The following is a 128,775-nucleotide window of genomic DNA, read 5'->3' on the forward strand; positions in this document are numbered from 1 at the left end:
ACGGGGAGGAGGAGAGGAGGATGAGGAGGAGGGGGAAGACAGGAGAAGGAGAAAGAGGAGAGGGGGAAAAAGGAGGAGAAAAAAGCAGAAGAAAAGGAGAGGAGGGGGAGGAGGAGAGGAGAAGGAGGAAGAGTAGGAGAGGAAGAGGAGGAGAGGAGAAGGAGGAAGAGAAAAATTGGAGAAGAGGCAGAGGAAAGGAGAAGGAGAGGGGGAGGAGAGAAGGAGGAGGGGAGGAAGGGAAATAGAAGGAGGAGGAGATGAGAAAAGGGGAGAAGGAGATGAGGAGAAAAAGGAGGAGGAGGAGGAGGAGAGAAAGAGGAGAAGAAGAAGCAGAGAAGGAGGAGGAGAGGAAAAGAAGAGGGAGAGGAGGAAAGGAAAAAGCAGGTGGAGAGGGGGAGGAGGAGAGGAGAAGAAGGAGACGGGGAGGAAGTGAGAAGGAAAAGGAGGAGAGGAGAAGAAGGAAATGAGGAAATGAGAAAGAAAAAGAGGAGGAGAAGAAACAAGGTGAAAAAAATGAGGAAGAGTAGGAGAGGAGAAGAAGGAGGTGGAGGAGGAGAGGAAGGAAGAGAAAAAGAGGAGGAGCAGCAGAGAAGGAGGACGGTAGGAGGAGAGGAGGAAGGCAAAAGAAGAAGGAGGCGAGGAGAAGGAGGAGCAGGAGGAGAGGAGAAGTAGAAGAGAAGAAGGAGGAAGAGAAGAAAAGGAGGAGGTGCAGGAGGAAAAAAGGTAGGAGTAGGAGAGAAGGAGGAGATGGAGGAGAAGAGGAGAAGCAGGAAGAGAAAAGAGGAGAGGAGAAGGAGGAGGAGGAAAGGAAAATAAAAAAGAAGAGGAGAGGAAGAAAAGAATAAAGAGGAGGAGAGGAGAAGGAGGATGAAGAGGAGGAATGTAGAAGAAGAGTAAGAGGAGAGAAAAAGAGGAGGATGAGGAAAAGGAGAGGAGGAGGAGAGGAGGAAGAGAGTAGAAGAAGGAGTAGGAGGAGCAGGAGGAAAAGAGGAGAAGAGGAGAAGAAGAGAAGGAAGAGTGGAGGAGGAAGAGGAGACGAGGAGAGAAGGAGGAGGGGAGAAGGAGGAAGAGTGGAGGAGGAAGAGGAGATGAGAAAAGGAGAAGGAGGAGGAAGAGAGAAGAAGAATAAGAAGGAGGAAAGAGTAGAAGGTGGAGGGGTAAGGAAAGGAGGAGAGGAGAAGGAGGAGAGAAGAAGAATAAGAAGGAGGAAAGAGAGTAGAAGGTGGAGGGGTAAGGAAAGGAGGAGAGGAGAAGGAGGAAAATAGGAGGAGTAAAAGATGAGTAGGAGGGGGAGGAGAGAGGGTGGTGGAGAGGTTTAGGGGGAGGAGGAGAAAAGAATGAGGAAGAGAGGAGGAAGACAAGAGAAGGAGGAAAAGGAGGAGAGAAAAAGAAGGAGAGGAGAAGGAGGAGGAGTAGGAAAAGGAGGGGAGGGGTGAAAAATGAGAGGAGGAGGAAGAAATGGAAAGGATGAGAGGGGGAGGAGAGGAGAAATAGGAGGAGCAGGAGAGGAGGAGGAGAAAAAGAGGAGAAGACAAGAAGGGAGGAGGAGGAGAGGAGGAGTAGGAAAAGGAGAGGAATAGATGAGGACAGGAGAAGGGGGAGGATGAGAAGGAGTAGAGAAGAAGAATGAGAGGAGAGGAGGAGAGTAGGAGAGGAGGAGATGAGGATGAGAGGAGGAGGGGGAGGAGAGGGGGAGGAGGAAAAAGAAGAGAGAAGGAGAGGAGAAAGAGCAGGCAAGGAGGTGGAGGAGAGGAAGAGGAGGAGGAGAGAAGGAGTAGAAGGAAAGGAGGAGGAAGAAAAAGGGGAGGAGAGAAGGGGGAGAGGAAAAGGAGGAGGAGAGGAGGAGGAGACGATGGGAGGTGGAGTAGAGTAGGAGATGGAGGAGGAGGAGGAGAGAAAGATGAGAGAAAGAAGAGGAGAGGAGGAGAAAGAGAGGAGAAAAGGAGGAGGAAGAGAGGAGGAAGTGGAGGGGAGAAAGGGGAGATAATGAGGAGGAGACGAGGGGGAGGAGGAAGAGGAAAGGAGGAGGTGGAAAGGAAGAGAAAAGGAGGAGGAGGAGGAGAAAAAATTTATCACTTTGTGGCATACAGTAATTATGACTATTATCATGGCATTTGGACTAAAGTTTAAACTCAATAGGAGAGATGGGAACAAAGATCAAAGATCCAGATTATTTCAGAGCTCAATTTCAGAGCTAAAAAAAAAAAAAAAAAAAAGATATGTGGTAATACACCTGTGGACGTTGCCAATGCAAAAGAGTTGCATTATTTTGGTTTTGGATCACGCCGTATGTCACCATACACAATGTATGCAGTGCCTAGGAGAGAGCAGAGAGCCACAACACTTAGGTGCTCGGCCCAGTGAAACATCACTATCTCTTTTTGGTCAGAGACCAAACAGTAGAGGAGAGCCACATCACCTAGGTTCTAGGTCCAGCAATACATCCCAATACTTTCTGAGAGGAAGACCAAAGCAGGAGAGCCACATCACCTAGGTGAGAGCCCCAGAGATATGGCACAAAGCCTTCAGTGGGTAGGGCTCAGGAAGAAGAGGAAAGTTACATAACCTAGGGGCTACAGCCAGCTATATGTCACAATCACCCAAGAGGCAGGGATGATGCATGAGAGGAGAGTCACATCAAGTAGGCGGTGGGCAAAGCAATATGTAACAATCAGAGGAGAGTGTCATCTCCTACATGCTGGACCATACGTTACAACATCCCCTACGGGCAAAGCCCAGGTAAGAGAAGAGATAAACATCAAATAGTTGATGGGCTAAGAGATACTTCTCAATGCCCCCTGTAGAAAGAGACTAGGAGAAATAAATCAGATTGCCTGTGTGCTGGGCCCAGGGATAAGTCACTATTTCATCTATGGACATGGCCCAGGCGGGCGAGGAGAGTTACTTCACTTAGATGGTGGACACAGAGATATGTAACAATCTCTTCTATAAGCAAGACCCTGGTAAGAAAAGAAAGATACATCAAATATTTTATGAACCCACAGATGCCCCCTTTTTGACAGAGTCAAGGCAAGAAAGTCACATCACCTTGGTCCTGGGCCCAGCAATAGGTCACAATACCTTCTGAAGACAGGGCCAAGGCAAATGAGTAACATCTTGGAGCTGGGCCCAGGATATATATAACAGTCTCCCCTGTGGGCAGAATCTAGGAAGAAGAGAAGTGTCACATTAGCTAGGTGCTGAGCCCAGGGATATGTCACCATCCCTCCAGGCAAGAGATGAGAGTACATTACCTGGGTGAAGAGTGCAGGGAGGTATCACAATCCCCTTTTTAGGCTGGGCCCAGGCAGAAGAGTCACATCGCCTAAGTGTTAGAATGAGCAATGTGTCACAATGCCCCTTGTGTGCAGCACCAAGGTAGGGGAGAAAACTTAACGTCACCTGAATGCAAGTCCCAGGGATATGTCCCAATGCCTCCTGTAAGAGGCACCAAGGCTTGAGAATAGTCTCACCTAGGTGCTGGGTCCAGCAATATATCACCATTCTATTAGTGAACCAAGCCCAGGCAGGAGAGTCAAATCAGGTGTTTGGCAGAGGTGTATGTCACAATCACACCTTCAAAAAATCCACGGATGAGATTATCAATCCCTCACACGTTCTGGTTCTAGGTATGAGCTTCAACATATCTTGTATGTTGTGTGAAGTACATGAGTCATTATCTCAACTGTGAACTGGATCTGTGCAGCAGCTTCTCAATGTTTTCTGGGCATTGTGTCCCCTTAGATAAGTCACAGCCTGACACGTGTGCTATTATGGTTTGAGGGTCAACAAATCCATGCATAACAAATCCATGTATAAGAGTCAACATTGCAACCCTTGACTTCCTCTAGATATAAGATTCAAAACCTCAACAGTGGGCCATGCTCATGTGAGAGGACAACAATCTTTACTCTTGACTGTGTCTGCTTACTAGTGTCACAATCTCACCTTTGAGCTGGGCTCTGTTAGTACACTCTCTGTACCACCCAAAGAATTTATGAGATACATGGTTTGGCTCTATGTCCTCACCCAAATCTCATCTACAGTTGTAATCTCCACATGTCAAGGGAGGAAGGTAATTGGATCATGGGGCAGTTTCTCCCATACTGTTTTCGTGATAGTGAGTGAGTTCTCAGGAGATCTGATGGTTTTACAAGTGTTGGAAGTTCCTCCTTTATTCACTTTCTCCCTCCCTTGTGAAGAAGGTCCCTGTTTCCCCTTCTGCCATGATTATAAATTTCCTGAGGCCTCCCCAGCCATGTGGAACTCTGAGTCAATTAAACCTCTTTTCTACCTAAATTTCCTGGTCTTGGACAGTTCTTCATAGCAGTGTGAAAATGAACCAATACAATATGATATGCATGAGAATTGCAATCTGCATTAAGACCTTCATGCTGATATGAGCCCGTGATTGTACATGTCACTCTAAGCTTAGGTATGAGAGTCTGCACTTCCCCAATTGGCTGAGTCTAAATAGAAGAGTACTCATCTGCCTATGATCTGGGTTTAGAAATGGGTCACTATCCCATACGTGTCCAGATGTTCACATATGAGTGACACAATTCCATCTCTAGACTGTGTCTACGTGTGAGATTCAGGATCTCACCAGTGGGTTGTGTCTATGTGTGAGGATGACTATTTTAAGGATTGGCAGGGTGTGCATACCAGAAACATAGTATCTCTTGTGTCCTTGGACCTGTGATGACACTCTGTGTACCACTTGAGGGCTTTATACAATATGCAAGAGAGTGGTAAACCTCTGTGACCTTTGTACAAAGAGGACAGCCAGGATCTTACCTTTTTCCCTGAGCCTAGCTGTAAGAGACAGTATCTCTCTCATTGGCTACTTCAAGGTATGAGAGTCATCATCACACCTGTGAGCTGGGCCAAGATATATGTCACAATCACTCCTCTGGATTGGGAGTAAGCAGGAGAGTAACATTACCTGGGTTTGGGGCCAAATGTATGTGACAATCTTCTCTGAGGGCTCAGCAATATGTCACAATGATCTACGTATTCAAGACTCAGTCAAAAGAGCCTCACCACCTTGTTGTGGGGTCCAGCGATTTGTCATAATCTTTTCTGTTAGAAGGGTGCAGGCAGAAAAGAAGAGTCACATTTCCTAGGTAGTGTATGCAGATATATGTCACAAGGCCCCCTGTGGGCAGGGCCCAGGCAAGAGCCTCTTATTTTCTAGGTGTTGGACCCAGTGTTATTTCACAATACACCAAATATTTGGGGCCTGGGAGAAAGGAGAGTCACATCACGTAGATGCTGGGCCAAATGATATGTTATAATAACCCTCTTTGGCAGAGTCCAGGCAGAAAAATAAATGTGTCACATCACACAGGTGATAAAAAGTATGGCATAATACCCCTGTGGGCAGGGCTCATGCAGAAGAGTTGCATCACATAGTTGTTAAGATAGGCCATATGTCACAATGCACAATTTATGCTGAGCTCAGGCAGGAGAAAAGAGTAACATTACCTATGTGCTGGGCTCAGCGATACATCACAATACCTCCTTGGTCAGAGCCCAAGAAGTGGAAGAGAGTTACCTCACCTAGGTGCTGAGTCCATCAATATGTCACAGTACTCACTGAGTGAAGGGCCCAAGAATGATGATTACATCATTTTGGTGAGGGGCCCAGAGCTATGTTCCAGTGCTCCCTGTAGGTAGGGCTTAGGAAAAGAAGAGAGTCACATAACCTGTGACATAACCTAGACAGATGAGCCCAGCCCTATGTCAAAATTACAACAGTGGTCAGAGTCCAGACATGAGAGGAGAATCACATCACATAAATGTTGGGTGAAGGAATATGTCACAATCCCCACTGGGGACAGAAACAGAAAAATAAGGAGAATTACACCATCTAGGTAATGGGCCCAGAGATACGTTGCAGTAGCCCTCATGGGCAATGACCAGGCAGTAGAATCACATCACCTATGTGTTGGGTCTAGGGATAATTCACTCTACCTTCTGTGGGCATAGCACAGGCAAATGAGGAGAGTCACAACATCTAGGTGCTGGAATCAGAGACATGTCACAATCTCTTCTAAAGGCAAAGCCCAAGTAAGCGAGAAGAGTCACATCAAATAGTTCATGAACTTAGAGATATGTCACAATGCCCCCTGTGGGCAGGGTCCAGGCAAGAGACTCACATCATCTTGGTGCTGAGCCCAGCAATATGTCACAAGGCTTTCTGAGGTCAGGACCAAGGCAAAAATGTAACATCACCTTACTATTTGGTCCAGAGACACATTACACCCTCTCCTGCAGGCAGAACCTAAAAAGAATAGAAGAGTCACATCAACTCAATGCTAGGCCCAGTGATAGGTCACAATACTCCCTGTGAGCAGAGGTCAGGCAGAAGTGAGTCACATCACCTAGCTAATGGGTGCAGAGATGTCACAATGCCTCCTGTAGGCAGGGCCAAGTCAAGAGAGTTATATCACCTGGGTTCTGCACCCAGCAATATATGACAATGGGCCATGTGGGAAGGGTACAGGCAGGAGAATCACATAACTTGGGTGTGGAGCCCAATGTCACAATGCCTTCTGTGCACAGTGACAAAACAGAAGGGTAGACTCACATTAACTGAATATAAGGCCTAGTGGCAGTGATATGTCACGATGCTGTCTGTGGGCTGTGCCAAGGCAGTGGACTAGAGTCCCATCATGAAGGTGCTGGGTTTAGCAATATGTCAAAATTCCATCTGTGGGTTGGGCCAAGGCAGAAGTGTCAAATCACTTAGTTGCTGGACAGAGGCATATGTCACACAACTTCACATGCAGAAAGATACAGGTACAAAGTTAAAATTCTTGCATATGACCTAATTCTAAGTATGGGAGTCAACATCTCCTTTATGTTGGGTCTAAGTCATGAGTCTTAATGGTGGGCTAGGTCTGTGTGTGGGAACCTCACTTTCTTCTGTGCACTCTGCCTCCTTAGTAGAGTCACAACCTCACAGGTGTGCCGGATCTTGGTCTGAGAATCACCAGCCCACATGTGGACTGGATCCACATATAAGAATCACTTTTTCAATTTTTGACTGCATCTAAATGTGACATTCAGAACCTCAAAAGTTGGCCGTGTTCATGTGGCAGTATGACACATGAACTGGAGGTGCATACAAGTGTGCTGTGCCTTGTCAGGAAACACTTTGTAGCACCTGAGGGCTTTATGCATGAGAGTCTCAATACGCTCTGAGACCCCCCTGGTGGTCTCAGAGGTCTGGTATGGACCCATGGTTACAATTTTTACCCTAATCTCTTCTTTCAGAGTCAACTTCTCTTTGATTGGCTCAGTCCAAATAGAAGTGTCCTCACCTACCTATGAACTAGGTTTAGAAATGAGTCACCATCCCAACTGTAGCATATGAGAGAAACAATTCCAGCTGTGGACTGTGTCAATCTGTGTGATTCAGGACCTCACCTGTGGGCTCTGTCCATGTATAAGGGTGAAAATCCTAATGGATGGTAGGGTGAGAATATGAGAAACACAATCTCATTTGAATGCTGGGCTCTGTGGTGGCATTTTGTTCCATGCTAGGGCTTTATACAATGTGTAAGAAAGTAGTGATTTTCTATAACCTTCATACAAAGAGGAGACATGGGATCTTACCCGTTTCTCTAATCCCAGCTAAAACAGATAGTATCTTTTCTGTTGGCTGGTGTCTGCTAATAGAGCCATCATTGCAACTGTTAGCTGGACCAAGGTGTATGTCCCTACCTGTGGGTAGGAAGCAAACATGAGGGTCACATCACCTATGTTTTGGGCCAGGAATATGTCACAATCTTCCCTGACAGAAGTGACCAGGCAGAAGAATAATATCATCTGGGTACTTAGCCAGGAATATGTTACAATCAATATCCCCTCCTGAAAGCTGGATGCAGGATGCAGGCTGCAGAACCACATCACCTTGGTAATGGGCTCAGCGATGTGTCAAAATGCTTTCTGTGGGCAAGGCCCAATTAGGAGAGACTCATCATCTGTTTGCTGAGGCCAGCAATATGTCACAACCTTCCCTGTAGGAAGGGTGCAGGCAGAAGAAGAGAGCCACATCACTTAGGTGATGAATGCAGAAATACATCACCAGGTCTTCTGTGGACAGGCCCCAGCCAGGAGCCTTCCATTTTCTAGGTATTGGGCCCAGCAATATGTCACAATACCCAAAATATGTGGGGATGAGACAAAAAAAAGAAAGAGAGACTCATGTCACCTAGATGATGGATCAAGTGATATGTCACAATCTTCTTATTTGGCAGGTCCCAGGAAATAAAAATGTGTCATATCTCCTAGGTGATGAACAAACAGTATCTTATAATACCCCTGTCTTCAGAGCTCATGGGGAAGAGTCGCATCACCTACTTGTTTGGTCCAGCCATATATTACAATACACAATGTATGCCGGGCCCAGGCAGGAGAGGAGAGTAACATCCCCTAGGTCCTGTGCCCAGGGATACATCACAATGCCTCCTTGAGCAGAGCCCAAGAAGTAGAGAAGAGTCGCATTGCTTAGGTGCCAGGTACAACAATTTGCCACAATACTTCCTGAGAGAAAGGCCTAGGCAGAGGTGTCACATCACCTTGGTGAGAGAACAAGAAATATATAACCATGTCCCTGGTAAGTAGAGCTAGAAAAAAAGATAAGCATCACATAACAGAGGGCCAGTGCCCACTTAACTGTCACAATCACACTAGTGGGCAGGGCTCAGGCAAGAGTAGAGAGTAATATAATGTAGGTGCTACAGCAAGCAATATTTCACAATTTTCACTGTGGGCAGGTCCCAGAAAGAAAATGAGAATCACATCACCCAGGTCATGGGCCCAGAGATATGTCGCAGTGGCCCTTGTGGACAATAATCAGGCAGAAGAATGACATTGCATGTGTGCTAGGCCTAGTGATAATTCATTATTCCTTCTGGGGGCCTGGTACAGGCAAAAGAGGAGAGTCACAACACCTAGCTGTTTGGCCCACAGATATGTCACTATCTCTTCTCTGGGCAAAGTCCAGGTAAAATAGCAGAGCCACATCAAATAATTGATGCAACCAGAGATTTGTTATAATGCCTTCTGTTGGCAGGGCCCATGCAAGAGAGTCACATCACCTAGGTGTTGGGCCCAGCCATATGTCACAAACACAATGTTTTCAGGGCTCAGGCAAGAGATGATAGTCACATCATTTAGGTCTTGGATCCATTGAAACATTACAATTTTTTATTCAGCAAAGGCTAAGCAGTCTACAAGAGTCACATAGCCTAGGCTTTAAGTCCAGCAATACCTTGCAATAACCCCTGAGAGGAAGGCCCAGGTAAAAGGGTAACTTCATCTAGGTGAGAGCCTAGTAATACGTCACAATTCTCTGTGTGGGTAAAGATCAGAATGAAGAGGGAAGTCACATAAAGTAATAGGTGGACTGATCTATATGTCACAATCACTCTAGTGGGAAGAGCTCAAACATGAGAGAAGAGTCACACCACATAGGTGCTGCATATTTTGCAATACAGAATGTATGCAGAGCCCAGAAAGGAGAGGACAGTCACATCACCTAGGCGCTGTGCCCAGCAATACATTACAATCTCTTCTTGGGCACAGCCCAAGCAGTAGAGGTAATCCTTGCTGCTGGACCCAAAAATATGGCACAATACACCCTGAAAAAAGGGCCCAGGCAGCAGTGCCACATCACCTGGGGAGGGTTTCAGAGATATGTCAAAATGCCTCCTGTGGGTAAGGCTCAGGAAGAAAAGAAGAGAAAAATAACCTAGGGGCTGGGGCCTGCCATTTGTTACAACCTCAGTGAGCAGGTCCCAGGCATGAGAGGAGAGTCACATAACACAGATGCTGTGCCAAGTGATATGCCACAACTCATACTGTGGACAGGTCTCTGCAATAAAGGAGAGTCACACAATCTGGCTGATGGTCACAAAGATACATCACAATGTATTTATCTCTTGTACTTATGTACAGGAACCAGGCAGAAGAATCACATCTCCTCTGGGCTGTGTCCTGGGATAATTTACTCTCCCTTCTGTGATCTGAGCCCAGGGAGAAAAGGAGACTCACATTACCTAGGTGTTGGGGCCAGAGGTATGTCACAATGTCACCTGTTGGCAAGTACCAAGTAAAAGAGGAGAGTAACATCAAATAGATGATGGGTCCAGAAATACGTCACAATTCCCCTTGTAGGCAGAATCTGGGCAGGAGAGTCACATCGCCTGGGTTTGAGACCTAGCAATATGTAACTAGATGCAATGTGGGCAATGCCAAGGCAGAAGAATAAAAAATACATACCCTAGGTGCTAGGTGCAGAAATATGTCACAATTTCATGTGACATTCCTGGACCTAACACCTAGGGTATATGTCTTTATTGTGACATCCTCACTCAGGTGCTTGGAAGAAGTGTATGTCACAATCAGAGCTGCAGGTAAGTTCAAGGGTAAGACTAAAACTCCCACACATATCCCTCTTCTGGATATGAGAGCAAACACCTGCTGTATGTTGGGTCTGAGTACAAAATTCACAGTATCAACAGTGGACTGAATCTGTGCATGAGAACTTCAGTCCCTTCTGTGCACTGTCTTATTTGTGGAGTAATAGCTTTACAGGTGAGTTGAATCTTAGTCTGATATTCACCAACCCACCTGTGAATTACATCGAAGTATGAGACTCAATTAATCCAACTTTTAACTTCCTCCTAATGTGAGATTCAGAACTAAGCAGTAAGCTGAATTCATGTGAAATAATGAAAATCTTTACTATGAGCTTTGTGTGCATAAGAGTGTCACAATCTCACCTGGGCCAGAGATATGTTACAGTCTCCTCCTGAAAGCAGGACACAGGCAGCAAAGTCGCCTCACCTGGATGCCGAGCCCAGCAGTAAATCACAGCGTTCTCTGGACTCAGCTTTTGGTTCAGGAACATGAAGGAGAGACACATCACCTGGTTTCTGGGTGCAGTGATGTGTCACAATCTCTTGCCCTCAGAGAAGAACATGAAAAGAAAAGGAGTCACATCAGCTAGGTGCTGGGTTAGTCACAGGTCACAATCCTCCCTGTAAGCAGGAACCAGGCAGAAGTGAGTCCCAAAAATGTCCTCTCTGGGCAGCGCCAAGGCAGGATAATAAAGCCACATCACCTAGGTGCTGGGTCCAGCGATAACTCACAATCCTGTATTTGGGCTGGGCCCTGGCTACAAAGTCAAATCACTCAGGTGCTGGCCAGAGGGATATATCACATTTACACCTGTAGGAAGGTCAGAGAATGATATTTACAATCCAGCACATATCCTGTTTCTGGGTATGTGAGTTAACACCTCATGTATGTTGAGTCTTAGTACATGAGTTCATCTCAACAATAAACTGGATCAGTGCATGAGAGGCACAATTCTTCCAGTGCACTGTTTTATCTGAGTGAGTTACAGCCTCACAGGTGTGCTGAATATTGGTCTTAGCGTCATTAACCTACCTGTGGACCAGATTCACCTATAAGAATCAATTTTCCAACGTTTGAGTGCTTTTTGTTGTGAAATCCAGAGCCTTAACAATGGGCTGTGTTCATGTGGGAAGATGACAATCTTTTTCTGTCGACTTGGTGAGTGTCACAATCTTGCTTGTGTATCACCCTAGGGCTTTATACGTGGTGCATGAGATTCTCAATCTGCTCTGAGACATTTGTGCTAGTATGAATCATGATCATTCCTGTGCTCTTAAGCCCAAGTATGAGAATCAACATCTCTCCAATTAGCTGAGTCCAGAATGAAGAATCTTCACCTTCCTATGAGCTTAGCTTAAAGTGAGACACCATCCCAACTGTGCTTACATGTTTACATATGATAGCCACAATCTCAAATGTACACTGTGTCCACCTGTAAGATTCAGGACCTCAATAATGGGCTATGTTCAATTGAGAAAATAATGAGAAATACAACCTCACCTTTGTCTTGGGCTCTGTGTTGACACTCTCTGTACCACCCAAGGGCTATTAAATGTGAGAGAGTGGTAATTCTCTATGACCTTCATACAAAAATGAGACCTAGGATTTGACCCATTTTCCTAAGCCTAGCTAAGAGAGACAGTATCTTTCATATTGGCTGGCTCAAGTTATGAGAGTCATTATGATACCTGTAAACTGAATGCAGATATATGTGACAACCTCCCAATTGGGTAAGGAGGGAATGAACAGGAGGATCACATCACCTGGGTGCTGTGCCAGAGATATTTACAACTTTCTCTCAGGGCAGTGTCCAGGCAAGAGAATCACATCATGTTGTTGCTGGGCTGGAATTATGTCATAATTTGTTCTGAGAGTAAGGACCAGGCAAGAGAGGCACAGTACCTGTGTTTTTAGCCAGCGATATGTTATAATTCCCTCCTGAAAGCAGGACTAAGGCAGCAGAGTCCGTTCACCTGGTTGCTGGGCCTAACGATATGTCACAATGTCTTCTGTCTCTAGGTCCAATCAGCAAATGCACATTACCTAGTGCTGGCTCCAGTGATGTGTCACAATTCCTTTTATTGGGATGGCCCAGGCAGAAGAGGAAATCTGAAACACCTAGGGGATGAACAAAAAGTCACATCCCAATAACTCTGTGAGCAGGACCCATGCATGAGAGTCACATCACCTAGCTGCTGGGTTCAGTGATATGTCACAATCCCTTCTGTGGGCTGGGCCCAAACAAAGAGAGTCAAATCACTTGGGTGCTGGGAAGAGGCACACTTCACACCTGCAAGAAGGTCCAAGAATGAGATTAAAAATTCCATACAAGTCCAAATTCTAGGTATGAGAGTCAATGCCTCCTGTATGTTGCTTCTATATACATGAGCCACAATCTCTACAATGGACTGAATCCACTCATGAGAGCCTCAATTTTTTTCTGTGTACTGTGTTCCCTTATTAGAATCACAGTCTCACAGGTGTGCTAGATTTTTGTCTGAGAGAAACCAATCAATCTGTGGACCAGATCCACTTATGAGAGTCAATTTTCCAACTTTTGACTGTCTCCAGGTATGTGATTGAGAACTTCAACAGTGGGCTGTGAAAGGATGATAATCTTTACTGTTTGCTGTGTGTGTGTAAGAGTGTCACAATCTTACTTTTGCTCAGGGCCATGTTAAGACATGTTCTGTATCACCCAAGGGCTTTATATGGTATGCATGGGAGTCACAATTTCCTCTAAATCCTTTGTGCTGGTGTGGACCCATGATAGTGTCTGTAGCTTTAAGCCCAGGTATGACAGTCGACATCTTTCTAATTGGTTGTGTCTAGATAGGAGAGTTTTCACCTGCCAGAGCTGGGTTTAGAAATGAGTCACCATCACAACTCTGAACAGAAATTCACAAATAAATGTCACAATTTTAACTGCGACTGCATCCATGTGTGAGATTAAGTGCCTCACCAGTGGGCTTTGTCCATGTGTGAGGGTGACAATCGTAATGGTTGTCAGGGTGAGCACACAAGAAACACAATCTCATCTGCATGCTGGACCTTGTGATGACACTGTCTGTACCACCCAAGGGCTTTACACAATATGTGAGAGAGTTGTAACCTTTTATAACCTCCGTACAGAAAGGAAATCCAGGATCTTACCCAGTTTTCTACACCTAGCTATGAGAGACAGTATTTGTCCCCTTGGCTGGTTCAAAATATTAGAGTCATTATCGCACCTGTGCACTGGCCAATATATATGTCAAAATACTACCTGTGTGTAGGGAGCAAACAGAAGAGTCACATCACCTAAGTGCTGAGACAGGGATATATGCCAATCTTTTCTGAAAGAAGGTTCCAGGCAAAAGAGACATATCACCTGGGTTCTCAGCCAGGGATATCTTACAATTCCTCACTGAAAGCAGGGCACAGACAACAGAAACACATCACCCAGATTCACGGCTCAGTGTTATGTCACACTGTTACCTTTGGGTAATACCCAGGCATGAAAGACATAACAGCTGGTTTCTGGGTTCCACGATATGTAGCAAATTTCCTACAAACAGCATGAAAACAGAGGAGGAGAGTCAAGTCTCTTAGGTGGTGGGTGCAATGATATGTCACAAGGCCTCTGGTGGGCATAGCTCAGGCAGGAGTCTCTCATCCAGTATAAGTTGGGATCAGTATTAAGTGACAATATTCAACATATGCAGGGCCCAGGCAAAACAGAAGAGTTACATTACCTAGCTGCTCAATCCAGTGGTATGTTACTTCTTCTTTTTTTTGGGGGGGGGGGGCAGGGCCCAGGCAGAAGAGAAGAGTCATATCATCTAGGTGATGAATAAAAAGGTATGTCATTATTCCTCTGTGGGCAGTGCTTGTGCAGAAAATTTCACCTTGTAGGTGTTGGACTCAGCAATATATCACAATGTCCGCAGTGCTTTGGAAGGAGAGGAGAGTCACATCACTTAGGTGCTAGGTCCAGCAATACATCTCAATCACTTCTTTGACAAAGCCGAAGCAGTAAAAAAGAGTCACATCACATAAGTCCGGGGTATAGCAATATGTCAAAATACCCCCGAGAAGAGGGCCCAGGAAAGAGAGTCACTTTGGTGAGAATATCAGAGATATGGGACAATTCCATTTTTGGGTATTCACAGAAAAGAAGAACATCCCATAACCTAGAAGCTGGGCTCAGCTCTATGACACAATCACCCTAGTAGGCAGGTCCATTCAAGAGAAGACTGTCATATCACGTAGGTACTGGGCAGTGATATGTCATAATCCCCATGCTGATAGACCCAGAGACATCTCACAATAACCTCTTCAGGTAGAGATCAGGCAGAAGAATTACAACATTTGTGTGCTGCACCTAGTGATAAGTCACTCTCATTTCTGTGGACATGGCCCAGGCAGAAGAGCAGAGTCACATTACCTAGGTGCTGGGCCAAGAGATATGTCACAATCTTTTACATGAGCAAAACCAAGGTAAAAGGGAAGAGTAACATCAGATAGTAGGTGTTACCAGAGACATGTCACAATGTCCCCTGTATGAGAGAATGAAGCACTCAAAACACATCACTAGGTTGCTTAATATAGTGATATGTTAAAATCTTTCCTGAGGGCATGATGCAGGCAGAAGAGGAGAGTCATATCTCCTATGTGATGGATGCAGAGATATGTCACAAGGTCTCCTGCAGACAGCGTCCAGACTGAAGCCTTCCATCCACTAGGGTTTGGGTCCAGTGATATGTTACAATACCCAAATTATGCAGGGCCCAGGCAAAAAAAGAGAGTCACACCACCTAGGTACTGGGTCCAATGATATATCACAATTTTCTATTTTGGCAGGGCCCAGGCAGAAAGAAAATTTACATCACCAAGGTGATGAATAAAAATACATGTCATAATAGTTTTGTGGACATGATCCATGCAGGAGAGTCACATCACCTAGGTGTTGGATGCAGAAATATGTCACAATATAAAATGTATACAGGGCTGAGGCATGAGATGATAGTAACTTCACTTATTTTTTGAGCCCAGCTATATAATTGTTTTTTGGGCAAAGCCCAAGTAGTAGAGGAGAGTCACATCACTTCGGTGCTGGGTCCAGCAAGGTGTCACAATACCTGCTGAGGGGAGGGTGCAGGCAAGAGAGCCATGTCACTTAGGTGAGGGGCCCAGAGATATCTCACAATACCCTCTGTGGGTAGAACTCAGGAAAAAGAAGAGAGTCACATAATCTAGAAGCTGGGCCTTGCTGTATGTTACAATCACTCAGTGGACAGGTCCCAGGCATGAGAGCAGAGTCACATCACATAGGTGCTGGGCCAAGCAATTTGCCACAACCTTCACTGTGGACAGGTCCCAGGAAAAAGAGGAGAGTCACATCATTTAGGTAACAAAACCTGAGTTATGTCACAGTTACTTGTTTGGGCAGAGGTCAGAAAGAAGTATCACACAACCTGTGTGCTGGACTAAGCAACACGTCACTCTCTCTTTTTTAGGCATGGCCCAGGGAGGAGAGAAGATTCATATCACCTAAGGTCTGGATTCACAGATATGTCCCAATTTCTTCTTTGGGCAATGATGAGGTAAGAGAGCAGAGTCACATCAAGTGGTTGATGGGCCCAGAGATATATCACATTGCCCCCTGTGGACAGGGACCAGGCAGGAGACTCACATCACCTTGGTGGTAGGATGAGCAATATATCACAATATGTTTTGAGAGCAGATCCAAAAGAGGAACACCATCTTGGTGTTGACTGCAGCAATATCTTACACTTTTTTTGTGTGGGCAGAACCTATAAAGAAGGGAAAGGTTGGCCAGGCACTGTGGCTCATGCCTATAATTCTAACACTTTCGGAGGCTGAAGTGGACAGATCACCTGAGGTCAAGAGTTTAAGACCAGCCTGGCCAATATGGGGAAACCCTGTCTCTACTAAAAATACAAAAATTAGCTGGCCGTCCTGGTGGGCATGTGTAATCCCAGCTACTCAGGAGGCTGAGGAAGGAGAATCACCTGAACCTGTGAGGTGGAGGCTGCAGTGAGCTGGGATTGCACCACTGCACTCCAGCCTGGGTTACAAAGTGAGACTCCATCTCAAAAGAAAAAAAAAAAAAGAAAAAGAAAAATCACATAAGCTAGGCACTGGGCCCAATTATATGTTATAGTCACCCCTTTGAGAAGGGAACAGTCAAGAGAAGAGAGTCACATCACCTCTGTGGTGGACACAGAGATACTTCACAATGCTCTCTGTAGGCAGGACCAGAACACAAGAGTTACATAACGGGGGTGTTAGACCAAGCAACACGTCTCAATGGCTGATATGGGCTAGATACAGTCAGGAGAGTCACATAACCTGGGTGTGGGACTCAGTTATATGTCAAAATGCCCCCTGTGGGCAGTGACAAAGCAGGAGAGGAGATTCACATCACCTGGACGTAAGGCCCAGTGACATGTTACAATTCCCCAGTTAGCAGCGATAAAGCATCACCTAGGGGCTGAGTCCAGTGATGTGTCACAATTCCATCCAGGCTGGGCCCAGGCAGATGTGTCAAAAAGGTTCTGTGAAGGTACATATGTCACAATCACACCTGCAGGAAGGTCCAGTAATGAAATTAACAATCTCACACATGTCCCGGTTCTAGGTATGAGAGTCAACACCTGTGTATTGGATCCAAATAGATGAGTCACAATCTCAACAATTGACTTGAACCATGTGTGAGATCCTAGTTTCTAGTTGCATTACTATTAGTACCAGTACCTATTAATTCTTCCACATTCTACATCTTTGTTCTGTATGAATGTGCATACAAATATCAATACATATACAAGGTTATATGAGTATTTCCATGTAAATATGTACACAAAAATTGTACCTCAAGAAACATTTTTCAATCTTTTAGCATATTCTAAGGGTGCAGATATAGAATTATTTCCCTTCTCTAGCTCAATAGCATGTCAGAATGGAACATAGCTATACAATGTTATTTGTATAGACAAACAAAGCTTCACTTTCGGGCAAGGTCTGAAAAATAAGCTGATAGTAAAGCCATGTAACACTTTCTGTCCAGGTTAGCGTTTCTGGACCTTGCTTTTCTTCTCAGAGTATGCATGAGCTATTCTCATCCACTACTGGGGGCCCGTCTTGAGTAAATCTACAGTTGCTATTTAGAGAACTGGCTGATTGAATCCAGCTGGGCTCATCTGATTGCCTGACTGAAATCACCTGGCCTGAAATTATTGGCCAATTAAAATCATCTGGGCTCAAATAGTTGCTGACTGGAGCTAAATTGAAATCACCTGGACTTAACTAATTGCCTGATTTTAATCTCCTGGGATCAGCTAATTGACTGTAATTACCTGGTTTGAGTGAATTGGCTGATTGAAATCAAAAGTGCTGACCTAATTGGCTGATTGAAATCACCTGGAATGAGGTAATTGACTGATTGAATTTACCTGATCTGAGCAAATTGGCTGATTAGAATTACCTAGACCACGCTAACTGGCTAACTGGAATAAACTGGGCTAAGCTGATTGGCTTATAGAAATCATCAGGGCTGAATAAATGGGCTGATTGTATTCGCCTGCCCTGAGAATAAGTAGGGAAATGACTTCTGACTTTTAAGTTTTTTTTACAAGACATACTCATAAATGGACATTACATAGGCATATTTATATATCTGTATGTATTTGCATATGCTTATCTATCTACATATACCTGTTATTAAATATTCAAGTTAAAGTGTGCAAAGAAATCTGAAATTTGCTTTCAATATTGCAGTCTATCTTGAATTTGCAGACCTTGGCTTTTCTACCCCTATTCAAGAAATCACTCCTTCAGCCAAACAAACCAATTACAAAATTGTGTTCCAATGTCACAAGTTCAAAAACAAAGAGCTCCTGAAAAGATGTAAGCTTTAAATGGAATTAGCATTTTCAATTTTTGTTTGGGCCTTTAATTTAAAGCTAGTTTACCTCTGTTCCTGTGTTAATCAGAATGAAAAGAAACATTTTCGACTTGGCACTGAATGACACTTGTGGTTTTAGTAAATTTCTTGCTCACAGATTGGAGCAACAAAAAGATACTTTCTTTTTTTTTTTTTTTTACAGTTTCACTCTGTTGCCCAGGCTGGAGTGCAGTGGCAGGATCTTGGCTCACTGCAACCTCCGACATCTGGATTCGAGTGATTCTTTTGCCTCAGCCTACTGAGTAGCTGGGATTACAGGTGCCCAGCACCATGCCCAGCTAATTTTCGTATTGTTAGTAGAGATGGGGTTTTACCATTTGACCAGGCTGGTCTCAAACTCCTGACCTCGAGTGATTCACCTGTCTTGGCCTCCCAAAATGTGGTGTGAGCCACCACACCCAGCCAAAAAATACTTTCTTTAAACGTGATAAATGCAGCTAAATTCACGTCAGAGTATTCTTCCATTTGTGTACTCTTGTGGATATACTTTAGAGAACAAATAAGATTTTTCATGTATGGAAATTTATTTTTATATTACTATCAGTAAAAATACCTATCAACACTTTGAAATTCTATGTCTTTATTCTGTATAAATATTGAAATAATGATAGATAGACCTGGATAGAAATACACTGTCATGCTCAGGGTCAGGTTACATCTCCAGCTGAGAGCCAAGGAGAGTGGGTGGATGTGAGGAAGGGAGCTGGAGGAACTCTTGAGAGACAGCAGGTAAATGAGACATGGCTTTATTCAGCAGCCCCTTCACAGGGTCAGTGTTACATTTATATACTACACAAACAATAGTGGCTGAGTGCTAGGTGGTGAGCTTCTCTATGTTATGTCTACATGGCTATGGTTATACAAACCTGTGCACCGGTGCCACAAACCTGCTGAGTCATCCAGACTGTTTACCTCAGCCTATGCCTGCTGCCCTATGCCTGCTTGGTTGCAGCAAAGCCATTTTCTTTACATATACATGAGTAGATAAATAAACGTATACATACAAGATTATATAAGTTTATCTATGTAAATAATTGTATATGAGAAAAATGTTCATCAGGAGACATTGTCAATTTCCCAGTCTATCTTAGAAACACAGATGAAGCCTTTACTTCTCACCTATATAGCTCCATACCATCTCAGACTGAAAGACAGCCATACATATATAAATCAACAAAGCTTCACACTTTAGGGCATGGCCTGGATATAAGCTTCCACTACTGCCACATGAAGCTTTATGTGCATCTTAACATTTCAGGGCCCTACTTTCTTTCTCTTTGTATTTCTGTGTTATTCACATATGCCATCTTTGTTCTCCCTTGATGCCTCTGCTTCCTAATTTAACTAGATGTCTGATTATATCCACCTGAGCTGTGCTAAGGGAACTAGTGAATGAAGATATGCTAGTGAATGAAGATGACTTCTGATCTAGATTTTTTTCTGAAGTGTTTTACTAGACATATGCACAAATGGACATTACATAGCCATACCCATGGGGTCCACACTGTGTTTATATATATACATTTTCCCCACCTACTTGATATGAATGTATATGTGTGCAGAAAAATAATCACAAAGTAAGCATGGTCAGAGGTTATATTAATTTTTTTCAGGCCATTTGAATGCAATCAGCCAATTAGTTCAGTGATGATTTATTCAATTCAAGCTACACACCAACTGATATTTTAAAAATAAATGTGAAAATGTTTTTTGTTATCTGGAACACGGAGGTTTTTCATTCTGGGTCTCATTAAGTTAGCCCAAAGTGGCTCTGTACCTTCAGGTAGAAACATCTAGAAATGCTCAACACCAGTCACCTAGCTTTCCTCACAAAGAAGCTTTTGCCTAGCCAGTAAGAATTACCTTTGTCATTTCAGTGAATGTTCACTCTATCCTGGTTAAAATGTGGCCAGGTACTATGTGCCATTATATTTGCTTTCAGTTTCACAGTCTGTCTTCTAAAAAGTGACCTAAACTTTCTCTTACCACAAAAACCCTATTTCAGCCTCAGAGATGATAAGATAAGAGTGTACTTTTACATCGCGCATGCATTGGGAAAATAATAAACAGCCCCTCTCTTGACTGAGGCCATAATGAGAAATAATAAGTATACTCAAATTGAGGTGAGGACCTTTGGACTGGGGCTGGTTCATCTCTGTCCCTATGTACAAGATAAAGAAAAGGTCAAACTGAAAATGGAAATGAATGACATTTTCATCTCTTGGAAGTGAGCAACAAAGACCAATGTTTTCTTTGTAAATGATAAATGTAGCAGAATGTTTGCAAGACTGTATCTTTGTGTACTCTTGTAGATATACTTTATATGGCAAAGAGTTTATACTTGTATGTAAGTTTCTTCTTCTGCTACATTAGTATCAATACCTATCAATACTTTCACTTTCTATAAATTTATTCTATATCAATATAGATACAAATATTAATATATCTGTATACAGATATACATAGGCAGATATAAAAACACTCACAGAATTATATAAGTATGTCTATGTAATTATTTATGTATACAAAAAATTGCTGGGCACAGTGGCCAATGCCTGTAATCCCAGCATTTTGGGAGGCAAATGCTGACAGATCATGAGGTCAGGAATTCAAGACCAGCCTGGCCAACATAGTGAAACCCCGTCTCCTCTAAAAATACAAAAAAATTAGCTGGGCACAGTGACGGGCACCTGTAATCCCAGCTACTCAAGAGGCTGAGGCAGAAAAGTTGCTTGAACCTGGGATTCAGAGGTTGCAGTGAGCCAAGATCACACCACTGCACTCCAAGCCTGGTTGACAGAGTAAGACTTCATCTCAGGAAGAAAAAAAAAGTACTCCAAAAGACATTTTCAATCTCATAGCATATTCTAAGAACGCATATGTAGAATTACTTCTCTTTGGCTCAGTAGCATGCCAGAATGGAACATAGCTATACAATGTTTTTGTATAAACATAAGCAATTCGTCACCTTTAGGGAAAAGAACTGGGAAGTAAGCTGACAGGAAACCCATGTAATACTTTCTGTCCACATTAGCATTTAAGAGCCCTTATTTTCTTCTTGTTTTATGCATGCAGCATTCACATCTACCTTCCTGGGCTTGCCTGGATGAATACTTAGTCATCACTTACATAATTGGCTGATTGAATCCACACGAACTAAACAAATAGGCTAATTGAAATCATGTGATTTGAGCTAATTGGCTGGCTGGAATCACCTTGGCTGAGCTAGTTTACTGATTGGAAATACATGGGCTGAGCTAATTTGCTGATTGCATTAACCTATCCTGAGGGGGCTGTGTAGGACCGATTTACTTATATTTTGGGACTGGTTTACTTATATGTGATTCAGCTTTATTATATTTTGGGACTTTTTAATAAGATGAACTCATAGAAATCGCATAGACATATTTATATGACCCAGTGTGTTTGAATATATATATCTACATATCTTATATCTGTATATAAATCTACAGAAAAAAGTATTAAGAGAAAGTTGTAATATGATTCCAGTATCACAGTCTATCTTTAAGTCAGAGATCCTGGCTTTTCAACTCCTACCTAAAAGTCATGTCCCTAGCCAACAAAACCAAAAGACAAGATGGTATTCCCTTTTCGCTTAAAAAAAAAAAAAAAGTGCCCCTGAAATACTGGAAGCTTTAAAAAGAATTACTCAGCATTTTCAATTTGAGTGAGGATCTTTAAGCTGAGGCTAGATAATCTCTGGCTTTGTGCTCACCAGAATTAAAAGGGTCATCTTTGACTTGGCAATAAATGACTCCCATATCATATAAAGCCCCTGAGTATTACAGATAGTGTTATCACAGGGAACAATATGCAGGTGAGATTGTGTTTCTCATATGCACACCCCACCAAACATTAGAATTGTCACCCTCACTGATAGAAAGATCTCACTCCTGAGGTCCAGAATTTCACATGCAAATAGTCTACAGTTGGAATTTTGACTGTAATATGTAAAGATCTAGCCACAGTTGGATTAGTGACATATTTCTAAGCCCAGATAAGAGGCAGGTGAGGACTCCAGTATCTGGACCCAGCCAATTTAAGAGATGTTGACTCTCATACCTGGGCTTGGGGCAGCAGGTATGGTCATGGGTCCATACAAGCATGAAGGACTCAGAGTAAATTGTGATTGCCATTCATATTGTATAAAGTCCTTTGGTATTATAGACAGTGTAGAAATAGAAAAGAACAACAACAAACAAAACAATAGCAAGTCACTCCAAGTATTGTGGGAACCAACTGAAATTCAGGTTAGAAAAAAAAAACAGAGGAAGAAGGTCTGAGTAATGCCAGGTACTCAGGAGGCCGAGATGGGAAGACCACCTGGGCGAGACCAGGGAGATCCACGCCCCAGTGAATCATGATTGCATCCCTCTGCTGGATCCGAACAGTACTGCTGCCAGTGAGATTTATCTGGTTGACCTTAGACATGGCAAGGGGAGACCCATCTGGTTGACCTTAGACATGGCAAGCTGGCAGCTAAGTCCAAAGCTTTCAGCCAACATCTGTCTCAAATTAAATAAAAAAGCCAACAGTATATATATAACAATAACAAAGATATAATAATTAAAAACCAATACATAAATAAGTGGGAGTGAACAATAGTAAAAGATAATATCACAGTTAAGGTCTCTCTCTCTCTTTCTCTCTCTGTTTGTCATACCCAGGCTTGAGTGTGAAAAAATATAAACCAAAACGTCAACTTCAGCATGCAGGAAGGAGCATAGGAGAATAGAGAGAAAAAAGAACAAAGAAGAAAAATAAGAGCAAGTCATCCTAAGTATTGTAGAAACAAATTGAAATTGTGGTTAGAGATAAAAAAAGAAAGAAAGAAAAATAAGGTTCTATTTGTCACAGGGACTCGAGAGGCTGAGATGGGAAGACCACCCAGGCAAGACAGGGGAGATTGATGCCACAATGAATCACAATCGCATTACTCTTCTGAGGCTGAACTGTACTGCTGCTGGTGAGAGCCGTCTAGTCAACCTTAGACATGGAAAGGTGAGAGCCATCTGGTTGAATGTAGACATGACAAGCTGGCGGCTAAGTCCAACACTTGTAGCCGACATCTGTCCGAAAATAAATAAACTTTTAAAATGAGTAAATATGTAACAGTAACAAATAAATAATAACAAACAATATTAAAGACCAGCACATAAATAAGTGGGAGTGAACAATGGTAAAAGGTAATTAATATCACAATTAAGAGCTCCTTCCTCTCTCCGTTTGTCACACCCAGGCTGGAGAGTGACAAAAAATAAACCAAAAAGTCAACTTCAGTGTGCAGGAAGGAGCATAGGAGAACAGAGAAAGAAAAGAACAAAGAAGAAAATCAATGGCAAGTAACTCTAAGTATTGAGAAAACAACCTAAAATTAGGGTTAGTAAAAAAAAAAAAAAAAAAAAAAAAAACAGAGAAAGAAGGACCCTGTCATCCCAGATACTCGGGAGGCTGAGATGGGAAGACAACCTGTGTGAGACCGAGGAGATAGAGGCCGAAGTGAATGACGATCGCATCCTTCTGCTGGATCTGAATGGCACTGCCGCCAGCGATAGCCATCTGGTAGACCTAAGATACGGGCAGGCAAGAGCCATCTGGACGACTTTAGACATGGCAAGGTGAGAGCCATCTGGTCGATCTTCGACATAGGAAGGTGAGAGCTATTTTGTTGATCTCAGACATGGGAAGGTGAGAGCCATCTGGTAGACCTTACACATGGCAAACTAGCAGATAAGCCCAACGCTTGTGGCCGATATCTATCTTAAAATAAATTTAAAAACCAACAGTAAATATACAAAAATAACAAAGAATAAAAACAATATTAAAGACCAATACATAAAAAAGTGAAAGTGAACAATGGTGAAAGGTAATTAATGTCAAAATTAAGATCTCCTCACTCCCTCTTTCTCTCTCTCTCTCTCTCCCTCTTTCTCTCTCTCTTGGTTTGTCACACCAAGGCTGGATTGTGACAAAAATAAATCAAAAGGTCACTGTGCAGGAAGGAACATAAAGAAACAGAGAAAGAAAAGAACAAAGAAGAAAAACAACAGAAAGTCACTCTAAATATTGTGGAAACAAACTGAAATTGAGGTTAGAAAAACAACACAGGAAGGTCCAAGTAGTCCCAGGTACTTGGGAAGCCGAGATGGGAAGACCACCTGAGGGAGACTGGGGAGATTGAGGCTCCAGTGAATCACGATTGCATCCCTCTCCTGGACATGAATGGTACTGCCGCCAGTGAGATCTGTCTGGTCAACCTCAGACATGGGAATGCGAGAGCCATCTGACTGACCTTAGACCTGGCAAGCTGGCAGCTAATTCCAATGCTTGCAGCCAACATGTGTCTCAAAATAAATTTTTAAAACCACCAGTAAATATAGAACAATAACAAATAATAACAATGTTAAAGACCAATACATAAATAAGCGGGCGTGAACAATAATGAAAGATAATATCACAATTAAGATCTCTCTCTCCTCCTCCGTTTGTCACGCTCAGGCTGGAGTGTGACCAAAAATAAATGAAAACGTCAACTTCAGCATGCAGGAAGAAGGAGCATAGGAGAATAGAGAGAGAAAAGAACAACGAAGAAAAACAACAGCAAATCACACTAAGTATTGTGGAAACAAACTGAAATTGGAGTTAGAAAAACAACACAGGAAGAAGGTTCATGTATTCTCAGGTACTTGGGTGGCCCAATTGGAAAGATCACCCAGGTGAGACCAGGGAGATTGAGGCCGCAGTGAATCACAATCACATCTTTCTGCTGGACCTGAATGATACTGCCGCCAGCCAGAGCCATCTGGACGGCCTTAGACGTGGGAAGGCAAGAGCCATCCGTTCGACCTCAGACATAGCAAGGCGATAGCCATCTGGTCGACCTTAGACATGGGAAGGCGATAGCCATCTGGTCGACCTTAGACATGGGAAGGCGATAGCCATCTGGTCGACCTTAGACATGGGAAGGTGAGAGCCATCTGGTTGACCTTACGCATGGCAAGCTGTGGACTCATTCCAATGCTTCTGGCTGAGATGGGAAGATCACCTGGATGAGACTGGGAAGATCGAGGCTGCAGTGAATCACAATCCCATCTCTCTGTTGGACTTGAACAGCACTGCCACCAGTGCTGTAGTAGGACAAGTCGCAGACAAAACTTCTCAGACACCGGATTAAAGAAGGAAGAGGTTTTTTTATTTGGCCGGGAGCGTCAGCAGACTCGTGTCTTAAGAGCCGAGCTCTTTGAAAAAGAAATTCTTAGCCCTTTTAAGGGCTTACAACTCTAAGGGGTCTACGTGAAAAAGTCATAATAGATCAAGTAAGCGTGAGGAACGTGACTGGGGGCTACATACATCAGCTAACAGAACAAAAAGTTTTATAGTGCTTTCTTATACAATGTCTGGAATTTACAGATAACACTAGTAGTTTTGGTCAGGGGTTAATATTATCATTATTTCAACTACCAGGGCCAGGTGGTGGTGCCAAGGTCGTCTAGTTATTTATCTTACTTCTGTTTCTTTCCAACTTTTTGCTTTCTCCCTTTTCTCCTGTCTATAAACTAGGGAAAAGGGGAGGTTGGGGAGAAACTGGGGAGGACAACAGGAGAAGTGGTGATCTCATACCATATTTCCTCCCTTTGAGAATTTTCACTTTTTAGTGGGAGTTCTTACTCTTATCCTCACTTTCTTAGTCTCTTTGTGAGATAGAGTGATAGTGATTCATATAATACACGTGTGCTGAAGTTTTCTGATGAACCAAAGTAGCAACAAAACTTTTTATCATTCAAAAAAGCAAGGGTAACACACGGGAGCAGCAAGCAAGTTCCTATCACTAGCAATACACCTACATGAGGGTTTTAAATCCTCCTACAGCTGGAAACTATTTTCTAAATAGACTCAGGATTAAACTCGTGCCAAACCTGTACAGGCACATGTGCCACCTTTGTCATGTCCTTGACTATGTTTTCAACTACCTGTCCTTGATCATCTACTTGTAGGCAGCAATTGGTTAAGTTAAATTTTCTACAAACTCCTCCTTCAGCTGCTAGCAAGTAGTCCAAGGCCAATCTATTCTGATAGATAGCATTCCTCATTTGGGTTTCCTGCCGAGCTAAAACAGTCAAAGCTCTGCCAGTTTCATTAGTAATTATTTCTAAGATGGCCTGCAACCATATGATCTGATTGAGCATGTAGATGGGGGTTTGGTATCCTCATGAGCCATCTTGTGCCTATGTGGCAGGCCTATAATACTGTATGATCCTTTCGGGGGCCACTCATTATCTTTCCAGTTTCCTATAACTATGCCTTTCTTTTCTCAGGAGGCATAGACAGGGAAACCTAGGAGCTCACCTGTTTTCATGGGTAATAAGAAAAAGATGGCTTAATAATGCCAGTAACAAAACTGCCTGCCTATTTATTAGGTAACCGAATGTAGGCTCTGTGCCCAGATATCCAGTATAGTCCAGCGGGAGCCGTCCAGTCTTGATGAGATTCTGGATGAGCCTAAGCAGTTTTTAATTTAGAAAATTTACTAAATGGATTCTTTTCAGTGTGGTTTAGGCCTCACCAAGTAATTGTCTTTGTTGTGCTGTTATACAACTTCTGTCCTAAACAATTAAGCTTTCCTACAGGGATGGTAAACTCTTTCTTTTCTCTAGCTATACAGTATTGTCCAATAATTGAGGTTTTTAGGACCTAGAAGTTGCTAGCTTGGGCCTTCTGAACTGGAATTATATCAGGAGCTGGATCAGTAGGCACCAACTCTCGGGCTTCCTAAGGCCATCAGTCTCCGATAGTGGTTCTTCCGCATACATAACAAGAAGTAACATTAAGGGAATAGCTACATTTTCTGCTAATTGGAGAAACAATTTTTTTGTCTTTTTTGGAAGTTCTGGTGCTGGCAGATTCAGCTTTTCATAAAAGGTTTGAAATACTGATTTGGGAGAGTGCTTGTGGACCTCCTTTCTAATTAAAATGGCAACTTGGGGGTTTAACCCTGTCCTACCGATCCTTAGGGTTACACGTTCTCTTTTTTTTCCAATGGGGATCTAGGGGATTGGTAATTATTGGTTCTAGTGGGTTACAGTGACCGGCAGCACAGAAGGGGTTGGCTTCCTTTTTCTGAAGATAAACCGGATCCTTTTTGTTCTTTTTCTAAGTAGCCTAAATAACACATGGCCAATAGGCACAATTTTCACAAACCTCTGACTCACGACAAACATATTTATTTTCTACTCTGTAGCTCCTTTCCTAGTTAAAAGAACCACATCCTATTCTTAGCTTTTTACTATTAATGGCTGCACAAGCCTCAAATCTTAAAGTTATTTGTTTGGGGATTCCTTTTTCTTCTGTTCTAGTTATTATTTTACTTGTATCACCTAGGAAAAGTCCAGTTATTATTCTTATTTCAAAAACGGTGGTTGCAGGGGGCTCAGATGGGTTATAACACACATCAATTCGGTCATTTCCTGGGCTACATACCTTGTACTGAGTGGCATTATACAAACAAGTTTCTTTTAATGTTCCTATACATTCATAATAACTATAGAACAGAAAGATTGTTTTAATTTGCTGTCCTACCTCGGTGACCTGATGAATACACTGGGAACAGTCCTCAGTTTGAGTAAGGTCTGTTGAAGCCTTTACTGTATAAGTCCAAAATTTAAGAAAAATGAATCCTACGATGAGCTTCCTCATGCTTTGGCCGTGCGTGGACCAGTCAGCTTCCGGGTGTGACTGGAGCAGGGCTTGTCGTCTTCTTCAGGGTCACTCTGCAAGGGTTGTCTGGGCTTGGTCTTGCCTCCTAGGTTTCAGGTGCTGCAGGTTTTACACGGCTGTGGTGGATCCAGGCTGGGATTCCTTCTACCTTCACAGCGGTGGGAGTGGTCAGGACGACAGTCTGGGGTCCTCTCCACTGTGGACACAAAGAGGCTACGTTCCAGTCCTTGATCTACACTCGATCACCTGGGGAGAAAGGGTGAACTGGGGAGAATAAGCTAACAGGGCATCTCTCACTTACCTAGGCTGAGATAGATTGTGTAATTTTTCCTGAAGCCTGTAGCTGTCGCTGTAACTCAATTTCACCTAACTCTCGGGGAGTGCCTGGAAGTCCTTGCAATATAGGAGGGGGCCTATGATATAATATTTCATAAGGGGAACATCCTGTTCTTTTAGAAGGGGTACATCTAATTTTAAATAATACCATAGGGAGAGCCTGTATCTATTTTAATCCTGTTTCCTGACATACTTTCCTTAAACTATTTTTGATAGTCCAATTCATCCTCTCCACCTTTCTGGAACTCAGGCCGGTAGGCAGCATGCAGTTTCCATGTGATTCCTGATACTTTTGCCGTCTTCTGTACCAAGTCAGCCACAAATGCCAGCCCGTTATCTGAGCCGATCCGTAAGGGCAGTCTAAATCTAGGAATAAGATATCGAAGAAGCACACGAGTTACTTCAAGAGCTTTCTCAGTTCGTGTTGGATAAGCCTCCACCTACCTAGAGTAGGTACACACAAGAACTAGTAAATACCTATTACCTCCACACTTTGGCATCTCTGTGAAGTCCACCTGGAGATCTTCAAAGGGGGCTGCTCCATAAGCTTGTATGCCGGGCGGAACAGCTGGACCTTGCCTCACATTATGCTGTCGGCAGGTAACACACCACTGCGTCACTGTTTTGGCAAGGGCTGACAAATGCGAGATGTAGAAACACTGGCCTAACAACTTTTCAAGTGATTCTTGAACTAGATGGGTGGTTTCATGCACAGCCAGTACAACTGCAGCTCCTAGCAGCCATGGCACAGCTACTCTCCTATCTAGTAACTGAATCCATCCTTCCTCTATCAGTTGTCCTCCCTCTGCCTGGAGAAAGTCCTTTTCTTCTTTAGAATGAGTAGGTACAAGATCAGGTGCTTGAGGGAGCAGGGGGGCTGTGACTGATGCCCAGAAGGGGGCAGATGCTGCTTTTCGAGCCTCTGAGTCAGCGTGGGAATTCCCTAAACCTACCAAGGTGGAAGCTCGCTGGTGTCCTCTGCAATGCATAACTGCCACCTTGTGGGATTTCTATACTGCTTCTAATAACCAAGATTTCTTGTTGATATTTTATATCTTTTCCTTTAGAGTTCAACAGGCCCTTTTCTTTATATAATGCTCCATGCACTTGAAGGGTTAAACAGGCATATCGAAAGTCAGCGTAAATGTTTACAGTCTTACCTTCACTGAGTTCTAAGGCCTGAATTAAAGCAATGAGTTCAGCTTTCTGAGCTGAAGTGCCTTGGGGCAACGATCTGGCTTCAACAACAGTGTCCAGAGTTACTACCGCACACGTTGCACATCTCTCTCCTTGTGGGTTGATGAAGCTGCTCCCATCCACGTATAGTTCCTAGTCTACTGATGCCCAAGGCTGACCCTGGAGGTCAGGTCTGCTAGAGTAACCTGAGTCCAACACTTCTACACAGTCATGCTCGACAGGGCTCTCAGATACTGGGAGCAAGGTAGCGGGGTTCAGGTTGTTACAAACTTCAATGGTTATACGGGGATTTTCACAGAGTAAACTTTGGTACTTAGTGAGTCTAGCATTTGTTAGCCAATGATGTCCTTTAGTATTCATTAAAGTCACCACAACATGGGGGGCCTTTATGTTCAGGTTTTGCCCAAGAGTCAGCTTATCTGCTTCTTGTACTAGCAGGGTAGTTGCTGCCAAGGCCCTTAAACACGGGGGCCATCATTTAGAAACCCCGTCTAGTTGTTTAGAGAGGTAGGTCACCGGCCTCGGCCAGGGCCCCACAGTTTGGGTTAAAACTCCAACTGCCATCATTTCTCTCTCTGACACATAGAATGTAAAAGGCTTTGTCAGATCGGGTAGCCCCAGGGCTGGGGCTCACATAAGTCTTTCCTTTAACTCATGAAAGCCTTGATGTTGCTGGGATCCTTATTCAGAAGGTTCCTGGTCCTTCTCCTTTGTGACCTCATACAAAGGCTTAAATAATACTGTAAAGTTTGGGACCCACAGTCTGCAAAACTCTACAGCCTTTAAGAATTCTCTCACTTGCCTTCTGGTCTTAGGCTCTGGTAGATTACAAATGACCTGCTTTCTTTCTGATCCTAGGCTGTGCTCCCCCTGTCGGATAGTAAATCCTAAGTAACGTACCTGCTGTCGGCAGATCTGAGCTTTTTTCTTGGACACCTTATACTTACAGTCCTCCAGGTGCCGGAGTAGAGCATCTGTTCCTTTGGCACACCCGACTGCCGTGGGGTGTCCTAGCAAAACGTCATCAACGTACTGGAGCAACACACAGCCTAGGTCTTTGGTGGGAAACTTCTGGGGGTCTCGAGCCAATGCCTCCCTGAAGATGGTGGGGGAGTTCTTGAACCCTTGGGGAAGCCGGGTCCAAGTGTACTGAGTAGTGACACCTGACTCCGGATCTTCCTACTGAAAGGCAAACAGCTTCTGGCTCTCAGGGGCTAATCTGATGCTAAAGAAAGCATCTTTCAGGTCCAAGCAGGTGAACCAGCTGTCTTCAGCTGGCAGCAACCTCAGCAATGTGTACGGGTTAGGTACTGTTGGATGTGAAGTCACTGTAGCCTGATTAACTAAACGCAAATCCTGTACTGGCCTGTAGTCCTTGGTCCTAGGCTTGGGAACAGGCAGGAAGGGAGTGTTCCATGGAGACTGACAAGGAACTATAATTCCAAAGGTTCTTAGGCGCTTGAGATGGACCTGGATACCTTCAAGAGCTTCTCTGGGGACCGAGTACTGTTTTTGCCTAACCGGCTGGGCCCCAGGCTTAACTTCTATAAGTACGGGGGCTTGGTTGACTGCCAACCCTGGAGGGTTGTCTTCTGCCCACACTCTTGGCCACCGCTTAGCCAGAGCTGGTCTTATCACTTGGCCTGACTCAGTTAAGAAAAGTCTCCATTCTTCCTCTCGGGGGACCGTAAGGGTCATAATGACTCCCGTTCTGGGTAACTTTAGCAGCAAAGAGCCATGCTCTATAAAAGAGATAGTGGCTCTCAATTTGCTAAGCAAGTCCCTTCCTAACAAGGGCAAGGGACAATCAGGCATGTACAAAAACTTATGAATCACTTTATGTCCTCCTACAGTACAAGTCTGGGGCAAGCAGCAAGCTTGCTTTGCTGAAACTCCCGTGGCTCCAATGATGTCAATAGTCTTTTTGGATAAGGGGGCGACCGGGGCGGTTACTACCGAATGTTCAGCACCTGTATCTACAAGAAAATCAATGTCTTTACCTCCAACTGTCATCCTGACCATAGGCTCTTTGGGGGTCCTTGAGCCCGGTCCCCCTCAGTCCAATAACCTTTCTGCCATGTTGAGCGGGTCCTCTTCCTCCTTGTCTGGAGCCTCCTGCTCCGAGTCACCTTGTTTTCCATTTAGCTGAGGGCATTTGTTCTTCTAATGTCCTATTTCTTTACAATAAGCACACTGATTACGCTGCAAGCTCTGACAGCCAGGCTGAGTTTCTTTCCTGGGGCCCCCCTTCCATTGCCTCTTTGGGGGGACCTCTCTGATTGCTGCAGCTAACAGGTCAGTGTTTTGCTGGGCCTGACGTTCATTCTCTCTGCGGTTTTCTTTATGACTTACTGCATCCCAGTTTACAAATACCTGGTTAGCTATTTCTAATAACTGTGATGTGTTCAGCCCTGCAAACCTAGCCTGTTTCTGTAGTTTTCTTCTAATGTCTTCTGCACTTTGACTAACTAAAGCCATGTTAATCATGCGTTGATTTTCAGGGCTATCAGGATCAAAGGGAGTATACATACAATAGGCCTCACACAGTCTCTCGTAGAATTGTTCTGGACTTTCTTCTTTTCCCCAAATGACCTCAGAGACCTTGTTAACGTTTGTGGCCTTCTGGGCTCCCTTCTTTAATCCTTCCAAGAGAGCTTCCCTGTATCGGTTTAGCCTTTGCATATCCTCTCTTTCATTTGAGTCCCACTGGGGGTCAGTTCCCGGTAACTGGGTCCTTACATACTCTTGGGAGTTTTGGTAATCAGCTGGTGCATGTTCCTCTAGCCACTTAGTTGCTGCTTGGAGCACTCTCTGCCTTTCATCTGCGTTAAAGAGGAACATGAGCAACTGCTGGCAATCAGCCCAAGTGGGGTTATGGGTCTGGATAATAGTTTGGAGCAAATCAATTAGAGCTTGTGGCTTTTCAGTATAGGACGGGGTATTGTTTTTCCAGTTGAGAAGGTCGGCAGAGGTGAAGGGCTGGTAAAAACACGCCTCTCCACCATGTGCCCATCCTCATCTATTCCAGTATACCACTGCTCTCTCAGGGGCATTTGTATCCTTATTTTGGGTCTTAAACGAGCTGCCAAGGGAGGGGTTTCTCCTGAGGCTTCACCTCCTCTCTTGTCTACTCTGGGTGGCCTAGGGATATGTTTGTCTTGCGGAGGTGCAAGCACTGTGGACTCAAAAGTGGGGAGCCTCTCTCCCTGGTAAGGGGAGGGCACCACTGGGATCACTAGTGCCATCTCCTGAAATGGATCTTCTGATGTTGGGTCGAACAGAATTTCAGGAGTTGATTTCCCTCGGTGGGTGGAGCGGGATCCTTCCTTGGCTATCTGTCCCTTTGCTACTAGCACTGCTGCTGCCTGCCCTCTTAGCCACTGTGGAGGGTCTAGCACCAGCTGTAACCAAGTGTTTATGTATGGAAACTGTTCTGAGTGTCCTGACTTACCAGTTACCTTGTGCCATACCTTAGAAACAAGGGACCTGCCCAGGCTTCCTTCTGATGGCCAACCCACTTCTAATGTTGGCCAATCTACTTCACACAAAGTTCTAAGTTTCTCTGGTGTCATAGTAACCTCATAGTCTCCATTAAATCCCTTCTTAAAATTTTTCAACATAGTTCCTAGCGGAGTAGGCTTAGTTTGTGTCTGACCCATGTTTCCTCGAGACAAAACACCAAGCTCACAGCACACACATACCACAGAACAAAGAATGGGTAAAAAGGGCACACACACACGTTTTCAGTTTTCACCAAACCAGAATCAAAACCAAAATCAGAGTATCCAGAAATCCAAGCCAGGTCAAACCATAACCAAAGTATCAAGCAATTCAAGTCAAGTCAAAAACCATAACCAAAGTATCAAGCAATTCAAGTCAAGTCAAAAACAAAAACCAAAGTGCCAGTACAGGCACGCCGTGGGTGATCAGGCCACGCTTCCACTTAAATGGAGTGGGCAAGTTCCAAAGATCAGTTTTACCAAGTTTCAAATGTCCAGACTCCAAGTGCCTGTTCCTTTCCGGTGTTCAGCCACTGTGTTGATCCTCCACGGGGGCCTACCACACACTGCTCTGACGAGGCGTTCCACTGAGGCAATTGCCTACCCGGGAGGGCTCTCAGGATCCGCGTCACCCAAGCTGGCCAGAGTCCCCTGCAGGGATGCTCCACAGGGCAGGCCTAAGCCGCCTAACGGGCTGCCTCGACTGTCCATCAATTACCTCGCTTCCTGGTCAGGGAACCAAGAAATGTAGCAGGACGAGTCGCAGACAAAACTTCTCAGACACCGGATTAAAGAAGGAAGAGGTTTTTTTATTTGGCTGGGAGCGTCGGAAGACTCATGTCTTAAGACCCGAGCTCCTGGAAAAAGAAATTCCTAGCCCTTTAAGGGCTTACAACTCTAAGGGGTCTACGTGAAAAAGTCATAATAGATCAAGTAAGCGTGAGGAACGTGACTGGAGGCTACATACATCAGCTAACAGAACAAAAGGTTTTATAGTGCTTTCTCACACAATGCCTGGAATTTACAGATAATACTAGTAGTTTTGGTCAGGGGTTAATATTATTATCATTTCAACCACCAGGGCCAGGTGGTGGCGCCAAGGTCGTCTAACTATTTATCTTACTTCTGTTTCTTTCCAACTTTTTGCTTTCTCCCGTTTCTCCTGTCTTATAAACTAGGCAAAAGGGGAGGTTGGAGAGAAACTAGGAAGGACAACAGGAGAAGTGGTGATCTCATACCATAGTGCGAGCCATCTGGTCGACCTTAGACATGAAAAAGCAGGAGCCATTTGTCATGTCTCCACCTCAGACATGACAAGGTGAGAGCCATCTTGTCAATCTTAGACATGGCAAGGTGAAAGCCCTCTGGTCGACCTCAGACATGGCAAGGGGAGAGCCATCTAGTCGACTTCAGACATGACAAGGCGAGAGCCATCTGGTCAACCTCAGACATGAAAAGGCAAGAGCCATCCTGTTGACCTGAGATATGACAAGTTGAAAGCCTTCTGGTCGACCTCGCACATGGAAAAGTGAGAGCCATCTGGTCGACCTTAGACATACCAAAGCAAATGCCCTGTGGTCGATTGTAGACATGGCAAAGTGAGAGCTGTCTGGCCAATTTCAGACATGGCCAGGCTAGAGACTTCTGGTGGACCAGAGACATGGCAAGAGAACTATCTGGTTGACCTGAGACATGAAAAGGTGAGAGCCATCTGGTCGAGCTCAGACACGTCAGAGTGGCATCTGGTTGACCTCAGACACGGCAAAGCAAGAGCAATCTTGTCGACCTCAAACATGGCATGGCTAGAGCCAGCTTGGCCACCTTAGACATGGCGAGGTGAGAGCCATCATGTTAACCTCAAACACGGGAACACAAAAGCCATCTGGCCGACCTTAGACATGGCAAGGCAAGAGCCATCTGGTCTACCTAAGACAGGGCAGGGCGAGGGCCATCTGGCCCACCTCAGAAATGGCAAGGTGAGAGCCATCTGGACAACATGTGACATGGCAAGGCAAGAACCATCTTGTTGACCTCAGACATGGCAAGACAAGAGCCATCAGGAAGACCTCAAACATGGAAAGGCGAGAGCCATCTCGTCTTCCTTAGGGATGGCATGGTGAGAGCTATCTTGTCCATCTTACACATGGTAAGGTGAGAGCCATCTTGTTGACCTCACACGTGGCAAGGTGAGAGCCATCTGGTTGACCTTAGACATGGCAAGGCGAAAGTCATCTGGTTGACCTTAGACAGGGAAGGGTGAGAACCACCTTGTCCACCTCAGACATGGCAAGGCAAGAGCCATCTGGTTGACTTCAATCATAGCAACTGAGGGCCATCTGATCAACCCCAAAAATAGGAAGGCAGGTGCCAGCTAGTCGATCTTAGACATTGCAAGGTGAGAGTTATCTGGTGGAACTTAGACATGGCAAGCTGGTGGCTATTTCAGTGCTTGAGGCTGACATCTGTATCAAAATAAATTTAAAAACCACCTATATATATGTAATATCAAACAATATATTAAAATCCAGATAAAGTGGGAGTGAGCAATAATAAAAGGTAATTAATATCACAATTAAGAACTCCTTTCTCTGTGTGTGTGTATCTCTTTCTCTCTCTCTCTTTTTGTTTGTCACACCAAACGGAAGGATGAAGTGTGACAAAAAATAAATCAAAACATGACATGGGAAGGTCAGCACCATCTGATCTACCTTACATATGGCAAGGCGAGAGCCATGTGGTGGACCTCAGATATGGCAAGGTGAGAGCCATCTGGCCGACCTTAGTCATGGCAAGCTGGTGGCTAAGTCCAAGGCTTGTGGCTGACAACTGTATCAAAATAAATAAACAAAAGTAAGTATATCACAATATCAAACAACGACAATCTTAAAGGTGAAATAATTAAGCCGAAGTTAACAATAATAAAAGGTGTTTAATATCACAATTGAGAACTCCTATCTCTCTCTCTCACTGTGTGTGTGTGTGTGTGTCTGTTTGTCACAACCAGTGTGAACTGTGACAAAAAATAAACCAAAGGTCAACTTCAGTGTGTAGGAAGGAGCATACGAGAAGAGAGAGAGAAAAGAACAACGAAAAATTACAGCAAATTACTCTAAGTATTGTGGAAACAAACTGAAATTGTGGTTAGAAAAAATACAGAGGAATAAGGTCCCAGTAGTCCTAGGTACTTGTGAGGCCGAAATGGGAAGACCCTTGTTTAAAAGACTGTTTTGTAAAACTAACCTGTCTCACGACGTTCTAAACCAAGCTCAGGTTCCCTGTTATTGGGTGAACCATCCAACGCTTGGTGAATTCTGTTTCACAGTAGGAAGATCCAACACCAAAGGATCAAAAAGCGATTTCGCTATGAACTCTTGGCCACTACAAGGCAGTTATCCCTTGTCCACCTCAGACATGGCAAGGCAAGAGCCATCTGGTCGACTGCAATCATAGCAGCTGAGGGCCATCTGGTCAACCATCTGGTATCTTCTCTGACACGTCCTGCTTAAAACCCAAACAAAACGTCAAAAGGATCATGAGGCCCTGCTTTCCCGGTCTGTATTCGTACTGAAAATCAAGATCAAGCAACTTCTGCCCTTCTGCTCCACGGGAGGTTTTGGTACTCCCTGCACTCACTTCCAGACACCTGCATTACTGTTCGACATGTGTATGGCACCAGTCCAACTCTGCACCTGGCACTATTCCTGGAGCAGTTAACATCCAGCCAGCATGTGGCCAGGTGCTTGGCGCCAAAAGTGTGAGCCCCTTGTGGCTTTCCTCCCCAGCCCTAACTTCACCAGGTCAGTGAAAAAATGATCAGGGTAGTGGAATTTCACCGGCAGCCCACAAGGCCGGTGGACTTCACCCCATCTCCTCAGACAAACAGAGGGGTGCCAGGGCCTTTCACTTATTCTACACCTCTCATGTCTCTTCACCGTGCCAGACTAGAGTCAGTCTCAACAGAGTCTTTGTTCCCTGCCGATTCTGTCACGCCCATTCCTTTGGCTGTGGTTCCACTGGATAGCAGGTAGGAACAGTGAGAATCTTGTCCATCCATTCATATGAGTCACTAATTAGATGGTGAGGCATTTGGCTACACTTAAGAGAGACATAGTTACTCCTGCCATTTACTTGTGCTTCATTGAATTTCTTCACTTTGACATTCAGAGCACTGGGTAGAATTCACGTTGTGTCAGCACCCACCATGGGCCTTCACCATGCTTTGTTTTAAACGGTCAGATTCCCTTGGTCTGCAGCACTTCTAAGAGGGCTGATAGGAAGTGGCAATAGTGAGGTGGGGAAGGATAGGGAAGAATAGGGAAGAGGAAAATATGGCAAGGTGGGGTGGGGGATGTCTGCAGAGGGGTGCCGCTAGCATTGGGGGGTGGAGTACAGCTCCTCATCCAGCCACTGCCTGCACCCAGCCCCACTTCAAGCCCCAGCCAGACTGGCAAAGCCCTTAGAGCAAATTCTTACCCTGAACTTACTGATCCAGCTTGCTGATTTCCCTTACCTACATTGTTCTAACATGCCAGAAGCTGTTTACCTTGGAGACCTGTGGATATGGTTACAGCCTGCTGTGAGATTTACACCCTCTCCCCCAGATTTTCAAGGGCCTGTGAGAGGTCACCAGGTGCCGCCTGAACTACGATTCTTTCCAAGGCACAGACCCCTCTCTAAGGGTGAATCCACTACAGGGCGCCCTGCTCTTCACAAAAAGAACTCTCCCCTGGGCTCCCACCTTCTCCAGGATCACTTCCACTACCTCCCTGAACGCCTCATGGTGCCCATCTCTCCCACTCTGGGTTCAGAAATCTGAACTTGACTCCCTTTCCATTGGCTGAGGGCAATGGAAGTCATCATCCATCCCTTCAGAATGGCACTCGCCTATCTCTAGGGACCGAGTGACCCATCTTCAACTGGAACCCTTCTCCACTTCAGCCTTCAAAGTTCTCATTTGAATATTTGCTACTACCACCAAGATCTGCACCTGGGGCAGCTCCACCCAGGCTCACGCCCAAGGCTTCAAGGCTCACCGCAGCGGTCCTCCCACTCATAGCAGCATAGCATCCTTGGGGCTCCAGCGGGAGCAACCACCCTCACCACTCCCATCCACTCTGAACTGCTGACAATGGCCGGGTATGGGCCCAATGTTTCAGTACCATCCATTTTTCAGGGCGAGTTGATTCTTTGTTGTTGAATACTCCTTAGCGGATTCTGACTTCCATGGCCACCGTCCTGCTGTCTATATTAACCAACACATTTTCTGGGGTCTAATGGGCATCAGCATCAGGCATCTTAACATGGCATTTGGTTCATCCCACAGCAGCAGTTCTGCTTACCAGAAGTTGCCCGCTAGGCACTCGCATTCCATACCTGGCTCCGTGCCATCGAGCTGGGCTTCTAACCCATTTAAAGTTTGAGAATTGGTTGAGATCATTTCGACTCCAAGACCCCTAATCATTCGCTTTACCAAATAACTGCGTGGCATGGGGTTTTTGCGAGAGCACCAGCTATCCTTAGGAAAACTTCAGAGGGAACCAGCTACTAGATGGTTGGATTAGCCTTTTGCCCCTATACCCAGATCAGATGACCGATTTGCACGTGAGGACCACTACAGAACCCCACCAGAGTTTCCTTTCACTTCGCCCTGCCCAGGCATAATTTATCAGCTTTTGGTGCCTAACACAAGCGCTCATGCTCCACCTGCCCAGCACAGTGGGCGAGGGCAGACGGTGGTACACCCTTGGCAAACTGGAGAGGCCTCAGGATCCCATCTCAGCCAGCCAGTGCATCAGCCTTCACCTTCATTGCGCCACAATGGCTTTCGTGTGAGCCCCTGACTCGGACACGTGTTAGACCCCTTGGACCATGTTTCAAGATGGGTCATGTAGGTAGCCGACAGCGCCACCGGCCTCGTGCACTCCTTCCACTGTTCTTTTGAAATGAGTGCATGGCCGAAGAGTCTCCCCAGGCCCGACAGCAAAACCAGCCTGGGGAACACCACAGTCAGCCCCAGCCCCTCCCATGAGGCCTACTCGCTGGGGGCAGGGAAGGGGTGGTAGAATAGTTACACCGTGGGAGGGGTGGCCAAGCCCCCTAGAAGGACGCTGTCATGCCCTCATGGGGGATCCCCTCATGGGGGGCTCCCACTGGGGTGGGCGCAGGGAAGGGGAGAGCAGGGCAACAGGTCTCAATACCTCAGTCCCGCGATTCGGCGAGTGCTACTGCTGAGGGACTGTAACACTCAGGGGGTGGCCCGCCCCACGCCCCTCCCGAGGGATGGGGAGGACATGACCCCCCGAGCCACCTTCCCTGCCGGGCCTTCCCAGCCGTCCCAGAGCCAGTCACGGCGCAGCACCACAGTGGAAATGCAGCCGGTGGTGGCCGGTCGCCATCTGGAGGACAGTCCCCAACGACTCCCCCGCCTGCCCAACCCACCCACCTCCGCACCTGCTGGGGCCTGCCACCTCTAAGGAGGAAGAGGGTTGGCCGTGGAGGGAGGGCGGTTGGAGGCGTCGGGTGGAACCGGAGGCAGGAAACATCCGCCAGACCACTGGCACAGCCTGACCTGCCGCCTGTTTGAATCTTCCATCAGACTGCATGGATCCCACCCATTTAAGTCTTAACGGTTTCACGCCCTCTTGAACTGCGTCTTCAAAGTTCTTTCCAACTTTCCTTTACAGTACTTCTTGACTATTGTGCTCTTGGGCCAGTATGTAACCTTAGAGTTTGCCACCAGCTTGAGGTTGCATTCCCAAGCAACCCAACTCTGGAAAGACCCAGGTGCGGCAGCCAGGGGCTGCTAATGGCCTCACACCATCCACAGGCTGGCTGGGCCTCAATCAGAAGGACTTGGGCCCCCACAAGTGGCGTTGGGGAGTGAGTCTTCCATACACCACATTTCCCGCACCCCACCAAGGGGCAGGGATTTGGCACTGGGATCCCTGTTCACTTACCTTTACTAAGGGCATCCTGGTTAGTTCCATTTTCTCCACTGACTAATATGCTTAAATTCAGCAGGTTGCCACCTCTGGCCTGAGGTCGCGTCTTGGAATAAAGGAAGGGACGGGCGGGCAAGGAGGATGCGAGCCTGGACACTCGGTTGGGAGACAGGCCCAGTGAGGGAGGTGGGCGGGGGTGACAGAGAAGAGCTGTGGCTGATGGTGTCCCTGCCGCACCAGAGCCGGATGACGGGAGGGAGAAGCAAGAACTAGGGGCAGGGAATACACAGTACTCTCACGGTCCAGAGGACTGTGACTGAGGATGTGGTTCCATCCCGCCCCAATGCGGAAGCTCAAGGGGGCCACAGGGGCTGCACAGCCATGAACCAGAGGCAAGCACACAATGGCGGATGCCGCCATGGTGTCCCATGGGTCACCACCAGGGCACCGCCAAGCACGCAGCTTGGCCTCGACCCCAACCGGGGGGGTCACACAGGGCAGACTTCCAGCCCCAGAAGCGCACAGCAGGCTGGGCAGGAGAGGAGGGGGGTGCGGGGAGGAGCAGCAGTTGGCCAGACACCAGGCTGCCACCGGGGCGGGCAGTGAATTGTGGCGGGCGGTGAACTGTGGCGACCAGGATGAAATCTTGCTTTCCACCCCCTCAACCTTCCCCACCCACCACCAGCCAATGTACGATAGCACAGGACACTTTACCCAGGCCCTGGAGAACCCCAGACGGCTTGCAGCACGAGGGAGCTGTCTAGGGGAACCCAGACTGTGGCAGCCACAGGAACTCGGCCCCAGCCTGCTCTTTTCCTTCCTCTCACAGGCAGTGGGATCCCTCCTAATGAAGGCTCCTTCCCCCACCACGTGGTCCCTCACAGGGCTTGAATGGATGGATGGGAGGTGGGAGGAAGGTGCTAATGGAAGAGGAGGGGGGCACCACCAGGCCTGTACTTGGGAGGACAGAGGGGCCAAGGAGCCCTGCAAGGGAACAGCCAGCCATGCACCCCTGAGAGGCCAGAAGCACACCCTGGGTTGATTGCTCAGCAAGTGATGACTCAGACAGGTGTAGCCCTGGGAGGAACACGGAGCCACAAGTGCATTTGAAATGATGATCAGTATGTCCTGCAACTCACACTAATCATCACAGCTGGCTGCATTCTTCATCAATGCAGGAGCGGAGTGATCCACCGCTAAGAGTTTTACAGGTTCTTTGGTGAGGGACACCCAACAGGGGGAGGCCCGCCTGACACAGCACATCCCTGAAGGGGTTGCCTCAGGCCAGCCAGTGAGACAGCAATGAGACAAAACTCTCAGAGGAGTTGGAAGGTTTCACCACAGGGGCGTGCACACCACCCCCACAGGGGCAAGCACAGACACCCCACAGTTGCCAGGGGGTTCCCACCCCCGACAACGCAGAGCCCAACATGGGCAGCACATACAATGGCACGATGGCCACCAGGTAAGCCCCCAACCAGCAGTTGCAACCATGGCAATGACAAGAGAAAAACAAACAACTCCATTAAAAAGTGAGCAAAAAACATAGACCGTTCTTAAAAGAAGGCATGCATGTGCTCAACAAGCATACGAATAAAAGCTCAACATCACTGATCATTAGAGAAATGAAAATCAAAACCACAATGAGATGCCATCTCATACCAGTCAGAATGGAGATAATTAAAGGGTGAAAAAATAAATTCCGGTGAGGTTGTGGAGAAAAGGGAAGACTTATACCCTGTTGGTGGGAGTGTAAATTTGTTCAACCATTGTGAAAAACAGTTAGGTGATTTTTCAAGGAGCTAAAAGCAGAACTACCATTTGACAGCTCTGCTAGCCATCCCATTATTGCATATATATCCAGAGAAATGTAAATTATTTTACCATAAAGACCCATGCATTCAAATGTTCATTCCAGCATTATTTACAATAGCAAGATATGGTCAACCTAAATGCCATCAATTACTGATTGGATAAAGAAAATGTGGTATATATACACCATGGAAGACTATGCAGCCATAGAAAAGAATGAGGCTTTGTATTTTGCAGGAACATGGATGGAGCTGGAGGCTATTATTCTCAGCAAACTAACACAAGAACAGAAAACCAAATACTGCATGTCCTCACTTACAAGTGGGAGTTAAATGATAAAAACTTATGAACACAAAGAAGGAAACAGCAGACACTGGGGTCCACTTGAGGGTAGAGGGTGGGAGGAGGGTGAGAAGCAGAAAAGATAACTACTATTGGGTACTGGGCTTAATATCTGGGTGATGAAATAATCTGTACAGCAAACCCTTGTGACACATGTTGACCTATGTAACAAACCTTCGCATGTACCCCTGAACCTAGAATGAAAGTTAAAAATGTTAAAACTTTAAAAACTTCTAGAAAAAAACCATAGGCAAAAATCTTATGACATAGAATTTGGAGATGGTTTCTTGACTGTGACACCAAAAGAACAGGCAACAAAATAAGAAACAAATAAATTGGACTTAATCAAAATGTAAAAACTTCTGTATCAAAAAAAAGAAAAGAAAAACAGAGTGAAAAGACAACCACTGAATGGGAGAGAAGATTTTTGAATCATGTATCTGATTAAGTACATAAGGTATTGCAGAATATATAAAGAACTCTGAAAACTCAACAACAAAACTATTCAGCAACAGCATTTATAAAAGGGCAGAGGACTTGAATCTACATTGGGTCAATAAGTATACGGAAAAATGCGCAGCATTACCAGTCATTAGGGAAATGCAAATCAAAACCACAATGAGATACCACTTTACACCTATTAGGGTGGCTATATAAAAATCCCCAAAACAACAAAAATGAAAAATAACAAGTATTGGCTAGGATGTGGAGGAAGTGGAACACTGATGCATTGCTGGTAATAATATAAAATGGTTTATCGACTGTGGAAAATAGTTTGGCTGTTTATCAGATGGTTCTAAATAGAATTACAATATGTTCCAACAATTCCACTACAGGTGTCTATCCAAAATAATTGAAAGCAGGGACTTAAACTGATACTTTCACATCAATCTTTGTAGCAGCATCATTTACAGTACAAAATGTGGAGCCTTAAAATGAATACAATGCTGATGGGCATGATGGCTCATGCTTATAATCCCAGAATTTTGGGAGGCCAAGATGAGAGGGTCTCCTGACCCTAGGAGTTTGAGACCAGCCTGAGCAACATAGAAAAATCCCATCTCTAGAAAAAATACAAAAATCTGCTTGGCTTGATGGTGTGTGACTGTAATCCCAGCCACAGGGGAGGATTGCTTGAGCCTGGGGAGGTTGGGACTGCAGTGAGTCATGATTCCAGCCTGGGTGACAAAATGAGACTCTGTCTGAAAAAATTGTAATGCTAATACCTGCTACAACACGGATGACCCTAGATGATATTATACTGTGTAAAGTAAGCCAAATACAAAAGACTAATATTGGATGATTCCACTAATATGAGGTATCTACTTAGAATAGAAAGTTCAAAGATAGAGAAAGTAAAACAGGGATTATTTATGAGTGAAAGGACGGTGAAATTGAAAAATGTTGCTTAATGGACACTGTCTGTTTGAAATTATAAAAAGTTTGGAAATGGGTAGTGATGAACATTGCACAAAATTATGAATGTACTTAATGCTATTGAATAGTACAATTAAAATGATTAAAATGGTAAATTTTATGTTATGTGTTTTAACCACAATAAGAATATTATTAGAAAAAAACAAAGAAATAGGGTCTCTCCATTTTTATAATAACAAAATATTTCTTCATCAGAAAAACCACTTTACTATAAAAGAAGTAATGACAAAATCTAATTATATTTCAGTTAAGAGGTTATTCTCATCATGGATACCTAGATGATCGATGAATAGACAGTAAAAATGAGGCACACACACACACACACACACACACACACATACGTATGTAATTATGAGACAAAATCTTGTATCCAGCATATATAAATAACTTCTACTAATTGATAAGGAAATAATGGAAAATGCAATAGAAACAAGTAAGTAAAATCAACAGAAGGGATGCAATGTCTAATAAGCAAATGAAAATATTGTCAACCCGTTAGAAACCAAGAACATTCAAATAAAGTCACTATCTGTTACCATCACATACCACTTAAAAGGCTAAAATATAAACAAAAGGAAATATCAATAGTTAACAATAGTATGAATAAGCCAAACATCGTATACACTGCTTGTGGTGTAAAAATTTGTGCATTATTGAAACTTGTACTGTCTTTCAAAGCTTAGCAAATATAAACATATGACCCAATGACTTGATTACTGTGTATATAGCCAACAGAAATTTTTTCATAAAGTCATCAAAACACATCGTATAATTAACACAAAATTATTATTCCTAATAACTCCAAAATAAGTATGACTCACATGTATATTTGAAGTTAAATGATTAAATTAATTGTTTGATGGTTAATGGAATATGATCACCAATTTCATGAACCACAACAACATGAAATAGTACAGACAATGTTATTAAATATAGAATTTAAAATCTGCATACAAAATAATCCCTACTTTAAGATTCCATGTGTAGAAACTACAAAACAGTTGAAAGTACAGGTGATCTATACTGTTAGAAGTCAGGCTCATGGTTTCTCCTGGGGTTTTTGCCTGAGAAGGGCACAAGGAGCTCACTGGGAGTCTGACAGTCTTTTCTTTTCTTTCTTTTCTTCTCTTTTCTTTTCTTTTCTTTCTTTTTTCTCTTCTCTTTTCTTTTTGAGATAGAGTCTTGCTCTGTCACTTGAGTTGGAGTGTAGTGACATGATCTCTGTTCACTGCATCCTCTGCCTCCCGGGTTCAAGCAATTCTCGTGCCTCAGTCTCCCGAGTAGCTCGGACTACAAATGCGAACCACTAACCTAGGCTAATTTTTGTATTTTTGGTAGAGATGGGGTTATGCCATGTTGCCCAAGCTGGTCTGGAACTCCTGAGCTCAAGTGATCTGCCCGCCTCAGCCTTTCAAAGTGCTGAGATCACAGGCATGATTCACTGCACCCAGATTCTGTTTTCTGATCTAAGAACTGCATAAAGAGATGTGTTCGAGTTTTAAAATTTTATTCACTGTGCACTTCTGGCTTCTGGAAGCATCCCAGAATTTTATTTAAAAAATACATATAATCAATTAATAGTTTGGAGAATGTGAATAAATTCATAATTTAATGTCCTACGTGGTCAAAGTGGAGGCTGAAGGTATTAAATAACGTTACACTGTGATCAGTTTTTCAAAGCCTGTTGTAACTTCTAGGTTAAAACCTGAAACATACTGATATACAATCTCAAAAATACAGAGTAAGTTCTAGATTTTTAAACAATTTTGACATAGAAGAAATTAAAATAGAAAGAATCAGAAAATAGAAGAAGTCATCTGAAGAACACATGAGTTGGTAAATCCAATTTAAATTATGTCCATTATAATATTTAACATATATAGCTTCATTGTTCCTATCAGAGTCAAATATTGTTTAACTTTAGTCAATTGGATATTTTTTCAAGACATAAAACTAAAAGATAAATGTTAATGTATAAAAATTAAAAATAAATTTTATGTAACTTTAACAAATTACTTATAAAGATGGTAATATATTAGATAAAATAGACATTAAGATTAAAGCAGGGCCAGGTGTGGTGTCTCATGCCTGTAATTTCAGCACTTTGGGAGGCTGAGGCGGGCAGATCACGGGGTCAGGAACTCGAGACCAGCCTGAACAACATGGTGAAACCCTGTCTATACTAAAAATACAAAAATTAGCTGGGCGTGATGGCAGGCACCTGTAATCCCAGCTACTCAGGAGTCTGAGGCAGGAGAATCCCTTGAACCTGGGAGGTGGAGGTTTCAGTGAGCTAAGATTGTACCACTGCCCTCCAGCCTGGGCAACAGAGTAAAACTCCATCTCAAAAAAAAAGATTAAAATAGTTTCCCAATGTTATACTTAGTATTATTTCTACATTTCTCAAAGTTCAATTTTCAAATATTGTTGCTTAAAATTATGGATAATGTATTTCCACAAATTATACCTCACCACACACACACATTTATGCATATGTATATATTTTTGTATATATTGCCAATCCCTTGTAATGTTACTGTTTAATAACTGTGCTTACAATTCTGTGGAAGGTTAATAAACAATTGAACACTGTAAAGAAAACACAATGCACATATTTCTAATAAAAATGAGAAGACTCTCTATTAGGCAAGGCAGAGCCTTGATACACTGAAGTCAAAACTGATGATAAAATGAGCCTGAGAGTTGGAAACACACAGGTGTCAGGTCAGAAATATTTACAAGCTGTGACCTGAAAGGATTTTAATGTCAAATTTTGTGTGTAGAGGAACGCCATATTTGGCTGGCCCATTCTGAGCAGAATCAGATTGTTGGGAGGTTAGAATCCTGGTGGGCTCATTGCGTTTTTTGTTTGTTTGTTTTTCCTTTTTTTTTGAATTGGAGTCTTGCTCTGTCACCCAGGCTGGAGTGCAGTGGTGCGATCTCGGCTCACTGCAAGCTCCACCTCCTGGGTGCACGCCATTCTCCTGCCTCAGCCTCCCGAGTGGCTGGGACTACAGGCACCCACGACCACGCTTGGCTAAATTTTGTATTTTTAGTAGAGATGGCGTATCACCGTGTTAGCTAAGATGGTCTCATTCTCCTGACCTTGTGATCCACCCGCCTCGGCCTCAAACATTTCTTGTGTACAATCTGTGAAGTGACATTTCTGAGCCCATTGAGGCCTGTACCGATAAGCTGAATATCCAGTGATTAAAGACTAGAAACAAGCAATCTGTAAAAATGCTTTCAGATGTGTCAATTTAGCTCACAGAATTGAACCAGTGTTTTAATTCACTAGGTTCCAAACACTATTTATGTAGAATAAATGAAGTGATGTTTCTGAGCCCATTGAGGCCTATGAGGAAAAATTGAATGTCAAGCAATAAAAACTGGAAACACACTATCTGTGAAAGTGCTTTGTGTTGTGCTGTTTCATATCACAGAATTCATTCTGTGATATGAAACCTGTGTTTTTGACTCACCAGATTTGAAACACTCTCTTTGTAGAATCTACATAGTGACATTTGTAAGCCTACAGAGGCCTATGAAAAATTGAATATCAAGCAAAAAAAACAAGAAAAATGCTATCTGGGAAAATGCTTTGTGATGTGCTGTTTTATATCACAGAATGGGACCTCTTTTTTTTTTTTAACCAGGTTCAAAACAATCTTTTTGTAGAATCTATGAGGTGAGAGTTGTGAGCCAATTGAGCCATATAAGAAAAAATTGAATGTCCAGTAATAAAAACCGGAACTAAGCTGTCTGTGAAAATGCTTTCTGTTGTGCTGTTTTATATCACAGAGTAGAACCTGTGTTCTGATTAACATGTTGCAAACATTTCTTTTTTTTTTAGATGGAGTCTCACTCTGTTGCACAGGCTGGAGTGCAGTGGTGAGATCTTGGCTCACTGCAAGCTTTGCCTCCTGGATTCATGCCATTCTCCAGCCTCAGCCTCCCGAGTAGCTGGACTACTTGTGCCTGCCACCACACCCAGCTAATTTTTTGTATTTTTAGTAGAGACAGGGTATCTCCATGTTAGACAGGATGGTCTCAATCTCCTGACCTTGTGATCCACCCACCTTGGCCTCAAACATTTCTTGTGTACAATCTATGAAGTGACATTTCTGAGCCCATTGAGGCCTGTAAGTAAAAACAGAATATCCAGCTATGAAAGCTAGATGGAAACTATGTGTGAAAATGCTTTGTGATGTACTTTTGCATATCAGAGTGGAACCTGTGTTTTGATTCACCAGGTTTGAAACACTCTTTTTGGAGAATCTAAGAAGTGATATTCCTGAGCCCATTGAGGCCTATTAAAAAAGAGAAAATTCATGTTTAAAAACTAGAAACGAGCTATTTCTGAAAATGTTTGTGACATGCTGTTTTATATCACAGAACGGTATCTGTGTTTTAATCATGAGGTTTGAAACACTTTTTGTAGAATCTACAAAGTGACACTTCTAAGCCCATAGAGGTATGTAGGGAAAAATGGATTATTCAGCAATAAAACAGAGAAACTGCTGAGACCAGCTTGGTCATGGAGACCCTAACCCAGTGGTGCTAGAGGAATTAAAGACACATACACAGAAATATAGTATGTGGAGTGGGAAATCAGGGCTCTCACAGCCTTCAGAGCTGAGAGCCTCAAACAGAGATTTGCCCACATATTTATTGACAGCAAGCCAGTGATAAGCATTGTTTCTATAGATTATAGATTTACTAAGAGTGTTCCTTATGGGAAACCAAAGGGATGGGCAGAAACAAACGGATGGGCTCTGGCTAGTTATCTGCAGCATGAACATGTCCTTAAGGCACAGATCACTCATGCTATTGTTTGTGGCTTAGGAATACCTTTAGGCAGTTTTATACCCTGGGTGGGTCAGGTGTTCCTTGCTCTCATTCTGGTAAACCCACAACCTTCAGCATGGGCATCTTGGCCATCACGAAGATGTCACAGTGCTGCAGAGATTTTGTTTATGGCCAGTTTGGGGGCCAGTTTATGGCCAGATTTGGGGGCCTGTTCCCCAACATGTCCCCCTTTTCTGTTTTGCAAAGCAATTAAAGCAATGCAGCTTTGTCACGGTAGGCTACTTCTCACAGGATTCAGTATCTGCATCTGCAGACTATACAAAGACAAACAACACAAATTAAAAGCAAAATCATCATTGAAATCACAGAGCTTCCAAGTGTTTTTATACATTTTAATGGGTTAATAGCTGCTGATCTGTCTGCAGCTCCTTCAAGCACTCCAGTTCCTGACATTAAGGTCAGGTGTGCCTGGGATGCTTTAAATATTTGTTCTTTTAACTTTGCAATATCCAAAGACAAGTTTGCAGAGTGTCCTTCTAGATGCTTTTTTATTCTTCCCCATTCATGCTCCAATTCATTATAAGGGTGAGGAGTGATACAAAAGTCAGAAGTATTCCAGTCGTATTTTAGCTGCATTCTATATTCCAAACTAGCTACTTGATCTCCTAGGCACATTACAGTTTGTTGGAGATCATTGATTTGACTAACTATCTTTTGGTCTATTTTAGTTTGAGAGTTCCACAGCAGGTTAGAATTCTTTTGCCATTTATTTACAAAATCTGCTGTCTGCACTGATGAATGTAGTGCAACTCCTGCTGCTGCAGCAGTAGCTGTGACAGTGGTCAGTCACATAATAATCAATATTGAAGTAGCAATGGAATTCCAAGAGGGTCTCAGAATTTTCTGAAGAATTTCCGTAATAATAGGTACAGTGGGAGAGACTTCCCAAGGACGGGAAAGCTTCACCAGTAACTATACTCCTTCTTGAGCTGTCACTACCAGGATAGAATGATGAGTATTAAACAAGGAAGAATTCACACAAGAGAACAATCTACATTTATGGCAAGTTACATGATAATTAGGGATGTCATACTTTAGATTGCCCATTACCAACAGAAAAGGAGGGCGAACACAACTTTGTATCCAATTTGTATTGTTTTCAGTAAGTTCTAAAATGTAATTAGGATTATATTGTGATGGCATAGTATATTTTCCTTCCCAAATCTTGATCTTATTAACAGCCATTAATAGTTTCCACAAATCCTTATGTTTAGCTCCTACAGTGGGCCATATCCTTTGAGGTTGAGGTGCCACTATACTGCCTTGTTTCCAGATAATAGGAACTCTTGCCATACTTCTTACCGTTTCTGCCATCTGACCACTTTATTCAGACCAGCTGAACATAGTGTGGCCACGGCATGCAGACTGAGTGGTGCAATTCAAGCTAAACATCCCCTTAGGGGACCAATCAATAATGATTTCATAGGAAACCTTGTGCAGCACCTCTGCCTGTTCTGCAATGCAATCTTCCCAAACAAGTACATTCATTATTTCTGGCCAGGTCCAATCCTGTTTACAAATAGGTTTCTGAGGGCAGTATGCCTTAGTTATAGGAGCAGATTCATTATGGTAAATACTGAAACCAGAAACATGTGTAAATGTGTCATAGAGTGATTACATCCAGGCATTATTGCCAGCCAAGATTGATACATATTCCCAATAATTATAATTGTTTTCTGTGTCAGCCCTTGCTGAAGGAATACTCATGGCAATGGTGATCACCGCTATCATAGCTGCCATTAGATTACTCATTGTGACTGGTTGTCCCGCTTTCCTCAGGTTTCCTTCTGCCATCTTTGACAGCTTCTTGATCTGTCCCCAGGTAGGTGGTTGCACCTGATGAGTGTTGCTCATGACAGTTGGGGTCCTCCATAGCGTGAGTCTCGACATGGCTGCAACCAGGGGGGTCCTTGGGATCCTCCTGGGATCTCTTCCTTGGCATCTGGCTCATGATAAGGTTTCAGGTGTTTGGATGGTATCCAAATTGGCTACTGGTTTTGGCCTGGAGAAACACCAGCATAACCTCTACCCCAAGTTATTATTTTACCTATTTTCCAACTTTTTGTTATCAGATCTCTCCACCAAACCAGTTGTTGTGCTTCTGTCTTTGCAGCTGGTTTCTGTAGATGCTGTTTAGCTGCTGATAGCATCTGGCCTTTAGGCAGGTCCAAAAAATTTAAAGTAATAATGCTAGATTCAATTGCATATGGGCTGTCTCATAATCCCTGTTCTGCATTTCTGTTTTTGCAACTGCTGCTTCAGGGAGGTATTCATTCTTTCCACTATGGCTTGTCCTTGAGAATTATATGGGATACTAGTAACGTGTTTAACATTCCATATAGAGAAAGATGTAGCTAGAGTTTGGCTAGTATAGCCTGGGACATTATCTGTTTTAATAGAAGCTGGAATGCCCACCACCACAAAACACTGCAAAAGGTGACATTTAACACAGGCAGAAGACTCTCCTGATTGGCATGTAGCCCAGACAAAGTGGGAAAAGGACTCCATACCTACACGTATATAAGCTAGTCTCCAAAATGAGGAAACATGTGTGACATCCATTTGACAAAGAGAATTAGGTTCCAATCCTTGAGGATTAACTCTTTCTGTAAAAGATGAGGAATGCACTATTTGGCAAGTTGGGCACTACTGAATAATGGCTTTAGCCTCTTTCCAGGTAATGCTGTATTTGCATTTGAGACCAGAAGCATTAACGTGGGTTAACTTGTGAAATTGTCTAGCATTAGATAATCAGAAATCACATTAATAGGCATATTAAAAGCCATCAATACCTCAATTACAGCTACAAGCTCTGTATTTTGAGTTGAAGTATAGGGCGTCTGAAAAACTTTGCCTTTCAATCCAGGATAAGAGGCTTTACTGTTACTAGACCCATCTGTGAAGACATTCTCAGCACCTTCAATTGGTTTGAATTTAGTTATTTTAGGGAGAATCCAATTAGTTAATTTCAAAAGTTGAAACGGTTTCATGTAAGGAAAATGGTTATTGAGAATACCCACAAAGTCAGCTAAATGAGATTGACCAGCAAGACTGTTTATAAAAGCTTGCTGTATTTGTGCCTTCGTGAGAGGAACAATAATTTTTCCAGGATCGTATCCATGTAATTTAACAATCGAGTTCTCCCATTTCCTCTCATAGTAGTGATTTGATCCAAATAAGGAGTCAAAGTCCATGAATGAGTATGTGGAAGGAAAAGCCACTCTACGAGATCTTGCTCTTGAACAATAACACCAGTAGGTGAATGCTGAGTTGGAAAAATTAGCCAATCTAGAGTCTTCTCTGGATCTATTCTATTTGAGCCTTATGGACTTGCTTTTTGATTAGCTGTAAGTCGACCTCAGCCTCCTTTGTTAATTGCTGAGGGCTAGTGAGACTAGGACCTCCTCCAAGGATAGAAAATAGATTACTCATGGCATAGGTAGGAATGCCTAGAGCAGGTCCTATCCAATTAATGTCCCTGGTAATTTTTGAAAGTCATTAAATGTTTTCAATTGATCCCTATGTATGGTTACTTTCTGTGGCACAATGGTAGTGTCATTTACTAAGGTCCCCAAGTAGGAGTAAGTATTAGTAGTCTGAATTTTGTCAGGAGCTATAACCAGCATGAGAAATTGAATTTTGCCAGTAATCATAACATTGGAATAATATTTCTTGAGTGGGGGTAGCACAAAGTATATCATCCATCTAATGAATAATGTAACACTGAAAGTTTTTTACCAGTAGGTTCAATTGCTTGTCCTACATAAGTCTGGCAAATTGTTGGACTGTTAAATGCCTTGTGGCAACACTTTCCAGTGAAAATGCTTAGCAGGCTGCAGGCTGTTTACCACAGGAATCATGAATGCAAACCATTCAGTCTTGCTCAGCTAAGGGGATAGAAAAGAAACAGTCTTTTAAATCTATGATTATTAAAGGCCAATTTTTCCAAATCATAGCAGGAGAAGGCAATCCTGGCTGCAATTCCCCCATAGGTTGTATAACTAAATTAATGGCTCTTAAGTCAGTTAACATTCTCCATTTACCTGACTTTTTCTTAATTACGAAAACTGGAGAATTCCAAGGGGAAAATGTTGGAGCTATGTGTCCTTTTTCTACTTGTTCAGTAATTAAGTCTTCTAAAGTCTCCACTTTCTTTACTCAGTGGCCATTGTTCTATCCAAATTGGCTTATCTGTTAACCATTTTAAAGGCATAGGTTTTGGAGGCTTAACAATGGCTGCCATCAAAAATGATATCCTAAACCTTGGAGGGAACTTTGTCTTCCTGCTTGAAGCAGTTCCTTCAAACCTTGCAAATTTTTTTTCTAGTCCCATGCCAGGGACATACCCCATTTCATGCATCATATGCTGACTTTGAGGGCTATGTAATTGTTCTGGAATTAGAACTTGTGCTCCCCATTGTTGTAATAAATCTCTCCCCCATAAATTTATAGGTACAGAAGTTATAATTGGTTGAATAGTCCCAGGTTGTCCATCAGGCCCTTCACAATGCAAAATATAGCTGCTTTGATATACCTCAAGGGCTTTACCAAGTCCAATTATGTTAAATTGAGTGGGTTGAATTGGCCATGTAGACGGCCAGTGCTGTAGAGAAATGATTGAAATGTCTGCTCCTGTATCTGCCAAACCTTTAAATTTCTTTCCTTGAATAGTTATTTCACAGGTAGGATGTTTATCAGTAATGTGATTCACTCAATAAGCTGCTTTGCCTTGTTTATCTGTGCTTCCAAATCCCCCTGTTCATTTAATTTCACTTTTCCCCATTTCCACATACGGCACAATCAGGAGCTGTGCTATGTGCTCTCCTAGCTCTGCTTTCCAGGGAACAGGAGTAGATATAACAATTTGAATTTCCCCATTGTAATCTGAATCAAAGACTCCTGTATGTATTTGCACTCCTTTTGAATTGAAACTAGACCTACCTTGAAGCAATCCTATCCTCCCCACTGGCAAGGGTCCACAGACTCCTGTTGGGAACTTTTGCAGGGGTTCCCCAGCAGAAGGCTCACAGCTTTTGGGCAACATAAATCTACTGCAGCACTATTGGCTGTGGCAGGGGACAGACAAAAGTTAGCTGGGCACGCATGTATAGTCCCAGCTACTTGGGAGGCTGAGGGAGGAGAGTGGCGTGAACCCAGGAGATGGAGCTTGCAGTAAGCGGAGGTTGCGCCAATGCACTCCAGCCTGGGTGACAGAGTGAGACTCTGTCTCAAAAAAAAAAAAAAAAACAACTAGGAACAAGTATAAGTAAAAATTCTTTCTGATGTGATCTTTATATGATAAATCTACACATGTACCCTTGAACCAAAGATAAGAGTTAATATGAAATAACTCCATGGCTGGAGGAGAATGAAATGTAGGTGGAAACACCGGTTTGTGCTACAGATAGTGACCCAAAGGGGACTGTACTCTGATTTACTTCTGTGTCCATGTAGGCAGATGAGATTATGAACAAGTTACCTAGAAACCTAATCTGGTGGAGAAGATGGGTTGCTGCTGCAGATCCAGTGCTTGGAGGTGGGGATATGCCAGGACAATTGTAGACACTTTTGTGTAGTGTATAATGTTTTCTGTTAAGAAACACTAGAATTAAAAATGCTGTGGTGAAGTTTCTGAGGGTGGTGCCTAGTCCTGAGAGAGGTGTGGGCACATCAATGTGTAGTGGGTATGTTTGTGAGTGGGTGAGGATCCTGTAGTGGCAGCTGTGGGAAAAGGGGGTCTGTCATCAGAGCACATTTAAGTTTTTAGTCCTCTCTTACTCTGGGAGAAGACTTGAAATCACAGGACAATGGCACAGGCAGTGTGACAGCCTGTGTACTGGAGAGTGGAGCCTTTCATTCCCAGACACCCAGTTTTATCCCAGGCCAGGCCTTCATGGTATCTTTTTTTCTGGCATCAAATTTGTAGTTTGCTGAATGCCAAGTAATTCTACACCAACTCATTGTCTAACATTTGATTTCTGACACTACCCAGAGTCAGCACACACCCTGATTCAGGGCTCAGTCCCACAACATTGTCCTTAGTGCAGTTGACAGTCACAAAACCCATGGGCCCAGCTATGTCTCTGAACTACTGTTTAGAAATTCAGGACTCCCTAGCCAGGCTTGGTGGTGTGCACCTGTAATCTCAGCTACCAGGGAGGCTGAGGAAGGAGAATCGCTTGAACTCGGGAGGTGGAGGTTTCAGTGAGCCAAGATTGTGCCACTGCATTGCAGCCTGGGTGACAGAGCAAGACTGTCTCAAAAAAACCAAAACAAAACAAAACAAGAAAACAAAAAAATCAGGACTCGTATAAACTATCTAAAGTTCAATAATTTGATAGAGCTACCCACAGAACTCAGCAAAACACTGTGATTACGTTGACCAGTTTATTATAAAAGATACAATCCAGGAAAAGTCAAATGAAAAATATGTGCAGGGCAAAGAAAAGAGGTGGCAAAAGATGAAGCATATAGAAAATCCTGGTAAAGAGCTGTGATTAATAAAATAAAATTCTTCGACTATTATGTGCTCCAGGAACCATTTATGAAAAGAAACATCCTTCCCATTATGACTTAGATGCTCTTTTTTTCACCTATCACACAGTCAGACATAGACTCTGCACATTTCCTTCTTGTTCTCATTTAAAAATCAGCTGAAATTTTCTTCAGTGGTAAAAATGAAATACTTCTAAATAAAATTTCACTTAAGTCAGGCTGGGTGCGGTGACTAACGCCTCTAATCCCGGCACTCAGGGAGGCTGAGGCAGGTGGATCACCTGAGGTCAGGAGTTCAAGACCAGCCTGGCCAACATGGTGAACCCCATCTCTACTAAAAATACAAAAATTAGCCGGGTGTCGTGGCACACACCTGTAGTCCCAGCTACCTGAGAGGCTGAGACAGGAGAATTGCTTGAGCCTGAGAGATGGAGGTTGCAGTGAGCCAAGATCGCATGACCACACTCCTGCCTGGGTCACAGAGTGAGACTCCCTCCCACCCACAAAAAAAAACTTCACTTAAGTCTATCACCTTCCTACAGGATCCTGAACTTTGAGCTACCCTCTGCCTAAGCCAACATACAACTCCATTTTAGGTCTCTCCTAAGAACGTATGACTTCAGGGTAAAAATTCTGTGATCCAGAATCTGATTTTTTCACTCTCCATTTGCCATTCCCCTCCCACCTTCTTTCTAATCTTGTTTGCTTCTCCCTATAAAAGAAAGCACTTTTCTGTCTAAACTTTGCAATCTTTTTTTTTTTTTTTTGAGACGGAGTCTCGCTCTGTCACCCAGGCTGGAGTGCAGTGGCACAATCTCGGCTCACTGCAGGCTCCACCCGCTGGGGTTCACGCCATTTTCCTGCCTCAGCCTCCCACGTAGCTGAGACTACAGGCGCCCGCCACCTCACCCGGCTATTTTTTTTGTGTGTGTATTTTTAGTAGAGATGGGGTTTCACCGTGTTAGCCAGGATGGTCTTGATCTCCTGACCTCGTGATCCGCCCGCCTCGGCCTCCCAAAGTGCTGGGATTACAGGCTTGAGCCACCACGCCCGGCCATAAACTTTGCAATCTTTAAAGCTTTAAGGATTATAGTTGGTACTTCCTTCTGTTGCAATACTCCTTTGGAACTTAATTTTTTTTTTACATAAACCTAACTTTGTTTTACTTTACGAAGTCTGGCAACTGTCTTAAAACAAGAACAACCTTATCTTCAGTAAGACCCTCCCAGTCCCCTTCTATCTTAACCTTAACAGCATCTGCGTATGAGTCCCCAGCTTTCCAGGGCTCTGTAGCTTCTCTCACTATAAAGGTTTCTTCTATGGCTGGGGTGAGCAGGCTGGGACACCTGCAGGGGAGACTCCCCAGAAAAAACTAACTGGGCCTATAATAAACTCATTTTGCAGGCTCAGCATTAGCCTTAACTCGGGGTCACTGTGATCAAGTTTTAATTTCCACATCAGAGTTACTTTTCTTTTTTTTTTTTTTTTTGTTGTTGTTGTTTGTTTGTTTTTTAAGAAAGAGTTTGGCTCTTGTTGCCCAGGCTGGAGTGCAATGACACAGTCTCAGCTCACTGCAACTTCCATCTCCGGGGTTCAAGCTATTCTCCTCCTGCAGCACCTCCCAACTAGCTGGAATTTCAGGTGCTTGCCACCACGCCTGGCTAATTTTTGTATTTTTAGTAGAGACAGGATTTCACCATGTTGGTCAGGCTGGTCTCGAACTCCTGACCTCAGGTGATCTGCCTGCCTCGGCCTCTCAAAGTGCTGGGATTACTGGCATGAGCCACTGCGCCCAGCCACTCACATGGATTTTGAAAGTAAGTGTTTGAAAAATCCAGCAAAATTACTCAAACACAATGTTCACATAAAAAAAGGAAATTTTAAGGTGCTTGTATTTCATACCTCAACAAGGAAAGCAAAATTATCCATTCCCTTCAGACCATAAATGTATTATTGTACTATTTTCATGAAAAATCATGTAGCAAACAATTAGTAATATAAGAACACTTCTAGGATGTACCAAGTTTTTGTTTGTTTGTTTTTGGAGATGGAGTCTCGCTCTGTCACACAGGCTGGAGTGCAGTGGCACAAACCCAGCTCACTGCAACCTCCACCTCTTGAGTTCAAGCAGTTCTCCTGCCTCAGCCTCCCAAGTAGATGGCACTACAGACAGATGCTGCCATGGCCGGCTAATTTTTTGTATTTTAGTAGAGATGGGGTTTCACCATGTTGCCCAGGCTGGTCTTGAACTCCTGAGCTCAGGCAATCTGCCCATGTCAGCCTCTCCAAGTGCTAGGATTACAGGTGTGAGCCACCGCGCCCGGCCTGAAGTTTTTTCTCATATAATTTAGCATAAAACTCAGAAACAAAAATCACAGGATACAGAACAAAAATATTCACATCATGAATTTACCCTGTAAAAAGAGAAACTGATGTTTTAATGAATCGATGTGACTCACTAGTTATCTATCACATTTTCTTGTGGAAACCTATTTATTTCCTGCAGCCAAAATAGAAGGAAGATTCCCCTTATTTTTATCCTTGGTAGCTAGTATTCTAATAGCTATGCCATGGAATTCTGTTGGAAATCACTTAACCATAAAAAATACAGCTGAGAAAATTTCTAAACTCACCCTGGGAAAGAAACAGGTAAGTGAGAATTTTTAGGCCGGGCACCATGGCTCATACCGGTAATCCCAGCAATCTGGCAAGTTGAGGCAAATGGATCACCTGAGGTCAGGAGTTTGGGACCAGCCTGGCCCACATGGCAAAACCCCATCTCTACTAAAAATAAAAAAATTAGCCAGGTGAGGCCAGGTGCCATGGCTCACACCTGTAATCCCAGCACTTTAGGAGCTGAGATCAGGAGTTCAAGACCAGCCTGGCCAACATGGTGAAACCCCATCTCTACTAAAAATACAACAATTAGCTGGGCATGGTGATGGGTACCTGTAATCCCAGCTACTCAGGGGCTGAAACAGGAGAATCGCTTGAACCTGGGAGGTCAAGATTACAGCAAGCCGAGATCACCCCACTACACTCCAGCTTGGGTGACACAACGAGACTTCATCTCAAAAAAAAAAAAAAATTAGGCCGGTCGTGGAGGCTCACGCCTGTAATTCCAGCACTTTGGGAAGTTGATGGATGGATCACCTGAGGTCAGGAGACCAGCCTGGCCCACATGCCTAAACCTTGTCTCCACTAAAAAAATACAAAAATTAGTCGGCGTGGTGGCAGATACCTGTAATCCCAGCGACTCCTGAGGCTGAGGCAGGAGAATCGCTTGAACTCGGGAGGTGGAGTTTGCCATGAGCCAGATCACGCCCCAACACTCCAGCCTGGGAAACAGAGTGAGACTCCATGTCTAAAAAAGAAAAAAAGGAAGAAAGAGAAAAAGAAATAGTTAAATGAGAATTTTTAACCAAAGAAATATACTGTTAGATTCTTTTGAAACTCACCTGCTTTAGGCCCTTGTAAATATTTTACATTTCAAGCTCTACTAATAATATGCAATTTACAGTTAAAAAAACTGATGTTAATGTAAGTGAACAAATCTTTTCAAGGTGACAAACTGAGGGAGTGGCAGTGCTGGTTAGAAAACAGATGTGTCTCACTCATGTGTCAAGTCAGGCCATCCAATCACTTGAGAGATTCTCCCACCCCATCTTGCTCACTTAAGTGCTCAATGGCCACCCTCTCAGGAGACACTGCACTATGCCCCAGTGAGTTCCGCAAGTACATTTTACTTCGCAAGTTCTTGCACAATCTCACTGGGGTCAGATTTTTATTTTTTGTTTTAGGGATAGTATTTTTTTCACAAAACTTAAAGAATCCAGGGTGCAGAAATTATGTCTGTTTTCCCCTCAATACCAGCATCGGATTGGCTCACCAGAAATGAATCTTCAAGAAATGGAAGCTGAGTTGAGTGAAGACAATCTTTTTTTTTTTTTTTTGTCACCCAGGCTGGAGTGCAGTAGCACAATCTCAGCTCGCTGCAACCTCTGCCTCCCGGGTTCAAGGAATTCTCTGGCCTCAGCCTCCCAAGTAGCTGGGATTACAAGCGTGCACCACCACACCCAGCTAATTTTTGTATTTTTAGTAGAGATGGGGTTTCACCACATTGACCAGGCTGGTCTCAAACTCCTGACCTCAGGTGATCCGCCCACTTCAGCCACCCAAAGTGCTGGGATTACAGGAGTGAGCAACCACACCAGGCCTGAGCAAAGACAATCTTAAATGTCTCAGGGGGTTAGCTTTTCAAAGGAAGAGTACACCAGGAGATTCCTCTCGGCTCTAAGCATTCAACTGACTGCTCCCTTGAGAGGCTACACCCTGTATCTCAGGTTGTACTATGGAAGAAAATGACTCAGGAGCTGGTATTCACTAGACACTCTAGCAGACATAGTCATGGCAGGTATATTGGTTTATTCACAGACAGTATTGAATCCTGGGGTGCCTGAGAACACATCACCCAATAAATCTCCCCCCAAAAAAAACCTTGACCCCAAAACATTCTTATAAGATCCTTACAACAATCTTATAAGATCCCTGTGCCTAGGGAAGATAAAGGAAAAAGAGGCACAGAGATTTTTCTTTTCTTTTTTATTTTATTTTCTTTTTAATTTTATTATTATTATTGTACTTTAAGTTTTAGGGCACATGTGCACAATGTGCAGGTTTGTTACATATGTATACATGTGCCATGTTGGTGTGCTGCACCCATTAAATCGTGATTTAGCATTAGGTATATCTCCTAATGCTGTCCCTCCCACCTCCCCCCACCCCACAACAGTCCCTTGTGTGTGATGTTCCCCTTCCTGTGTCCATGAGTTCTCATTGTTCAATTCCCACCTGTGAGTGAGAACATGCAGTGTTTGGCTTCTTGTCCTTGCCATAGTTTGCTGAGAATGATGGTTTCCAGCTTCATCCATGTCCCTACAAAGGACATGAACTCATCATTTTTTATGGCTGCATAATATCCCATGGTGTATATGTGCCACATTTTCTTAATCCAGTCTATCATTGTTGGACATTTGGGTTGGTTCCAAGTCTTTGCTATTGTGAATAGTGCCGCAGTAAACATACGTGTGCATGTGTCTTTATAGCAGCATGATTTATAATCCTTTGGGTATATACCCAGTAATGGGATGGCTGGTTCAAATGGTATTTCTAGTTCTAGATCCCTGAGGAATCGCCACACTGACATCCACAATGGTTGAACTAGTTTACAGTCCCACCAACAGTGTAAAAGTGTTCCTATTTCTCCACATCCTCTCCAGCACCTGTTGTTTCCTGACTTTTTAATGATTGCCATTCTAACTGGTGTGAGATGGTATCTCATTGTGGTTTTGATTTACATTTCTCTGATGGCCAGTGATGATGAGCATTTTTTCATGTGTTATTTGGCTGCAAAAATGTCTTCTTTTGATAAGTGTCTGTTCATGTCCTTTGCCCACTTTTTTGATGGGGTTATTTGCTTTTTTCTTGTAAATTTGTTTGAGTTGATTGTAGATTCTAGATATTAGCCCTTTGTCAGATGAGTAGGTTGCAAAATTTTTCTCCCATTTTGCAGGTTGCCTGTTCACTCTGATGGTAGTTTCTTTTGCTGTGCAGAAGCTCTTTAGTTTAATTAGATCCCATTTGTCAATTTTGGCTTTTGTTGCCTTTGCTTTTGGTGTTTTAGTCGTGAAGTCCTAGCCCACGCCTATGTCCTGAATGGTATTGCCTAGGTTTTCTTGTAGGATTTTAATGGTTTTAGGTCTAACATATAAGTCTTTAATCCATCTTGAATTAATTTTTGTATAAGGTGTAAGGAAGGGATCCAGTTTCAGCTTTCTACATATGGCTAGCCAGTTTTCCCAGCACCATTTATTAAATAGGGAATCCTTTCCCCATTTCTTGTTTTTGTCAGGTTTGTCAAAGATCAGATAGTTGTAGATATGCGGCATTATTTCTGAGGGTTCTGTTCTGTTCCATTGGTCTATTTCTCTGTTTTGATACCAGTACCATGCTGTTTTGGTTACTGTAGCCTTGTAGTATAATTTGAAGTCAGGTAGCGTGATGCCTCCAGCTTTGTTCTTTTGGCTTAGGATTGACTTTGCAATGCCAGCTCTTTTTTGGTTCCATATGAACTTTAAAGTAGTTTTTTCCAATTCTGTGAAGAAAGTCATTGGTAGCTTGATGGGGATGGCATTGAATCTATAAATTACCTTGGGCAGTATGGCCATTTTCATGATATTGATTCTTCCAACCCATGAGCATGGAACATTCTTCCATTTGTTTGTATCCTCTTTTATTTCATTGAGCAGTGTTTTGTAGTTCTCCTTGAAGAGGTCCTTCACGTCCCTTGTAAGTTGGATTCCTAGGTATTTTATTCTCTTTGAAGCAATTATGAATGGGAGTTCACTCATGATTTGGCTCTCTGTTTGTCTGTTATTGGTGTATAAGAATGCTTGTGATTTTTGTACATTGATTTTGTATCCTGAGACTTTGCTGAAGTTGCTTATCAGCTTAAGGAGATTTTGGGCTGAGATAATGGGGTTTTCTAGATATACAATCATGTCATCTGCAAACAGGGACAATTTGACTTCCTCTTTTCCTAATTGAATACCCTTTATTTCCTTCTCCTGCCTAATTACCCTGCCCAGAAGTTCCAACACTATGTTGAATAGGAGTGATGAGAGAGGGCATCCCTGTCTTGTGCCAGTTTTCAAATGGAATGCTTCCAGTTTTTGCCCATTCAGTATGATATTGGCTGTGGGTTTGTCATAGATAGCCCTTATTATTTTGAGATATGTCCCATCAATACCTAATTTATTAAGAGTTCTTAGCATGAAGGGTTGTTGAATTTTGTCAAAGGCCTTTTCTGCATCTGTTGAGATAATTCTGTGGTTTCTGTCTTTGGTTCTGTTTATATGCTGGATTACATTTCTTGATTTTCCTATGTTGAACCAGCCTTGCATCCCAGGGATGAAGCCCACTTCATCATGGTGGATAAGCTTTTTGATGTGCTGCTGAATTCGGTTTGCCAGTATTTTATTGAGGATTTTTGCATCAATGTTCATCAAGGATATTGGTTTAAAATTGTCTTTTTTTGGTTGTTTCTCTGCCAGGCTTTGGTATCAGGATGATGCTGGCCTCATAAAATGAGTTAGGGAGGATTCCCTCTTTTTCTATTGATTGGAATAGTTTCAGAAGGAATGGTACCAGCTCCTCCTTGAACCTCTGCTAGAATTCAGCTGTGAATCCATCTGGTCCTGGACTTTTTTTGGTTGGTAAGCTATTGATTATTGCCTCAATTTCAGAGCCTGTTATTGCTCTATTCAGAGATTCAACTTCTTCCTAGTTTAGTCTTGTGAGGATGTATGCGTCGAGGAATTTATCCATTTCTTCTAGATTTTCTAGTTTATTTGTGTAGAGGTGTTTATAGTATTCTCTGATGGTAGTTTGTGTTTCTATGGGATTGGTGGTGATATCCCCTTTGTCATTTTTTATTGCATCTATTTGATTCTTCTCTCTTTTCTTCTTTATTAGTATTGCTATTGGTCTATCAATTTTGTTGGTCTTTTCAAAAAACCAGCTCCTGGATTCATTGATTTTTTGAAAGGTTTTTTGTGTCTCTATTTCCTTCAGTTCTGCTCTGATCTTAGTTATTTCTTGCCTTCTGCTAGCTTTTGAATGTGTTTGCTCTTGTTTCTCTAGTTCTTTTAATTCTGATGTTAGGGTGTCAAGTTTAGATCTTTCCTGCTTTCTCTTGTGGGCATTTAGTGCTATAAATTTCCCTCTACACACTGCTTTGAATGTGTCCCAGAGATTCTGCTATTTTGTCTGTTTGTTCTCATTGGTTTCATGGAACATCTTTATTTCTGCCTTCATTTCTTTATTTACCCAGTAGTCATTCAGGAGCAGGTTGTTCAGTTTCCATGTAGTTGAGCAGTTTTGAGTGAGTTTCTTAATCCTGAGTTCTAGTTTGATTGCACTGTGGTCTGAGAGACAGTTTGTTATAATTTCTGTTCTTTTCCATTTGCTGAGGAGTGCTTTACTTCCAACTATGTGGTCAATTTTGGAATAGGTGTGGTGTGGTGCTGAAAAGAATGTATATTCTGTTGATTTGGGGTGGAGAGTTCTGTAGATGTCTATTAGGTCTGCTTGATGCAGATCTGAGTCCAATTCCTGGATATCATTGTTAACTTTCTGTCTCATTGATCTGTCTAATGTTGACAGTGGGGTGTTAAAGTCTCCCATTATTATCGTGTAGGAGTCTAAGTCTCTTTGTAGGTCACTAAGGACTTGCTTTATGAATCTGGGTGCTCCTGTATTGGGTGCATATATATTTAGGATAGTTAGCTCTTCTTGTTGAATTGATCCCTTTGCCATTATGTAATGGCCTTCTTTGTCTCTTTTGATCTTTGCTGGTTTAAAGTCTGTTTTATCAGAGACTAGGATTGCAACCCCTGCTTTTGTTTGTTTTCCATTTGCTTGGTAGATCTTCCTCCATCCCTTTATTTTGAACCTATGTGTGTCTCTGCACATGAGATGAGTTTCCTGAATACAACACACTGATGGGTCTTGACTCTTTATCCAATTTGCCAGTCTGTGCCTTTTAATTGGAGCATTTAGCCCATTTACATTTAAGGTTAATATTGTTATGTGTGAATTTGATCCCGTCATTATGATGTTAGCTGGTTATTTTGTTCGTTATTTGATGCAGTTTCTTCCTAGCCTGGATGTCCTTTACAACTTGGCATGTTTTAGCAGGGACTGGTACTGGTTGTTCCTTTCCATGTTTAGTGCTTCCTTCAGGAGCTCTTTTAGGGCAGGCCTGGTGGTGACAAAATCTCTCAGCATTTGCTCGTCTGTAAACGATTTTATTTCTCCTTCACTTATGAAGCTTAGTTTGGGTGGATATGAAATTCTGGGTTGGAAATTCTTTTCTTTAAAAATGTTGAATATTGGTCCCTGCTCTCTTCTGGCTTGTAGAGTTTCTGCTGAGAGATCAGCTGTTATTCTGATGGGCTTCCCTTTGTGGGTAACCCGACCTTTCTCTCTGCTGCCCTTAACATTTTTTCCTTCATTTAAACTTTGGTGAATCTGACAATTATGTGTCTTGGAGTTGCTCTTCTCAAGGAGTATCTTTGTGGCGTTCTCTGTATTTCTTGAATTTGAATGTTGGCCTGCCTTGCTAGATTGTGGAAGTTCTCCTGGATAATATCCTGCAGAATGTTTTCCAACTTGGTTCCATTCTCCCCGTCACTTTCAGGTACACCAATCAAACATAGATTTGGTCTTTTCACATAGTCCCATATTTCTTGGAGGCTTTGTTTGTTTCTTTTTATTCTTTTTTCTCTAAACTTCTTTTCTTGCTTCATTTCATCTTCCATCACTGACACCCTTTCTTCCAGTTGATCGCATTGGCTACTGAGGCTTCTGCATTTGTCACTTAGTTCTTGTGCCTTGGTTTTCAGCTCCCTCAGGTCCTTTAAGGACTTCTCTGCATTGGTTACTCTGGTTAGCCATTCGTCTAATTTTTTTTCAAGGTTTTTAACCTCTTTGCCATTCATTCAGACTTCCTCCTTTAGCTCAGAGTAGTTTGATCATCTGGAGTCTTCTTCTCTCAACTTGTCAAAGTCATTCTCCATCCAGCTTTGTTCCATTGCTGGTGAGGAGCTATGTTCCTTTGGAGGAGGAGAGGCACTCTGATTTTTAGAGTTTCCAGTTTTTCTGCTCTGTTTTTTCTCCATCTTTGTGGTTTTATCTACCTTTGGTCTTTGATGATGGTGACGTACAGATGGGTTTTTGGTGTGGATGTCCTTTCTGTTTGTTAGTTTTCTTTCTAACAGTCAGGACCCTCAGCTGCACGTCCATTGGAGTTTGCTGGAGGTGCACTCCAGACCCTGTTTGCCTGGTATCAGCAGCAGTGGCTGCAGAATAGTGGATATTGGTGAACTGCTCCCTGATCAATCCTCTGGAAGTTTTGTCTCAGAGGAGTACCTGGCCGTGTGTGGTGTCAGTCCGCCCCTACTGGGGGGTACCTCCCAGTTAGGCCACTCGGGGGTCAGGGACCCACTTGAGGAGGCAGTCTGCCTCTTCTCAGATCTCAAGCTGTGTGCTGGGAGAACCACAACTCTCTTCAAAGCTGTCTGGCAGGGACATTTAAGTCTGCAGAGGTTACTGCTGTCTTTTGTTTGTCTGTGCCCTGCCCCCAGAGGTGGAGCCTACAGAGGCAGTCAGGCCTCCTTGAGCTGTGGTGGGCTCCACCCAGTTCAAGTTTCCCAGCTGCTTTGTTTTCCTACTCAAGCCTCTGCAATGGCAGGCTCCTCACTCCAGCCTTGCTGCCGCCTTGCAGTTTGATCTCAGACTGCTGTGCTAACAATGAGCGAGACTCCATGCGTGTAGGACCCTCTCAGCCATGTGTGGGATACAATATCCTGGTGTGCCATTTGTTAAGCCCATTGGAAAAGCACAGTGTTAGGGTGGGAGTGACCCAATTTTCCAGGTGCCAGCTGTCACCCCTTTCTTTGACTAGGAAAAGTAATTCCCTGACTCCTTGTGCTTCCCAGGTGAGACGATGCCTCGCCCTGCTTCGGCTCGTGCACTGTGCACTGCATCCAGTCCTGCACCCACTGTCCGGCACTCCCCAATGAGATGAACCTGGTACCTCAGTTGGAAATGCAGAAATCACCTGTCTTCTGTATCATTCATGCTGGGATCTGTAGACTGGAGCTGTTCCTGTTTGGCCATCTTGGCTCCGGGACCTTTTCTTTTTTTTTTACAATACAGTATCAGGGGATTATGCTTTGGTTTCTTCTGGCAGGAGATATTTGCAAACAGAAACAAATCTCTTTAAATGTGCTATCCAATGCTTTGTCAATAAATGATTAATTAAAATACGGTATCTAAAATGTACACTAAACGGCAAATAGTTAATAATGTAAATTAGAGAGAGGAAGTTGACATTTGGAATTTTCAAAAGAAGCTGTTAATTGAGTATATTATTACAAGCCAGAGTTAGGCTGGAGGAATGGGGAGAAAGGGGTAGACTTCAGAAGCTGCTTGGGGCACCTGTGAAAAATGCAGGAAAATGTCAGTCCTCTGTGGAGTCTGAAAATATTTAAGTGGCAGGCAATTTCCATGAGGTAGCTCTAATCCTTGAATTCCTACTTTTAAAAAATCTAACTGAAATGCTTTTTTTTGGTAAATCACTACCTCAAGGGAAACAAAATTTAGGCTTAACCAACTACAAACTGTCAATTAAGCTCTGACTACATAACCAGGAAATTTTTACACTCAAGGTAAAAAGTAAGAAACTATGTAACTGTAACTAACGTATTATTGAATTTAAGTTTTTGCATCATGCACCTTAAAAAAAGTCTTTCTGGCTGGGTGCGGTGGCTCATGCCTGTAATCCCAGCACTTTGGGAGGCCAAGGTGGGTGGATCACTTGAGGTCGGGAAAAAAAAAATAATCTTTCCTTCACACTCCTCCCATTGATCACAAACTACAATATTTGAAAAACACTTTCATTTAATTATTTAATATTTTTGCAGTGACTCCCATAAATTTTTCTTTTTTCTCTTTGAAACGGAGTCTTGCTCTGTCCCTCAGGCTGGAGTGCAGTGGTGTGATCTTTGCTCACTGAAACCTTCGCCTCCCAGGTTCAAGCCATTCTCCTGCCTCAGCCTCCAGAGTAGCTGGGATTACAGGCACCCACAACCACATCTGGCTATTTTTTTTATTTTTGGTAGAGACGAGCTTTTACCATGTTGGCCAGAGTGGTCTCAAACTCCTGGTCTCAAGTGATCTGCCTGCCTTGGCCTCCCAAAGTGCTGGGATTACAGGCATAAGCCACCGCGCCTGGCTGACGCCAATAATTGTTATTTTATTTTTTCTGAGTCGGAGCCTTGTTCTGTCATGTAGGCTAGAGTGCAGTGGCAGGATCTTGCTTTGCTGCAACCTTCACCTTCTGGGTTAGAGTGATTCTCCTGCCTTAGCCTCCCAAGTAGCTGGGATTACAGGTGCCTGCCTCCATGCCCTGCTAGTTTTTTTGTATTTTTACTAGAGATGGTGTTTCACCATGTTGGCCAGGCTGGTTTGGAACCCCTGACCTCAAGTGATCCACCCTGATCACCTTGGCCTCCTGAAGTGCTAGGATTACAGGTGTGAGCCACCACACCCGGCTCCCAAAATATTATTATTTTAATATGTGAGCAATATTTATTAATAAAGTATATATACTTGGAACTAAATTTTTGAAACCAACTCTGTATTTTACCTTTTTAGCACATTGCAGTTCCAAGCAGAAACATTCCAGGCACCCAGTAGCCACACATGGCCAATAGCTGCCACATTGAAGTTCAGCTTCAATGTCAGCGGAGGTGAAGGGCTTGAACATCCCTTTTCTGCCACAGGGGAGGTCTCTACCTACCAACAACTTCTTCAGTTAAAAAGGTGAAACAGATAATGGCTATAGAAAAAGCAGAAGGTAAGAAGAATAAAATAACCACAGGCGGACCACTGCTGGTCCACCTTTCTTCCAGGGAACAAAAAATTCTCAGCCAAGGGAGAAGAAAACTCTGTTTTCAGATATGTCCACAGTCTTGATTTCCAATGTTTAGATATGTAGAAAACAGGTTAAGGCAAACTTATTTTGCTATTTGGCCTTTGCCCTAATTGTCAGGCTGCAGTTATCTGTTTTCTCCTATGGTGTGGGTGACTATGTGAGTATAAGGACCAATTACATGCATACATGTCTGCGTGTATTTTTTCATTACTCAACTTTATTTCACAAGACATCCAAATTTAAATTAGGTGAAAAACTCAATACTTTTAGGGTGCTCACTGTTAGAAGGTAACTAATAACTAATCTGTCATTGAATCCTGGCATCCTATCTGCACTGACTGTGTGTATTAGTTAGCTACCGCAGTGTAACAAACCATCCAAAACTTTTTAGCTCATAATTGAGATGGTCAGCCATTTGGGCTGGGCTCAGTGGGACCATTCTTTTGGTCTCAGCTGAGCTCCTTCAGACATGTATCATCACCTGCTTGTTGACTAGGCAGCAGTGCTTCTGAAGGTGAGCATCTGCTTCTGGGGCTATCAACGGGAGCACCTTGCTTCTCCTCATGTTATCTTATCCTCTATCTGGCTTACTGGGCTTTACTCATGGAGATGGCGCATTCTGAAAGAAAAACAGGAGCATTCGAAACCTTTTGAGACTAAGCCCCAAACTAGATCACTGTCATATTCACAGATTTCCATTGCCCTGAGCAAATAAGGCCAGCCAGACATATGGTTTGGAAACCAGATTCTGTACTTCAATGGGAAGAGCTGTAAAAGCATTGGGAAATGAATATAAAAGAGATAATAAGGGCCAGGTGTGGTGGCTCAGGCCTGTAATCCCAGTATTTTGGGAGACTAGGGCAGGGGGGTAGATTACCTGAGGTCAGGAGTTCGAGACCAGCCTAACCAACATAGAGAAATCCTGTCTCTTCTAAAAATACAAAATTAGCCAGGCATGGTGGTGCATGCCTAATCTCAGCTACTCAGGAAGCTCAGGCAGGAGAATCACTTGAACCTTGGAGGCAGAAGTTGCAGTGAGCCAAGATTACACCATTGCACTCCAGCCTGGGCAAAAAGAGCAAAACTCCATCTCAAAAAAAAAAAAAAAAAAAAAAGATAAAAAATTGCAGCCAGTCATGGTGGCTCACGCCTGCAATCCCGGCTCTTTGGGAGGCCGAGGTGGGTGGATTACTAGAGGTTAGGAGTTCGAGATCAGCCTGACCAACATGGTAAAACCCTGTCTCTGCTAAAAATGCAAAAATTGGCTGGGTGTGGTGGTGGCTGCCTGTAATCCCAGCTACTCAGGAGGCTGAGGCAGGAGAATCACTTGAACCCAGAAGGTAGAGGTTGCAGCGAGCCAAGATCCTGCCTCTGCACTCCAGCCTGGGCAACAAGAGTGAAACTGTGTCTCAAAAAAAAATTGCCACAATTTTTGAAATCATTATCATTCTGCCTTTTGCCTATGTGGTTTATACAACTATTTCACCTCAAGAAACTTGTTCAGCCAGGCGCAGGGGTTCACGCCTGTAATCCCAGCACTTTGGGAGGCTGAGGTGGGCAGATCACAAGGTCAGAAGACCCAGACCATCCTGGCCAATATAGTGAAACACTGTCTCTACTAAAAATAACAGCAAAATTAGCCAGGCATGGTGGCCCATGCCTGTAATCCCAGCTACTAGAGAGGCTGAGGCAGGAGAATTGCCTGAACCCAGGAGGCAGAGGTTGCAGTAAGCTGAGTTCACGCCACTGCACTCCAGCCTGGACGACAGAGTGAGACTCTGGATTTAAAAACAAAACAAAACAACAACAACAACAACAAAAAAAACAGCCGGGTGCGGTGGCTCATGCCTGTAATCCCAGCACTTTGGGAGGCTGAGGTGGGTGAATCATGAAGTCAAGAGATCGAGACCATCCAGGCCAACATGGTGAAATGTCATCTCTACTAAAAATAGAAAAATTGGCCGGGCATGGTGGCACGTGCCTGTAGTCCCAGCTACTCGGGAGGCTGGGGCAGGAGAATTGCTTGAACCTGGAAGACAGAGGTTGCAGTGACCTGATATCACACCACTGCACTCTAGCCTGAGTGACAGAGCAAGACTCTGTGTCATTAAAAAAAAAAAAAATTGGGCACAGTGGCTCATGCCTGTAATCCTAGCACTTTGGGAGGCCAAGGCGGGCAGATTGTCAGAGCTCAGGAGTTCGAGACAACCTTGGGCAACACAGGGAAACCCTGTCCCTACTAAAATAGGAAAAATTAGCTGGGCGTGGTGGTGCATGCCTGTAGTCTCAGCTACTCGGGAGGCTGAGGCAGGAGAATTGCTTGATCCCGGGAGACGGAGGCTTGAACCCAGGAGGCAGAGGTTGCAGTGAGCCGAGATCACACCACTGTACTCCAGCCTGGGAGACAGAGTGAGACTCTGCCTCAAAAAAAAAAAAAAAAAAAAAATGCAGAAACATTTTGAAAGGACAAAATAATTTGGGAAAATAGCTGAGGGATGAATTTAGAAAATTAAAGCCCAAAAACACATTATTCATTTTAATGATAGAAAAAATTTGAGGACTTTTTTTTTTTAAATAGAGTCTCACTCTGTAGCCCAGGCTGAAGTGCAATGGTGCAATCTTGGCCCACTGCAACCTCTACTTCCTGGGTTCAAGTGATTCTTCTGCCTCAGCCTCCAGAATAGCTGGGATTACAGGTGCACACCACCACGTCCTGCTAATTTTTGTATTTTTAGGGTTTCGCCATATTGGCCAGGCTGGTCTTGAACTCCTGACCTCATCATCCACCTGCGTCGTCCTCACATAGTGCTGGGATTACAGGCATGAGCCACTATGCCCGGCCTGGAAAAATTTTTAAATTAAAAAAAAACTTTAGAGAAATTAAATTCAACAGAGTTTAATTGAACAAAGAGTGACTTGCAAATAGAGTAGCCTGTGAATCCAGAGTAGGCTCAGAGAGATTTCAGCATAGCCACGTGGTGGACAAAGACTTATGGACAGACAAAGCAAAGTGACATACAGAAAATGGAAGTGAGGTACAGAAACAGCCAGATTCATTACAACTTGAGGTTTGCCTTATTTGAACATGGTTTGAACAGTTGACATCCTTTTATTGGCCAAACCATAGTGGTTGGTACAAGAATGGGTACAGTCTATTTACATATCCAGTTAGGTTTCAATTTATTGTGTAAAATAAATAAACAAAAACTACTGACTAAAATTAAACAAGAAAGGGGACAGCTAATTTAACAATTTTTCCCTATGGTCATAGACCGAAACTTTTTTTTTTTTCTGAGACAGAGTTTTGCTCTGTCACCAGGCTGGGGTGCAGTGGCACTATCTCAGCTCACTGCAACCTCCACCTCACAGGTTCAAGCAATTCTCTTGCCTCAGCCCCCCAAGTAGCTGGGACTATACGGGTGTGCCTAGCTAATTTTTGTGTTTTTAGTAGAGATGGGGTTTCACTGTGTTGCCCAGGCTGGTCTCAAACTCCTGACCTCAAGTGATCTGCTTCCTTTGGCCTCCCAATGTAGTGGGATTACAGGCATGAGCCACCACACCCAGCTGAGATAGACCAAAATTTAGACGTTGATATCACTGTGTCACCATCAAAAATGAACTTATTTAGTCTCAAATCTCACTGTGAAATATCAGAACTGTGGGTTTTGTAAAGTGGAAACAAGAACTTCAGGTTATTATTTTATTATTATTATTTTTAAAGGATTAGACTACAGGGGATCTCTTTGTGTTGAAATCTGCTATTTACAGAAGAAAACAAAAACTGGTTTGTATTTTTTTGTTTTTTTTTTGAGATGGAGTTCCTCATTCTTGTTGCCCAGGCTGGAGTTTAGTGGCGTGATCTCCTCTCACTTCACCCTCTGCCTCCCAGGTTAAAGCAATTATCCTGCCTCAGCCTCAGGAGTAGCTGGGATTAGAGGCATGTGTCATCATGCCCAACTAATTCTGTATTTTGCTTTTTCTTTTTTCTTTCTTTCTTTTTTTTTTTTTTTTTGAGACAAAGTTTCACTCTCGTTGCCCAGATTGGAGTGCAATGGAATGATCTCGGCCCACTGCAACCTCCGCCTCCCAGGTGCAAGTGATTCACCTGCCTCAGCCTCCCGAGTAGCTGGGATTACAGGCGTTTGCCACCACACCCAGCTAATTTTGTATTTTCAGTAGAGATGGAGTTTCTCCAAGTTGGTCAGGCTGGTCTCAAACTCCCCACCTCAGGTGATCCACCCACCTCAGCCTCCCAAAGTGCTGGGATTACAGGCGTGAGCCACTGCGCCCGGCCTTAATTCTGTATTTTTAGTAGAGACAGGGATTTCTCCATGTTGGTCAGACTGGTCTTGGACTCCTGACCTCAGGTGATCCGCTCGCCTCGGCCTCCCAAAGAAAAACTGGTCTGTTTTAAGATCTACCTATTTTCTTAAATTTTAGGTTTGATAAGCTCGCTTTTAGCATGAGTGACTCATTTTGTTTTGTTTTGGTCTGTTTGAGATGAGTGCACATGCTCAGTCCAGATGATGGCCATACATAATTTTGTTTAAAAAATTCACCCCAGGCCGGGCACAGTGGCTCAGGTCTGTAATCACAGCACTTTGGGAAGTTGAGGCTGGCAGATCAAAAGGTCAGGAGATAAAGACCAGCCTGGCCAATATGGTGAAACCCCATCTCTAGTAAAAATACAAAAATTAGCCAGGCGTGGTGGCACGCACCTGTAGTCCCAGCTACTTGGGAGGCTGAGGCAGAAGAATCTCTTGAACCTGGGAGGCGGAGGTTACAGTGGGCCCAGATCATGCCACTGCACTCCAGTCTGGGCAGTGCAGCAAGACTCCATCTCAAAAAAAAGAAAGAAAGAAAGAAAAAAAAATCACCCCATTTGTTTAAGTTCTTACACAGGTCATGGTGTGACCAAAACTCAGGGCCTTAGTGCCACTCTGTTTCCATTTATTTTTTATTTTTTATAAGATGGAGTCTTACTTTGTTGTGCAGGCTGGATTGCAGTGGCACTATCTCAGCTCACTGCTACCTCCGCCTCCTGGTTTCAAGTGATTCTCCTGCCTCAGCCTTCCGAGTAGCTGGGACTACAGGCCCGTGCCACCATACGTGGCTAATTTTTTGTATTTTTAGTACAGACAGGTTTTCACCGTGTTAGCCAGGATGGTCTCCATCTCCTGACCTCATGACCCGCCCACCTTGACCTCCCAAAGTGTTGGGATTACAGGCCTGAGCCACCGCGCCAGGCCAATTTTTGTATTTTTAGTAGAGATGGGGTTTCACTATGTTGGCCAGGCTTATCTCAAACTCCTGACCTCATGATCCACCCACCTCAGTTTCCCAAAGTTCTGAGGTTACAGGCATGAGCCACCGCGCCTGGCCTATTTTGGGTTTTTGTCCTTATCATGTCATTCATAGGTTATGGTGTCTTCATAGTCACATACATCTTTGAGTTTCTGTCATTCTGGTTTAAAAGAGACCATTTGACATTCTAGAAATGACTGCATGCAAACATTTATAAGTTTTGAGAGAATACAGTGAAGTAGGGAGATACAACTATTTTAACTGTCAGGAAGATGATACCAAGAGTTTGAAGCATGCTTTTTAGCCAGGGTCCCCATGAAAAACCAACTAAAATTAAATAGGTCAAATAGTTAGCTAGATAAGTGGTCTACTCATTTCAACCAAGCACGCTGTTCGTTAATCCTCTGCAACTGCATCTCTGTGGATGCAGAGTAGGCTCAGGGAGCCTACCCAATGTATTTCTGCAGGTGCAACTATCAGTGTTAGCAAGTTCACAGGTACTTCTTTGTTCATCCAGTAAGTAATTAAAAGAAATAATATTATTTAACGCAACTTTAGTAAGTAAATTTAAAATCTATTGTGTAACCATAGCCTTTACAGTATAATCCCCTATAGAGCCCTGTTGGGGGGATACATTTCTAACCATTGCCTCATTTACTCTATACCATGGAAAGAAAGACCTAACAAATTATGGCCATTCAGAAGAGTAAGGGCATCCTGGCAATGCTGCTTAACTTATTGTGAAAAAGTTGTCTTTAGCTTACGAAGTAAGTTAAGAGCAGTGGACCAATATTCTGTTTCTGATATTGTGAAGGAACAAATATCCCCTAAAAATTTCTCACCCACACTGGCTCTTCATCTTTTATCTATCAAAGTGTAAGTTTTTTCATACATAATGTTGGCTGCAAAATTCTCTACATTTGAGTATACCCCATAAGTGCACATAAGAGACCCCTTTCTTTATTTCTATTGTTTGTAGAGCCATAAAAAACTGTGAAGTAAGGGTGTCATGATAGCAGAGAAGTATGATCATGTTCTGAGTGAGTGTGTCTCACCATGAAACAAGCAAAAAAATACTGCTGTTATTTTGAGATAGTGAGTTAGCATTTTGTGCAAATATGTACTATGTAATGTTTTATTGATATGTAATATGCATAAATACATGTACAAATTCTTCATTCAAGTAAAGCTCGGTGAATTATGAAGAAATACACTTCTGTAACGAGATAATAAAACTAGGCTGGACACAGTGGCTCATGTTTGTAATTCAGTACATTGGGAAGCCAATGCGGGCAGATTGCTTGAGTTCAGGAGTTCAAGACCAGCCTACCCAACATGGCAAGGCTCTGTCTCTACTTTAAAAAAATACCAAAAAAAGAATAATAATAAAAGATCCAGGTAGGCTGGTGCATGCCTGTTGTCCCAGCTACTGGGGAGGCTGAGGTGGGAGGATTACTTAAGACTAAAAGTTTGAAGCTGCAGTAACCCAGCATTCAGCCACTGCACTCCAGCTTGGGTGACAGAGTGAGACCTGTATGTGTAAACACACACACACACACACACACACTCTTGCACATGGTGAGGGATGTGAAAAAGAGAAAGTGTGGCTCCTGCAATTCAGTGAGACTTGGTTCTCCATCTTGGGAACTGCCCATCCACACTGAAACCACAACTTAGCACATGCCAATTTGTACACTAAACCTGCTAAGATACCACTGTTTACCCTTTAAAAAAATTGAAATATTTCACCTAAAAGAAGGGAAAAAGAAAAGAAGGATTTCACATCTAAAGCCTTTGTTTCCTTTATAAAACAACAGCCCCTTGTCATTTGTGTTGTCCAGAGGTGTCTGACAACACTAACACACTTATGGAACCAGCCAGGAAAAATGGGCCTCTCGGGTGACAAAGAGGCACAATGGTAACTAAAGGCAATCCATTCTCATCTCTACATGATGCCCCCCTCTCATGAAGTGCTGTTAACCATGTGAACCATATTCACCAGAGGAAAGTATGTTCAGAACAACACAATCATGAGGCTGCAAATCAAACTGGGGGCGGGAAGCATGTAGGAGGTTTCCATGGCCAAGACACTGGTGGCTATCCTTGGGTGTCATTTAAAAATTTCAGGTGAAAAATCCTTTTCTTCCAGTTGGCTCAGGAAAACTAACAGACATTACTATTGGAATTCGTTTTACTTTTTAGAATTTCTAAGACATACAGCAGGCTTCAAACACTCCAGAGGACATTCAGCTATACCTGAGGCTGAGGACCTGCCTCCTCCTCCATATTAGGGCCCTGACAGCCGGCAAAGAGAAGGAGCACAGGGGCCGGGTGTGGTGGCTCACAGCTGTAATCTCAGCACTTTGGGAGGATGAAGCAGGCATATCACCTGAGGTTAGGAGTTTGAGACAAGCCTGGTCAACAAGGCAAAACCCCTTCTCTACCAAAAATACAAAAATTAGCCATGTGTGGTGGTGAGCACCTGTAATCCCAGCTACTCGGGAGGCTGAGGCAGGAGAATCATTTGAACCCAGGAAGCAGAAGTTGCAGTGAGCTGAAATCGCGCCATTACACTCCAACCTGGGCAACAAGAATGAAACTGCCATCTGAAAAACAAAACAAAACAAAAAACAACAACAAAAACAGAGAAGGAGCACAGGCAGGTGGGGACAGAGAGCAGCCTGGGCCTATAGGGATCCCCAACCACCCCCAGAGCTGGTGTCTGTAGGGGGGACTGTGTGGCAAGAATCAGGTAGGGAGCTGGGCTTCATGGAGAGGTTACCACCACTTCTGTACCTTTAACTTTTCCCAAAGATTTATGATTCCACTCTGGTTCTCCCCAGGTCCCCCACCCATCCTACCCTCACTCCCTCATTGTGTGTTAGGCAGGTCTGGTTAAAACGGGGAGAATAATACATTCAGATTGTAGCCTTCAAGGTATTCCCATCTGGGGTACAGGGAGTAGAGAGGCAAGTCAGAGTCTGTGGTGGTGCTTGCTTCTGGGCCTGAGGGCAGGAAGGCCAGGGCTGGGCACATGGATATCTGGGGAAACACCACTGCTAATTCCTTCTCCCCACCCGGAGCTACAACCAGGCCAGGACAATCAAAATTAATAAAACCAGTGCAGCTCACATCTTGCACAAAACTAAAGTGTACCCCGACCCCCAGTCCTACCACAGATCTGCAACTTTCCAACCCAGAACACAGGAAGCCCTCCGTCTTTTTGACCTAAAGCCTGGACTTTAAGCCAGGTTGGGCCTGGGGGTAGTGGCAGCAAAAGCAGCAGCCACAATGTCAAATATACCAATGACCTGAGAAATCTCATCTGCACGTCATTCACTCAGAACAGACCTGGAGTTGTGTACAAGTTAAGAAGGCCAGATCTATACACCCATGGGCATGGACACCTTCCACACTTGCTGGGGAGAATGAGAGGCACCTGGTTCCCAGCTGCAAGCTGATGGCCACATATACCATTCACGTGTTTTCATTTAGGCCTCTGTATTGTGTATTCATTGAGCCAATGCAAATATATATTCGGGGGGCATCATTTAGGGCAACACCACTCCCCACTTGTTCTGGGGGACAGTCAGGAGGGATCTGGTCAGCTCCCAATTCCCTAGGACAAAGCTGCCTCCCCCGTTCCAGCACTCATATCCAGCAGCGCCATCTCAGGTATTTTTTTTTTTTTAAACATGAACAGCATTAGGAAGCAGGCATGGTACGACAGGCTCAGCCCCAGCCCAGATAGCATTCAAATCTTCCTGGATGGGGTTGATGCCCATCACTCACCTGCTCTTTAGCACTGCCTTTTGTTGGTTACTCAGGGCCTGGGGAGAGGTAGTGGAGATTGTAGATCCAGGGTGGGAACCATCTCACACCCAGAGTTCACCTGGCCACAGGCCAGCAAGCAAGTCCAAGTGGCACAGCTCTAGACTCTGAGCCTCGGCACCTCCAGGTGCAATTTCTATTTATTTATCAGGATTTTAAAAACCAAAAATAAACACACAGAAACAGCCACTTTGATTGAGGAGAAAGTGGGAGCCTAAAGCAGCTGACCCTCAAACATCTCCACCAAGCCCCAGGCCAGGCCATCTGAACACTCCAAGGCCACATGATAGTTATAGAGGATGACAGTTCCCACAGGTACTTGTCAAGCACTGTGCTGGCTTCTCACAGAGTCTCAGAATCCCTCCTTGCCAATACCCTGTGAGGGGAGGCCTTTCCTCACTAGGGCACAAGAGGTTCCTAAGCTCTTCCCAGGAAATGGTTAACAAAGTGTGGAGCTGGGGGAAAGCCCAGTCAGAACAAGTGACTTCCCAGGGTCTCCCTAGACTCCATCCCTTCCTCCACATGAGGCCCGGAGGTGATGCGAGCAGCCTCCTAACCCCCTCCATCCCACTCTCTCCTCAATCAAAATGGCTGTTTTTGTGTTTACTCATTTATTTATGGTATTTTTAAAACCTGATTTTTTTTTTTTCAAGACAGAGTTTTGCTCTTGTTACCCAGGCTGGAGTGCAGTGGCACAATCTCAGTTCACTACAACCTCTGCCTCTTGAGCTCAAGCAATTCTCCTGCCTCAGCCTCCTGAGTAGCTGGGATTACAGGCATGGGCCACCATGCCCAGCCAATTTTGTATTTTTAGTAGAGAAGGAGTTTCTCCATGTTGGCCAGGCTGGTCTCGAACTCCCGACCTCAGGTGATCCGCCTGCCTCGGCCTCCTGAAGTGCTGAGATTACAGGCATGAGCCACCGCGTCTTGCCAAAAAAACCCCCTGATATTTTACTTATAGTACTTTCAGGCTTGTATGTATGTATTTGTATAGGTTTTACTGGAGGGAAGAGGGCTTAAGACAGTAATATTTTTAAAAGGTCTCAGTGGGGAATAGACTTCCATGGCACAAATGATGACGCTGAACTCGTTCTGTTGCTTTTGGGCAAAGTATAAATAGTGTGAGAATTGGCATGTGCTGGGTTGTGGTTTCAGTGTGGGAGGGCAGTTCCTTAAGATGGAAACCAAGTATCACTGAGTTGTAGGAGCCACACTCACCTTTTATCACATTCCCCACCACTGTCTTTCACTTTTCTTCTGTGCTTGAATTTCTTTCAACATACATATTATTTTGAGTATACATATATATATATATAGAGAGAGAGACAGAGAGAGAGAGAGAGAGATATGTGTGTGTGTGTGGGTGTATGCATGAATATGTTTATGTGTGTGTACACATACAGGTCTCACTCTGTCACTCAGGCTGGAGTGCAGTGGCCAAATGATGGGTCACTGCAGCCTCAATCTCCAGTGATCCTTCCACCTCAGCCTCTCAAGTAGCTGGGACTGTAGGCATGCAACATCACACAAGGCCAATTTTTAAAATTATTCTAGAAACTGAGTCTCACTATGCTGCCCAGACTGGTCTAGAGCTCCTGGGCTTAAGCAATCATTCCACCATGGCTTTCCAAAGTGTTTGGATTACAGGTGTTTGCCATCAAACCCAGCCAAAAATATTTTTAAAAGAACCATTACAACCAAATTATGAGCTATGGTTGTGCCACTGCATTCCAGCCAGAGCACCAGAGTGAGACCTTGTCTCCAAAAACAAAGCAAAACAAAAACACTTATGACCAAATTAAATTTCTAAGGCTGTGTCATCTGTGTCCCCTTTCTACCCTGTAAGCTATCATTGTTAAATATAATGGCTATTGAGAAAACGGTTAGATATTAAGAAATTCCTATGTATCCTCTAAGTGAGAATAAGGTATTCTGATGTGGCCCAATATTTCCTAACCTCTACCCCCAGAGTCTAAACTAGCAAATCAAATCAGGACACCCACAAAGGACTGTTGGCCATTTTCAAATGGAAAATGAAATACCCCGTTCGTGAGAGTAATCCAGTGATTTTAAAGAAGAGAAGTCAGACTGAGATGCAGTGCAGTCAGGGCATGATTACCCTGGAATAGCCACTTCACACAGAACGATAGAGAAGCCTTTCTAAGATGAATAAATTTGGGTAACATAATTCTTGCTTAACCATTCTCAGCCTCTGCTGCCCCCCACCCCTGCCCCATTCCAAATGGACCCATCCCATATGGGTCAACCATATGTTGACCCATATGGTCAACAGTGTGGCACAGCATGGTGAGAAAGGGGCTCAGGGATGGGATGAAGGTCTTTCCTGCATTATCAAAATGATTAAAAAGTTGTTAAAAAAAATGTCCAAATGGGCCGGTCGCGGTGGCTCACGCCTGTAATCTCAGCACTTTGGGAGGCTCTGGCGGGCGGTCAGGAGTTCAGACCAGCGTGGCGTCAGGAGTTCGAGACCGGCCTGGGCAACATGGTGAAACCCTGTCTCTACTAAAAATACAAAAGTAGTCGGGCGTGGTGCCATACGCCTGTAATCCCAGCTACTAGGGAAGTTGAGGCAGGAGAATCATTTGAACCCGGGAGGCGGAGGTTGCAGTGAGCCCAGATCGCACCATTGCACTCCAGCCTGGGCAATAAGAGTGAAACTCGGTCTCAAAAAAAAAAAAAATCCAAATGATATTTTCTTACCCTTAAGTAGCAAATAAGATGCTTTATACAAGCAGACCCAGGTAAGGGAAAGAGCAAGTGCATTTCAAGTCTCAGCTCACTTCTTAATTAGCTGTAATTCCCTGTGCATTTTACCCTACCTACTTTAGCCTGTTTTTCTGTTCATAAAAAGCACTAATGCTAAGCGGGGATGGGGGTCGGGGCGGGGGTGGGGGTGGTATGGGGAGAGTGCCGGTGCTTTATCCAATCATTGGCGCTGGCGCGGGAACCGCCCAATCAAGCGCGCGGTTGAAAAGGAGGGCGTGGTTTCCGGCGTTTGGCTGGGCCTTTGTGTCTCGCTCCTACCAGAGCCTGGGATCCCTCTCTGCTCTTCTGCGTTCTCCACCTCGGCAGCCCTTGGTGACTCTGTGACGGCCTCTGTTGCCCTGTGATCTGCAGGTGCGGAGAGACGCACAGCTAAGATGTCAGCACATCCTGGAAGCTGGGAAAGGGTGAGTGTGCGGGGTTGGGGCATCCCGAGAGGGGAGAGCGGGCTGTGAAACCGGCGGGCTCCTCACCGCTCCCGGGTTTCCGACCTGAGTCCCTGCTGGCGCAGTTCCACCCCAGGCCCCTCTAGCCGCAAGATGGCGGCTGGGCCCCCAGCCAGGACCCCCGCGTTCAGCCCCGTCCCTGTGGCGCCCTGTCTGGAGCTCCCTGGGCAGCTCGGCACGCAGCCCCGAGTATTTCCCAGATTGTTCAGGGATGCCAGGCGGGTCATCAGGGCAGAATCCTGACTCGGTGTGTGCGTGGCAGGAGCTGCGGCAGGTGGGGCTCCCAAGTCTCTTTTCTTAAACATTTTGTTTGTTTGAGACAGAATCTTGCCCCGTCGCCCAGGCTGGAGTGCAGTGGCGCGATCACTGCAACCTTCGCCTCCCAGACTCAAGCGATTCTCGTGCCTCAGCCCTCCGAAAAGCTGGGATTACATACCTGCGCCACCACGCCTGGCTAGTTTTGTATTTCTAGTAGAGAAGTGGTTTTGCCATGGTGGAAGCTGGTGTGGAACTCCTGGCCTCAAGTGATCCGCCCGCCTCGGCCTGACCGGGAAATAGAAGCCTGAACTCAGTGAGTCCAAGCTAAGGATAGTTTAGTTCTGCCTGCGGAGCCTCTCCTGCAGATGTCCGAGCCTGCTCACAGTAGCCATGGACAGAGCCTTTATGCTTAGAGAAGCTACAGAGCCCTGAAAACCTATACATCCACAGGCAGATGCAGTTGGGATTGGCACAAAAATGGGGTTGGGAGGCTTTTTCTGGGAATAGAGTTATTGTTCTGAGGTTGTTTCTAGATTTTGTGATACATGACACATTTAGATTTAGGTAAGTAGATTTTTTTTTTTTTTTTTTGTGCCAGAGTCTCATTCTGTTACCCAGGCTGTAGTACAGGGGCGCGATCTCGGCACACTGCAACCTCTGTCTCCCAGATTCAAGCGATCCTGCAGGCTCCCTAGTAGCTGGGACTACAAGCAGGCGACCCGACGCCTAGCTAATTTTTGCGAGGTTTCACCATTTTGGCCAGGCTGCTCTCCAACTCTGGACAAGAGGTGATCCACCCACCTCGGCCTTCCAAAGTGCTGGAATTACAGGTGTGAGCCACTGTGTCTAGCAAGAAGTTAATTTTTTTTTTTTTTTTTTTAGACGGAGCTGCTCTCAGTCGCCCAGGCTGGAGTGCAGTGGTGCGATCTCGGCTCACTGCAGCCTCCGCCTCCCGGGTTCAAGCGATTCTCTTGCCTCAGCCTCCCGAGTAGCTGGGATTACAGGCACCTGTCGTCATGCGCAGCTAATGAAGTTACTTAATTTTAAAGGAGTATTGCAACAAGGGGAAAGTACCAGCTATAAGATATTGGAGAATTTTAAAGGTTAGAGAGAAAAGGACTTTCTTTCATAAGAAGAAAACAACGTCAGAAAAAAAGTGGGAAGGGAAGGGAGGGATAGAACATGGTGAAAGCAGATGCTAGATTAGGGAATATTTTACCCAGAAGTCAGCCTGGTTTTTTTGTTGTTGTTTGTTTTTTTGTGAGATGGGGTCTCGCCCTGTTGCCTAGGCTGGCGTGCACTGGCGCGATCTCCGCTCACTGCAGCCTCCGCCTCCCAGGTTCGAACAATTCTCCCACCTCAGCCTCTCAGGTAGCTGGGATTACAGGCGCACCACCATGCCCAGCTAATTTTTTGTATTTTTAGTAGAGACGGGGTTTCACCACGTTGGCCAGACTGGTCCAGAACTCCTGACCTTAGGTGATCCACCCTCCTTGGCCTCCCAAAAGTGCTGGGATTACAGGCATGAGCCGCTACACCCGGCCAAGTCAGCCTGTTTTTAAGAGGAACATAGGCCGAGTGCGGTATTTTTAATATAAAAATACAAAAAATCAGCCGGGCTTGGTGGCACGCTGTATTCCCAGCTATTCGGGAAGCTGAGGCAGAATAACTTGAATCTGGGAGGTGGAGGTTGCAGTGAGCCGAGATTGTACCACTGCACTCTAGCCTGGTGACAGAGCGAGACTCGGTCTCAAAGAAAAAAGAGGAACATAAAGAGGGGTTGTGGTTGGGTCAAAATTTGGGAGCCTGAGGAAATAAAGAAACCTAAGCAAAGTTTGATTAACAGGTATTTTGTTCTGACTGCTAAAGAGGAATTTATTAATTATTTATAAGGCAAAAAAAAATAGTAATTTAGACAGTCTGTGGCTTCATGATATCAAAAATAGGAAGAGTGTTTCTTTGCAATAAGATGCTCTTGAAAAACACAAAGGTTCAGGAATTTCTTTAATCACTGCTCTTACCTGCCCACTTCGTCTTCCACCATGAGTTTTCCTTGCCCTGTACGTTTCTTACATTTAGCTTTTCCTGACTTGTATCTTTTATAATAAACTGGTAAATGTAAGTATAATGCTTTTGTTTTGTTTTGTTTTTTGAGACGGAGTCTTGCTCTGTTGCCCAGGCTGGAGTGCAGTGGCGTGATCTCGGCTCACTGCGAGCTCCGCCTCCTGGGTTCACGCCATTCTCCTGCCTCAGCCTTTCCGAGTAGCTGGGACTGCAGGCGCCCGCCACCACGCTCGGCTAATTTTTTTTTTTTTTGTATTTTTATTAGAGACAGGGTTTCACCGTGGTCTTGATCTCCTGACCTCATGATCCACCCGCCTCGGCCTCCCAAAGTGCTGGGATTACAAGCGTGAGCCACTGTGCCCGGCCGCAAGTATAATGTTTTGCTAAGTTCTGTGAGTAGCTGTATCATTATTTAATTTGAGAAGATTATGAGAGCCCCCAATTTATAGGAACTGGCTCAGAAGTATAGATGAGACCCTAGGAATTGTGACTGGGATCTGCAGTGGTGGCAGTGTTGTGGGACTGAGCCCTGAACTGGAAGGGTCTACGCTGACTCGAGGTATCAGAATTGAGTTATTGGACAACCAGTTGGTGTTGGAGAATTGGTTGCTGTTCAGCAAACTCCACACATTTGTTGTCAGAAAAAGAATATCACAGATATTTGAGCTGGAGGGAGACTCTTGGTTTCTCTGGGAAGGGGAACTCTGTTCTGCACACAGGCTGTCACAATTCACATTGTCCTGTGATTCCAGATCTCTTCCCAGGGTGAAAGGGGACTGAGGGCTTGGAAGAAAGGAGTTCTGAAAACAGACTCCCTGCCCTCAACCTGCTACCACCAATGATTTCCACCTACTGATGAACATACCCACTAGGAATGGGCGTGGCCAGAACCTTCACAAAACAAGAGGACTTGACCTGAGGAATTACTCTATAGTGGCTTTACCTCTAAAATTTCTCACCAAAGAATTACACAAGTGCCTAGAGGACTCCTGGATTATCCCTACCACAAACCCTGAACTTGAAGCAGCAACCTGGTCTCTCTATCACCCTGGGCTTGTGGACTACCAATCATAATCTCATCCACCTGCATGGACACAGGAATATGTCAGAACATAGCCCTGCCTGAATCAGTATCTATAGCATAAACCAGTCTTTCCAGCTACCATGCACTGTCCCCCACTCACAGGTCATTGATAGCACCTTTCCCTCTTCTGTCTTTTACTTTTCTACAAACCCTTTCTGATGTGCACAGTGTGCCTCAGGTGCCTGAATCCAGCACCTACTGGGAGTCAGATGCCCATGAGTTCAAGATTATGGCCCTAGACCTGGCTGTCGTAAGAACAGATAAAAATTAGAAATACAGGCCGGGCGCAGTGGCTCAAGCCTGTAATCCCAGCACTTTGGGAGGCTGAGGCAGGCGGATCACGAGGTCAGGAGATCGAGACCATCCTGGCTAATCCGGTGAAACCTTGTCTCTACTAAAAATACAAAAAAATGAGTCGGGCATGGTGCCAGGCACCTGTAGTCCCAGCTACTTGGGAGGCTGAGGCAGGAGAATGGCGTGAACCCGTGAGGCGGAGCTTGCAGTGAGCCGAGATTGCGCCACTGCACTCCAGCCTGGGCGACAGAGCAAGACTCTGTCTTAAAAAAAAAAAAAAAAAAAAATTAGAAATACAGGCTTCATCCTTGAAAATAAAAGATTTTTCTCTTTCCTTTTCTTAAAGCATTTACTTTAGAAAACTTTTATATTTATTTATTTTTATGTTTTTTTTGAGACAGTCTTGCTCTGTCACCCAGGCTGGAGTGCAGTGGCACAATCTCTGCTTACTGCAACCTCCACCTCCTGGGCTCAAGCAGTTCTGCCTTATCCTCCCAAGTAGCTGAGATAACAGGCGTGCGCTACAATGCCTGGCTAATTGTTTTTTTATTTTTTATTTTTTTTGAGATGTAGTTTCGCTCTTGTCCCCCAGGCTGAAGTGCAGTGGTGTGATCTCGGCTCACTGCAACCTCCACCTCCCTGGTTCAAGCGATTCTTCTGCCTTAACCTCCTGAGTAGCTGGGATTACAGGCGCATGCCACCACGGCCAGCTAATTTTGTATTTTTTGTAGAGATAGGTTTCTCCCATGTTGGTCAGGCTGGTCTCGAGCTCCCGACCTCAGGTGATCCGCCTGCCTTGGCCTCCCAGACTGCTGGGATTATAGGCATGAGACATCACGCCTGGCCCTAATTTTTTGTACTTTTAGTAGAGATGGAATTTCACCATGTTGGCTGGGCTGGTCTCGAACTCCTGACCTCAGGTAATGCACCTGCCTCGGACTCCAAAAGTCCTGGGATTACAAGCGTGAGCCACTGTACCTGGCCAGAAAACTTTTATATAATTCTTTTCTGCCTCCTTGAAATATATACAAATTATTCTAACTGCTAAATAGGGTTTTTGTCAGTATTTTTGACTCAGGACTGTCTGTTTTTAGAACCTAGGAATCATTTATTTAAAATGTAAATAGCAAAGAAAATAGAGCTTTATTCCATTTTCTGTTGGAAGATAGGAGTTTATCTTCAGCACAGTCCTGGTTCCAGGTTTCAAAACTACCTCTCATGAAGACATAAGTTTATTTTTCCTTTAATTATAGGCAATTAGCACCCAGAGAAGACCTCCAATTTTTAGGTGAATTTAAGATAAACTGTATGTGACCAATGGTGCTGTCAGTTCTTCCACTTGAGAACTAATTATGGTGGCTATTTGCAATTGTCTTTGCAATCTCTTAGCAGTTTGCTTATAATGCCCTTCACATTCTGGAGTAATTCTGTAATAATTTTTTTTTCTGTTCTCCAATTGTGTATAATTTTTCTGAGGCTTCAGATAATTCTGTTTATAATTATGTTTCTCTAAGTTTGTCCAGAATTACTAAACAGGATATGAACACATACTGTGCCCACCATGCTACATTCTGTATGGACCAGTCACAACACACAATTGTGCAATTGGGCTTCCATTTACAACACACAATTGTGCAGTAAAGTGCACACTGCCCTCAAAGTCTGCAGGCAGAATGGCCTTTCTTCATATTTGGGATCTACAATCATTAATAGCACACTTTTACCAGATTTCTACAAAAATTACTATAGGGCAACAATTAACTATTCCAGCTCTGTCTTTCTATCCCCCTGGCATCTTCAGATGCGAAACTCTTTCAAATACCATTTGGCCTGAAAACTCAACCAGGTTCACACATTTGCATCGAGTAAGCCTGAGAATCTAAACATTTTGCTTATTCTCTTGTCCAAATGCCTATGCATGTGACAAGGGTGCCTTTGGCTTGCTTTTCTGCTCTCCTAAACCTAAACCTGCAGTTCCAAATTTTGAGTGCAGCTAATGGGGTTCTCCATTCTGTGTTGGAGCAATCTTCATGTGGGGATTTCTCCTCTACTTTTCCTCTCCTCACTGTAACACAATATGGAGCCAAGTTAATGGTACCTAGAATCCACACGTAAGGGCTGAAATCCACCTGGGATTCACAAGACAGGGCCAGGCTTTGGATCTTGTCCAGTGAAATTTTGAGATTGTGTGAGGAGCTCCTGGTATAAACTGAATCTGGTGGCAGAATCTCTTAAGTGTAAAGGAAGCACATTAGCCGAGGGAAGGCAGGGCCACAACTGTCCAGAGCCATGAATGCATGAATGCAACCCCATCTCCTATGTGTGAATTGTATTACTGGAGAAAGTTTTTGTTGTTGTTGTTTTTTATTTATTTATTTTTTTATGAGACAGAGTCTCTGTTGCCAGGCTGGAGTGCAGTGGCATGACCTCGGCTCACTGCAACCTCTGCCTCCCGGGTTCAAGTGATTCTCCTGCCTCAGCCTCCCAACTAGCTGGGATTACAGACTCTCGTTTCCTGATACTTGGGTGAAGAACAAGTAGGAGGTCTGGAGGCTCAAACTGATAGGTAAACAAATTGCTTTTATTATTATTATTATTTGCCATTAGAAGAACAGGTGAAACAGTCATGGACTCTACTATTCAGGAATTATTATTCTAGAGCTAATAAATACATGGTTGAATTAAGAGTAATGTGATCAGAATGAAGAAGGGAGTTGCACAGATGACTTAGGTTTATTTGGGACACTGCTCTTATGTTGTTGTGAGTTCTGATGTCACCGCCTGAAGGGACATCATAGACAGAAGAGTTGTTACAATTATTTCTATTGCTTTTCCCTTGTTAAGAATCGTTTCTAATATAGTATTTCTAGAAAGTACTACATGTTTTGGTTAAGTCGGTTGTTAGTGTGTCGTGCAAAATAGAGAAGAGGCTTAAACCATTAAAATCAGAAAAATTCTGGGAGTCAAGTTCTTGTTGGTCCAGCTTAGAAAAGATAGGACACAAAATAAGCGAGCAGCACAGAGAAGAGAAGCTGAGGGCCACCTCCCTGCCCCAGCCCTATCCAGACCTACGCTCTTTAAGCCTTGTCCAGGTCTGGCCCCACCCTGAAATCACCCCTCACAGAACTAATTAGGACTAATTAGAGGAGATCAAACTCCTGTTTGGAACAACTGTTGGATCTGCAGAAGTGTAAAACGGGTGTTCACTCTTGGTGTCTCTTCAGAGCTGGAGCTCACAATTTTTCCAAACCTAAAAGCAAATAAATGAGAGCAAAGGAGTATACATTTGGAATCTTAATGTCTTTCTTTCTCAATGAAACCAGTGCTTACATTTTACACAGCAACCTGTTTTACACTTCTGCAGATCCAATAATTGTTCCACAGTCATGAGAAAGTAAATAGAAACACAGCAATTAAGTCTCTCTACTTACCCCTTCCTTTCTATATCCCTCCCATCTGTCTGTATTTAGCTTTTATAGTGATAGGGAAACCAGAAGAAATAGCCTAAGCCATCATCTAAATCCTACTGGGAATTATGAGACACTTAGTACCCACCTTTCAAAATTTTTTGAGGCTTAACTGACACCACGCGAGCTTCCCAGCACAGCACATTACATCATACTTGGTGAGCACATAGTACAAGCTCAATAAACACTGTATTAATGTATGTGTACATGTTGTTCAAATGCAGATGTAGACATTACTACATTCTTCAGCCTTCTGTAAACTTTAAAAAGCTGGCAACCATGTGATCCTTTGAGACAGTGACTTGTGGTCTTCACTGTAACAAAAAGTATTTGTGTTGCAATAAAGGTATTAGATGTAAGGGACTCTGTGTGCTATGCTTTCTCTGAGTGCTGGAGAGCAACATCAGCATTAACAGGGAACTTTCGATAAACAAGCCAATTTCTGGACCCCTCCAAAACCTGCAGAATCACATTAGCTAGGAGTGGCTCAGAATACCAAATGAGCTATATGCACATCGAAGCTTGAGAAGCAATGGTCAGCTAAGTGGTTCTTAGCCCAGGCTTCCAGTTAGGATACATGACAAGTTTGAAGAAATACCAGTACCTGTGTCTTCCCTACAGGTTATGTTTTTTCCTGATTAGATTCAGATTTTTATTTACTTTTCTCTCCACCAATATCACGGCAGTAATTATGGGCCCATCTGTGCATTGGCCTCTGGATCCAATTTGTCTAATTACAGCTGACACTAATTTTATTCATCTGGCTAAGGTGTTTTCTGCCAAGTTTCTTCACTATAAAGTTATTTTTCTCTTTATTATGAATGAGTATCTTGGAGGGATGGATTTCCTAAGTGAGGTTTATAAATTGTCACATTTAATTGAAAAGCTCTGTTTCTTTTTCTTTTTAGGTTTTTTTGTTTGTTTTTTGCTTATGGCTTGCTTTGGAAAACAAATCTCATATTTGTTGACTGTAGATATCAGCTTTTGAAACTGGAAGTTCTAAAAAAGGTGTCAGTTTTGTAGGTTTTTATTTTATTTCATCTTTATTTTACAAGCATACACTTTATTTTCTGTATTTTCAGAGAAAGAACAAAAATTAATATTTAACTAATATATCATCTTAAAAATCTAAAATATAACATGGCACATAAAGCCAAAAAAAAAATTTTTTTTTTTTTTTGAGACAGAGTCTTACTTTGTCGCCCAGGCTATAGTGCAGTGGCACGATCTCAGCTCACTGTAACCTTAACCTCCTGGGTTCAAGCAATTCTCCTGTCTCAGCCTCCCGAGTAGCTGGTACTACAGGTGCATGCCACCATGCCTGGCTAATTTTTGTATTTTTACTAGAGACGGCGTTTCACTATATTGGTCATGCTGGTCTCAAACTCCTGACCTCAGGTGATCCACCTACCTTGGCCTCCTAAAAGTACTGGGATTACAGGCATGAGCCACTGTGCCTGGCCAAAGCAAAAAAATTTTTAAAAACACCCGATTCAGTAACAATAGCTCTTAAGTTAGTTTATATCGTTAAATGTTTTGATCTTTGTCCTTGTTTTAGGAAACACAAAAAAGCATACACAAAGAGGCTTATAATTTTTATATAATTTAAAATATTTCTTCATTTAAACAGAAATGTTTTACTTTCCCACTTTTCATGTGTACATAGTTACCATTTCTGTGGGTGTGTGCATAAAATATAAGCATCATTTGATCAATTTTCTGTTGTTGCCTTGTTTATATTAATCTTCCCAGTTATGAAAACTGCTCTGGATGTTGTTTTACAGTTATCTCTGTATATTGGCTCGTAAATCCTTTTGAGATAAATTTCAAGTCAGATAAATAGGGGTAAAACGGAAAGCTCGGCTGGGTGTGGTGGCTCACGCCTGTAATCTCAGCACTTTGGGAGGCTGAGGCGGGCAAATCATGAGGTCAGGAGTCCGAGACCAGTCTGGCCAACATGGTGAAACCCCATCTCTACTGAAAATACAAAAACTTAGCTGGGCGTGCTGGCGGGCGCCTATAATCCTAGCTACTCGGGAGGCAGAGGCAGGAGAATTGCTTGAACCTGGGAGGCGGAGGTTGCACTGAGCCAAGATTACACTACTGCACTCCATCCTGGCGACAGAGCAAGACTCCATTTAAAAAAAAAAAAAATACAGGCCAGGCACGGTGGCTCACGCCTGTAATCCCAGCACTTTGGGAGGCTGAGGCGGGTGGATCACGAGGTCAGGAGATTGAGACCATCCTGGCTAACATGGTGAAACCCCATCTCTACTAAAAATACAAAAAATTAGCCGGGCATGGTGGCAGGCGCCTCTAGTCCCAGCTACTTGGGAGGCTGAGGCAGGAGAATGGCGTGAACCCGGGAGGCAGAGCTTGCAGTGAGCCAAGATCGCGCCACTGCACCCCAGCCTGGGCGACAGAGCGAGACTCAGTCTCAAAAAAAAAAAAATACAAAAATAGCACTCAAAAATGTATATTTTTATATTGATTCCTGTTTATATTTTGTTTTATATGTACATATTTATGCTAGTTTTGTGAATCTTATATTCTATTTCCACAGAATTAGTGAATATATTCGAAATATTACTGTGTTTAAAAGTATCTTATTTAGTAACTCAGGTCACTCATAAGTCAGAACCAGTTCTCTTAACTTTCTTATTTCATCTTGGGTCAAATTAGGAACTCTGCCCTTGACTGCATGATCAATGTGTTATTTATTTTTATTACAGAAACTGTTGACATTCAGGGATGTGGTCATCGAATTCTCTCTGGAGGAGTAAAAATACCTGAACCCTTCTCAGCAGAATATGTATAGAGATGTGATGTTAGACAACTATACATACGTTGTCTCTGAGTCGGAATAACTTGCCTTCAGAATAGCTAATGTCTAATAACTATGATACCTTACCTTGTTTTAACCTGATTGTCTCTCTTAGCTGAGAGAGCCAGACAGACTCCATTTTGGTTTCTTCACTTGCAGCCCCCTTACCCGCCTCCCTTAAGGGCATAACCAGTGCAAGCTGACTCCAAGCACATCCAGGAATACACTTACTGATAAGATACTGAGGCAAGCTGTACCAGCAGCTCCTGGGAATGCGCTCGAAGCCCCTGCGTTTATCACTTTGTGATAGTTTAAGCCCCTGCACCTGAAACTGTTTATTTTTTCTGTAACTGTTTCTGTAACCATTTATCTTTTTAACTTTTTGCTTGTTCTGCTTCTGTAAAATTGCTTCAGCTAGGCTCCCCCCTCCCTTTGTAGACCTAGGTATAAAAGGAAATCTAGCCCCTTCTTTGGGGCCGACAGAATTTTGAGCGCTAGCTGTCTCTCGGTCCCTGGCAATAAAGGACTCCTGAATTAGTCTCAGAGTGTGGCGTTTCTCTACAAATTGCTGGGTTACAACATAACAAGGGCTTTATTTCTTTCCTTTTTAGAATGTCTCCTTGGGAGGTAGTGCTTTGTCTGAATGAATTTCAGAGTCTTGCTTTCAGGGAAAAAAAAAATGTAAGTTTGTTGATGTAGAAAAAAATCTTCCTAGTGTTTCCAGCCCTCCCCCTTAGTTTTGATTCATTCAAACTTGAAAATGATGCGCAAAATTTCTAAACATAAAATACTTCCTACATATTCTAAAGAAGCTGGTAGGAAACAGTATTTTGGGGAATAATTTTTAAAAATCTTATATAATGTCCCCTTTTCTCTACTGAGCTCAGTACTGAGCTGGAAATTACAGATCCTCCAGCATGAGTCATCTGACTTTTTATTAAAAAACAGGTCTTGCCGTCTCTAAGCTGGACCTGGTGACATTTTTGGAGGGAAAGAAAGAGCCCTGGACTGTGAAGAGTGAGGAGACCATAGCTGCACAGCCAGGTAAGTGGGAGTAAAGATGGTAGGTGGCCTGGGTGAGAGGTTCAAAGGTCAATAAGCCAGATTTTTTTTTTGTCTTCCATTATTTTATTATAATATATATATATATGTTTAGATCTGTTTTATGTACAACAATTGATTCTATCAGATAATCAGACCAAGGCATTCCATTGGTAATTTTCCCTCAAATCAATTCAGGTGAAATTAGATATTTATGCACTTCCTGGGCTATCGAAACTTGAGATTTCATTATCAGCTTCAGTTCTGAAGCCATACACACAATTCAAAGTATACATTAACTAGGTTAAGTCAATAAAAGTGGGCTGAAAGAAACCACAGGATTCAAATAATGAAACCGTGTATTTTGTTTGCCTGAGAGTCACAATGTGAACAGCAAGTATTTCGCATATCTCATAGCTCTTCAGTGTAGAGGGAGTGGCTTCTGAACGTAAGGTCACTGCACAGCAGGTGGGCAAACAGCTGGTGTGGCCTCCTGGAGGCTTCACCCAGTGCTGATTTCTTCTCTGCCTCTCCTTTTTTAGGTTGTATTTTTTCATCTTTCATCTTTCCTCTTTTTTTTTTTTCCTTGAGATAGAGTCTTGCTCTGTTGCCGAGGCTGGAGTGCAATGGTGCAGTCTCAGCTCACTGCAACCTCTGAATCCTGAGTTCAAGTGATTCTCATGCTTCAGCCTCTGAATAGTTGGGATTACAGTTGTGCGCCACGATGCCTGGCTAATTCTTTGTATTTTTTTTAGTAGAGACAGGGTTTTGCCATGTTGGCCAGTCTGGTCTCGAACTCCTGACCTCAAGTGATCCTCATGCCTCAGCCTCCCAAAGTGTTGGAATTACAGGTGTGAGCCACTGTGTCTGGCCTCATTTCCTATATTCCTATTTTTTTATCCCTTTCTGTCTCTTTCTTTCTATGTGCCTTTCCCACTTTCTCTCGTCCTTTTTTTTTTTTTTTTTTGTATTTCTCTCTTCCTCCTCTCTTTCCGTTTGTTTCTTTTTAATTTTTTTTTCGTTGTAGAACTTGGTTTCTTTTTTCCTTCCTTCCTATCTTTCTTTCTTCTTTTCTTCCCTCCTTTCCTCCCACCTGTTTTCTTTCCTACTACATGAGCATGCCATGGTGCCTGGCTAAATTTTTTATTTCTTGTAGTAGAGACGAGGCCTCACTATGTTCCCAGGGCTGGCGTCAAGCTCCTATGCTCAACTAGTTCTTCCATTTCAGCTTCCCAAAGTGTTGGGATTATAGGTTTGAGCCACCATGTTCGGTCCTCTTTTTATTTTCTTTTTTCCTTTTCATTCTTCCTTTTTTTTTTGCTCTCTCTCTTGCTGCTTGCTTGCTTCTTTCCTTCATTTCTTTCTTTATTCTACATTTTTCTTTTTTTCTTTTTCTTTTTTTTTTTTTTCGAGATGGAGTTTCACTTTTGTTGCCCAGCCTGGAGTGCAATGGCGTGATCTCGGCTCACCGCAACCTCTACCTCCTTGGTTCAAGTAATTCTCCTGCGTCAGCCTCCCAAGTAGCTGGGATTATAGGCATGTGCCACCACGTCCAGGTAATTTTTTACTTTTAGTAGAGACGGGGTTTCTCCATGTTGGTCAGGCTGGTCTCGTCACGTCAGGTGATCCACCCCCTCAGCCTCCCAAAGTGCTGGGATTACAGGTGTGAGCCACTGCACCCGGCTCTTTTTTTCTTTTCTTTTTTTTTTTTTTTTGCAATAGAGTCTCACTCTGTCACCCAGAGCTAGGTGGGAAGCTCTCAGACTTAGTCGCCAGAGGGACAGCTTTGGGTGTGAGCACCACACGTGACCTGCAGGGTGGACCCAGTGGCTTCCTGGTCACGCCGTCAGGTGACCAGATGTGGGCTGCGAGCTGTGGCCAGTACTTGTGGCTGCTGGCCTCACGTTTGGGTTGATCAGAGGTTCAAAGCTTAGGAAGGTAGGTTGGCGGACTTAGAGGCTAGCCACTGAGGTGGGCCACCTTGGGGGGAATAAGTTTCCAACGGGGACAGCTTCAGGCCGCGAGCGCCACACGTGGCCCAGGTTGGAACCGGTGGGCTTCTGCCTCTGCCATCAGCCGGCTTCTCCTTCTGGCTGCCAGGTCTACAAGATGTCAGCCACAAGCGTAGGACTTGGTCACCAGCTTAAAATGTTTAAGGGGGACCAGATGGCTCTCGCCGGTGCAGTACCACTTAGGTCCACCAGAAAAGTTCAGTGATGGCTCACTGTGCCCTCCACCTTCCTGGGCTCATCCAGGTGATCCTCCCATTTTGGCCTCCCAAATAGCTGGGGATCTGGGGATAGTTCTGTGTTTTGTTTGTTTTTTTCTAGCCCCACTTTTAGTTTGTTTCCACAGTACATTGAGTTTTGTTGGTTTTTGTTTTTTGGGTTTTTTCTTTTTCTCTCTCTCATGCTCCTTCCTGTATGCTGAAGTTGCTGTTGTTTTAGATTTCTTTCACCTAGGCTTAAGTGCAGTTACGTGATCACAGCTAACTACAGCCTCGACCTCCCTGGGCTCAGGTGATCCTTCTATCTCAGACACCCTGCTTCCTTAGTAGCTGGGACTAAAGGTATACGGCACCACACTGGCACATTATTTTGCATATCTTGCTTTTTATTTTTGTAGAGATGGGGTTCCATCATGTTTTCCAGGCTGATCTCAAACTCCCGTGGCCAAGCGATCTGCTGGCCTCGGCCTCTCAAGGTACTGAGCTTACAGGCGTGAGCCACCATGACTGGTTCTATCTCTATCCATCTGTCTACCTACCTACCTACCTGTAATCAATCTATCATCTATCTCTCTCTTTTTTTTTTTTTTTCTTAAGAAGAGACGTGGTCTTGCTATGTTTTTCAGGCTCTGGTTTTATATATATATATATACACACACACACACATATATATGTGTATATATATGTATATGTATGTATGTATATATACACAAACACACACACAAATATATACACACACACACAAATATATATTTTTAATTATTATTTTTTAATATAGGTGTTGTCTCACCATGTGGCCCCCAGGATAGTCTCAAACTCCTGTGCTCAAAGTATTCTTCTGCCTTGACCTCCCAAAGTGCTGGGATTACAGGCATGCGCCACTGGTCTGGTCATATTTTTGATGTGTTGATTCTTTCCAGTCCAGATGTATAATCTCATCCCTGAACATGTCTGACGGTGTGATTATGACATGTGACTTTATCCAGCAACAGAGTGAGTTGATGCTCCCGCCTGAGCCCAGCCCACAGAAAGGATTGTGACATATCGTTGGACCCAGAATTGAGGTAATGTAACTATTCTACTGCCTTGGCACTGCCCACAGAAGACATTGTGACATATCGCTGGGTCTTGTACCCAGGTGGTGTGAATCTTCTCTTCTGCCTTGGCTCTTCCACAGGGGGCATTGTGTCATATCGCTGGGCCCCACACATAGGTTATGTGACTCTTCTGCCTGTGCCCTGCTCATGTGGCCCATTGTGACATACTGTTGGGTCCAAAACCTAGGTGATGTAACTCTACTGCTTAGGCCCTGCCTACAGAGGACATTGTGACATATCCCTGCATCCATCACACAGGTAATGCAGCTCTCTTCTGCTTGGCCCCTACTCACAGAAAGGATTTTGACGTATCACAGGGCTCAGCACCTAGCTAACATGACTTTTCTCCTCTTCCTAGGTTTCTGCCCACAGGGGATATTGTGACATGTCACTGGGCCTAATACTAAGGTGACAGTACTCTTGTCATGGCACTGCTCTCAGCAGGCGTGGTGATATATTACTGGGCCCAGAACAAATGTGATATGAGTCTCCTGCCTGGACCCTGCCTACAAGGTGCATTGTGACATATCTGGACCCTTTGACTATTTTATTTTATTTACTGTATTATATTTTATTTATTTTAATTTTATTTTTGAGACAGAATCTCACTCTGTCACCTAGGATGGAGTGCAGTGGCATGATCTCTGCTCACTTCAACCTTTGCCTCCTGGGTTCAAGTGATTCTTCTGCCTCAGCCTCCTAAGTAGCTGAGACTACAGGTGTGTGCCACCATGTCTGGCTAATTTTTGTGTTTTTAGTAGAGACAAGATATCACCCTGTTGGCCAGGCTGATATCAAACTCCTGACCTCAGCCAGTCCACCCGCCTTGACCTCCCAATGTGCTGAGATTACAGGTGTGAACCATTGCTCTTGGCACCCTTTGACTATTTTATGTGACTCTTCTCTCTTACCTGGTTGTTGATCAAATGGGCCCAGCACCAAGGTGATATGACTCTCCTCTCCTGCCTGGGCCTTGCCCACAGAAGAGAGAGTGACTTACTGCTGAATTTAGCATACAGGTGATATGATTCTTCTGCTGACTCCCAGAAGTCACTGTAACATATATCTGGGCCCATCGCTGAGGTTGTGTGACTCTCTTCTCCCTGGGACCTGTCCACAGTAGGGATTGTGACATATTGCTTGGCAAAGCACCTACATTATGTGACTTTTTATTTATTTATTTTTTTAAGACAGAGTTTCGCTCTTGTTGCCCAGGCTGGAGTGCAATACCACGATCTTGGCTCAGCTGGGATTACAAGCATGTACCACCGCGCTTGGCAAATTTTTTTTATATTTTCAGTAGAGATGGGATTTCTCCATGTTAGTCAGGCTGGTCTCGAACTCCCAACCTCAGGTGATCTGCCTGCCTTGGCCTCCCAAAGTACTGGGATTCCAGGCGTGAGCCACTGCACCTAGCTTCGATATGACTGTCTTCTTATGCCAGGGCCCTGCCGACTGGAGTGATTTTGACACATAGCTGGGGCCACCTCAGATGTTATGTGACTCCACACTTCTTCCTGAGCCCTATCTATGAGGCGCACTGTGTCTTATCTCTGAGACCGTTAATTAGGTAATGTAACTTTTTTTTTTTTTTGAGACAGAGTCTGGCTCTGTCACCCTGGCTGGAGTGCAGTGGTGCGATCTTGGTTCACTGCAACTTCCGCCTCCTGGGTTCAAGTGATTCACCTGCCTCAGCCTCCTGAGTAGCTGGGATTATAGGCACACATCAACACAGCCAGCTAATTTTTGTATTTTTAGTAGAGACGAAGTTTCACCATGTTGGCCAGGCTGGTCTCGAACTCCTGACCTCAAGTGATCCACCTGCCTTGGCCTGCCAAAGTGCTGGGATTACAGGCATGGGCCACCACACCTGGCTGATGTAACTCTTTTGTTTGGACTGCCTTCTTGGGGTATTGTGGTATATTGCTGGGCCCAGAATCTAGGTGATGTGACTCTGCTGTTCCATCTCTGCACAAAAAGGGATTGTGACATACCACTGGGTCAAGAACCTAGATGAGGTGACTCTCCTCTCCACCCTGGGACCTGCACACATTGTGTACTAAGACATATCACTGAGTCTTAACACCTAGGCAATGCAACTCTCCTGCATGGGCCCTGCCCATAGGGGTATTATGAAATATCTTTCTATTAATCACCTAGGTGATGCGACACTTCTCTTCTACCTGGGAACTGCCAAAACAAGTATTGGTACATATCACTGGGCCCAGCACATAGGTGATGTGACTCTTTTCTCATGCATGGGCTCTGCACACTGGGGTGTTTGTTACATATAGTTGGGCCTAAACCCTAGGTCGTGTGATTCTTTTATTTTCCTGAGCTGTACTCACAGAGAGCATTTTGACATATTTTTGGGCCCATAATTTAGATGATGTGACTCTCTTGGGTGGGCCCTCCCCAGAGTGGGTATTGTGACATATTGCTGAGCCCATTATATAGGTGATGTGACTGTCTTGCATGGGCCCTCCACATAAGGGGTAGTGTGACATATTGCTGAGCCCAGTACATGGGTGATGTGACTCATAGTTCTCTGGTTTGGGCTTTGCCCAAGCAGGGATTGTGATGTGTTGCTGGACTCACCACCTACGTGTTGTGACTCTCCTCTTCTGCCTAAGCCCTGCATGCATTGTGTGTTGTGACATATGCCTGGATTCAACACCTAGGTGATACAACTTTATGGCATGGGAACCACCCACAGAAGTATTGTATCATCTTTCCATCACTTAGGTGATATGATTCTTTTATTTTTCCTGTTTCTGGCATATTTTGGGTATAGTGACATCATTGAGTTCAACACCCATGAAATGGGAGGCTTCTGCCTGAGCCCAGCACATAAGTGGCCTTGTGACATATCTTTGTATCCATTATCCTAGGAGATTTAACTCTCCTTTTTGCCTGCACCTTGACCACTGGGAAGATTGTGGCAAATCACCGGTCTCAGCAATCAGGTGATGTGATTTTCCTGCCTGGTCCTTGCCCGCAGATGATTGTAACATATCACTGGGCCTAGCATCCAGGTGATGTGACTCTGCTGACTGTGTTCTGCTTTCAAGAGGAGATTGTAACATATCCCTAATCAAGCACCCAGGTGGTGTGACACTTCTGCCCTATCCCTGCCCTCAGAGATGATTGTGACATATCATTGCCCCAAAAGGCAGGTGATGTGAGTCTTTTGGTCAATCCCTCTTCACTGGTGGGATTGTGATGCATATCGTATCCAAACTTACAGGGGCAATATGACTCTCATACCTCTAAACAACCAATAGCAGATACACTATCTCTCATAGCCAGGGTCAGGAAAATGAGTAATGTCTTGGGTTTCTTCTTTGTATGAAGGTCATAAAGAATTAACACTCTGTCACATGCTGTGTAAAGTCATCAAGAGGTACAGGGAATGTCCTAACAGAACTCAGCACACAGGGAGGTTGTGACACTCATATGCATAGCCTGACAACAGTAAAGACTGTCATCCTTCCACATAAACACAGCTCACTGTTGAGGTTCTGAATCTCATACCCAGATGCAGTCGAAAGTTAGAAAATTAAATCTCATGTTAATTCGATCCATAGAGAGGTTAGTGTCTCTGAGACCAAGATTCAGCACACCTGTGAGTCAGTGACTTCATTAAAATGACACAATTTGCAGGAAGGATTGACGTTCTCATGCACAAATCCAGACCATCATTGAGATTGTCACTCAGGTACTTACACCCAACATACAGAGGGTATTATGTCTCATACCTAGAACTAAGAAGTGTGTGAAATTGTTAATCTCATACCTCGACCTTAATTCAGGTGTGTTTGTGACATACACCTTTTTTAAGCACCTAAGTGATTTGATTCTCCTGCCTGGGCCCAACAGATGGGATTGTGCCATATTTCTGGACCCAGCATTTAGGTGATGTGAGTCTATTCTCTTGTCTTAGTGCTTTCCACAGAGAACACTGGACATATCACAGGGCCTAGTGCCCAGGTGATATGACTTTCCTCTACTTCTTAGGCTTTTCCTAAGGAGGTATTATAATATATTGCTGGGTCAGAACCTAGGTCGTGTGACTCTCCTCTGCTGCCTGGTTCCTGTTGTACATTGTGTATTGTGACATGTGGCTTGTTCTAACACCTCGGTGATGTGAATCTCCTGCATGTGCCCTGCCCACAGAGGTATTGTAACATATCTTTTTATTCATCACCTAGATGATGTAACTCTTTTTCTGCCTGGGCCCTGCCAAAAGGGAGGATTGCAGCATATCACTGGGCCCAGCACCTAGGTGATGTGATCCTCCTGTTTTCCCTGTGCCTCAAATATTTTGGATATTGTAAAATATTACTAGGCCCACTACCTATGAGATTGCATGCTCCTGCCTGGGCTCTGCCCACAGGGACCTTGTGACATATATCTGCGTCCATGACCTAAAAGGTGACACTTCTTGCCTGTACCATGCCCTGCACAGGAAAGATTGTGACATATTCCTGGAACCAGACACCAGGTGATATGGCTTTTCTGCCTGTGTCTTGCCCCCAGGGAGCATTGTGACATAGTGCTTAGCTCAGCACCTGGGTGATGTGACTCTGTTGCCTGTGCTGTGCTTTCAGGAGAGAATTGTAACATATCCCTGGCTGAGCACCCACGTGATGTGATGCTGCTGCTTGTTTCTTTCCCTCAGGGAAGATTGTGAGATACCTTGGCTGAAATCCCAGGTGATGTGACTCTCTTGCTAACTCCCTACCTACAGGTTAAATGGTGACATATACTATAGTCAGCTTATAAGTGCAATGATGACTCTCATACCTCAAGTCAGCTATTGGAAGAAATACTGTCTCTCATAGCTCGACTTAGATAAATGAGTCACATCCTTGGTCGTCTCTTTTTATGAAGGTCATAAAGAATTGCCACACTCTAACATATCATATAATGCCCTCGAGTGTTACAAAGAGTGTTATCCCAGGGCACACAGCACAAAGGTGAGATTGTTTCTTATATGCACACCTCACCAACTATTAGGATTATCACCCTCACACAGGGAAAGAGCCCATGGCTGAAGTCTTGAATCTCAAATGCAAACAGAATCTCAAATGCAAACACTGTCCACAGTTTTAATTGTGACTGTCATATATGAGCCTCCAGCCACAGTTGAGATGGTGACATATTTCTAAACTCAGAACAGAGCAGATGAGGACTCTACTCTCTTAAACCCAACAAACTAAGAGAGATATTGACTAATACCTGGGCTTAGGGCCACAAGTATGGTCATGGGTGCTTACAAACATGATTTTAGAGTAAATTGTGCCTCTCATTTATAATGGATAAAGCCTTTGAGTAGTATAGAGAGTGTAGTAACCAGGCACAGTGGCTCACGCCTGTAATCCCAGCATTTTGGGAGGCTGAGGTGGGTGAATCACGAGGTCAGGAGTTCAAGACCAGCCCGACCAACGTGTTGAAACCCTATCTTTACTAAAAAATACAAAAAATTAGCTGGGCATGGTGGTGGGCACCTGTAATCCCAGCTACTCGGGAGCCTGAGGCAGGAGAATCGCTTGAGCCCAGGAGGCGGAGGTTGCATTGAGTTGAGATCATGCCACTGTATTCCAGCCTGGGTGATAGTGCGAGACTCTGTCTCGCCAAAAAAAAAAAAGAGTGTACTAACAAGACCCAGCACACAGGGGAGATTTTCTTTTTTTCTTTTTTTTTTGAGATGAAGTCTTGCTCTGTTCCCCCAGCTGGAGTGCAGTGGCGCGATCTCAGCTTACTGCAACCTCTGCCTCCGGGTTCAAGTGATTCTCCTGCCTCAGCCTCCTGAGTAGCTGGGATTACAGGCACACACCACCATGCCTGGCTAATTTTTGTAGTTTTAGTAGAAACAGGGTTTCACCATGCTGCCCAGGATGGTCTCAATCTCCTGACCTTGTGATCCGCATTTATCGGCCTCCCAGAGTGCTGGGATTACTGGCGTGAGCCACTGCAGCTGGCCTGGAGATTTTCACTGTTATATGAACACCCATCAAACAGTATATATCATCATATTCTCACATAAACACAGCCCACTTTTGAAGTTCTGGATCACACATAGAGGAAGTCAACGGTGGAAAAATTGACTGTCATATATGGATCCAGTCCACAAGTGAGTTGGTGACACTCAGAGCAAGATTCAGCACACCTATGAGGCTGTGACTTCACTAATTAGACAAAGTCCACAGGAGGAGTTTAGGCTGTCAGGTACAAATTTAGTCCGCTGTTGACATTGTAACTCCTGTTCTTAGACACAACATATAGGAAGGGTTAACCTCCTTTACCTAAAACCAGAACATGTGTGGGATTGTTAATTTCATCTCTGCGCCTTCCCACAGGTTTAATTGTAACATTTTTCGCTGCCCAGCACCCGAGTGGTCTGACTCTCTTGCCTAAGACCAGCCCACAGATGGAATAGTGACATATAGCTGAACCCACAACTGAGGGGATGTGCTTCTATTTTTCTGCATTGGTGCTGCTCACAGAGGACATTGTGACATATTGCTGGACCTTACACTTAAATGATGTGAGTCTCCTCCCCTGCCTTGGCACTGCCCACAGAAGGCATTAGGACATTTCTGTGAGCCCTACATCCAGATTATGTGACTCTCCTGCCTGTTCCCTGACCACATAAGCAATTGTGACATATTGCTGGGTTCGACACCCTGGTAATGTAACTCTACTGCCAAAAAGGAGCATTATGACATATATTTCCACTCATTACCCAGGTGATGTGACTCTCTTCTCCTGCCTGGTCTCTGCTCACAGAGGGAATTGTGACATATCCCTTGGCTCAGTACCAAACAAGTGTGATTCTTCTTCCATCATAGGTTCTGCTGGCAAGGGAGATTGAGACATATTGTGGGGCTCTATGCCAATGTGACATTACGTTTTGCCTTGGCCTGGACCTCAAAAGGCATTGTGACATATTGCTGGGCCCAGCAACATGGTGACATGAGTCTCCTGTATGGACCATGATAACAGAGCATTGTGACATATCTTTAAGAGCACCAGCTTTTTGATGTGACTCTCCTTTTCTACCAAGGTTTCCCCACAATGAGAGATTGTGACGTATCTTCTGGCCCAGGAATCAAGTGATGTGTTTCTCCTGCCTGAGCTTTGCTCACAGGGAGCATTGTGACATATCACTCATCTCAGCACCCAGGTGATGTGACTCTACTGTCTGCCCTGGTTTCAAGAGGAAATTTAACATATCCCTGACTGAGCACCCAAGTTTTAATTCTTCTGCCTGGTGCCTTCTCTCAGAGAAGATTGTGACATATCCCTGGCCTATTACTGAGACGATGTAACTCACCTGCTCACTCCCTATCCACAGGGGAGATTGTGACATATATCTTTTTTCAGATCATAGGTGCGATGTTGGCTCTCATATCTGAAATCAGTCAATAGGAGACATACTATCTCTCATATGTGGGCTCAGGTACATGGGTAAGATTCTCACTCTCCTCTTTTTAGGAAGGTCAGAGAAAATTACACTCTCTCATATATTGTATAAAGCCCTCAAGTGGTACACAGAGTGTCATAATGGCCGTAGAAAACAGATGGGATTGTGATTTATGTATGCACACTTTGCCAGTTGTTAAGATTGTCACCCTCATCTATGGACAAAACCTACTGGTGAGGTCCTAAATCTTACATGTGGATGCAGTGCAGAGTTGAAATTGTGACTGTCATGTGTGAACATCAGGCAACAGCTGAGGTGATGACTCATTAGTAAGCCTAGCTTATAGGCAGGTGACAACTCTCATATCTGGACCCAGTCATTGTAGAGGTGTTAACTCTCATATCTGGGCGTAGAGCCACAGGTACGATCATGGGTCCATACCAGCACAATTGTCTCCCAGTCACAAAAGATTGTGACTTTCATGGGAACCTTATAATTTCCTCAGTTGGTACAGAGAGTGTTCTAACTAGGCTCATTGTACAGTTGAGGTTTTGACACTCATGCACACCCAGCCGACAGTAAAGATCGTCCTCTTTTCACATGAATACAATCAACTGGATGTTCTGAATCTCATATCCAGAGACAGTTGCAAGTTGGAAAATTTATAAGTGAATCCAGTCCAAAGTTAAGTTGGTGACTTTCAGACCAAGATTGAATACACTGTTAGTCTGTGATTCCACTAAGGTGACACAGCCAGTAAGAGGGACTGAGTCTCTCATTCAGTGATTCAATTCATTCTAAAAATGTGACTTGTGTACTTGGATTTAACATACAGGAGGTGTTGACTCTCATACCAAGAATTGGGGTATATACAGGATTGTTAGTCTCATCCTTGGTCTTTCCTTCAGGTGCGGTTTTGACACACTTCTGCCCAGCAGCTGAGTATTGTGATTCTTCAGAATTGGCCCAGCCTACAGATAGGATTGTGCCACACTGCTGGACCCAGCACCTAGATGATGTAACTATTCTCCTGCCTTGGTGCTACTCAAAAAAGACATTAACATATCTCAGAGCCTTGCACACAGGTAATGTGAGTCTCCTCTCCTGCCTTGCTGCTGCACACAGAAGTGAGATATGTACAGGATTGTTAATCTCATTTGGACCTTCCTGCACGTGTGATTGTGACACATGCCTCTGTGTAGAACCCAAGTGAGTTTTCTCTCTTGCTTGGATTTAACCCACAGATGGAATCGTGACATATCGCTGGACTAGAAACTAGGTGATGTGACTCTATTTTCTTGCCTCTGTGATTTCCACATTAGGCATTGGGACAAATCACTGGGCCTTGCATCCAGGTGATGGGAGTTTTCTTTTTCTTTCTCTTTTTTCTTTTTTTTTTTTTTATTGAGACAGAGTTTTGCTCTTGTTACCCAGGCTGGAGTGTAATGGTGCAATCTTGGCTCAAGGCAAACTCTGCCTCCTGAGTTTAAACAATTCTGTCTCAGCCTCCCAAGTAGCTTAGATTACAGGCGTGCACCACCATGCCTGGCTAATTTTTATATTTTTAGTAGAGACAGGGTTTCTCCATGTTGGTCAGGCTGGTCTCGAACTCCTGACCTCAGGTGATCCACCTGCCTTGGCCTCCCAAAGTGCTGGGATTACAGTCGTGAGCCACCATGCCCGGCCAGTGATGGGAGTTTTCTCTCCTCCTTTGGTGCTGACCACAGTGAGCATTGTAAAATATTGCTGCCATCACCCATACATTATGTTACTCTCCTCTGCTTTGCCCACGTGGTTCATTGTGACGTTACTGGGTCTAAAACCCAGAAAATGTAACTCCCTTATTTAGGTTCTGCCTGCAGGAGCCATTGTCACAAATCTCTGTGCTCACCACCCAGGTGATGTGACTGCCTTTTACTGCCTAGTTCCTTCTCACAAAACATATTGTGGCATACTGCTAGGCCCAGTACCTGGCTGGTGTGACTCCTCTCTTCTTTCTAGGTTCCACCTGCAGCAAAGATTGTAACATACCGCTGGGCCCAACGGTATAATGACATTACTCTTTTGCCTTGGGCCCATCCTCAGAAGGCACTATAAAGTATTCATGGCCCCAGCGCCAAGGTGCTGTGTGTCTCCAGCCTGGATCCTGCCCACAGAGGGCATTGTGACATATCTCTTGGCCCATCAGATGTTTAATATTATCCCCTCCCCTTTCCTACCCTGTGTTTGCCTATACGAGACATTGTCACATGTTCCTGGGCCCAGCACCTAGGTGATGTCTTCCCGAGACCTGTCCATATGGGGATTATGATATATCGTGTGGCCCAGAACTTACTTGATGTGACTCTCCTCTCATGACTAGGCCCTGCTCACAGGTGTGATTGTGACACACAGCTTGGCCTAGCCCCTAGGTTATGTTACTCTCCTCTTATTCTTCAGTCATTTTCACAGGGGGCATTGTGACATATTGCTGGACTGAGAACTTAGGTGATGTGACTCTCCTCTACTGCTTGGAATATTCCCAAAAAGAGAGTTGGATATATTGCTTAGCCAGGATCCTAGGTGATGTTACTCTTTTCTCCTGCCTAAACCCTGCATACATTATGTATTTTGACACATCACTGGAGCCGCAACCTAGGTGATGTAATTCTCCTGCATGGGCTTTGCCTACAGGGGTATGATGATGTATCTTTTCTTTCATCACCCAAGTGGTGTGACTCTCCACTTATGCCTAGGTCTTGATGAAAGAGGAATTGTGACATATCCCTGGCCCTAGCACTTAGGTGATGTAACTTGCCTTTATTGCCAGGGCATGGCATATTATGAATATTGGACATATCTCTGGGACTGACACCTAGGGGATGAGAGGTTCCTGCCTGGGCCGTGCCCACAGGAGGCTTTGTGGCATGTCTGTGGCCTCATTACCTAGAAAGATGTGACTCTTCTCTTCTACCTGCGTTCTTCCCACAGAGAAGATTGTGACATCACTGGATCCAGCAATTAGAAAATGTTTCTCTCCTGCCTGAGCCTTGCCCACAGGAACATTGTGACATATCCTTGGGCTCAGCACCCAGGTGATGGAACTCTGCCACCTGTGCCCTGTCTACTTAGGCTATTGTGAAGCTGGTTTCAATACCCAGGCGATGTAGCATTCCTGCCAGGCCACTGCCTTCCAGGGATATTGTTACATACCTTTGTGCCAATCACCAAGGTGATATGAATCTTTTCACCTACCTAGTCCTTGTTCACTGGGGAATAATGATATCTATTGCTGGTTTCAGCACTGAGCTGATGTGACTTGCCTCTTCTTCATAGATTCTGCCCACAAAAGAACTAACACATCACTAGGCCCATCAGCAAAATTATTTTGCCTAGCCCTGCCCTTAAAAGACATTGTTACATACTACAGTGCCCAGCATCAATGTAATCTGTCCCCTGCCTAAACCCTGCCTACTGGGGGCATTGTGACATATCTCTTGGCCCATCAACTATTTGATGTGACTCTACTTTGTTACGTGGGCTTTGCCAATAGTAGAGCTTGTGACCTATCTCTGGGCCCAGCACCTGGATGTTATGAGTCTCCTGCCTGGTCCATGCGCACAAAAAAGAGAGTGACTTATACTAGGATCAACACACAAATGATTCTATTCTTCTGCATGATCCCAGCCCACATGGCTTATTGTGACATCTCTAGTTTCATCATCTAGATGATGTGACTCTCCTTTTCTTCCTGGGAACTGTCCATAATGAGGATTGTGACACATCACTTGGCCCAGCACCTATGTGATATGACTCCTTTCTTTTGCCTGGGCCTATCAGTTTGGGTGATTGTGTCATATAGCTTTACTCAGCACCTTGATTATGTGACTCTCCTGTTTCTCCTGAGTCCTACCCACAGAGGTCACTGCAACATATCCCTGAGCCCCTAATTTAGGTAATTTGACTCCTGCCTGGGCCCTCCCCTCAGTGATTTTTGTGACATAGTTTTTGACTCATCACCTAGGTAATGTGACTCTTCCCCACTGCTTGGACTCTGTCACAGAAGGTATTGTGATGTATCACTGGGCCTGACACTTAGGTGAAGATACTGTCTTCTCCTGCCTGGGCCCTGCATAAATTGTATATTTTGACATTTCACTAGGTTCAACACATGGGTGATTCAACTCTCTCACATGGACCCTGAGCATGGGGTTATTAAGACATTTATTTTTGTTCATCACCTAAGTGATGTGACTCCTCTCTGATCCCTATCAAAAGGAAAGATTGTGACATATCACTGGAACCAGAACTTAGGTGATGTGACTCTTCTGTCTAACAACTACATATTTTGGTTATTGTGACATTTCACTGGGCCAAACACCTCAGCCCTGCCCACAGGGGTTCTTGTGACATATATCTGCATCCATTACGTAAAAGATGTGATGCCTTTTCTACCTGCACCCTGCCGACAGGAAAGGTTATAACACACTGCAGAGCCCAGCCACCAGGTGATGTGCCTCTTCTGCATGTGCATAACTTTCAGGAGAAAATTGTAACATGCCACTGGTTGAAAACCCAGATGATGTGACTCTCCTGCCTTTTCACAGCCCTCAGGGAAAAAAATTACATATCATTTGCCCAGCATCCAGGTGATATCACTCTCCTGGGTGGTTTGTGCCAACAAGTTGGTTGGTAACATATATCTTGGCCCAGCTCATAGGTTTGATGATGACTCTAATACCTCATACCAGCCAATAGAAGAGATACTGTCTCTCACAGGTAGGCTTAGAAAGAGGAGTAAAATTCCTGGCTGGGTGTGGCGGCTCACACCTATAATCCCAGCACTTTGGGAGGTCGAGGTGGGCGGATCACCTGAGGTCGGTATTCAAGACCAGCCTGACCAACATGGAAAAACCCTGTCTCTACTAAAAATACAAAAAATTAGCTAGGCATGGTGGCACGTGCCTGTAATCCCAGCTACTCGGGAGGCTGAGGCAGGAGAATCGCTTGAACCCAGGAGGCGGAGGTTGTGGTGAGCTGAGATCACACCATTGCACTCCAGTCTGGGCAACAAGAGTGAAACTCCGTCTCACAAAAAAAAAAAAAAAAAAAGAAAAAGGAATAAAATCCTGGTCTCCTCTCTGTATGAAGGTTATAGAGAATTACCACTCTCTTGTATATTGTATGAGGCACTCAGATGGTACAGAGCATGTAATCTGCACCATAGGACCAAGCAAACAGGTTAGATCATGTTTCATGTAAGCACACCCTGCCAGTTTTTAGGATTGTCATCCTCGCACATGGAAGAGCCCACTGATGAGGTCATAATTCTCATGGATGGATGCAGTCCACAGTTAAAATTGTGACTATCATATGTGAACATGTGGCCACATTTGAGATGGTGAATCATTTCTAAACCCAGCTCATAGGTGGGTGAGGACTCTCCTCTCTGGACCCAGCCAATTGGAGAGATGTTGACTGTCATACCTAGACTTAGGACCACATAAGATCATGTGTTCAGAGCAGGTTGCAACTCTCATGCACACCATATACAGTCCACAAGAGAGTGTCCTGACAGAGACAAGCACACAGGTGAGGTTGTGAAATTTATATTCACACCCAGTCAATACCAAATATTGTCATCCACTTAAACACACTCTTTTGAGGTTCTGAATCTCACTTTTGGAGGCAGTTGAGTGTTGGAAAATTGACTCTCATTTGTGGATTTTTGTCCACAGTTGGGTTAGTGACTCGTTAACCAAAATTCAGCACACCTTTGTGACTGCGACTTCACTAAAGAGCATAATTTATTTTGAGATGGAGTTTTGCTCTTGTTACCTAGGCTGGAGAGCAGTGGCACGATCTTGGCTCATTGCAAACTCTGCTTCCTGGGTTCAAGTGATTCTCCTGCCTTAGCCTCCTGAGTAGCTGGGATTACAGGTGCCCACCACTATGCCAGCTGTTTTGTATTTTTAGTAGAGCTGGGGTTTCACCATGTTGGTCAGGCTGGTCTTGAACTCCTGACCTCAAGTGATCCACTTACCTTGGCCTCCCAAAGTGCTGGGATTACAGGTGTGAGCCACCTTGCCCAGACTAAGGCACATAATTTGCAAAAGAAATTGAGGCTGTTATGCACAAATCCAGTCCACCATTGAGACTGTGACCCCTGTACTTAGACCCAACATGCAGGAGGTGTTGACTGTCATCCCTTGACTCAGAACATGAATGTAATTGTTAATGTCATCGCAAGACCTTTCGAAAGGTGTCATGTGACATATATCTTAGCCCAGCACCTGAGTTATTTGTCTTTTCCTGGGCCTAGTCCACAGTGCCATATCACCGGGCCCAGACCCTTGGTAATGTGATTCTATTCTGCCTTGATACAGCCCACAATGGTCATTGTGACATATTGCTGGGTGTTGCACCCAGGTGGTGTGAGTCGGCTCTTCTGCATTGGTGCTGCCCACAGATGTATTGTGACATATTGCTGGGCCTATGTTATGTTAATCTTTTGCTTGTGCCGTAAACACATAGGCTGAGTCCAACACCTGGGTGATGTAACACTTCATCCTGGACCTGTCTACAGAGGGGATTGTAATATATGTCTTCACCAATCACCCTGGAAATGTGACTTACTTTTCCTGCCTGTCTATAATCACAGGGGGTGTTGGGACATATTGTGGGGCCCAGCACCTAGGTGATGTGACACTTTTTTTTAGGTTCTGCTCACAAAAGAGATTATGACATATGACTGTGCCTAACACTAAAGCGATGTTACTTTTTTTTTTTTTTTTGCTTTGGCTCTGCCCTTAGAAGGCATTGAGATATACAGCTGGGCTTAGCACTAAGAAGATGTGAGTCCTCTGCCTGAAGCCTGACCACAGGGAGCATTGTGACCTATTTCTTGACCCATTACAATCTCTCCTGTGGGCAAAGCTGAGGTAAATGCCCGTTTTACCTACATGATGTGACATTCCTCTTCTGCCTGGGCCATGCCCACAGAATAGAGAGTGACGTATTGCTGGGGCAAGCAGATGGTGTAATTATTCTGCCTGGTCCCTGTACACAGGAGTCACTGTGATACATATTTGGGCCTCCCACCTAGATGATGTGACTCTTCTGGGGTTTGTCCACAGTGGGAATTGTGATATGCCACGTGACATAGCTCCTATGTGATGTGACTCTTTCTCATTCTTGGCCTCTTTCCACTGGGGTGACTGGAACATAAAGCTGAGCCCAGCACCTAAGCTGTGTCTCTCCTTTATAAGCCCTACCCACAAAGGACATTGTGACGTATCTCTAGGCTTCTCACCTAGGTAATGTGACTTTTTTACCTAGGCCCACCCCTCGGGTATTGTGAAATACTGCTGGACCAAGATCCTAGATGATAGGAATCTCTGCTACTGCTTGGGTTGTGCTTAAGAAGAAATTGTGATGTGCATTTGGGCACATCCAGCACCTAAGTGATGTTACTCTCCTCTTGTGCCTGAGACCTGCATGCATCATGTTTTTTTTGTGTGTGTTTTTTTTGTTTGTTTATTTGTTTTTGAGATGGAGTTTCGCTCTTGTTGCCTAGGCTGGAGTGCAATGGCGCAATCTCAGCTCACCACAACCTTCATCTCCCATGTTCAAGCAGTTCTTCTGCCTCAGCCCCCCGAGTATCTGGGATTACAGGCATGTACCACCAAGCTCGGTTAATTTTTCTATTTGCAGTAGAGACGGGGTTTCTCCATGTTGGTCAGGCTGGTCTTGAACTCCCAACCTCAGGTGATCCACCCACCTCAGCCTCCTAAAGTGCTGGGATTACCTGTGTGAGCCACCGCACCTGGCCGGCATCATGTATTTCAACATGTCTCTGGGTCCAACAACATGATGATGAGAATTTCCTGCGTGGGCTCTCACACAGAACTATTCTAACACGTCTTTTCATTCATTATCTTGGCGATTTGACTTTTCTGTTCCGCTTGAGCACTGCCAAAAGAAAAATTTGTGGCAGATCACTTTACCTAGCACCTAGGTGATGTGGCTCTTCTCACTTGCCTGAGACCTGCATATTTTGGTTATTGTGACATATCACTGAAACAAACACTTAGGGGTTGGAAGGCTTCTGCCTGAGCTCCTCTCACAGAGGGCCCTGGAGTATATTTTTTCATCCATCACCTGGTAGATGAAACCCTCTACTTCTACCTGCATTCTTCCCATAGAGAAGATTGTGATATATTGCTGGGCCCAGCAACCAGGTGTTTTGTCTATCCTTTCTGGGCTTTGCCTACAGTGAGCCTTGTGACACATTTAGCTGAGCCCAGCACCCAGGTGATCATACTCTTCTCCCTGTGCCCTGCTTTCAGGAGAGGATTATAACATCTCTGGTTGAGAACCCTGTGATGTGACTCTCTTTGCTGGTGCATGCTGTCAGGGAAGATTGTGACATAACCCTGGGTCAGCACACAATTGATGTGACTCTTGTGTTTGTTCTCTACCCACAGGTGGAATTGTGACATAAAACTTGGCCAAGCACACAGATGTAATGGTGTGCTGAATCCAGCACCTCGGTGATTTGACTCTCCTCTTTTTTTGTGGGAGGGATCCTGCAAATTTTGGATATTGTCAATTATTGCTGAATCCTGCACCCATGTTACGTGACTCTCCCAAATGTGCCTTACATGTTGTGTCACAATATATCACATTAGAAATTGTTAAATATTGTTGAGTTCAACACCTGGGTGATGGATGTAACTTTTTTTCTGGGCCTGCCTACAGGGGACCTTGTGACATAACTCAATGCCCATCACCATGGTACTGTTACTCTCTTCTGCCTGATCTCTGCTCACAGAGAAATTGTGACACATCACTGGCCTAGCATCTAGGTGATGTGACTCTCCTCTTTTTTTCAGGCTCCACATATTTGGGTATTGTGACATATTGCTGAACTCAATACCTAAGAGATGGGAGTCTCCTACCTAGGCCCTTCCTACAGGGGGCATTGTGACATGTCTCTGCATTCCTCATCCAGGAGATGTGACTCTCCTTTTCTGCCTACACCCTGCCTACACAGAAAGTTGTGGCATATTGCTGTGGTCAGCAACCAGACGATGTGTTTCTCCTGCCTGGGTCTTTATTACAGGAAAGATGATTGACATATTACTGGGCCCAGCATCCAGATGATGTGACTCTTCTTCTGTTGGTCCCTGCTTACAGGGAAATTGTAGCATATTGCTACACCCAGCACCTAGCTTATGTGACTCTTCTTTTAGGTTTGCCTTCAGGGAACATTGTGACATATTGCTGGGCCCTGCACTGACAATTTGTGACTCTTCTGCCTGTGATTTGCCCACTTGGGGCATTGTGACGTATTGCTGGGTTTAACACTCAGGTGATGTAACTTTTAAGCCTAGGCCTTGCCTACAGGAGGCATTTTGAAATGTTTTTCTGGCTGGGCACAGTGGCTCATGTCTGTAATCCCAGCACTTTAGGAGGCCAAGGTGGGCGGATCACAAAGTCAGGAGTTCGAGACCAGCCTGGTCAACATGGTGAAAACCCATCTCTACTAAAAAAAAACAAAAATCAGCCAGGTGTCGTGATTGGTGCCTGTAGTCCCAGCTACTCAGGAGGCTGAGACAGGATAATCGCTTGAACCCAGGAGGTGGAGGTTGCAGTGAGCTAAGATCGCACCACTGCACTCCATCCTGGGCAAAAGAGTGAGACTCCATCTCCAAAAAATAAAAAAAAACAAAAAAAAACAAATGTCTTTGCACCAATCCCACAGGTGATGTGACTCTTGTGTTACCTGGTCTCTGCTCCCAGGAAGAATTGTGACCTTTCACAGTGTATAGCTATTTTTTTTTTTTATTTCTTAGTTTTTTCCTGCAGGAAAGATTGTGAAATATTACTGAACTAAGCACCAAAGGGATATATTTTTTTTCTTGGACCTGCCCACATAAGACATTGTGACATATTGCTGGGCCCTACACCTAGACGATGTGAGTTTTCTGCCCGTCAACTATTTTATGTGACTCTCCTCTCTTCACTTTGTCCATAGGTTAGCTTTTAATATACCTTTGGGCCTGGGTCATGCTAACAGAAGCAAGAGTGACTTATTGCTGGGTCCAGCACACAGGGGATATGATTCTTCTGCTTGGTTCCTGCCCAAGTGGTCATTGTGACATATCTCTGGGTCAGTTGCCTAAATGACAGGACTCTTTTTATCTTTCTGGAGCAGTCCACAGTAGGAAATTTGACATATCGCTGGGCCCAGCACATATCTGATGTGACTCTCCTCTCATGCCAAGGCCTTGCCTACTGTAGTGATTGTGCCATATAGCTGGGCCCAGCTCCTACATTATCTGACTCCTGTTTTCTTCCTGAGCCCTATGAAAAGATAGCATTATTAAATATTTCTGGGTCTTTTACCTAGGTGATGTGACTTTTCTTTCTGACTTGTCCTCTCAGAGGGTATTGTGACATGTTGCTGAGTGCAGCATTTAGATGATGCGACCCTTCCTCTACTGCTTGGACTCTGACCAAAAAGGGATTATGATATATCACTGGGCCCAGCACCTACGTAATGGGACTATTTTTCCCTTGCCTGGGCCCTACAAACATTTTGCATTGTGACATGTAGCTGGGTCTGCCACCCAGGTAATGTGAGTCTTCACATAAGCCCTGGCCACAAGAGTATTATGAAATAACTTTTTATTCATCACCTAGGTAAAGATGTGACTCTTCGTCAGCCTCTACCCTGCCACAAGGGAATTGTGTTGTGTCAGTGGGTCCAGCACCTAGATGATGTAACTCATCTTTTGGCTGGACCTTTCATATTTTACATATTGTTACATATCACTGCATCTGACATTAGGGGATGAGAGTCTTCTGCCTGGGCCCTGCCCACAGATGGCCTCGTGACATGTTTTGGCATCCATCACCTAAGAAATGTGGCTGTCCTCACCTACATGCACCATGCACAAAGAAAAGATTGTGACATATCACTGGGATCAGCCAACAGGTATGGTGTCTATCCTCTCAGGATGTTGCTCACAGAGAGCGTTGTAACATATCACTGGGTCCAGCACCCAGGTGATGTGACTTGTGGCCTATGCCTATCTAGTCTTTTTTTTTTTTTTTTTTTTTTGAGGCAGAGTCTCACTCTGTTACCCAGGTTGGAGTGCAGCGATGTGATCTTGGCTCACTGCAACATCTGCCTCCTGGTTCAAGCAGTTCTCCTGCCTTAGCCTCCCAAGTAGCTGGGATTACAGGCATGCATTACCACTCCGTTCTAATTTTTGTATTTTTAGTAGAGGTGGAGTTTCACCATGTTGGCCAAGCTGGCCTCGAACTCCTGACCTCAAGTGATCTACCCGCCTTGGCCTCCCAAAGTGCTGATATTACAGGTGTGAGCCACTGTGCCATGCCTTATTACCCTCCTCTTTCAAATCATCCCTGTGTATTTTGGGTATTAAGACATATTTCTGGGTCAAACCAAATGAGTGAAAGGCTCTTGCCTGGGCCCTGCCCACAAGAGGCCTTGTGACACATCTCTGCATCCACTGCTTTGGAGGTGTGACTCTCCTCTTCCATCTGCATCATGCCAACACAGAAAATTGTGACATACCTCTGGGTTCAGCAACCAGGTGTGTACCCAGGTCTTACCTGCAGAGAAAATTGTGACATATAGCTTGGCCCAGTACCCAAGTAATGTGACTTTGTTGTCTGTGCCTTGCTTTCAGGAGAGAATTGTAACATAACCCTGGTCAGGCAACCAGGTGATATGACTCTGTCTGATCCCTGCCCTGGAAAAATTGTGACATATTTCTGACCCAGCACCCAGGTGATGTTACTCTCCTGTTTTCTTTCTACTCACAGTTTGGGTTGTGACATATACCTTTGCCAAGCTCACGGTTGTGATGATGACACTAATACCACAAACCAGCCAAAAGGAGAGTTACTGGCACTTGTAACTATACTTGGAGAAATGGGTAAATTCCTAGGTCTTCTCTAGATAATAACTTCATAAAGGATTACTTTTCTTTCACATTTTATATAAAGTCTTTGGATGGTACAGAGAGTGTCATCACAAGACCAAGCACACAGGTGAGACTGTGTTTCTCATACGCACAACCTACCAAATGTTAGCATTGTCACCCTGACACATGGACAGTGCCCACTGGAGAGATCCTGAATTCACAGGTGCATGCAGTCCACAGTAAAAATTCTGTTACATGTGATCATGCCACTACAGTTAACATGGTGACTCATTTCAAAATCCAGCTCATAGGCAGGTGAAGAGTCTCTTCTCGGGACCCAGCCATTTGGAGAGATGTTGACTCAAATTCATTGACTTAGGTTCACAGGTATGATTATGAATCCATACCAGGAGGAAAGTTTCAGAGAAAATTGTGACTTTCATGAATACTGTATAAAGACCTCAGGTGGTACAGAGAGTTTTATAAAGAGGCCCAGAACACAGGTGACATTGTGACACTTATATGCACACCCAGCCAACAGTAAAGATTGTCATCTTTCCACATGAATGCAGCTCACTGTTGAAGTTCTGATTCTCATAGCTGGGGGTAGCCAAAAGCTGGAAAATTGACTCTCATACATGGATTTGGGCTATATGTGGGTTGATGACTCTCAGACCAAGATTCAGCATACCGATGAGGCTGTGACTCCACTAAAGGGACACAGTCCACAGCATAGATTGAGGCTCTTATGCATGTATTCAGTCCACCTTTGAGATTGTAACTGATGTACTCTGACTCAACATACAAAAGGTGTTGACTCCAATACCTAGAAATGGGACATGTGCAGGATTGTTAATTTTATCCCTACATTTTCCTGCAACTGTTATTGCAACATACACCTCTGGCCAGCACCTGAGTAATTTGATTCTCCTCCCTGGTGCCCAGCCCACAGATTAGATCATGACACATCACTGGACCCAGCACCTAGGTGGTGTGACTGTACATTTGCCTCAGCACTGCCCACAGGGAGGCATTGTGACATATGGCTGAGCCCCACACCTTGGTTATGTGACTCTCATTCCTGTGCCCTGCCATTATGGGTCATTGTCACATATTGCTATGTCCAGCCTCCTGGTGATGTAACTCTCCTTGCTGGGTCCTGCCTACAGGAAGCATTACAACCTATCTCTGTACCAATCACCAAGGTAATGTGACTCTTATTCTACCAGGTCCCTGCACACATAAATAATTTTTTCTATTACTGGGCCCAGCATCTAGCTGAAGTGACTTTTCTCTTCTAAGTAGGTTCTGCTCTCAATGTAGATTGTGACATACTGCTGGGCTAAACAAGGTGATGTGAGCCTTCTGTCCAAACCCTGCCCATAGCAAGCACAGTGACATATCTGTGAATCCATCATCTTTGTGCTGTGACTCTTACTTGGGTTTGGCCTATACGAGAGATTGTGACATATCTCTGGGACCAGCACTTAGATGATGTGAATCTTCTTTCCTCCCACGGCCATGCTCCCATAAAAGAGCATGACTTATCCCTGGGATAAGCTCACAGGATATGTCATTCTTCTATCTGGCCCCTGTCCACAGGGGTTATTGTGACATATCTCTGGGCCCATTACCTAGATGATGTGACTCTACACTTCTTTCTGGGGCCTGTCCACAGGATTGTGATGTATCACTTGGCCCAGCACTTATGTGATGTGACTCTTCTCATGCTTTGGCTCTGCCCACTGGAGTGATTGTGATATGTAGCTGGGTCCAGCTCTTAGGTTATGCAATCTATCTTTTCTCTGTGAGCCCTTCCCACAGGGGGCATTGTGACATATCTCTGATCCTCTCACTTTGATGATGTGAATTTTCTGCCAGGGCTGTTTTCTCAGAGGGTATTGTGACATTTCTGGACCCAGAACCTAGATGATGCCACTTTTCTATTGCTTGGGCTCTGCCCAAAATGCAACTCATTTTTGTGACTGGTATCTGCATACATGTATTGTGATGTATGGCTGGAACCAGCACCTGTATAATATGAGTCTTCTGCATGGACTCTTTTCAGGAGGGCATTATGAAATATCATTTTGTTTATCACTTACGTGTTGTGACTCTCTCCTTATGACTGGAACCTGCCACAAAGGGCAATTGCAACATATCACTTGACCCAGCACCTAAGTGATGTGATTCTCTTTTTTGGGGGGAGGGAATCTCACATATTTTGAGCATTGTGATATATTGCTGGGCCCAACACCTAGGGAATAGAATGCTCCTTTCTTAACCCTGCCCATGGGGGCTTTGTGACATATCTCTATTGGGGGAACCAGCCCCCAATATTTCAATGTAGGTTCTTTTCTATTTTCCCTAAGTGTTGGCTGGTCTGAGAAATAAAAGAGTACAAAAGAAAGAAATTTTACAGCTGGGTCTCCGGGGGTGACATCACATGTCAGCAGGTTCCATGATGCCCCCGAGCCGCAAAACCAGCAAGTTTTTATTAGCAATTTTCGAAGGGGAGGGAGTGTACGAATAGGGTGTGGGTCACAGAGATCACATGCTTTAAAGGCAGTAAAATATCACAAGGCAAATGGAGGCAGAGCAAGATCACAAGGCCAGAGTGAAATTAGAATTACTAATGAGGTTCCATGTCCCGCTGTGCACGCATTGTCATTGATAAACATCTTAACAGGAAACAGGGTTCAAAAGCAGAGAACTGGTCTGACTAGAATTCACCAGGCTGTAATTTCCTAATCCTAGCAAGCCTGGGGGCGCTGCAGGAGACCAGGGTGTATTTTATCCCTTATCTTCAACTGCATAACACAGACACTCCCAGAGTGGTTATTTTAGAGGCCTCCCCCTGGGAATGCATTATTTTCCCAGGGCTGTTCCTTGCTGAGAAAAAGAATTCAGTGATATTTCGCTTTTGCAAAAAGAGAAGTATGACTCTGTTCTGCCTGGCCCTACAGGCAATCAGGCCTTATGGTTATCTCCCTTGTTCCCTGAAAATCACTGTTATTGTGTTCTTTTAGGATGCCCAGATTTCATATTGTTCAAACACACATGTTTTAGAAACCATTTGTACAGATAACACAATCATCAGAGGGTCCTGAGGTGACATACATCCTCAGTTTATGAAGATGACAGGATTAAAAGATTAAAGTAAAGACAGGCATAGGAAATTATAAGAATATTGATTGGGGAAGTGATAAATGTCCATGAAATCTTCGCAATTTCTGTTCAGAGCTTGCAGTAAAGACAGGCAAAAGAAATTATAAAAGTATTAATTTGGGGAACTAATAAATGTCCATGAAATCTTCACAATTTGTATTCTTCTGCTGTGGCTTCAGCCAGTCCCTCCATTCGGGGTCCCTGACTTCCTGCAACATATCTCTGCATCCATGACCTAAATATGTGATTCCTCTATTCTGCCTACACCCAGCTTACAGGGAAGATTATAACATATTGCTAAGTAAAGTGTATCTTGTGCTGATCTCCTATTTTGTTCTGTGACTAAGAATGCCTAACCTGGGGATGCAGCCCAGTAGGTCTCAGCCTCATTTCACCTCAACACTATTCAAGATGGAGTTGCCCTGGTTTGAATGCCTCTGACATAGAGATCCACTATAAAATTATGAAAAAAATTTATTTGAATTGCAGTGAATAAGAAATGGAAGACCTAGGATGGGCTATTCTGAAAGATTTAGCAATATTTATATTTGTCTTTTTAAGTTTTCCATTAATACTTCTGAATAGATACATTGTTTTATTCTGTCAAGTTTAAACAGATACGCTTGATAATAAAAGGGGTTTCCACTGTGAAAGAAAAATAAATCTCCTGATGCCAAAATTACGAATCCAATAGAAAAGTCAAGCTGGAAACTACATCAGGCAAACCTGTTTCCTATTTTATTCTTAAATAAGATAGCTACACAGATAAAAATCTACATACCTACCTCACAATTTGCTCAGAAGGAAATTCCTAGTGAATAGATGACAGACAGAACTCAAAGTCATCCCTCTGAGGCTCACCTGAGACAAATGCAGATCTGTTTGTTTCCTCTGCCTTATTGTTAATTTTAAAATGCAGATTCATTGAGCCAGGCTAAATTGTGTATTCAGTGGAAGGCTTATCAAGGACTCAAATAAATTTATTATTTTTTCTCTTATCTACTTATGACGTGGAAGCCCCAACCTCAAGTTTTCCTGTCTTACCTGACTACACCAATGTACATCTTAAACATGTTGATTGATATCTCATGACTTTCTAAAATGTATTAGAAAACTGTACCCCAACCACCTTGGGCACATGTCATCAGGACCTCCTGAGGCTGTGTCACAGGCTCCTACTTAACCTTGGCAGAATAAACTTTCCAAATTTATTGACACAGCTTTGCGCAGTGGCAGTATCGTAGCCAATGAGGTGTATCCGAGGCGCGATTATTGCTAATTGAAAACTTTTCCCAAATTTATTGACACTTGTCTCAGGTACCTTTTGTTTTACACAGCCAAGGCACTGCTAGCTGGTCACGACTGCACCCCAGACTGATCCACCACCATTGCAGGGACTCTGGTTTCTTGATAGCAATTGTTTCACTTCAATGGAAGATGGACAGGTGTGTACCTGAGACTGCAGCACTGAGCTCCTGGGTGATGTGGGATGTTCCAAGCATCAGCTTTCAGCCAGTATATCTTATGACTGTTGAAAGTTATTTAGTGTAGTGTGAAGATGGGAATAAACAGCTCCTGAATGCTAACAATGGCTGTTCATTCTAGGATGACCCAAGATGGCCATGCAATGGTTCTGGGTTCTTCTGTGGCTTCTCTCTCAGTGGCTGATGGAGTGGTTTTTTTGGTCTTGTGATACAGGGTGTGTGTGTCTAAAAGAGTGGAGGGCAGGGTGGGGAAAGGAGGTGACAGGCAGGTTCCTGGAGGTCACCTCCCGGCATTATTCTTGTGGATTGCCAAGTTTCTTGTTTGAATTTGTTTCTTGTTAATAGTTCATGTGTCCTCAGCAAGGAGGTGAAAATAAAAAAAATAGCTTGGAGCAGTCTCAGCTCTGTGAGGTCTGCACAATTTATCAAGCCCCGAAAGATGAGAGTGTGAAACTTCACCCAGGGGCATTTTTTCTTACTGTTATTTGTTTCTTTTGAGACGAAGTCTCACTCTGTCACCCAGGCTGGAGTGCAGTGGCATGATCTTGGCATGCTGCAACCTCTGCCTCTTGAGTTCAAGTGATTCTCCTGCTTCAGCCTCCCACATAGTTGGAATTACAGGCTGAAGGGGTGGCCTGCCCCTCCACACCTGTGGGTGCTTCTCGTTAGGTGGGACGAAAGACTTGAGAAAAGGAATAAGACACAGAGACAAAGTGTAGAGAAAGAAAAGCGGGGCCCAGGGGACCGGTGCTGTGCTTACAGAGGACCCACACCGGCACCGGCCTCTGAGTTCCCTTAGTATTTATTGATAATTATCTTTACCATCAAAAAGATAAGGGAGTGACTGGGCAATAGGCCTTGCAACATCAGTAAGTTCAAAAGAAAATGCTGTGCCTTTGAGATGCATATGCGAACATCTCCATAAACCTTCTGGCAGTATTGCTCCATCCATCGCCCAGGGACGGGCAGGAGACGAATGTTCTTCTTTTTTTCTAGATTTAAGAGAATGGTGATGACCTTTAACCATAAGCAGCCTTTAGGTACTTGTTTAACAAAGCACATCTGCACCGCCCAAAGTCCTTTTAACCTTAAGTCACCACAGCACATGTCTCTTGCAAGGACAAGGTTGGGGGTAGGGTCACAGATTAACAGCATCTCAAATACAGAACTAAATGGAGTCTCTTATGTCTACTTCCTTCTATATAGACACAGTAACAGGCTGATCTCTCCTTCTTTTCCCCACACAGGCACATGCCACCACACACAGCTGATTTTTGTATTTTTAGTAGAGATGGGGTTTCACCATGTTGGCCAGGCTGGTCTCCAAATGCTGATCTCACCTGATTTGCCCACTTCGGCCTCCCAAAGTGCTGGGATTAGGGGCAATTGTTTAAAGACATTTACTTTCTGACTAGCAGTCTCACCCATTATTTCTTTATTCTGGAATTTGGAAAATAAAGGAATATATGAAGCCAATCAATAGCTTATGCATTTAAATATGAATTCTTGGTTAATAACTTAGGAACTGCCTTCTCACTTTTTCAAAAAGACTCACTTTCAATGGCTGCTAATTAAAATATATATTCAGGGCAACTTAAATCTGTCCTCCTCTTGGCTATCCTCAATATCTGACCTTGAGTAAATGTATTTCAGGTTACATTTTAACCTTTTTGATTATTTTAAGTTGACTGAGGGCTGGCCTGGAACATTCTCCTTGGTGTAAATACTCCAACGATAAGCTACCTGCTCAGTAGAGGAAACTAATCAGCAGCAGGGCCTAGCATAGGTCAAAGACACATGCAGTGGGAAGCTTTTTGGGGCCTGGCTCTTAATTGCAAGGACAGTTGCACAGGTGTCTCTGAATGCTTAGACAGCCTGGGCTTTCCTGACCCGATACTCCCCATCAGCTTTTTCAAGCACATCTTGACCTTTTGTCATTTTGTTCTCTGGGGTGAAAACTCATCCTCAGGGCTGTTTACAACAAAACAGAAGCATCAGGTTACTAAAACCTCAGGAACAGAGATTACGGATTGGGTTAAAAGTGTGCCCTTTCTTAAGGATGGTACACATGGAAAAGCAGCAAGCAGTTTCAGAAAGATACAAGAAAAATTGCCTCTAATGGGTATTTATACTTCAACTCGATTTGTTCTGTACGTGGTAGGGAAAATGGGATAAAATACCATATGTTCAAGCATTTTTGCTGCTCAGTCAGAATGAAACCCTGCAGCAGGCATGTCCATGTTTCATGAGAGAAATAGAAGAAAAAGAGTCGGACATACAAGCTGATCCTTATTACAAGCCGCCCTGCCACTTCGTTCAGCGGGCATTTTTGGGTGAAGCAGAACCTCTTTCTGTCAGGTCTGAAGGTTCAGATGTGTTGGTCTTTTTTCCCACTAGTACACCTGAAAGTTCTATTGAGAACCATTTGTCCCTCCTCCCTACCCTTCTAGTCCCACTTTATACCCACCACTCCCTGAAGAACTTAGCCCAGTGAGTACTACTCGTAGTGGAGCTGCCTATCAACCTCCAAGGGGAAATCTTTGTCCACTTACAGAGGTTGCAAATGGGGAAGAAGGCCTGTGAGAGGACGTGTCCCCTTTTCTCTGTCTGGTTTGGCTCTATAATAAGACAAGTTTGGTCATTTCTCTGAAGATGCAGGAAAATTCATAGGTGAATTTGAGAAGTTAACTCTGACCTACAGTTTAACATAGCAGGATCTGTACATTTTGTTGTCTTTGTGTTGTACAGTGGAAGAAAAACAATGCATTTTGGGGACAGCTAGGACTCATGCAGATGAGGTATTGGCTTGCAACCCGAACCATAATATATATCAGACAGGAGGTATAGCAGTTCCAGATCAAGATCTAGAGTGGAACTATCAAAGGGGGTGTGAGGACTTGGAAGAAGAAATCATATGGTCACTTGTTTGTTGAAAGAGATGAAGAAATGTATGAAAAAACCTGTTAACAATGAAAAGGTTAAGCAACTTTCTCAGGGCAAAGATGACAATCCAGCTTTGTTTTAATAGTGTTTAGTTGAGGCAATCAGGAAATACACCAACACTGATCTTGCCTCAAGGAAAAGATAAACCCTTCTGGTAGTACATTTTATAATCCAGTCTGCCCCTGATATCCATAGAAAACTGTAAAAGCAGCTATGGGTCCCAAACTTCTCTGGAACAGCTTTGGATATGGCATTTTTAGTTTTTAATAACAGGGACAAAGCGGAGGAAGCAGAAAGAGGAAGAAGGACCTCCCACAAGTTGCAGCTCTTGGTTGCAACCTTAAGCTAACCTCCCACCTGGGGTTGCCCTCCTGGGTCTTGGCTTGAACAAGGGAAGCTGAAAGGTGGGAAGCCCAAACCTGGGCGTCTGAGTCACTGTGCCTTGGGCATAAATCAGGGTGCACACTGTAAGAAAACTGACCACTGGAAGAGGGTTTGTCCAGTGTTCTGAAGAGAGCCATCAGCACCCGAACTAATGATGGGTAAAACAGCCAGGCAAGCACCCAAGATTGATGGGGATTGAGACCTTCCACCACGGTTTCCATCAGACAACTAGCCATATATCTGGAAAAGCCTCAGTAACTTTTGCCATGGCAGGTAAGAATATGAAGTTTCACCAGGTGCGGTGGCTCACACCTGTAATCCTAGCACTTGGGAGGCCGAGGTGGGTGGATGACTTGAGGTCAGGAGTTCGAGACTAGTCTGGCCAACATGGTGAAACCCCATCTCTACTAAAAATACAAAAAATTAGCCAGAAATTGCTTGAACCTGAGAGGCGGAGGTTACAGTGAGCTGAGATTGTGCCACTTCACTCCAGCCTGGGAAACAGAGACTCCATCTCAAAAAAAAAAAAAAAAAGAATATTAACTTTCTTCTGGACTGCTTACTCTGTTTTGACCCATTATAATAGGTCTCTGTCACCCCAAAACTGTATGGTCACAGGGACAAGCCCATAGTTGCTATTTTACCTAATCTCTAAGCTGTTTTTCAGTGACTTTGGTTTTCTTACATAACTTCCTTATCATGCCTGGATGCCTCAGGGAAGTTGTAGCAACTTCTCTTTCAGTAGATAAAGCCAATAAACTGGCTTTAGAACAACATCCTGAGGTTTAAGCCCACACCAAGTACGAGGAGTTCTATAAGCCAAAAGACACCAGTGGATGACAGGGGACACATTGAAATAGCAGGCATTTTGCTAGACACTCTAATAAACCTGATACGAGGTGCTAATCAATAAAAAATAGTTAAACATTTGCATGACTCTCCTCATTTGGGAATAAATTCCCTGTTTAATATCTTGGCTTTTTATAGAAAAATAATTACTTAAAAGAGTAAACCAGGTAACCCGGGCCTGTGAACTGTATGCCTGGAACAACCCAAATGACCAGTGTTTACCTCCTCCTTTAGTAAGGCCTGTTCAGCATAGAGGCGCATACCCTGGTGAAGACTGGCAAATAGACTATATGCAGATGCCCCCGTGTAAAGGGTTTAAATATTTATTAGTATTCATTGACACCTTTACTCTTTGGATTGAGGCTTTTCCTACCCAGTCTGAAAAGGCAATTGAGGTTTCTAAACTACTAAAAGAAATAATTCCGATGGGTGCAGTGGCTCACGCCTGTAATCCCTGCACATTGGGAGGCCAAGGCGGGTGGATCACCTGAGGTCAGGAGTTCGAGACCAGCCTGGCTAATATGGCAAAACCCCGCCTCTACTAAAAATACAAAAATTAGCTGGGTGTGGTGGTGTGCACCTGTAGTCCTAGCTACTCTGGAGGATGAGGCATGAGAATCACTTGAACCTTGGAGGTAGAGGTTGCAGTGAACCAAGATTGTGCCATTGCACTCCAGCCTGGGCAACAAGAGTGAGATTCTGTCTCAAAAAAAAAAAAAAAAAGATAATATCGAGTCTCGCAAAATATAGTAATTAAGAAAATTCTTTATCACAAACCCTTGTGGCAGAGCACATCTCATAGGTACAAACATTGTAACTATGGTAAATGTGTTCCTCAATAGTAAATTAATTATTAAAATTATTCAAAATTAATTTTTCAGAACAATGCTTATGTTTCATATAGCTAATTGCTGTGATTCTTTAACAAAAACTGGGCTGGATGCAGTGACTCATACCTGTAATCCCAGCACTTTGGGAGGCCGAGGCGGGCGGATCACGAGGTCAGGAGATCAAGACTGTCCTGGCTAACATGGTGCAACCCCATCTATACTAAAAAAAAAAAAAAAATACAAAAAAATTAGCCAGGTGTGGTGGCAGGCGCCTGTAGTCCCAACTAGTAGGGAGGCTGAGGCAGGAGAATGGCATGAACCTGGGAGGCAGAGCTTTCAGTGAGCCGAGATTGTGCCACTGCACTCCAGCCTGGGTGACAGGGTGATTCCATCTCAAAGAAAAAAAAAAAGAAGTCTTTAACAAAAACCAAGCTCATAGCAGCTCAACACAGAAGTTAAAAATAAATCCGTCTTGTAACTTTTCCTTTTGGTTTTCTGTCGGCCTTTTTACTTAAAATAATTTTAAAAAGTAGCAACCAGGCTGGGCGTGGTGGCTCACGCCTGTAATCCAAGCACTTTGGGAGGCTGAGGCGGGCAGTTCATGAGGTCAAGAGATCGAGACCATCCTGGCCAACGTAGTGCAACCCTGTCTCTACTAAAAATACAAAAAATTAGCTGGATGTGGTGGCACTCACCTGTAGTCCCAGCTACTCAGGAGGCTGAAGCAGGAGAATTGCTTGAACCCGGGAGGTGGAGGTTGCAGTGAGCCAAGGTCACGCCACTGCACTCCAGCCTGGTGACAGAGTGAGACTCCATCTCAAAAAAAAAGAAAAAGAAAAAAAAGAAATAACAAATTCCTGTTCACATCCATTCCTGTCTGGCCTGGGACAAATAATTGGCTCTAAGTCTTTTGACTCTTAAGGCCCTCAGCCAAAGGGAATCCTGCCATGGGAAAACTGACACTGTACAATTACATGACTTCTCCTGTGACAAAACCTTTTCTCTCCCAAATACCAGTATATGGTGCAATACAAAAATCGGAGAAAAAATAGATTTGTCTACTGTTAACAAGTCTATAACAATATAGACACCGAGGACCAGGCATTTCTTGCATTGAATTTACACACTCCTCAGGATGCTATACCTATGGAGATAAATTGGCTGGAAAAAAATTAAATTTATTAAATTCTAATTTAATGTTGGTCCCACAATTCTCAAGTAAGATTTATCACAAGGTCCAAATAACCCTTGATAAGGAGGATAAACACATTGTGAGTCTGATCAAAAAGTATGATGATGCATGCAGTGGTTTTTTGGATGGTTAGGCTGTTTACTGCCTTCTGGCTCTACCTATAACCTTTTGGGTGCCTAATCCTTGCTATCTTCTTATATATTTTTTGAAAATGTTATGCTGGATGCAGCAGAAGGAAAGGCACAATTAAAGACCCTGCATCACGATAGCTCAGAAAATAGATTTTATCTAAGATTTTTTATTTTAGACTAAATCTGGGCCTGACTCCATCTCACCCCTTAAACAATTGGCTGTTACATCAGGTCAGACCATGTCCTTATAGCATTATCCAAATTGCTAATATTTAAAACTACTACCAACCAGACTACTAGAAATGAGCCTTCCTAGCATTGTGGGAGCTCACCTAATGACCAGATCAGACAACTCTAGGAAGAACCCTTCCTAGTACCATGAGACCTACTGCTGTTCGCTTGTATATGCATTCTGTAGAATGCTTTTTGGCCAAGAGGAGGACTGAGGACTGACTTCTGATTTTTTATCTTGCCCAAATTTGAACCTAGGGGATCTAGGGAGTCATGCCCTACAAACCATAAATTCTCATCAGACGCAGTTTATTTGACCCTATATGTCATGACTTACTTTTCAGTCTAACTCTGGCATAACATTATGAGACAAGAAAAAAGTATTTAAATCCAAAATATATTTCATTGCCATATCTGGAAGTTGCCCCACAAAGTCTCTTGTGGGAAAAATTCACATTCTGTTGAGAATCTCCTTCCCCCTTTGTTTTCCTTTCTTCCTGTGCAGATCCAGGAGATAATCAACTAAGAGCCAGGCACCCTTTCAGGTCTGATAAGAAACATTTTACAGCCTGTTCTCTCTCTGAAGTCAGCTATCTGAGAGATTTCTCTGCACAGTAAAACTTGGTCTCCACAATTCTTTACCTTAACCTAAAAATTCCCTTTTATTGATCCCAGGTCTTCAGATAAATTCCACCAATTGTCAACCAGAAAATACTTAAGTTTACCCGGAAGCCCCCCACTTTGAGTTGTCCCACCATTCTGAATCAAACCAATGTTGTTTTTTTTTTTTGAGGCAGAGTGTTGGTCTGTCGCTCAGGCTAGAGTGCAGTGCCGCGATCTTGGCTCACTGCAACCTCTGCCTCCCAGGTTCAAGCGATTCTCCTGCCTTAGCCTCCTGAGTAGCTGGGATTACAGGCACTCACCACCGCAGCTGATTAATTTTTGTATTTTTAGTAGAGACGGGGTTTCACTATCTTGGCCAGGCTGGTCTCGAACTTCTGACCTCGTGATCCGCCCACCTCGGCCTCCCAAAGTGCTGGAATTACAGGGGTGAGCCACTGCATGCATTGGTGGACAGGTGCAGTGGCTCACGCCTGCACTTTGGGAGGCCGAGGCAGGTGGATCACGAGGTCAGGAGATTGAGACCATCATGGCTAACACGGTGAAACTCCGTCTCTACTAAAAATAGAAAAACATTAGCCGGGCATGGTGGCATGTGCCTGTAGTCCCAGCTACTCAGGAGGCTGAGGCAGAAGAATCTCTTGAACCTGGGAGGTGGAGATTGCAGTGAGCCCAGATCGCGCCAATGCACTCCGGTCTGGGCAACAGAGTGAGATTCCATCTCAAAAAAAAAAAAAAAAACCAAAAAACTATTTGATTGATGTCTCATTACAAAGTATATAAAAGCAAGCTCTACCCCAACCACCTTGGGCACATGTTCTCAGAACCTCCTGAGAGCTGTGTCACAGGCCATTGTCATGCATATATGGCTCAGAATCAATCTCTTCAATTTTTTTTTTTAAATCATCTGTGACAAACCCACAGCAAATATTAAACTGAACAGGAAAAAGTTGGAAACATTTTCTCTGAGAACTGGAACAAGACAATAGTGCCCACTTTCATCACTTCTATTCAACATAGTACTTGGTAGTCCTAGCCAGAGCAATTAGAGAAAAGAAAGAAAGAAAGTGCCTCCAAGTTGGTAAAGAGGTAGTCAAATTGTCACTGTTCACTGATGTTACAATCATAATTAGGAAACCCTAAATACTCATCAAAAAGCATCTAGATCTGATAAATTCAGTAAAGTTTTAGGATACAAAATTAATGTGCATATATTAGTGGCATTGGTATACACCAACAGCGACCAAACTGATATTTAAATCAAGAACTCAACCCCTTTTAAAGCAGCTGCAAAAAAATAATACTAATAATTAGGATTATCCCTAACGAAGGCCATGAAAGATCTCTACAAGAAAAACTATAAAACACTGCTGAAAGGTATCATAGATGACACAAACAAATAAAAACACATCCCATGCTTATAGACAGGTAGGGTTAGTATTGTAAAAATGATCATATTACCAAAAGCAAGCTACAAATTCAATACAATTCCCATGAAAATAACATCATAATTTCCTCACATAACTAAAAAAAATCTAAAATTCATATGAAACAAAAAAGAACCGCATAGACAAAGCAAGACTAAGCAAAACAAAAATCAACTCAAGATGGATCAAAAACATTAAGACCTGAAACTATAAAAATTGTAGAAAGTAATACTGGAAAAACTCTTCTAGACATTGGCTTTGGCAAAGCTGGATGACCAAGAATCCAAAAGCACATGCAACATGAAACAAAGATAGATGAGACTTAATTCTCAAAAGAAGATATGCAAATGGCCAACAAACATAGATAAAAATGCTCAACATTACTAATGATTAATGATCAGGAAAATGCAAATCAAAACCACAATGTGATAACACCTTATTCCTGCAAAAATAACCATAATTAAAACATCAAAAAATAATGCATGTTGGCATGGTTGTGGTGAAAAGGGAATACTTTTACACCGCTGGTGGGAATGTATACTAGTACAACACTATGGAAAACAGTATGGAGATTCATTAAAAAACTAAAAGTAGAACTACCATTTGATTCAGCAGTCCCACTACTGGGTATCTACACGGTGAAAAAGAAGTCATTATATGAGTAAGACACTGGCACATGCATGTTTATAGCAGCACAATTTGCAATTGCAAAAGAATGGAAGCAGCCTAACTAATGCCCATCAACTAATGAGTGGAAAAAGAAAATGTGGCATATACTACATTTTCTTTATATATATATAATATATAAATAATTATAATATATTTACAATAATATATATATACCAATGAATGCTACTCAGTCATAACAAGGAATAAAATAATAGCACTTGCAGCAACCTTGATGGAGTTGAAGAACATTATTCTAAGTGAAGTAACTAAAAAATAAAAAAAACAAACATTGTATGTTCTTACTTATAAGTGGGAACTAAGCTATGAGAATGCAATGGCATAAGAATTATATAATGGACTCTGGCTACTCAGTGGCAAGGGTAGGAGAGGAGTGAGGGATAAAAGACTACATATTGGGTAGAGTGCACACTGCTTGGGAGATGGGTGCTCCTAAATATTAGAAATCACCACAGAAGAACTTATCCATGTAACCAAACATCTTCTGTACCTTAAAAACTTTGGAAATAATAATAATAAAAAATAATTCCAAACCCCGTAAGTTTAACTTTCTATGCTTTGGGTGCTTTTTTTATTTTTTTTATTTTTTAGAAAGGGTCTCACTGTGTCACCCAGAATAGAGTGCAATGGCTTGATCAGGGCTCATTGCAGCCTCGACCTCCTTGGTTCAGGCAATCCTCCTACCTCCACCTCCTGAATAGCTGGTACTAAAGGTGCAGGCCACCATGCTCAGTTAACTTTTGTATTTTTTTAGATACATGTTTTTGCCATGTTGCCCAGGCTGATCTCGAATTCCTGGGCTTAAGCAGTCTTCATTTCTTGGCCTCCCAAAGTGCTGGGATTATATAAACACGAGCCATCATGAGTGACCACAATCTTTTTTTTTTTTTTTTTTTTTTTTTTGGGACAGAGCCTCACTCTGTCACCCAGGCTGTAGTGCAGTGACCTGATCTTGGCTCACTGCAACCGCCGCCTGTCAGGTTCAAGCGATTCTCCTGCCTCAGCCTCCGAGTAGCTGGGACTACAGGTGAGCACCACCACGCCCAGCTAATTTTCGTATTTATTAGTGGAGACGGGGTTTCACCATATCGGCCAGGCTGGTCTCAAACTCCTGAG

At 43.9% G+C, this 128,775-nt stretch overlaps 2 long non-coding RNA genes and 1 pseudogene across 2 annotated transcripts; all 3 read left to right on the forward strand.

Moving 5' to 3' along the window:
* Positions 1–12,961: 12,961 nt before the first annotated feature.
* LOC131380813 (uncharacterized) lies at positions 12,962–23,200 on the forward strand. The gene is made up of 3 exons (XR_009209052.1): positions 12,962–13,005; positions 15,933–16,019; positions 23,089–23,200. It is a non-coding gene; the product is annotated as an uncharacterized LOC131380813 (long non-coding RNA).
* Positions 23,201–79,768: 56,568 nt separating this feature from the next.
* Positions 79,769–98,856, forward strand: LOC116478806 (uncharacterized). Its single transcript, XR_009209051.1, has 5 exons — positions 79,769–79,949; positions 82,576–82,702; positions 86,095–86,254; positions 90,928–91,023; positions 94,168–98,856. It is a non-coding gene; the product is annotated as an uncharacterized LOC116478806 (long non-coding RNA).
* A 19,242-nt stretch (positions 98,857–118,098) lies between these two features.
* LOC116479842 (U4 spliceosomal RNA) lies at positions 118,099–118,181 on the forward strand (annotated as a pseudogene).
* The last annotated feature ends 10,594 nt before the right edge of the window (positions 118,182–128,775 follow it).

Source organism: Hylobates moloch, unplaced genomic scaffold (assembly GCF_009828535.3).
Source record: "Hylobates moloch isolate HMO894 unplaced genomic scaffold, HMol_V3 SCAFFOLD_12, whole genome shotgun sequence".
NCBI lineage: Eukaryota > Metazoa > Chordata > Mammalia > Primates > Hylobatidae > Hylobates > Hylobates moloch.